Source organism: Macaca fascicularis, chromosome 10 (genome assembly GCF_037993035.2).
Source record: "Macaca fascicularis isolate 582-1 chromosome 10, T2T-MFA8v1.1".
Taxonomy (NCBI): domain Eukaryota; kingdom Metazoa; phylum Chordata; class Mammalia; order Primates; family Cercopithecidae; genus Macaca; species Macaca fascicularis.
The window spans coordinates 102,064,847-102,186,742 of NC_088384.1; the positions used below are offsets into that span (position 1 = coordinate 102,064,847).

General features: G+C 47.7%; 4 protein-coding genes, 1 long non-coding RNA gene and 1 pseudogene across 14 annotated transcripts in view; 5 read left to right on the forward strand and 1 right to left on the reverse strand.

Moving 5' to 3' along the window:
- MMP9 (matrix metallopeptidase 9) overlaps nucleotides 1-435 on the forward strand; it is a 7,835-nt gene extending 7,400 nt beyond the window's left edge. Inside the window, exon 13 of the mRNA XM_005569214.5 lies at nucleotides 126-435. Coding sequence (XP_005569271.3) covers nucleotides 126-244 — 119 coding nt within the window. The 3' untranslated portion in view covers nucleotides 245-435. The remainder of the gene's footprint in view (nucleotides 1-125) is intronic.
- Nucleotides 436-5,511: 5,076 nt separating this feature from the next.
- Nucleotides 5,512-44,791, forward strand: SLC12A5 (solute carrier family 12 member 5). Of its 2 annotated transcripts, none has more exons than XM_005569215.4 (26): nucleotides 5,512-5,715; nucleotides 18,680-18,774; nucleotides 19,136-19,267; nucleotides 19,509-19,655; nucleotides 20,476-20,530; nucleotides 21,008-21,138; nucleotides 24,135-24,376; nucleotides 25,109-25,320; nucleotides 26,927-27,097; nucleotides 27,407-27,505; nucleotides 27,650-27,707; nucleotides 28,736-28,910; nucleotides 29,534-29,652; nucleotides 29,993-30,091; nucleotides 31,109-31,228; nucleotides 31,635-31,739; nucleotides 33,620-33,788; nucleotides 35,995-36,190; nucleotides 37,277-37,446; nucleotides 37,898-38,029; nucleotides 39,565-39,672; nucleotides 40,800-40,922; nucleotides 41,015-41,214; nucleotides 41,548-41,562; nucleotides 41,819-41,952; nucleotides 42,163-44,791. In XM_005569215.4, exons 1-26 carry the CDS (start codon nucleotides 5,595-5,597, stop codon nucleotides 42,252-42,254), a joined length of 3,420 nt encoding a protein of 1,139 aa, XP_005569272.2. In that variant the 5' UTR covers nucleotides 5,512-5,594; the 3' UTR covers nucleotides 42,255-44,791. The 2 variants fall into 2 exon arrangements, with proteins under 2 accessions (XP_005569272.2, XP_005569273.2); XM_005569216.5 differs by lacking the exon at nucleotides 5,512-5,715 and adding an exon at nucleotides 12,996-13,134.
- Nucleotides 6,685-7,345, forward strand: LOC135965662 (uncharacterized). The gene is made up of 2 exons (XR_010578711.2): nucleotides 6,685-6,825; nucleotides 7,122-7,345. It is a non-coding gene; the product is annotated as an uncharacterized lncRNA (long non-coding RNA).
- An 844-nt stretch (nucleotides 44,792-45,635) lies between the features above and the next one.
- On the reverse strand, nucleotides 45,636-75,957 carry NCOA5 (nuclear receptor coactivator 5). 4 transcript variants are annotated; one of them, XM_005569222.4, is made up of 8 exons: nucleotides 75,812-75,957; nucleotides 65,372-65,438; nucleotides 55,553-55,879; nucleotides 53,512-53,648; nucleotides 51,743-51,869; nucleotides 49,707-49,906; nucleotides 47,997-48,317; nucleotides 45,636-47,545 (listed from the first exon to the last, which is right to left on the reverse strand). In XM_005569222.4, the coding sequence occupies exons 2-8, from the start codon at nucleotides 65,407-65,409 to the stop codon at nucleotides 46,956-46,958; spliced, it is 1,740 nt and encodes a 579-aa protein (XP_005569279.2). In that variant the 5' UTR covers nucleotides 65,410-65,438; nucleotides 75,812-75,957; the 3' UTR covers nucleotides 45,636-46,955. The 4 variants fall into 4 exon arrangements, with proteins under 4 accessions (XP_005569279.2, XP_045218979.1, XP_005569280.2 ...); XM_045363044.2 differs by having other exon boundaries at nucleotides 47,974-48,317; XM_005569223.4 differs by lacking the exon at nucleotides 65,372-65,438.
- Nucleotides 75,958-84,876: 8,919 nt separating this feature from the next.
- On the forward strand, nucleotides 84,877-85,561 carry LOC102120086 (large ribosomal subunit protein eL13 pseudogene; annotated as a pseudogene).
- Nucleotides 85,562-105,121: 19,560 nt separating this feature from the next.
- On the forward strand, nucleotides 105,122-115,985 carry CD40 (CD40 molecule). 6 transcript variants are annotated; one of them, XM_005569217.4, is made up of 9 exons: nucleotides 105,122-105,202; nucleotides 108,641-108,719; nucleotides 109,055-109,180; nucleotides 109,444-109,590; nucleotides 109,961-110,054; nucleotides 113,167-113,228; nucleotides 114,515-114,616; nucleotides 114,704-114,732; nucleotides 115,255-115,985. In XM_005569217.4, the coding sequence occupies exons 1-9, from the start codon at nucleotides 105,152-105,154 to the stop codon at nucleotides 115,411-115,413; spliced, it is 849 nt and encodes a 282-aa protein (XP_005569274.2). In that variant the 5' UTR covers nucleotides 105,122-105,151; the 3' UTR covers nucleotides 115,414-115,985. The 6 variants fall into 6 exon arrangements, 4 of the variants coding, with proteins under 4 accessions (XP_005569274.2, XP_005569275.2, XP_065379294.1 ...); XM_005569218.4 differs by having other exon boundaries at nucleotides 114,515-114,604; XR_012419474.1 differs by lacking the exon at nucleotides 109,961-110,054.
- Nucleotides 115,986-121,896: the final 5,911 nt, after the last annotated feature.

Below are 121,896 nucleotides of genomic sequence, written 5' to 3' on the forward strand. Positions count from 1 at the left end.
AAAAAAAAAAAAAAAAAAGAAAGTTCTAGAAATGGCAGAAGAGATGGTTGTCAAGATCTTGTTCCTATTTCGGTATATGTGGGAGAATTAGAATCACTTCTCTCATGCCTGCCTGTCTCCTGCAGAGAAAGCCTATTTCTGCCAGGACCGCTTCTACTGGCGCGTGAGTTTCCAGAGTGGGGTGAACCAGGTGGACCAAGTGGGCTACGTGACCTATGACATCCTGCAGTGCCCTGAGGACTAGGGCTCCTGTCCTGCTTTGGCAGTGCCATGTAAATCCCCACTGGGACCAACCCTGGGGAGGGATCCAGTTTGCCGGATACAAACTGGTATTGTGTTCTGGAGGACAGGGAGGAGTGGAGGTGGGCTGGGCCCTCTTCTCACCTTCCTTTTTTGTTGGAGTGTTTCTAATAAACTTGGATTCTCTAACCTTTAGAAGCAGACTTTATTTTTATATATATATATATACACACACACACACGTATATGCACGTATGCATGTATGTATTTAACTGATAGAGTGTAAAAAAAAAAAAGAAAAATGAATAACTGATAGAGTACTTTCTATGTGCCAGAAAGTGTTCTAGGCCGGGCGTGGTGGCTCATGTCTGTAATCCCAGCACTTTGGGAGGCTGAGGCGGGCTGATCACAAGGTCAGGAGATTGAGACCATCCTGGCTAACACAGTGAAACCCCGTCTCTACTAAAAATACAAAAATACATTAGCCGGGCGTGGTGATGGGCACCTGTAGTCCCAGCTACTCGGGAGGCTGAGGCAGGAGAATGGCATGAACCTGGGAGGTGGAGATTGCAGTGAGCCTAGATCGCACCACCGTACTCTAGCCTGGGCAACAGAGTGAGACTCCATCTCAAAAAAAAAAAAAAAAAAAAAAAAAAAAGGAAGTGTTTTAGGCACTTTGTAAATGTTAACATATTCAATCATTCCTATTAGGAAAGTATGATGTGATTATTTCTATTTTATAGTCAAGGAAATGATCAACCTGTTTATTCATTCATTAAACACTTATTGAGCCCCTGCATGGAGCCAGGTCCTGTACTGGGCACTGGGTGTAGAGAAATGAGTTAGACTTTAGAATGCATAAGATTGCCCTTGGAACTTGCTTAAAATGCAACTCCAGGCTTCACCTACAGAGAGTCTAACCTATTTACAAGGGTAATTCTATGGGTGGTGGGGGTGGGATCACACTTGGGGAGTATACAGTGCATGATCTTTTATTCTACAATAATGGGGTGTGTGTGTGTGTGTGTGTGTGTGTGTGTGTGTCTGTGTTGTGGTTGAGGTCCAGGAACGTTTCTCATCAAGATGACATCTGAACTGGAACTGAATCAGGAAGGACCAACGAGCTTCTTCCTGTGCAAGGGACAATCTTCTTAGAGGGTAATTTATCAAGAACCACTAAACCTAAAAATGTAATTACTTTCTGACCCTCACATATGTGCACAAGACAACACATAGAAGGATGTTGATTGCAGCATTGTTTGTTAGTGAAACACTGGCAATAACCTAGATGCCCAGGAGTAAGGCAGTGGATAAATAAAATATGGATCATATACCTGATGTTAGTAGCTACCCCTTGTACAGCACTATGTGCCAGGCACTGTTCTATGTGCATTATGTACGATAAAATAACCAGATGAGATAGGTTCTACTATTACTTTGTAGGTACTATTATTACTCCCATCACTAATCCCTTGTTTTACAGATGAGACCCAGAGAATTATACAACTCACCCAAAGTCTCATAGCTAGTGAGTGGTAACAGTGGGATTTGAATGTGGGTTCTTGGTACAAGTGCTGGGAGAAGAGAAAAAACAGTGGGTGTCTGGAGAACTTCGAATGGCTCAGAACTCCAGCATGGGGTAGTAGTGGGTGGATAAGAGGGAACGGAGAGGATTCCGGAATAGTTAAGATAGGAGTGCTAGTTTGGGCTAGATGAGAGAAGTCCTGAATGCCAGGCTGAATATGAATTTGACTTTACAGGTTAGCAAAGGGACTTGACTGAAAGATTGGGGCGCATTAGTGGAGGTGATGGGTTTGATCAGAGCCCACCTGGGAATTTAAGTAGAAGTCCAGAGAACTGCCCTCCTGAGCTTCCTCTTTCATCTGTTTCTTGCTCGAATGACCCACTGCCACTGGTGTACAAACATTCCCCGCCATGGCTTGTTTGCAATCTCTCTTAACCCCTGCCTCCCACTAGACACTAGTCTATTTCTCTACCCTCCCCATCCCCATTCACAGTAAAGCTTCCCCACAGCATAGTCTCTACTTAGTGTCTCCATCTCCTCAATTCCCATTTTCTCCTCAGCCATTTCCAGCCTGGCTCTCACCCCACTACACCACCAAAGCCACCCTCTTCAAAGCCATTTATGACCTTCTCGTAGCCAGATGTGACAGGAGCTCCTCTCTGCTCATCCCACACCAACTCTCCCCACGTTGACATAGGGGATCCTGCCCTTCCTCCTGAAACTCTCTGCCTCTGGAACCTTACTTCTGGGTCTCCTCCTACCTCACTGGGTGGATTTTCCTTTTCTGGTGACAGAAGCACCCTTGTGCTCAATCGTGGGAATTCTCTGCTCTGTGTATACTTGTTCCCTGTGATGTCTGGTAGCCCACAGCCTTAAATAGCATCTCTCTGCTAAAGACTGTGAAATTTATGTTTCCTGCCTTAACCTCCTCTCCCCCACCCCGAGCTCTGGACTCATATGTTCAACTGCTTACTCTACATGGCTCCTTAGCTGCCAAACAGACCTCTCAACCTAATGGGTCCAAACTGACTCCTGGGTTTCACCTTCCAAACGTGCTCCTCTGTTGTTACCACCTTAATAAGAGACAACATCATCCACCTTCAATCAAGCTGAACACCTAATCAGTCCTAAAATCCAGGAATCAGTTATTTAAACTTCTTTTCTAGTACTGGATTTCTCAGCCTCTACACTATTGACATTTTGGGCTGGATACTTTGTTGTGGGGGATTGTCTTACACCATACATCTACACTGTACCTTCTAGCATGTTTGATGTCTTCCTCTAGGAGGTGGCAGGATCCATGGCCAGATGCCAGGCCCATTCAGGGTCAGCCCCCTCTGCTAAGGAAGGCCCCAGTGTGGGGATGGGGTGCAGCAGGGTAATGTTGAACTGTGACTCATGGCCAGGCAGCCCTGGTACAAACCTAGAGAGCTCAAAAGACCTGTAGCCCCTAGATGCTGGTACTAACCCCCGCTCTAGTTGTGATAACCAAAAATGTCTCTGAATATTGCCAAATGTTCCTTGGTGGTCAACATTGCTCCCAGTTGAGAATCATTGCTTTAATATAATAAATATACAAATGTATCTATCATAAGTGTACATTTGAAGACATTTTCACAAATGGAACACAAGTGTGTAACCAGCACCAGGTCAAGAAACAAGAGGCTGGGCATGGTGGCTCATGCCTGTAATCCCAGCGCTTTGGGAGGCCAAGGTGGGTGGATTGTCTGAGATCAGGAGTTAGAAATCAGCCTGGCCAACATGGTGAAGCTCTCTCTCTACTAAAAATACAAAAATTAGCCGGGTGTGGTGGTGGGCACCTTGTAATCCCAGCTACTTGGGAGGCTGAGGTAGGAGAATTGCTTGAACCTGGGAGGTGGAGGCTGCAGTGAGCCAAGATCATGACACTGTACTCCAGCCTGGGCGACAGAGTGAGACTGTCTCAAGAAAAAAGAAAGAAAGAAAGAAAGAAAGAAACAAAACATTATCAGCACCCTAGAAGCCTGCTTGCAATCACCACCTCTTCTCCCCAAGGGGTACCACTATCATTACTTTTTTTTTTCTCTCACCCAAGCTGGAGTGCAGTGGTGCAAACTCAGCTCACTGCAACCTCCGTGTCTCAGGTTCAAGCAATTCTCTGCCTCAGTCTCCCAAATAGCTGCGATTACAGGCACCAACCACCACACCTGGTTAATTTTTGTATTTTTAGTACAGACTGGGTTTCACCATCTTGGCCAGGCTGGTCTTGTACTCCTGACCTTGTGATCCACCCACCTCAGCCTCCCGAAGTGCTGGGATTACAGGTGTGAGTCACTGTGCCCAGCACCACTGTCATTACTTCTAACAGCTTAGATAGACTTTGACTATTTTTTACTTTATTTAAATGATGTTATAGGGTAGGTATTCTTTTGTGTCTGGACTCTTTTTTCTCAAGGTTCTATTTGTGAGATTCATCCATATTGTTCTGAGAACCGTAGATGGTATTCCATTGTGTGAAGGTACTACAACTTATTTCTCTATTTTACTGTTGACAAGCATTTGGTAGATCCCAGTTTAGGGCTATTATGAACAATGCCCTATGAACACTCATGGTAAATGTCTTTTGGTGAACACGGGCAGTCATTTCTTCTGGGTATACATCTAGGAGAAAAACTGCTGGGTTGAAGGATGTGTGTATGTTCAGCTTTAGTAGATGTTACCAAACAGTTTCCCAAAGTAGTTTTTGCCTAACTACACTCCCACCAGCAGTGTGTGAACTGCCAGGATTTCTCCTTGATTTCACTCTTATGGTCACATGTCACATCCGAACCATCAGTGGGTCCTGACGGTTTCACTTTCAAAACCTAACTGGAATCAGACAACTGCCACCACTCTAGTCTGGCTGTCATCACCCCCGAGCTTGGGGTCTGCAGGAGCCTCCTAATTAGATTTCCAGCTTCTAGTCTTGCCATTCTTTAGTCGAACCTTCACCCAGCAGCCAGAATGATCCTGTTAAATTATAAATCAGATCACATCATTTCCCTGCTCAAAAAATCCAGGCTCCTTCCCAAAGCCTTCAGAAGACCACATGATCTGCCCTTCTCTCTTCCCTCATCTCCAGTCACTCACTTCTCCACTCATTCTCTTCCAGACAGAATGACCTTGCTGTTTCTTGGACATTAAGGCTCCTTGTCACCCCAAGCTTCTGCACTTGCTATTTCTTCTTCCAGAGAACTCTTCCCCCTAGATCTTTGCATAGCTGGCTCTTCTCATCAGTGAGGTCGCAGCTCAAATACCACATCTTCTAGGAGGCCTTCTCAGACCACCCCTAAAGCAGTCCACCCTCTTACCCATTATCCCACGGTCCTAGTTTTAAACATACACCCAATCTCAAATGATCGCATCTGTGCGTTTGCTCAAGTATAATCTTTTTCTCCTTATTAGAATTTAAGCCACTTGAGGACAAGAAGCCAATGGATCTCCTTCTCCGACGTATCCCTCGCACCATTGCCCGAAACATAGGAGCGCTATCGACATGTGCCGAATGAATGAATGAATGAATGAGCCCCAGGTGTTTAGGAGACCCTAGCAGAAGTGCCCCCGTTGTAGGGACGACTCTCACCTGCAGATGGCCTCCTCAGGCCCTTCGGGTGGCACTGGGGAGCCCAGGGCCTCCCAGCGAAGTGGACAGATTCAGGAACCCTCAGCACAGCGGGCACTAGGACCCTGCGCAGCGTCGCGTCTAGCAGGGGGCGGGTGGGGGGATCCGCTCTTTCTCCCTCCTAGAGCCCGGCTGCAGCCACTTGTGCGATACCGGCCCTCGCCGCGGCCGCCTGGCCCCTTTCAGCGCCATGAGCCGCAGGTTCACAGTCACCTCGCTGCCCCCCGCAGGGCCCGCCAGAAGCCCTGACCCGGAGTCCCGCCGGCATTCGGTCGCAGACCCCCGCCACCTCCCGGGGGAAGACGTCAAAGGTAGAGGCCGCAGGGGGCGGGGCCTGCCAGGGCCGGGCGGGACGAGGAGGAGGGGCCGGGGCGGACCGTCTGTTGAAGGAGGCTGGGCCAAGGCCGGGGACGGGGAGGGGTCCCAGCCCTAGGCCTGAGGGGGTAACGGAGCCGGGACTAGGAAACCTAGGGGCCGGGGTCGCGGAACGGAAAGTGGAAAGGGGGAGGGGTCAGACGCGAGGTGGGCGTGGCCACAATGGAAAGGGGTGGGGCCAGGGAAGGGGTTGGGACCGAGGCGAAGGGGGCGGGACTGGTGATGGAAGGGCCGGGGTCAAGGTGGAGAGTAGGCCGGAGGGCACTGAAGTGGCGGGGACATCTCGAGTAGTGAGCGGGACCAGAGTGGGGAGGTGGAAGTAGGGAAAGAGGGGGCTGTGTGTTGAAGGGGGTGGTCAGGAGCCCCTAAAGGGGAGGCGGCGGGACTAGGTTGGTTTGGGGTCAGGAAAGGGCGGGACCAGTGGGGAATGAGTTGGGCCAGGAGGATGAGAGTGGAGCCAGGGAGGGGGTGGGGTCGAGGGCGGGAGGAAAACTGAGTCAGGGTTACGGAGGCAGGTGCCAGGTCAGCGGGTCCTCGGTGCCTGGCGGATCCTCCAATCCTCTACCTCCCTGGAGGTTTAGCGGACAGCGACTGGAGATCCCGGGAAGGAGACGGGAGGCAGGGAAGTTAGTGTGGATCCTGGGCAGCTAGATTCAGGGAGGATGCCGTAGGGTCGCTGATCCTGACCCTCGGGGACCCACTTAGCTCCTCGTCTGCTCGAGCTCCGGAAGGGTTGGGAGGGGCCAGCTCAGGCGGGGTTGGGGGCGTCTTCCTCGCGGGCTCTGTGCAGGAGTCTTGTAATGGAAGTTACACGCAGAACACAGAATATAGGGGAGGGGAAAGATCCTTCTGGCTTTCGGTGGAGAAGTAGGATCCTGGGTGCGTGCACAGTCTCCCCGCAGGGGGCACTCATCAGGGGTCCTCTCCCTGGCCCTGAGGCCCTCGGGTCTGGAAGGACTTGTAGTGGCCCCAGCGAGGGGAGGAGGAGGAGGAGGAGGAGAAGGAGGAGCCTCCCCAGACCGCCAGGGGTCGCTGCCGAGCCGCAGGTGAGCTCGCCCCGAAGCAAACCCAAGCGCCGAAATCCCAGAGTAGCCCTTAGAGGGTTATCTGGCGGACCTCCTCATTGTACCGATGACCAAATCGAGGCCTCGAATTCCAAATGGCTCCAGTGAATCGAACGCCTCCTGGTTGTGGCCACTTGGATTTCTTGGGCTCCTTCCACTCTTCGTCTTTCTCATAATCTGTCTCTTTTCTCATTTTTCATGAATGACCTTACCAACTTCCCAGATTTGACAGTCAGAAATTCTGGAGCCGTTCTCAACCCTTCCTTTTCTCTTTCCAGCAAATCCGGCTGGTCCTCACATCTTGGCTATTCACCTCTGAAACTTATCCTGAATCTGGCAGCATCGGTCCCCCCTCTGTCATCATCACCCTGCTCCAAGCCTCACATGGTCACGACCATATCCTCTCCACTGGCCTCCCTGCCTCCAGTCCTGCCCTAGCCTTCCTCCACAGAAGGCCCCCCCCATCACTTGCGAAATAAAGGCCAAAGCCTTAAGTCTGTCACTCTCTTTCCTCATTTGCTTCTGGTGTTCTTGTCCACATTCATTCTCCCACCTCCATCAGCCAGGAAAACTCCTACTCATTCTGTAAGTTATAGCTCATTTAACTTTTTCCAAAAATCGTTTTCAGTTTCCTCTCCGGCCCATCCACTGCACTCTTAGTGCACACGTTCTGGTGGATGGCAGTCATTTTCTTTACTTATAAGTATCCTCCATTGGAACATCTCAAGGACAAGGATCATCTCCTTTTTCTTTGTGTTCTGAGTTTCAGATCCAGAGCCTGGCACTTAGTAGGTGTATAATGCTCATCAGATGAGAGGAGGGTGGCTGTGGGATCCTGCTTCTCTACCCCTGCCTTCTCTTCTCTCACTCCCCATCCCCTGGCTTAGGAATAAGACGGCCCTCTCTCATGTCCCAAGGTGATTGCTGTTTTCCCATTCACACTCAGACTTCTGTATGGTCGAAGTGAAATACAGCCCCCAGGCTTTGGGTGTGCAAGTGTGTGTGAGCCTGGAATGCTGTGTGCTGTGGCAGAGGCTGTGTGTGTGTGTGTCTTGTGGGAGGAGCATCCCCCATTAGTTTTGGTGGTCAGTGACTCACGCAGTGCTTCTGTGTGTCACTGCTTTGCCAGCGTGTTGAAGGGTGTGCTGATGTGTGCATTTCTGTGTCTATCTGAGGGGTGGGTACCTGTGTGCAGGAGTGTATTAGAAGTTCCATCTGGACAATGATTTGGGTGACTTTTCACCTTTTAAACCCGAAACAGCCTCAAGCACCTCCCCTCTGGTAGATCACCGCATGGGGAATAGACAAGGGCTGCTTAGGGGAACCCAGCATCTGGTGGTATCTTTCCCACAGCTGTTCTTGTGTCAGCCCTCTAGCCCCTGATAGATTCTCTTTCCACATCTTGCCCTCACCCAAAGGGAGGGATAGCAGCATGTCTAAGATTGGGAAAGGTTGGGGAAGATGGTGTGGGTGTGGGAGTATTATCTTTTACTCTGGGCCAAATGAGCAGGGTTTGCCACTTGGGGTGCTTTCTGCTGCCAGAGGATGAGCTACAGGTGAGAACATGACTTATAAGGAGTTAAAGAAGCAAGGCAAGGGTGAGCCTCAAATCCTCCACTAACCCTGGATTGCGGGCCACATACCTCACTTGCTTCACCTGTGTCATGGGAGATTGATGGTAACTTAGATGAACAGAAGTAGACTTGGTGACAGTTATTACAACTCTGAGATGCTCCCGTGTTCCTTTACCTGATCCCCCACTGTGCCTCAGTTTCTCAGGGAGGAGTCAGGGCCCTGAAAAGAGCCCTGGACCTGGTAAGACTAACATGAGTTGGGATGTGTCCCCATGGAGGGAGAGGGAGCTAACTTATGCTGGGAGGATAGAGCAAGACCACAATGTAGCCCGTCTATGTTCTAGCTCAGGCTCTGTGATGTGACCTTGGGGACATTGCTTCCCCTCTCTGGGCCTCAATATACCCATCTGTCATATAAAGGAGTTGAACAGGAAGTTATCTAAGGGTCCTTCTAACCATAAAAATGCTAAGATTTTGTGATGATTTGGAAGGATGAAGCTGTCTGCCTCCTCTAGACCCAAACCTCATGTTTCAGTCTCTCCATCTGTAAATTGGGAAGAATAATGCTGTTATTGGTATATATGTTGGATATGGAGATTTCCAGCCTGTCTAAGGAGATCTCCAGTCATCCCATCCCCAAGCCAGAACTCAGAACCTCACTGCCCGGTACCTCAGCCCAAGGTGAGCCCTAGGAATCTCCATGGCAACACACTGGTTATGAACGGGGCTGCAGTTGCCATGGTGACAGGCTGCTCTCTCTTTCTCTCTCATCCCCCTCCTCTCCCCTCCCCTTTTCTCAATGAACCAGAGCGATCTTTAGGCCTCAGTTCTCCAGGTGGGGTGGCGATGGCGGGGGGAGTGCAGCGAGAAAGGGGTCCGGATTGGGAAAGAGGGAAGATGGGCTGAGTCTGCAGAGGAATAAAGGGCTGTTGGGGTGCCGTTGCTATGGTGATGGGGCTGCAGCCTGTTAATTAAACCCCCGGTTGCCACGGAGACGGTGGTGGTTGACGTGCTCCGCAGTGAGCCCTGTGTGTGTGGGGTGTGCTTTGCGCTGGACCCATCAATTCACTGCTAAGGTTTTGGGTCCGAGAATGGGGCATGCGGGTTGGGGAGAAGAAGAGTGAAGGAGGGCATTCAGGGCCCTGGGCCCATGAGGCTACAGCTAGTGGTGGGTGGGTTAGGTTGTGGGGGTAAAGCAGTGGAGATGCAGAAGCAGAGGGATTGAGCCATAAGGAGGAATGCTATGCCTGCCTCCTGTGAAAAGAGGGCCCAGTCCGGTGGCTCTAGCTTCCTCCAAACAGCCCCTCGTCCTGGTTCAGTTGATGCAGTCCCGGGCAGGAGGTCAGGGGGCTGGGTTCTAGTCCCTAGTCTGTTACAAGTTCACCCCATGAAGAAAATGTGAACCTTTCCATTTTCAGACTCCAATTTCACAATAAGTGGAGAGTGGAAAAATAATTTATAATATCTCTTCCAGTTCTCAAATCCTGACACTCAGGAGGCAGTTTCTCTGAGCTTTTTTCTCTCTGAGACATATGGTGGGAGGGGGTATGAGTTTGAGAGACTCAGAGTTTAGAAATAGGACCCTCCCTAGCTCTGGATCTTGTGCTGCTTTAATGAGAGGGTTTCCCTGGCCCCAGATCTCCCCAGGGTTCTTGGTTGGGAGGGGATGCTGTGCTGGCAGCCAGGTTCCTGGGGCTCCGAGCTGCGGGTCACCTTTTACTGGCCAGTGCTAGGCTGGCAGTGTAGTGGGTGCCTGCCATGTGTTTTCTCTAAACCTCACCACAGAGAGTTGGCTGGAGGCCAGAATAGGGCACAATCTTCCTGAAAGGTGAGGGGTGTCAATGGAGGGGCTGGGGTCTCCCCTTGGAACTGTCTGCTCACTTGGTCTGGGCTCCTCAGGAAGGGATATGTGGCTTTGGTCTGAGATTAATAGAGCACTAAGAGTTTTCAGAGTAGGAAGAAGTGCCATGGATTATGCAACCTAACTCATTTTTACAGACGGGATACCGAGGCCCACAGAGAGGAACCTGATTTTGCCGAGATACAGAGAGAATTTAGGGGCAGAGCATACGATAGAACCACTATCTCCTGAATCTCAGATGGCTCTTGAGATGGGAACTCTAGTGAAAGTGGACAGATGGGTTCCCCAGGGGAAGAGGAATCACTCCTGCCTTCACCTGTACTCCCTAAAATTTAGGTTTCCCCATGCATGGACTTAGTTTCTGAGTGGCCAAAGCTGGACCACAAATGAAGGAAAATAACCCCAGGGGAACATGCCAGACCTGGGATTACTGAAAAATCCCAGCATCTCCTTCATTCTATAGCACTTCTCTGACAAACGTGCTACATGTGTTTTACTGTTATGCATCTCTGCAGAGTAGTAGACCACAGTGCTGCTGCTGCTGCTGCTGGTGCTGTGTGTGTGTGTGTGTGTGTGTGTGTGTGTGTGTGTAGAGTGGAGTGGCATGCTTAAAAATTTTTGAACCCTGGCTTCTTTTAACCTCTGTCACCAATTCAAACTCATCTCACTCTTTTGGTGGTTTTCTCTCTGGGAGAGCCAAGAATATCAGTGCCCACAACTTGTCTGAATAGCTACCCTTCCACCCTGAAGGGTCCTTTGGGTATCTGAAAAACGAAGTGGCAGCGAAGCTTAGTTGGTAGGTCCCTCAGAGGCACTTTTGAGTCAGCTGCTGAAAACTCCACGGTTGACCCAATCTGAAGCCACTGACAAATTGTGTTAATACAAGTAAAGCTGAGCCCTGGATCCTGTCCATGGTCCTGAAAAAAGTGCTGCCCTATACTCCAGTCTCCAGGGATATGAATGGCTCTTTAGGATTTTTGCAGGTTTTCTGGAGGCTTCCCCTTCAGTTGCAAGCCAAGAGTCCATTCTAGCCCTGCACCCCTGAAGCCTGAGCACAAGAAAAGGAAGAAAGCACATCTCAGACCTAGAGCCTGTTTTGTTTTTGTTTTTGTTTTTTTCAGGAGCTAATATCCAGAGGCTGCTGAGGGGCGTGGATATGACTGCATCCTTGTCTCTTCTATGGAGGCAAGGCCACTTTTATAAGTTCTATCAATGAAGAGAGTCCTAAACTGGAGTAAAGCAATCTGGATGCTAGACCAAATTCTGCCATCCACTGGCATTATGTCCACAGGCAGTCATTTTCCCTCTATGGGCCTTAGTTTTTTCATCTGTGAAAGGAAAGCTGTGTGTAAGATACAATGACTGATCCTTTCCCAACCCTAGAACTCTTCTGGAACTTAGAGGGCCAGCGAGAGAGAGCTAGTGCGAGTGTGAAGATTGTTTACCCTGATCTGCTCCCATCCTCAGATGTTTAGATCTTCTAGAGACTCAAAGCTTTCAAACCTCTGATGCCACTTCCTGAGATGTCTGCACCACTGGATCAAACCTGGACTCTAGGGGCGCTGAGGGGTCCCAAGATGATCAAGCTTCTGGGGGATTGGCCTTAGGGGAGCCGGGAGGAGGACAGAGAGCATGTCGGCTCTGGAAGCCTTGGAAAGCAATCCTGGATTAGGGGATTAGACGCTTCTGCCCCAGGAGAAAATCTGGTCTCAAACCGACAGGCGGCCTCATTCCACCCTCCCCCACTCTGTCCCTGGCCAGCCTTGGGACCAGCCTGTCCTCTCTAGAGGCTGCACCGTCCCTGGTGGAAAGTCGGTCCTCCCCGAAGCCTCACTGCCGCCTCTTCTCCTCCTCACCAGGTCTCATCTCTAGATCAGTCGGCAGTCAGAAGGTCCCTGACTGTGGGCTCCAGGGACTTGTCTTGGGGGTGGGATGATGGGACTCTTGTCAGTCTAAGCACATCGAGAGAGTTCCTTGTAACTCCTCAGGCGCTACCCCACCCGTTTTAAGACAGGTTGGATCAGTCAGTTCAGTGATCTGAAGGCCCCTGGGGGTAGCACATTGCTTTAGTTATGGGCCCTAGGCTCTACATGCCTCCAGCTCCAATCTCTTGAGCAGTGGTATGAAAGAGGGTCTGGTTCTCCTCCCCCACTTCAGGGTTGGCCTCTCCAGTCTTGCAGAGAGGCTTCTCAAGGGCCCCATGTTCCATGGCGCACCTCCACGGCCACTTCAGTGCCCTTTATCTTCCCCCTGGGGGTTACCCCAGACCCCCAGTCAGGCAGCCGCTGCGGGGCCGCCTCCCGGCGGCCGCGACCTAGTTCCCTGCCGTTATTTTTAGGGCGCGGGATGGCACCTGCCCACGTGCCGGGCCCCGCCCGGAGAGTGGGTGGGGGGGAGCTGCGTCTGCTCAAGGGAGGCAAGGCCCTGTCCCCCGAAGCACCCCCTTCATCCCACCCACGCAATCCCCCAGTTTTCGTGCAAGGGGGCCACTAGTCGCGCTCTGCCCGCCCCTCATCTTCTCTTCTCCCTCCCTCCCTCTCTCCCCCCAAAACCCCGCCAGTGGCTCACGCCTCCTGCATACGGGATGAGGTGAGCAGCGCCGCTGCTGAGAGGGGGCGCGCGCGGGTGTGAGCGTGTGTCCGTGTGCGAGTGTGTGTGCGCCGGGCGGGCGGGCACTGCAGCTTCTTCCTCCGTGGAGCGGAGAGCGAGAGAGAGCTAGAGCGAACGAGAGAGCGGCGAAGGCGGGTAGAGGGGCGCGGGCGAGGCGGCGCAGCCATCCCCAGACCAGGGGCCGCGCCGCCACCATGCTAAACAACCTGACGGACTGCGAGGACGGCGACGGGGGAGCCAACCCGGGTAAGCTGTGGTCCGGGGGCGGCGGGGGAGGGGGCAGCGAGGAGAGGAGGCAGCTCTGGGGTTAGAGGCGGAACGGGGGCCACCTCCTTCAGAGAGGAGGCTGGGACTGACCCGGGCGGTGGGCGCCGGCCGCAGCCTGGAGCTGAGCTCCATTGGAATGCTCCGGGCGCTGTCCAAGGTGCTGGAATGCGCCGCGCCCGGTGGCAGAGCTGCGGGCCGGGGGATTGTCGCTGCCCACGGCTTCGGGCCGACTTGGGTTAGCTAAACCGAGGAGGCAGTGGGAAGGGGATAGAAGACCTAAAATGGGCTGATGTGGAGCTCGACGGCGGGAGGAGGGCTCCTTTCCCCGACAGGGGACCCCGGCGTCCTGGCGCAGAGCAGGCACCCGTGGTGCCGGGGGGCGCAGTCTGCTGCAGTCCCTCGTTCTAAGACTTCCATCTGGAAGATGGGGGAAGAGGTGGCTGTGTGTGTGTGTGTGTGTGTGTGTGTGTGTGTGTGTGTGTGTGTGTGTATGTGTGTGTGTGTGGGGGGGGGGTTGGGGCCATATGACAGCCCCCGTCCGGGCTGCGGTGTCTCCTTAAGGGAACCCTTGGTGCAATCTGGGACCCCTCCCCCAAGGCTTCCCAAGGTCCGACCTCAGACTGAAGCATACCTCCTCCATAGATTTTCAGCTCTACTTTGCAGAATCTCTCTCTCTCTCTCTCGTTTTCCCGTGGGTTCCTATTCAGGACGGGAAGCAAGATCACCCTCCTTTCTTCCCTCTTTCCCCCTCCTCTCAGTTCCCTGGGGCGGTCCAGGGCGGGGCGGGGGGAATCTTTTTAGTTAGCTCTGCCAGCTTTCCCAGTGAGGCCTCAGAAATGGGGTCCCAGAGGCTGAATCCTCAGCGCCGCGGCGCGGACACTGCGGACGCGCTGCGGTGGGTGCGGAGACTCGCAAGGAACCGAGGGGCTTGGGACAAGTCCTTTGGCTGCTCCCGCTCTCCCCCGCCCTCCTCCGCGGCTTCCTTGCTCCGAGGTCTTGGGGCGAGCCACCCCCTCAGGCTTCCAGGCCCCCCGCCGCCCCCCAGCGGTCTCAGCCATCCATCACGGCTGTCAGCCACCCCCACCCCCAACTCTCCAGCGGCGCTGCGTCCCCTGCGCACTAGCGCGCCTCCCGCGCCTGCTGTCTGCGCTCAGCGCCTTCAAACGTTCCCCTGGGCACTGCTTGACCCTATGAGCTTAGACTCCCGCAGATCCCTCTGGGGGATGGCGCCTAGGGCTGAAAGAGCAGGGTCTTCTAGAGATTGGCAACCTTGACTCTGAGGTCCTCCGGATCCTGGATCTCAGGGCCAAGTGGCCGCTTGGAAAGGCTGGGGACACCAGGGTCCCTGATCCTTTGTCTGACCCCCCTCCCCCGTCCCCGCTTCCTGCAACTCCTCATTCCTCCTGGGGGCTGAGTGGTATACAGGTGCCAGAACTCCTAGCTGACCAGCTCATCCACCTCCCCAGTGACCCTGGGATCACCTCATCCAGCATCCGCCCCCTCCCCCGCGGGCTTCTGGCCGGGGGTTGGGCGGGGGAGTTTGGCAAAGTTGAGTCTGCGGCAGCGCCAGGCATCCCGACACGGATCTGTCCATCCGGGATCCCCTTCAGAAGCCTCCACTCTGAGAGGGGGGCTTAGATGAGAGAGCATCTGTCTGTTCCCTCAGAAATCGGGTATGGTCCCATTCCCCAGCACCTGGTTTCTCTGCCAAGGTTTCACCAGGCCTTGGGGTTTCCATGGGGGCTCAGGAGGCCTAGAAAAGAGGCGTCAGTGTGTGTGAGGCAGGAGTTGAACTAGGAACTCGCTTCAGTTCTATCCCCTCTCCGTTAGTTTCTAGACACTGAGTGCAGCGGACCCATCTGGAGACCTTCTTTCTCTACGTAGGGTCCAGGACCTGGAACTCAAGAGGCCAGAACCTGGGTCATGTGCTCTGGGTCCCAGAGAGAGAAGTCCCCCCTTCCCCAAGCGGTGCCTGGAGATGGTGGTAGGAGGTGCTAAAGACCTTCTGGGCTTGAGAGAGGACCATCAGGCCAAAAGCCCCTGACATGTCTGATTCTAGATTCTTGGGGATGTACGGAAAGGAACTGGTTGCTGACCTCGGGCCGGTGGGGATGGCCCGAGCAAGAGCGCACTTCTGGACTGAAGAAGAGCCCAGGGATGTGTCCCGGTCTTCTTTCCCCTTGAGGTCTGACGCCCCCTCTCCCTCTCGGAGCTGGCCTAGGGATTCCCCCAGGCCCAGCCCCAGGCCCCGGGGAGGCTTCTTAGCTTGCGCCTCTCGCCTGTTTCCTCCCCGGGAGCTCTGGCCGCCGCAGCTTAATTGAAAGCCGATTCGGGTTGAGAGCTCCCAGGGGGCGGGGGTGGGGAGGGTTCAGCCTCAGTCTGGCCCTGCCTCTCGCTCGCGCGCGGCTCGGCGCTCCTGCATCACCCTTACTCTTGGCTCTGGGGAATCAGGGCGAGTTTCCCCTTAGCTGTTCTGGTTCTTTGAGAACTCGGAAGCTTATTCCCCATCCCCCTCAACCAGTGCGCCTGGCGTTCAGGGAGGGGACGAAATCGGCCCTGGCTGACAAGTCCCGGGAGCCTGGCGTCCCGCCCAGGCAGTTAGTGGAAAGGCGGGACCCAGGACGAGCCTACCTAGCCGCCCTCTCCCCTGCCCTCATCTCCTGGCCCGGATCCGGCCTGGAGTCTGGCTCCGCGCTGCGCGCCGCGTTACATAAGCGGCTGCGGGCGCGCGGCCGGCTAGGCTCGGCGCTGCGCTCTTGGCCTGCGCGGTCGCCATGGAGACCGGCGCGGGGCCACCTAGTTGCAGGGTCTCGGACCAGGACGCCCCCATTCCCGTCCCCTGAGCGCCACCCGCCCCTGCGAAGAAGGAGGAGCTTGGGAGAGGGTGTGAAAGGCAGAGGGGAGGGTTTCTCCTGTCTGTTTGTCCTGGCCCTAAGAGGAGATGTTGCGGGGAAAGGGACCCAGCTCCATAGGAGACAGGACCCCAAAATCTTGCGGTTGGAGGTGCGGTGTGGGATGGGGAGCCCCGGCTGGGTGGGCACCAAATATGTTAATAATAATCGCAATTGTAATAATAGCAATAGCCACACTCGTGACAGGCACACTTAACATGCATTATTTAATTTAATCCCAGCAACAGCCCTATGAGTTAAGCTTGGTTAGTATCCTTTGCAAAGGAGGAAACTGGGGCATAGAGAGTTTGTGACTTACTGAAAGTGACGACATACCCAGTGAAGCTGGGACTGGAATGTCAGTTTCCATAACTTCAGCCCCCTTTCTTAACCATTAGGAAACTTCCTCTCACCTCAGGTCCCCTCAGTCTCTCTAGTCCACACCATGGTGTGCTGAGAACAGGAGGCATACTGTCAGCATTTTAAAAGGAGGGGGAATCCACCTCTTTCTTGTACTCCTGTTCTCTGGCCCTAGAGAACTCTTCTGACCCTGGGGTCCAGAAGGGAACCCCGGAGAATTTAGCTCCAAAGACTTTTTCCTGAGCACCTATTATGTGCTGGGAGGTGCGTCTGTTATCCCCAGGAACTCACATATGTGAGAAGAAAGAGCTGACGATTGCACCCTATTTGACAACCGGGAGTTTTTGCCTTGATGGATGAGGTGGAGGTGGTGGCAGAAGACTGGGTGGTGGGTTTCTTTGGAGCAGGCAAGGCATCACTCCTCCCGGCCCAATTTTTAGTCAGGAAGAGATTGGTTTTATAACAGAGACATGCCATGCTCTGGCTGGGTGACTGAGGAAGGTTTCCTGGAGGTAGACAGGAGGATGGGGAAGATGCAGATGGATGGAGATGGGGAGAAAGGGATGTCAGCTGTTGAGGAGACAGGAGAACCTAGGGCCTCAATTTCACTTGGAGTTTGATCAGCGGGGAGTTTCTCCAGTGTCCAGAGAGATGTCAACCACTGGAATTCAGCCCTGGAATTGAGGAAGGGTCATGGCTGAAGCCAAGGAAATGTACCTGTGGGGCCTCTTATATCTTTCTGAAGGAACCTTCCCCTGTGGTGCCCAAGATACTTTCTCCTGGAGTGAGCTCATCTAGGTCCCTGGCTTCACACACACCCTATACGTGTTTACATAGCTTACCCCCATCTCTTTCTCCTGACCAGCCTCTTTGCTGTATGTTTCCTGATTCATATATCCAGGTGGCTTCTGGATGTATCCATTTGAGTGCCCTATAGTGCCTCACCCTCAGCTAAATTCAGCATCTTCCCCACCTCCAAACTCCTCCTTTTCTAGACTTCTCATTTATCAAATAGCACCATCATCCAACCATTCACCCATGCTAGAAACCCCAGACATTATCCTAGATTCTTTCTCCCCCGGCCAAACATCTGGCATGGAAATATGCCAATAATTCTGTCTGTTGCTCTACATTGCTGTGGTCAGGGACATCATCAGCCCTTACCTGGGTTACTGAAAGTCTCTAACTACCGTACTCTGTTTTCTTCACCCAAAAGCCCGAGTGATGGCTCTAAAACACAGGTTTATTTGTGGTATTTTTTTTTTTTTTTTTTTGCCTGAAACTCTTCAATGACTCCCCATTGCCCTCTGGATGAGGTCCACATTCTTCAACATGACCTGCTAATCATTTAAGGGCCCAGCCCACACTTCCCTTCGCAGGCTCACCTTTTCACTTTTCACTGCCCCTTCCACAGACTTCAGCCAGATCATACTTCATTCCTCTAACCCACTCTGTTCGCTGTCACCTCTGGGCCATCGAACATGCTGTTCTGCTATTCTATCTGCCTGGAACACCCTCCCTGCCTCCCTCCCAGGCTAGCTCTTACTCATTCTTCAGCTCTCAGTGGACACGTCACTTCCTCTGGGAAGCCTCCCATGACCTCCCAGGCTGGGCTGGATGCCTCTCCTGTGTCCCACAGTCCCTTGATCTTCTATCCTAGAATTGACCATGCCAGATTGGAAATTCCTGGCTGCTAGTTTGTCTCCCTGCACTTGGGTTGGTCTCCTGAGAGCAAGGATGGTGTCTTCTCTGTCTTACCCTGCTTCCCCCATGCCTGTATTGGCACATGGTAGACACTTGGTAAACATATTGTGAATGAAGATGAATAAAGAGCACAGCATATGCCAGAGGGGATCTCTGGCATGATAAGGGGATCTTCTTCGAGAAGTAGCACATCCTTGGGGCCTCGGTCTGTAGTGCTCCCAGAAGGCAGACCTTCTCCACTGGGAAAGAACATGCCTCCACCCCTAACACTGGTATGAGCCCAGCTATAGTTAAGAAGGGAACTCTGGAGAGTCTTGGGGTGTCCTGGAATAGGACCCCCAAGAGCAAGGAAGCACTCACACATCTGTTAATACGCAGTGCATGCCAGCTAGTGCATTAGGCTCTGTGCACATGCTGTCAACTACAATTCTGCAAGGAAGGTGGTATTAGCGCCATTTTCCCAATGCACAAACTGAGATCAGAGGGCTACTGTGGCTACACCACTGTATGCCCAGGTGGTTGGACAACAACTGATTGGTGCCAGATCTCTGACCCCTCTGCCTTCTCAGGTGATGGCAACCCCAAGGAAAGCAGTCCCTTCATCAACAGCACTGACACAGAGAAGGGAAAGGAGTATGATGGCAAGAACATGGCCTTGTTTGAGGTGGGCTGCTAGGGCTGTTGGGCCCCCACCTGCAACTCATCATCCTGATTCATCAGCTGCTTCCTCCCTCCCTCCCTAGGGAATAGTACCCTCCTCTCCACCCCTCCTTTGAGTCCACCTTCTTCCTTGAGCCTCCCCATCCCTCCTCCCTCCTGGGATTTACTCCCTCTGCTCCCTGCCCTCCTCTCCTCATCCTACCATTCTTACCCCTGGTCTCCTCACCTATTTCTCCTCCTTTCCCATCTCATCCCAACCTCAATGGTTTAGTGCTACTTGTCCCCATCTCTTCTTCTGCCCCTCACCACCCAGCTCACTCCGCCTGCTCCCCCAGACTCCTAGCACTGACACCCTCCCTCCGTAGGAGGAGATGGACACCAGTCCTATGGTGTCCTCCTTGCTCAGTGGCCTGGCCAACTACACCAACCTGCCCCAGGGAAGTAGGGAGCACGAAGAGGCAGAAAACAATGAGGGTGGAAGAAGGAAGCCGGTGCAGGTGAGGGCCTCGGGGGATGAGAAATGGAAGAAAAGGGATGGATGGGAGGTGAGGAAGGATGGGGGAGAAAAATGGATTTGAATGGAGGGAGGTAAAGGGCACACGAATCAGAAAGGAGAGGGATGAAGGGATGGTGACAGAGAGAAGAGGAAGGTGGGGGTGGAAAAACATGGAGGAGGAGCACGCCTGGGGTGTTGGTAATGATGAGGACTGCAGAGACTGATGCTGGCCTCCCTGGCAGGCCCCACGCATGGGCACCTTCATGGGCGTGTACCTGCCGTGCCTGCAGAACATCTTTGGCGTCATCCTCTTCCTGCGGCTCACCTGGGTGGTGGGCATTGCAGGCATCATGGAGTCCTTCTGCATGGTGTTCATCTGCTGCTCCTGTGTGAGTGACACCCCTCCCCTCACCACCCCCTGACAGCTGGGGCTTGGCAGAGACCTGGGGGTGGGAGGTGGGAGGATGGAAGCATGAGACCTGAGCTTTTTATAGGAACCACTGCTTATGATCTTTGAGAGTAAATTAGGCCTGACTGGTCCTTCCTGCATCTCACAGGCTTGTCCCTGATGGCTGTTAACCAGGTTTCACCTGGATCTCTCTGTGTGTGTAATTACACAAGTGATGCAGCTCATTGATGAAAATGATAAGGGTAGAGAAGAAAATAAAATTCACCTATACTCTTACAATAGTTAACATTTTGGTAGGTCCAGACTCACTAAAATGAGATGACATGTCACAAACAGCATTGTAACCGAATTCTTCCCATTCTCTCTAAAAAATCAAATATTCGCCAAACACCTACCTCTTGATACATTTGCATGTCCTCGTACATAACCTTGAGACAGCTCTGCATGTGAGGTACTCAGTGTTGGAGCTGTTACTCCTATTCTATAGATGGAGAAACTGAGGCTTGGAGAAGTGAAGTGAGTTGTCTCAGGTCAGTCAGCTGGTCTGAGACCGGGCTGGGATTTCCAGAGCTCTCTGATGCTGTGGCTTGCTTGGGCTCCTTCCGTTCGCATGGTGAATAAGAGGTTTTCTTGAGAAGAAGGACTTGGCAGGAGTAGAAGTTGGAACAGGCCCAGGGAGCAGCTCAGCGGAAGAGAACCTGTGGGTTTGGCTGGTGTTTATGGGGTATAAGGCTTGGCCCCCACCCAGGCCACTGCGGCCCCCACCCCAGCCACTGCTCTGATGATCTCTTTCCTCACAGACGATGCTCACGGCCATCTCCATGAGTGCAATTGCAACGAATGGTGTTGTGCCTGGTAGGTGACTGGGGCTTCGTGGGGAGGGGGGATGGCTGGCTGGAAGGGGGGATAGAGCCCTGGGCTTTGGGGGACATCAAGACCCAAGAGAGGTAATATTATAGACTAGGGGGCTGGGCTGTATCTGTTCATGGGGTAGGTAAGGGCAGCCCTATTGGGGGCAGGGGAGGAGGAGGCAGCTGCTAGTGTTGAGTAGGGCAGCCCTCCCCCCACTCATCCTGAGACCCTCCTCTCCATCATCCGATTTTCTGAGCCACGACCTCCTTAAAGGGGTAATTAGCAACATGGTAATTAGTGCTGAAAAATTCAAGCAGAGTGGGTGCTTGTGTCTCTCACCAGTCCCCTTTCTAGGACTGCAGCCCATAAACCTGTGAGACCTGGAGCAACCCCCTTTTGCCTCTGTCACTGAACACCCCTCACCCCTTACAGCAGCCCAGTGCCCCCGACCCTCTCACTGATACCAGATTCTCTCTGCAGCTGGTGGCTCCTACTACATGATTTCCAGGTCTCTGGGCCCGGAGTTTGGGGGCGCCGTGGGCCTCTGCTTCTACCTGGGCACTACCTTTGCTGGGGCCATGTACATCCTGGGCACCATCGAAATCCTGCTGGTGAGAGGGGCTGAGGAGGAGGTGTGGAACCCTAGGCTGTCAGTCAGTTAATCAGTGCTCCCTGGACACCTCCTATAAGCCAGGCTTTCAGTGAGGCCAAAGATGTGGTTCAGTAAGGCCAAAGTCAGATGTGGTTCTATTTCTAAAGAGTTCACAGTCTGGTTGGGGAGACAAGATACAATAATTATGTAATGTACACAGCTGTCGTTTATCAGGCACCCACTGAGCTCTCAGCATCCTTCCAAGTGCTTTCCAGCCATTCTCTTGAATCCTTATGAGGTTTAAGTATTATGATGCCCATTTTACAAATGAGAAGCTCAGAGAGGTGAGATAACTTGCTCAAGGTCACTCAGCTCTCAGGTAGGTGGCAGAGGTGGGTTGATGAATTAAAATACGGTAAAAATAATAACAGTAATGTTATGCAGCAGTTACCATTGTGTGATTGCCTCCCATGGGCCACAGACAGGTACTCTCTGATGTTAATGGTAGATGGCTGGTGGCTATTGGATTGCAAAAGAGAAGAACCAGCGGAGGGACCCATGTAAAGAGATCTGTTGGGAATAGTGACTGATGGAGAGAAACCAGGTTGCTGGGCAGTGCTTGAAGCCAGGACTGGTGACTTAGGTCTCCATCCTTCCTCCCCTTCCTGCAGGGCATGGGTGCTGATGAGGTGTCCCTGGTGGATAGGAAGTGGAGCTGACATGTCCCAAGCCCCTACTCTGTGCAGGCCCCAAGGCTTGAAGTATATCATTTTATTTTATCGTCATGACTCTCGTGAGTTAAAGGTGGCCATTTTCTTTTCTTTTTTCTTTTTGTTTTGAGACAGGGTCTCACTCTGTTGCCCAGGCTGGAGTGCAGTGGTACAATCATGGCTCACTGCAGCCTGGAATTCCTAGGTTCAGGTGATCCCCCCTAGTTCAGCCTCCCAAGTACCTGGTAGGCACCACCATGCCGAGCTAATTTTTGTATTTTTTTGTAGATAAGTGTCTCACTATGTTGCTCAGGCTGGTCTCAAACTCCTGAGTTTTAAATGATCCTCCCACCTCAGCCTCCCGAAATGCAGGGATGACAGGCATGAGCCACTGCGCCTGGCTAAAAAGGTGGCCATTTTACAGATGAGGAAAGCGAGGCTCAGAGTTTAAGGAACGAATGGAAGGAATATGAACCTTGGTCTTTCTGACTTCCAGAGCCTTACACAAGTGATGCAGCTTCATTGATGAAAATGATAAGGGTAGAGAAGAAAATAAAATTCACCTATAATCTTACAATAGTTAACATTTGGTATGTCCAGACTCAAAGAAAAGGAGATTACATGTCACAAACAGCATTGTAACTGAATTCTTCCCATTCTCTCTAAAAAATCAAATATTCACCAAACACCTACTTCTTGATACATTTACATGTCCACTATACCACACTGCCTTGGAAACCTAAAACTAGAAGGTGCCACGGCTATTAGTTTTGCAGCAGATGAAAGAGGGCAGGACAGGGAGGATGGATGGGGCATGAAAGGCCTGAGGAGGCAAATGATGAGGGAGAACAATAGACTTCCATGACTTTTAAACATTAAAATATTTGAAAAATAGTTGTAAATGCAATTCTGCCCATTGCAGAAAATTAGGGCAATATCCAAGTCATGAAAAAATGTAAAGAAGGAAATAAGTCACCCAAAGAAAATCACCATTAACATTTTGGTGTATTGCCTTCTAGTTTTTGTTTTTCTATGTGATATTGTTTCTGTCTATGTAAAATATAACCCTATACCATAAATGCTTCCCTAAGCAACTCATATTCTCTTTGTATGTATTATTTACAGTGAAAATAACTCTTGGAAGAATGTAAACATTAATATTTAGCATGGGAATTTTACAAAATACAGATGTGCACAAAGAATAGATTATCCAGATTTTTTATGATTCAGGGAAAGCTACTGATAACATTTTGATGTACTTATGAAAACACATACAGACATATACTAATATATGTATATATCTTCACATATAAGTTTATAAAAATGAGATAATAAGACATATTCTTTTTCAAAAATCTGATTGTGTTCACCTAATGTACCATGGATAGCTTTTAAAGTCAGTCCATATAAATCTATGTCAACTGGCTGGACGCAGTGACTCATGCCTGTAATCCCAGATCTTTGGGAGGCTGAAACAGTTGGATCACCTGAGGTCAGGAGTTCAAGACCAGCCTGACTGATATGGTGAAACCCTGTCTCTACTAAAAATACAAAAATTAGCCAGGGGTGGTGGTGGGCACCTGTAATCCCAGCTACCTGGGAGGCTGAGGCAGGAGAATCACTTGAACCCCGGAGGTGGAAGTTGCAGTGAGCTGAGATTGCACCATTGCACTCCAGCCTGGGCAGCAAGAACAAAACTTTATCTCAAAAAAACAAAAACAAAAACAAAAAACCAAAACAACAACCACCACCAAAAAAAACCCAACTACGCCATCTTTTTAAATAGCTCCATAGTTTGTGTGGGGATATCATGATTTATTCATCCAACCTCAAGTGGTGAACATTTATTTTAACCTTTCTATTAGAAATTATTAAAATTATAAATAATTATTAAGAGTTATAGTTAACAAAAATAACAGATGTAATCGCTTCCAGCATCCTTGCAATGTCATTTTTTTAAAAAATGTATTTTTATTTGTTTTTCGGATGGGATCTCATTATGTTGCCCAGGCTGGTCTTGAACTCCTGGCTTCAAGTGATCCTCCCACTTTGGCCTCTCAAAACACTGGGATCACAGGTGTGAGCCACCATGCCTGGCCTTGCAATGTAATTTTTAAATGGCTGCATCATAGTCCTTGCAGGACAGGCCATGCCTTCTTTAGTGATTCTATTACTGGATGTCTTTTCCAGTCTGGCACCACTGTGACTGTGCTGTGAGGAGCATCTTTTTTCCTAAAGCCCTTCCTGTAGTGCAAAGGGCCACTGACTTAGGTCTCTGTTCTTCCTTCCTGCCCTTTTCCCACAGGCTTACCTCTTCCCAGCCATGGCCATCTTCAAGGCAGAAGATGCCAGTGGGGAGGCAGCAGCCTTGCTGAACAACATGCGTGTTTACGGCACCTGTGTGCTCACCTGCATGGCCACTGTGGTGTTTGTGGGTGTCAAGTATGTCAACAAGTTTGCCCTTGTCTTCCTGGGTTGTGTCATCCTCTCCATCCTGGCCATCTATGCTGGGGTCATCAAGTCTGCCTTCGACCCGCCCAACTTCCCGTGAGTGCTGCTGCTCTGAGCCCAAGGAATCATCCTCCTAACTCCCTGGCCCTGTTTCAGAGTCTGTGTGACAGTCTCTGCCAAACTCCCTCTCCCTGCCCCTCGGAATCTGAGTGGTGTGGGTTGGGAGCAGCTTCCCTTGGGAGGGAAAATCTCTCTTGGCTTGGGGGTAATCTCTTTAGAGTGGGGTAACTTTTCTGGAGGAGGGAACAATTTGCCTTGTAAGAGTCAACGGCTTGCTAGTGGGGTGGACTTACGAAGAATTAGGTGGGAACGAGTTCCAAAGCAATGAATACTGTCTGTGGTAGGGAAACCTTTCCTGGGTGGGGACAACCTCCTGGAATGGGACAGTCTCCTAGTGTTGGACAACTCCTCCAGGATGGGAAAAGACACAGAAGTCTAGAGGGTCCAGGGACTCAGATTCAAGTCCACTCCATCCACTGCTCAGACAGAGGTGCAGGGCGGCCCCCGAGACCGCTGTCCACGGTGCTGAAACACAGCATTGCACTAATGCGGTGGTTCTCCACCTTGGCTGCTTATTAGAATCACTTGGGGAACTTAAAAAAAAAAAAAAAAAAAAAGCCAATGGCCAGGCTTCATTTAAATTAAACGAGGAACTCTCGATATGGGGACCTGGCATCCGTGTGTTTAAAAGGTCTCCTAGTGGCTGTATTGTACAGCCAGGGCAAGGTTATGTGGCTCCCCACCTTCCTCCCTTGTTTCTCTCCCTAGGATCTGCCTCCTGGGTAACCGCACGCTGTCTCGCCACGGCTTTAATGTCTGTGCCAAGCTGGCTTGGGAAGGAAATGAGACGGTGACCACAGAGCTGTGGGGCCTTTTCTGCTCCTCTCGCTTCCTCAATGCCACCTGTGATGAATACTTCACCCGAAACAATGTCACGGAGATCCAGGGCATCCCTGGTGCTGCCAGTGGCCTCATCAAAGGTCTGCGGGGGGACAAGGGCTGGCATCCAGGGAACACTGCAGGGATTGTAGGTTAAGCGGTCAGGATTAAGGGGCCCTCCTTGGGATTCAGCTAAATTCAATCAGCTTTAACTGAGCACCTACTCTGGGTTACGTTCCGTCCTTGGCATCAGGGAGGAGTAAGGTGAAAAGGGGACAAGTATCTCACTGCTAGTAGGAAAAGAAGTCGTCAACGTAACAAGCAGTCACTGAGCACCTACAGAGTGCCCAGCATTGTGCTGAGTGCTAGGAACACTAAATATGCCACAGTTCCTGGCCTCAAGGAGACTAATGGCAGAAATAGATGTATTAGCAAATATATTATGCCATATGTAGATGTGCATTCAATGCACAGAGAATGCCCAGGGGAGGGAGAGTTCATGTATTTAAGATGGCAGTAGGCTTCCTGGACTCACCTGAGAAGGGTTTTGAAGGACAAATGAAAGATCTTCAGTTCTATGAGAAGAGTAAGGAAATTGCAACCAGAAGAACAGCTTGCCTAAAAGCACGCAGATGCAGAAGAGTATATTGTGTCCTTCCAACCGCAAGTAATTTGGTATGACTGGGGCATAAAGAGCAAAACAAGGTGGAGAAAGAAGCGATGCAGGAGAGGCTGGCATGAGCCAGATCGTGGCAGGCCTTGGAAGCCATGTTGGAGAGTTGGGGCCACATTCTGAAGGCAATGAAGAGCCACCAAGGGGTTTTGGGAAAGGGAAGGATGTGGGTCAGATCTCCATTTTTGAAGGTTCATTCTGGCTGCTAATGTAGATGGGTTAAAGGGGTGAGAGGAGAGAGGCAGGGGGCCAGGAAGGGGCTGATGCTGTGAGTCCAGGAGAGAAAGATGATGGTTTTCTGAATGAGAGTGATGGAGTGATGTCTGTGGGCATTACTGCAGTGCTTCTCAACCAGGGTTGTTTTGCCACCCGGGAAACATTTGGCTGTGTCTGCAGACATTTTTGGTTGTCAAAACTGGAGGGTGTACCTGGCATCTAGTAGGTAGAGGCCAGATGCTGCTAAGCATCCTACAATGCTATAGGGCAGTCCCCCACAGCAAAGAATTATCTGGCTGGAAAGGTCACTAGTGCCACGGTGGAGAGACCTTGGAATGGAGAGAAGGGGCGTATTTAAGAATTATTAAGGAGGGGTTAAAGGACAGAAGTTGGAGGTGGTATTGAAGTTGGGGAAGGGGAGAGGGAGCAGTGTAGGGCAGGGTGTCAGAATTGATGATGGTGCCATTTACTGAGATATAGGATGCAGGAAAGGAGCTGGTTTGGGGTGGGTGGATGGTGAGATGAATTTGGGACACATCGACTCAATCTGAGATGGGCCTTTATGTGCCTATTTACTCCACTAGATTGGACTATTTGATGGTAGAGACTGTGTCTGATTAGTCTGTGAAATCTCTGCACATGGCCTGGCCCAAATCAGGAGCTTAGGAAATGTCAGTGGAAATGAAATAGAGCTAAGGCCAGGGAGAATGAGATGGGGTTGATCTTGCCCCTGACATTTTGCCCCCTCCCAACTCCTGGTCCCAGAGCTCTGGTCCCCTGATGGCTGGCCTCCCCCTGAGCATTCTGTCTCCCCACAGAGAACCTCTGGAGCTCCTACCTGACCAAGGGCGTGATTGTGGAGAGGAGTGGGATGACCTCGGTGGGCCTGGCCGATGGCACTCCTATTGACATGGACCACCCCTATGTCTTCAGTGATATGACCTCCTACTTCACCCTGCTGGTTGGCATCTACTTCCCCTCAGTCACAGGTGAAGGGGAGCTCAGAGAGGGAAGACTCTGCCTGGGAGTGGATGGGGAGGAGAGAGTCGATGATGATGCTGGGAATTTCTTAGTCCAACAACCCCACCATGTAAGCAACCCCAACATTTCACTTCCCATTGGAGAGATGAGGGAATTAAGGCCAGGAGAAGCCAAGTAACACGGCCAAGGTCTCACACAAGCCAGTATGTTAGGACTAGATCCCAGGCTCACTGACCCTGAGGGTGGTGCCCTTTTTTCTCATCTGTCTGGTCTCCTGTGGCCCTGGCTTCAGTCCTAGCTGTACTTCTGTTTTGCAGGTATCATGGCTGGTTCTAACCGCTCTGGGGACCTGAGGGATGCCCAGAAGTCAATCCCCACCGGCACTATCCTGGCCATCGCCACCACCTCTGCTGTCTGTATCCTGCACGCCTGCGCTGGGACCACCCTCGGGGGAGGACTAGAGGGAGGGCAGCTGAAGTTGCTGCCTTAGCTGCTGGTGCAGGAGGGGTGGGGATGGGGAGGACTGAACCGTGGGGATTCTCCTTTATCCTCTGCTGCAGACATCAGCTCCGTTGTTCTGTTTGGGGCCTGCATTGAGGGGGTCGTCCTGCGGGACAAGTAAGATAATTGGGGTTGATCCTATTCTCGGGGAGGGGTGGGTATAGAAGGCTGAGTTCTGGGAAACAGACCCAGCAGGGGATGCTGGGACCTGTGTGAGGGGCCTGTGGGAGGGAGGCCACGGGGGTTGCTTGCGAAGTCCTCTTCTTATATTTCATCCTCCTTCTGTCATTCCGGTTCGAGAAACTTGAATGGTGTCTCATTTCCTTTAGGATAATGATACTTTCCTTTTCTTTAAAACGGATTAATTCAATAGTGTGTCTAACATTTACTGAATGTCCATGTATTGGTCACATAGACAGGAGTGGTATTTATCTGTGGTCTCTCTGAGATTCTGGAGGCAGCGCAGATAAATAACACATGGTTTTTGTACTGAAGGAGCTCTTTTGGGTGGGACTATACTGGCCAACAGACTTTAAGTGCGGTCGGTAGGGGCGGCCATATAGGAAAGCCTGGGGGCTTCAGTCCAGTCCTTCGGGGTCTTCCCAGGGAAGTCTTCTCAGAGGAGGGGAGGCTAGAAGTGTCTTATACACTTTATCTCACTTATCCTTCCTGCTTTCAAGGTTGAGCAGAGATTAGGCAGCTTGGAGGAAGGGCATTCCAGGCAATGGGGAGCCAGGGTGGAGGGAGAAATGTGCGCATGCCTGCAGCTGTAAGTGCTGGGTGTCCTGGAGCACTCATGTCTGAAGGGCATGGGCACACACAACTGGCTGGGTGGTGTAGGGGGTCCTCTCAGAGTCACTTTCCACTGGTACCACCAGGCTCCTGTAAGGGAATGCAGTGGGGGACATGGGGCTGGGACCTATGCTGGAGCGAGGCCTAGAGGCCTGGTTTTCAGTATCAGGAAATTAGAGATTTATTTTATTAAGGAAAAAACAGTGGAACATTTGGGATTCTGCCTCCCCTGTCACCTTACAGAACTTAGTCCTGTGGCAGGCACACAGTTGGTTCTGTAGTTGGTATGGAGACCTGCCCTGGAAATCCAGGTGGCACTGCTCACCCGGCATCTTCTGTCCATATCATTCCAGGTTTGGTGAAGCTGTGAATGGTAACCTGGTGGTGGGCACACTGGCCTGGCCATCTCCGTGGGTAATTGTCATCGGATCCTTCTTCTCCACATGTGGGGCTGGGCTGCAGAGCCTCACGGGGGCCCCACGCCTGCTGCAGGCCATCTCGAGGGACGGCATCGTGCCCTTCCTGCAGGTCAGTGTGGGAGAGAACAGCTCACCCTCAGTAGACCAGCCAGGCCCCTGCCCAGAGAGACCACACAGTGACCCAGGGCCATAACCAGCCTTAGACTACCTCCTGGGCCACTTCTGCTCTGCACTGCACTGAGAAGGATGAGTGTGTCTTCCTTGGGATTTGGCCCATGGTCAGTGCATCCCTTGGAGCATTGTCTGCTCTTGGGGAAAAAATAAATGGCCCTGTTTTGGCACAGTGGTTGGTCAGAGACTTGGGGAGGCAGTCAAAGGGCAAGAAAAGGGTAGCTTTCACCATGTTGCAAAAAAAAAGACTGATGGAGCACAGGGTCGTGGTGGCTTGCTGGCTTCCTGACAGCTCCTCTCCCATCTGGTCCTCTGGAGCTGCTTTCCCCCTCTAGGGATCATTTGAACTTCATTGCACTGAGGTGCTGATGTCAGGGTGGGCAAGATGCAGCAAAAGCCTGTTATCCATTTGCATCCTCCTTGAGAAAGAGAAATGCATCTTCTCCCTACCTCCTCATTGGTGATAGGATTCCTGCCTCTATTCCACTGGTTCCCAAAACTAGGAGAGAGGGCTGAGAAGTCCTTGAGGTCTCAGTCCCATGATGATTGCTCTGTCCCCAGGTCTTTGGCCATGGCAAGGCCAATGGAGAGCCGACCTGGGCCCTGCTCCTGACTGCCTGCATCTGCGAGATTGGCATCCTCATTGCATCCCTCGACGAGGTGGCCCCCATCCTGTCTATGTGCGTGCCTGACTTCTTGCCCTCCCCACTGGCTCAGGATGTTTCTCTATCTGAATCCTGCAGCCGTTACCCGTGACAACCCACCCAGACACTTTAACAACCCCAGGAAGTTCCCCACTGGTCATAGAAGCCCATCATTTGTTATAGAGAGATTCATCCACACGTGTTATCAGGGTGTGTTGTAAGGGTATTTGGCTTCACACCCCTTGCTAAGCACCAGAGCATGATCTGGCCACCTCCTGACTTCTTGTCCCCTTTCCCCCTTTCTCTCCCCACACTGCTGTTTCTGTTTCTGCCTCCCTTTGCATCTCTGTCTCCCCTGGGCCTTCCTGTGTTCCAGGTTCTTCCTGATGTGCTACATGTTTGTGAATCTGGCCTGTGCGTTGCAGACACTGCTGAGGACACCCAACTGGAGGCCACGCTTTCGATATTACCATTGGTGGGTGTTCTGTCCCCACACTTCCAGTGAACCACTTGCTTACTTCCACCCCACTCCTCACCTCACTCCAGTCCATCCCCTCTGGGTCTAAGGACCCCAAACGTGAAGAGGACATCCTTTTTTCTCCAGCTTTTGTTGACCAACTCACATGAGGAAGGTCCTGGAGAGGGTCTCCTAACAATCCTAAATAATAACATAGCAGCATCACAAGTGGTCTTGGCTGGAATCTCTCTCCTGTCCGTGATGCCCAATAGCTCACAATGTAGCAAGGAGGCTGGAAGTCAGCTGGCCAGAGTTCAAATGATGACTCTGCACTTCCTAGCTGTGAGACCTTGGGCTGATGATGTAGCTTCTCAGAACCTCAGTTTCCTCAGCTGTGAAATGGGCATGATAGCTGCACCTGCCTGTGGGTTCTTGTGAGGACTACAGTACATGGCAGATGCTCATTGCACAGGGGCTGCAGTTTCTCTCATCATTTTCCTCTATGGCTCTTCATCCTCACAATAGGCCCTCGGTGGCAGACAGAGCAGCAATGATCATGCTTGTCCTACAAAAGGAAACTGAGGCCCAAAGAGGGAAAGGGACTGGCCCAGTGTCCCCCAGCAAGACTGTGGCATAACTGGGCTAGAACCAGGGCTGCCCACTCCTGTCTGGATGCTCCAGCTTTGCTGGTGGCCTTCTCCTGGGAGGACCTGTTTCCACTCCCCTGAGACCCTGGCCTCAGAATGCACCTGGCCAGGCCTGTCTGGCAGGGTCTGAGGCACAGGGACAGGGTGGTGTGGGGTGTCAGGAGTTGGGCAGGGCATGGGCGGTGCCCTGTCTGTGGCTTCTCCTTCACCCAGAAGGTCCCGTAGCTCCCTGATTCTCATGGGGATGATGGTGTGAGCTTCCCTAGACTGGCCTATTGCCTCCTAGGTCTTTCCCATGCACTGCCCCATCTCCCTCTTGCTGTCTAAGCCCCGGCTTCAGCAACAACCCTGCTGGGGCTCAGAGGCTGGGTCTCTCCACCTTGTCCAGGACCCTCTCCTTCCTGGGCATGAGCCTCTGCCTGGCCCTCATGTTCATCTGCTCCTGGTATTATGCACTGGTGGCCATGCTCATTGCTGGACTCATCTACAAGTACATTGAGTACCGTGGGTGAGTGTGGGGAGTGGAGGCTGGGGTGGCTGGGGAAGGCTGAGGGGTGGTGGGAAGGAGAGGGAAGGAGTCATGAGGCATTAGGGTGGTGAGGGTGAGATGAAGCAGGGAGTGGGAGAGGATGGGGCTGGAGCAGTGGGAGAGGGTGATATGGGGTGACATTGGAAGATGGGGGGGTGGCAGAGCCTTTGAGAAATGGACAGGAATGGTGAGAGAATGGATTTAGAAGTGATTTTCCAAGGAAACTTAGCCAAGGCTTGGGTGAGTCTGTTGGCAGGAGTGATACGCATGTCCTTTCTGAGCCTGAGAGATGACTCTGCCCTGGGGTAGCCAGTGCAGTGTAGATGGTTCTCCCTGCCCGCTGCTGGCTTTCTGCCCTCACGTGATCCCCGTTCCTGGCTCCCAGGGCAGAAAAGGAGTGGGGCGATGGGATCCGAGGTCTGTCTCTCAGTGCAGCTCGCTATGCCCTCTTACGCCTGGAGGAAGGGCCCCCACACACCAAGAACTGGAGGTAAGTGGTGAGGGTGCAGGTGTGCGTGAGTGTGTGTGTGTGCATGTGTACAAGGCACAGGAGATGGGGGGAAGGGAGCAGGGCCTGACTTATCCTGCTTGGTTTGTTTTGCTGAGTCGTGCCCTAAAAGCCCAGCCTTGTCTGATTCCTTCCCACCTGCAACACCGAGGCTGAGCTGAGTTCCAGACATTTGTCCTCTAACCCCACCCGCTATGCTAGCCTCCTGAGCAGCCATCCATGCATTCATTTCATTATTTCCATCATTTGTTCATAAAACATGAGTGCCTGATGTATGGCAAGTCCCCTTCCAGTCTCTGGGGATGTAGGAAGCTAACAGTTTTATGGAGAAAGACACACACGGGGACAGACAAACATCAGATCATGTAGCATTTGCTCTGAGACAGGTGGAATCGTTCCCTTTGAGAGTTATAGGGGTTCTTAGGCATCTCTAGATTAATGACAATTCCTCCATTTTATTCACGTGAAAATCAGGGATGCCGGGCGTGGTGGCTCCCGCCTGTAACTCAATAGTTTGGGAGGCTCAAGAGGGTGAGTGAGTGGATCACTTGAGGCCAGGAGTTCGAGATCAGCCTGGACAACATGGCGAGACCCTGTCTGTGCTAAAAATACAAAAATTAGCCAAGCGTGATGGCGTGCACCTGTAGTCCCAGCTACTCAGGATACTGAGGCAGAATAGCTTGAACCCAGGAGGCAGAGGTTATAGTGAGCTGAGATTGTACCACTGCACTCCAGTCTGGGTGACAGAGTGAGACGCTGTCTCAAAAATAAAATAAAATAGGCCAGGCGCGGTGGCTCAAGCCTGTAATCCCAGCACTTTGGGAGGCCGAGATGGGCGGATCACGAGGTCAGGAGATCGAGACCATCCTGGCTAACCCGGTGAAACCCTGTCTCTACTAAAAAATACAAAAAAAAACAAAAACAAAAACAAAAAACTAGCCGGGCGAGGTGGCGGGCGCCTGTAGTCCCAGCTACTCGGGAGGCTGAGGCAGGAGAATGGCGTGAACCCGGGGAGGCGGAGCTTGCAGTGAGCTAAGATCTGGCCACTGCTGTACTCCAGCCTGGGCGACAGAGCGAGACTCCGTCTTCAAAAATAATAAAATAAAATAAAATAAAATAAAATAAAATAAAGGGAAATCGGAGGTCAGAGAGGATCTCACAGGTCACAGAAGGCAGATCTGGAGATGGAATCCTCACATCCCACCTCTTAGCCCTGGGTGCTGCATGCCCAACCCCTCATTCATCTCCCTGTGTTTCACCTTGCCAAGAGTAGAGCCTGGAACCCTGACCTAGGTTAGGGCATCATTGACTTGTCTTTGCCGATGTCTACTAAACTGGGCTCCCAGAACCTGGGACTCTATTATTTATCTGTGAATTCCCAAATGCTCAGCACATGGTCTAGCCCAGAGTAGGTGCTTACAGAATGCTACGAGGTTGATGGGTGGTTAGAGGACTAAGATGGCTAAATGACTAAGGAAAGGGATGCGTAGATGGGTGGATGGGCAAGTGTATGTACATGTGGGAGGGCAAAAGGGCAAATTGATGGATGTAAGAATGGATGATAGGTAGGTAGATGTGTGGATACTTGAGTGAATAATGTGTGTATCAGTAAATAAATATGCATATGAGTGGATGACTGAAGGATAAAATAGGTGGGTGGGTGGTGGAATGGATAGATAGGTGAGTGAGGTGAATGGAGAGATGGGTCGATGGGTAGATGGATGGATGGGTGGTGCGGGGTATAGGTGGATGGGACAGATGGTTATAGAGGAGAGATGGTTAGGTGACCTGGTGATGGGTGTATGGTGTGTGGGTGGTTGGTTATATAGTATATGGATCATGTGACTCTGCACTCTCTTCAGGCCACAGCTGCTAGTGCTGGTGCGTGTGGACCAAGACCAGAATGTGGTGCACCCCCAGCTGCTCTCATTGACCTCCCAGCTCAAGGCAGGGAAGGGCCTGACCATCGTGGGCTCTGTCCTTGAGGGCACCTTTCTGGAAAATCATCCCCAGGCCCAGCGGGCAGAAGAGGTGAGCAGAGGCCCTGGTGGGCTTGGGAAAAGGTCAGGACACTTAGGAAGACAGTCTCTATCCTTTTGTACTTTTCCTTCCTCATCACCTTCAGGATCAAAGGAGGTGCAGGCATTTCTTTTCTCTTCCTTAGAGGAAGAGCCTAAGGGCCTAGAGAGTGAGTTCTTTAGAATTCAAATCACAGAGTGAAAGACCATCAGAGGCAGAAGGGCCCATTTTATGGATAAGGAAACTGAGGCTTAGAGAAGTCAGGTCATACGTCTGAGGACAGGAAATGAAGATTCAAATTAGGACTCCTTGAACTCCTACTCTGGACTCCTTCCTGCCAACGTATAAATCTTTCAAGGTGATTTCCCAGCTTTGGACTCTTGATCCCTACAGTTTGGGGTTGACAAGGTGAGTATCCACATTTGATACAGGAAGAAACTGAGGCCCAGAGAGGGAAAGGTGCTTGCTGAAAGTCACAAAGCTGGCGGGAAGCAACATCAGGATTTGAACCCAGGGCCCTGCTCTGTGTCACCTTCTCTTGGCTCTACCCACTAGTCCACGCTTACGGAGCAGCCTACAGAGCCAATGTGGGCTGTGGTGGCCAGTGTCTGCCTTAAGCACACAAAGAGGTGATTGGATCCCAGGGATAGTAGAGGAAGTAGGTTTTGTCTGAGGGTCAGGCCTTTCTCCCATCAGAGCTGTGGCTAGCAGTGGAGACAGAAAAAGAGGCCCGAGGCAGCAGAGGTGAGATGGGGAGGGGCACCCCTGATGGCTTGCGACAGTCGCTGCTTCTGCCTCACTGGGCTGTTCACACCGATCTATCAGGGCCCAGAGCTGGAGGCCTTGACTGGTCAGTTCCATTCAACACGCGGTGGCTGAGAATGTGCAGTGTGCCAGGCATTGGGCGAGGCACAGGGGAGATGGAGATGTTCAAGATCAAGTCCCAGCCCTCGAGGTGCTCACAGGCTGGTGGGGAAGACAGAGCATACACAGAAGGCTCTCAGACCCACCGGATGTCGATAAATACTGTTAGAGTTAATAACATCAGAGTCGTACAATATGTTGTGTTTACGATTCCTCAGGCAGGATACTAACTAAGCCCTATGTGCATGATTACATGTGGTTCTTCCTATTCCTAAACAAGGTAGGTGTCCTGACCCCTTTTTGACAGATAAGAAAACCAAGACTCAGAAGTTAGGCGACTCACCCAAGGTCACACAGCCAGGAGGTGGCAGAGATAGGAACTGAACTTCTATCTCTTTGACTTAGGGGTGGTGGTTAAGAGTGTGGGGGTTGGAGTCAGACTTCCCTAACTTGAATCCTCACAGTAAAATTAGCTGTGTATCCTTAAACAAGTCTTCATTTCTCCAAGCCTCAGTTTCCTCATCTATAAAATGAGAGTAACAAGACTATTTCCCTCGTAGTGCAGTTTAAATGGGGTGCCCTTAAAATACTTATTATGCTACTTAGAAAGATTGTTGGCCGGGCGCGGTGGCTCAAGCCTGTAATCCCAGCACTTTGGGAGGCCGAGACGGGCGGATCACGAGGTCAGGAGATCGAGACCATCCTGGTTAACATGGTGAAACCCCGTCTCTACTAAAAAAAAAAATACAAAAAACTAGCCGGGCGAGGTGGCGGATGCCTGTAGTGCCAGCTACTCGGGAGGCTGAGGCAGGAGAATGGCGTGAACCCGGGAGGCGGAGCTTGCAGTGAGCTGAGATCCGGCCACTGCACTCCAGCCTGGGTGACAGCGCGAGACTCCGTCTCAAAAAAAAAAAAAAAAAAAAAGAAAGATTGTTGAAACAAATTGTCTGGCTGTGCAGAGAAGCCCAGTTTAATTCTGGTCTGGATGGGGGTGGTATCTGAAGACAGCGACATTTGACCTGGGCCTGACAGGGCATCATGTACAACTTGGCAGGGGCGTGTGTCAGGGTGGTGGTGGAGAGCATGTCGGGCAGGGGGGCTGTGTGAGCAGTGGCAGGGTGGCAGAAAGTGTATGTCAGATCATGAAGAACCTTGATTGATCAACAAGGAATGGGGCACAGAGATGATGGGGAGCCATGTGCCATTCTGGAGCCAGAGACTGACGTGATCAGAGCTGAGCTTCAGGAAGACTGGGATGAAAGGAGGGGAGAGATGGGAGGGAAGGAGGCTACAGTGGGCGCAGCCAGGGCCAGGGAGGCCTGAGGCTGGTCCTTGTCTGGTCCCCCTCCCCTAGTCTATCAGGCGCCTGATGGAGGCAGAGAAGGTGAAGGGCTTCTGCCAGGTAGTGATCTCCTCCAACCTGCGTGATGGCGTGTCCCATCTGATCCAGTCCGGGGGCCTCGGGGGGCTGCAGCACAACACTGTGCTTGTCGGCTGGCCCCGCAACTGGCGCCAGAAGGAGGATCATCAGACGTGGAGGAACTTCATTGGTAACGCTGTCGGGGGCTGGGGACGGAGGAGGGGTGGGGCTGGGGGCAGTAGAGGGGTGGAACTGGATTTCCACTCCTTTGGGCCGGAGGGGTTTCCTAAGCCCTGCATGCCAAGTGTGGATTCAGCATATGCAGGTGACAGCAGTCAAGGTTGGCCACGTGCCAGCCACTGTGCTGGGCGCTGGGGACTCCGCTGTGAACGAGACAGTCTTGGCTCCTGCAGCGCTTACAGGCCCTGGGAGGAACACAGTGCAGGGCAGTGGGAAGAGTTACAGCTCTGAAGTCACAGAGGCTGGGCCCACGTCTCAGCTCTGGTCCTTCCTAGTTATGTGACTGTGCACACGTGACTTACTCCCTCTGAGATCAGATTTCTTGGTAATAGTAGGTAATAGTATATATAATAACTAATGTTTCTAGAATGAGCTCTGTGTGCCAGCAAGTTGAGGCTTTCTCTAATTCTCTCATCAGTCCTAGGAGGGCTCGGCATTGTTATCTCCATCTTTTTTGGTGTGAAACTGAGGCACAGAGAGATTAAGAAGTTTGCTTCTGCAGGGTTCAGTGGCTCACGCCGGTAATCCCAGCACTTTGGGAAGCCAAGGCAGGTGGATCGCTTGAGCTCAGGAGTTTGAGCTGGGCAACATGACAAACCACAGAATAAAGGAAAAAGAAATTTGCTCCAAGTCACAAAATAGGAAAGCCAGGTTTTGAACCAGCCCAGAGGCTACACTGTTAGCTAAAAGCTATTCTGTCTCCTTTAGAGGTAGATCACAGTTACAAGGTGTTGGGAGGATTCAGTGAGGTCATACATGATGGATTCTTAGTAATCAGAAAGGGTAGGTGATGTTATTGCCATTTGACAGGTGGGGAAACTGAAGCCCAGAGAGGTTGAGAGACTTTCCCAGATCTAAACAATAAATATATGATGGGGCCTAAGCGATGCTGGTTTTCTGACCACTCAGCCCATGGCCAAGGCCACGTGGAGTGGGGCAGAGTGCTGGGTGCCAGGAGCCCTTGTGGCTGCTGCTGGGTGTTGGGAGAACCGGAGTCACTGTTTCCCCCTCTGGACCTCTCCTCGGCCTCCCTCAGAGCTGGTCCGAGAAACCACAGCTGGCCACTTAGCCCTGCTGGTCACCAAGAATGTTTCCATGTTTCCCGGGAACCCTGAGCGCTTCTCTGAGGGCAGCATCGACGTTTGGTGGATTGTGCACGATGGGGGCATGCTCATGCTGCTGCCCTTCCTGCTGCGGCACCACAAGGTGAGTTGTGTGTGTGAGTGTATGCATGTGTGAGTGTGTGTATGCATGTATGCATTTGTGTGCATATGTGCACAACCGCAGGTCAGACTCATGGGCTCTGGTCAGGGTCAGCTTCCGTGTCCTTCCTCCCCTGTAAACTCCTGGGAATGGGATCCGCTGACCTCCTTCATTCTGAGATGTTAGGAACTGATGGTTTCTCCTCTTGCAGGTGCACTGCTGTAAGGAGAGCAATGCTTAGCCCAAGCCAGTGATGCTTTCTTTAACAGGGAACCCTCAGACCTAAGCAGGGAAGATTTTGTAGAGAGTGGCCCTCAAGACAGAGGATTTGGGGTCTGCGTGTATGTGTGAGGAGTGGGTGGGAAGAGGGGAAGGGTAAGGGGATGGGGTCTGGCCCTGGATCTCCTCATCACATCTGGGCTGGACCTTTCTGAATCCCCTTCACCACCTGCAGGTCTGGCGGAAGTGCAAGATGCGTATCTTCACTGTGGCCCAGATGGACGACAATAGCATCCAGATGAAGAAGGATCTGACCACATTTCTGTACCATTTACGCATCACTGCGGAGGTTGAGGTGGTGGAGATGGTGAGTCTCCTGGAGACACCACTGGGGTTCCACCTGGCCCTCTTTCCTCTTGGCCCCAGCACCAAGTAGGGCAACTCTAACACCCATCAGCTTATGATGCTAGATCCCTTCCCCCTGATCCACCTCTTAGCCTCTCACATATTCAGCCATCCCTCTCTTCTCTATAAAAATAGCCATGTCTAGTGCTTATTATATGCCAGGCACTGTTCTATGCACTTTATATGTATATCGATTCCAACAATAACCAATGAGATAGATACAATTATCAGCATTTCCATGTTACAGATTAGGAAGATGAAATGCAGAGAAGTACAGTTATGCATTCATTGCTTAACAACAGGGATATGTTTTGAGAAATGTGTTGTGAGGTGATTTTGTTGTGTGAACATCATAGAGTATACCTACACACACCTAGATGGTACAGCCTACTACACACATAGGCTTAGTGCTCTTAGGCTACAAACCTATACAGCATGTTACTGTACTGAGTACTGCAGGCAATGGCAACACAGTGGGAAGTATTTGTATGTCTAAACATATCTAAAGCCAGGCGCAGTGGCTCACGTCTGTAATCCCAGCACTTTGGGAGGCCGAGATGGGAGGATCACGAGATCAGGAGATCGAGACCATCCTGGCTAACATGGTGAAACCCCGTCTCTACTAAAAAATACAAAAAATATTAGCCGGGCATGGTGGTGGGCGCCTGTAGTCCCAGCTACTTGGGAGGCTGAGGTAGGAGAATGGCGTGAACCCAGGAGGCGGAGCTTGCAGTGAGCCAAGATTGCACCACTGCACTCCAGCCTGGGTGACAGAGTGAGACTCCGTCTCAAAAAAAAAAAAAAAAAAAAAAAAAAAAAAATCTAAACATAGAAAAATTACAGCAAAAATACAGTAATCTTACGGGAAAACCATTTTATATGCTTTATGTGCACTATGCCATTGACGCACGTACGATGGTGTTATTTGGCATGTGACTGTAATTTGCCCAATAACACACAGTACATGGCAGAGGCAGGATTCAAACCCAGACAGGATGGCTCTAGAGCCTGTGCCCCTGGTGATTATCCTGTAGAACTTCTTGTCCAACCATCCTCTCAATTCAAGTGTCCATCCACCCATCCCTCTGTATATTCATTAATCTACCTATGTATTCATTGAAGTATTCATTCACTTATTCTCCCATTCATTCTTGCATGTATTCATTCATTGCTTTGTTCCTTTTCTTCTTTCCCTTCTCCATTCACCCAGGTGATTAATTAATCCACTCATTCATTAGTTCATCCATTCACATGCCTGGTCCTGTGCTGGGCTGAGGAGGGAATGAGCTGCCTGCCTTGCAAGAGCATTGCCCTCTCTGCTCCATCCTTGCCTCCTACAACCCTTGATAAAATTAATGATTGGGTAGGGAAGCCCTAGGCTGCCAGAAGGAAGGGGGTCTTCCTTCCTGCCCTTGGCCTTTCACCTGGGCTCAGACCTCATGCTTTCCTCTGTGTCCCTCTTCCGACCCCCCAACCCCAACCTCTGTCTGTCCACAGCATGAAAGCGACATCTCAGCTTACACCTATGAGAAGACGTTGGTGATGGAGCAGCGCTCCCAGATCCTCAAACAGATGCATTTAACCAAGAACGAGCGGGAGCGGGAGGTGAGGTTGCCCTGGCTGGCCCCTGAGAGCCTCAAATTGCTGCCAGTTCTGGGTCTCAGGTTTAGGATGGCTCAGGGCTGACACTCCTGGCATTTCAACTTCACCCTCATCTCCCTGATTCCCCCAACTACACCTCCTGACACTGATCTCCCAGACAGCAGGAGTACACACTGCAGCTTCACCGCCAACCTCCCAGCCAGGCGGCAGAGGGACTTTGGCATGGGTGACAGATCTGCTCTGTATGTGACTTATGGGGCCTGAGAGAGAAGAGTGGATGCTAAATACATATGGATGATGAGTCCTCAGGGGTGTGGGCTGCCAGTGTGAGGGACAGGGCTCATGTAGAGACCCTCAGAGAGTGGGTAACAGATGGGTGTTTAGGGATATAACTGATGTGTGGGAGTTAGGGGCAAATCCCCTAGGGTGTGACTGATGGGATCTCAGGGGTAATGGTGATGAGCCCCCCACAGAGTGTGGGTGTAAGATCTTCTAGGTGTGGGTGATGTAGAACCACCAGAGTATGGATGAAAGACCCACCCAAGGGAGTGGAGTCCTTGGGAAAATGAGTGGTGCTACCCCAGCTGGGGACAGAAGGGCTCCTGGAGGTGGGTGATAAGTTGCCCAGGGAATGGGTGGCAATCCTACATGTGAAGGTAATAGAACCATGGGTTATGAGTCTCCCAGGGTGGGTAATGTATTTATCAGAATGTAGTTGATGGATTCTCAGGGGAATGAGTGATGGGTACTACTTTGAGCTGGGAAGGATGGGTCCTCCAAGGCTGAGTGTTATCCAAGGGAGATAGTAAAAATGGTAAAACATGGCATGGCCACTGACCAGTGGACTGCCAGGACTGACATTGGGCCATAGTGCTAGGACAGAGCATTGCTGTGCCAAGGTTAACCCTTTTGTTGCCAGATGTTGGGGAGGTCTGGGGTTCTGGAGAGGAGGTGGGGCAGGCAGATCAGTGGTGCAGTAGCTATTTGGTCTCAAATCATAGCAATATTTTAACAACTGGTACAGTTCCAGAAAGTGCATCCTGGCTGAACATCACCTCTAGTGATAGCTCTTTGCAGGGCATGGGTGGTGACTCCCAGCAGAGCTGGCACCAACCTGTGTCACTCCCTAGATCCAGAGTATCACAGATGAGTCACGAGGCTCAATCCGGAGAAAGAATCCAGCCAACACGCGGCTCCGCCTGAACGTCCCAGAAGAGACAGCTGGTGACAGCGAAGAGAAGCCAGAGGAGGAGGTGTGCAGCTGGGGTGGTTTGGCTCCAACCAGTGGGAGCAGAGCACTTGGCCTCCAAAGGACTCACCTGCCATCTCTTCATTCATCCCTCAGGTGCAGCTGATCCACGATCAGAGTGCTCCCAGCTGCCCCAGCAGCTCTCCATCCCCAGGCGAGGAGCCTGAGGGGAAAGGGGAGACAGATCCTGAGAAGGTGCATCTCACCTGGACCAAGGACAAGTCGGTGGCAGAGAAGAATAAGGGCCCCAGTCCTGTCTCCTCTGAGGGCATCAAGGACTTCTTCAGCATGAAGCCGTACGGGCCTGGGGGCTAAGGGCTGGGGGATGGGAGGAGCTAAAGGGTCTTGCTCCCCATGGCAGAGCAAGAGAACAGAAGGCATCCTGCTCTGTCAGCCTGCAGACCCAGTTCAGATATTGTCTTGGTTTCCCCATCTGAGGACTTAGGGGGTTGGGCCCCGTTGCTAAGGCTCAGAATTCCCAGTTGCAGGCAGCAGAAAGGTGAATGGTGTGGGGGCTGGCAGAGCAGGACTCAGGGCAGGTGACCATGGCCCCAGCCCCCAAGTGTCTTCCTCTTTTTCTGACTCTGCTCTTTTTCTTTCTCTCTTTGCATCTCTTGTGTTTCCTGAAGGGAGTGGGAGAACTTGTAAGTGCTTCAGCATTTTTTCATTCTCTCTCCTAGGATGGCCAGGGTCCCTACCCTTCTCACTCTATTGTGAACCCCTAATTGGTGCCACGACCTCTGGGATCTCTGAATAGCCCAGCCTGGAGAGGTTTAGGATTGGTGGTCCTGGGCTTGCAAGAACCAGTCCCCAGCAGCCCAGTTCGGGCTGGAAGGGCGACTGGCTCCAATCTTCTCTACCCTCGGCTCACGCGGTCTCCACTCCTCCTTCCTGCCGCAGGAACCAGTCCAATGTGCGACGCATGCACACGGCGGTGCGGCTGAACGAGGTCATCGTGAAGAAATCCCGGGACGCCAAGCTTGTTTTGCTCAACATGCCTGGGCCTCCCCGCAACCGCAATGGTGACGAAAACTGTATCCTGGAATTAAAATTGGGGGAAAGAGGGAGGTGGACATCAGGGAACCTGGGTCCTCTCTCTGGGATGGAAGAGCTGAGCTGTTCCTGCCTCCGGATCAGCACCTCGGACAGGGACACGGGCGAGAGAGGTCCTGTGGCAGCCGAGCGCGACCCCAATGTCGTCGGGAGGGAAGGAGACCTTGTCTTTCTCCTTGACCGGCTTTCAGACATGGAATTCCTCGAGGTCCTCACAGAGCACCTGGACCGGGTGATGCTGGTCCGCGGCGGCGGCCGCGAGGTCATCACCATCTACTCCTGAGAGCCAGGACCTGCCACTCGGGCCCGAGCGCGCCCGGCCCGCGGCTCCGGAGCCCTCGCCGCGCCCCCCGCCGCTGTCACCGTTTACATACAGACCCTGTGCCCGTGTCCTGGCCCCTTACCCCGCTGCCTGAGGCCCGGAGGCCACGCCTGTCGGGGCTGACTCGGAGAGGGCGCCCCGCCGCGCGGAGATCAGAGCTCCTCAGTGCCCGGTTGGCCCGTGGGTCTGCACTGCCCTTTTTCTGAGCCCGGCCTCGTCTCGCCGGAGGAGACGCTGCAATAAAGGTTGGGAGAAGGCGCGGAAAAGAGAGGAGCTGGGGCCTTGGGGACCCCCAGGTATTCCATGCGGCCCATTCCTCCCCTTCTCACGCCCGCCGCGGTCCTCGCTCTGCGCTCCTCCGGCGCTGCTCCCTGACTCCCGGCGGCCCGGAGGCACGCGGGGTGGGAAGGCCGCGCTCGCTGTCTCCGCTGCCCCTTCTCGCCGAGCCGTGGGGCGCGGGCGGCCGAGCCTATACATAGTGTACAGGAGACATCGCGTGTATTTTTAACGTCCCCATATTTATGTGACTAGAAGCGCAACAGACTTCTCGCCGCAGTCGAGCTCTCCCGCTGGGGGCACTGCGGGGAGACAGAGGCCTCGGGAAGCTGAGTTTTCCTTGACGTTCAAGTTAGAGAGCGAAAGTGCTTTAGGCCCAGGCGGGTGTCGTGGTGGTCTCGTTCCCTCGACACCTCCGTCCCGCTCTCTCCTCTTTGCCCTTTCCGCGCACCCTTGGCTTCCCATCCTCCCCTCCAGTCCTTTTCGGAGATGAGGTGAGACAAGGGTCCAACTTTTCCTGGATTCGCCTCCCAGCGGATGTGAGCTTCCACTGCGGCTGCAGAGACGCAACCTCTTCTCATCGGCTCTTATGCAAGTTGGGGCCAGGATAGGGGAGGGGCGCTCCTCAAGGGGAAGAAACAAAGAGGCCCGCGCCCCACCGAGGAAGCCCCGCCCCGTGCCTTCGCTGGGGAGCAGGCGTCTCTCCTCAGTTGGCTTGTCGCCTGCTCCCCGTATCCCATGGCTCCTCGCCAAAGACTGAAATTGTGGAGCTGGAGGGCGCCCCCTCCCCGGAGTTTCCTCCCTGGGACAGGTGAGGGAGGAGGGGACCGATTCTTATTTAGGGGCCGGACCCACTGGGAGGACCCAGAGCCGCCCGTGATGTTCCCTCCCCCGTCCCCATCTGGCAGCTCCTGCCTCGCCTGGGGGACCCAGCCGCCTTTTCCGTGCCCTGGGGCCGGGCCTCGCTGCTTAGCAGCGGCCTCTAGCTCCGTCTCCCGGGGACCTGGGCCTGAGGGGAGGGCTGGAGTCGCACGCGCTTTATCCTTAGCGCCTGTCTGCTCTCCTCTAAGTAGGACCCAGGGCCTTTGGCTTCCCCAACTCGTCCTTGGCGCTTCCGCTCCACCAGCCTGGTCTGAGGCTTGCTCTGTCCTTAGAGAAGGCGCGGTGGCCGGGTTCCCTTCCCCTAGGGCACGTTTCTAAGGGGATCAGGCACTGCATGCTCGTTCCAGCACCATCTGGGACTGGGTACAGTACCTCCAGCCCCAGGGCCCTGACCTGCGCACCTAGATAGACATCTCCCCCACCTCCCAGAGCTGGGGCCACTGAGTACTCCTGACCTCACCACCTCTTTTCCTTTGAGCCCAAGGCAGAGCTGGAGCTGGCGCCACCCAGACAGGGTCCGGTGTGGCTGGGGTTAGGTTTGGAGGTCTGCCGGTTACACCAAGTGCCCTCTGAGATTCGATCAGGGGACTGGATAGATTCTTTCAGGTAATCAGGAAGCTGGAGGTGTTAGACACCAGCCCCCTGCATCCTTCAGTAGACCTCCCTCTGAGAACCACAGCCAGGTCCTGCCTTCTGGGGGCCTGAATATTTCAGAGCTGACATGGTGGGCTGTGCAGAAGGGGGCTGTATCATCAATTAGGGAACCAAAGTTGCACTATCTGGGCCCAGATTGTCTGGTTGGCAAGAGCAAAGTTTCCGTTGATGAGACAGACATCCCACAACAAAAACCCAAGTTTTCTGTGCTACATGTGCAATATTTGTTATGAATGTTATCACAAGTCATTCATCAAATTATCTTTATAATCACTGTAGTTAGATGTTTCATGTCCATTCAAGTGACTTTTATTCTGAGTGCAATATTTCAATAGCCTTGTAGTGATAACTAGTGTTGCTTTTGTTTTAGACGATCTATGTGCAGGGCAATGCAATGAAGTTGAAAACCCTTGTAAATAGGAGAGGTTGCAAACCAAATCAAGAGTATTTATTACTATTATTACTATTATTATTAGGCCTGCCTTTAATTTTCAGTGTAAGTGTTCAGTATTCCGCATCCTGCCTCAGTATTGATCTTGTGTTCTTTGTGCCAATATGAAAGGGAGAGGTTGGTTCTTTCCTTTCTTGTTGAATGCTCCCATTTAATGCTTTATGGCTTTTACTGTATTACTTTTTTAGACTCCCATCTGCACAAAATGCAATAAAAATAATTTTATTATACCCTTCATGGCCTGAGATGTGCTGTTTAGACCTCCAGGGGGCCCTCAGGAGGACCCCACACTCTTAAATCAGAAACACTGACCCCCACTGACAGAAAAGATGGGCTAATGGTCCAAGTCTGGTGATCTAATTTATCTACCGATAGCTTTGGGGCCCTGGCCTGGAGGGCTGCACTAACATCATCTCCTAAGAGACTGGCAGGCACTTACTAGGTGTCAGGCCACACTGGCATCTTCTAGGAGGTAGTGAGCACTTTCTAAGTATAGATGTCAGGCTGCACTAATATCCCCCAGGAGGCAGTAAGCACTTACTGGTGAGGCTCAGTGCTCTCGGCACATTGGTCCCTAACCCACCGGAGGCCTATGCCACCCACTTCACCACACCCAACCCAAGCTATTAAATGCTCTTCAAGGCTCCTTCAGGTTCTATGAATTCTGCCAACTCCTTGCACAATGGGTAGAACAGAGTGTGGCAACTAAGACAAAGTGCAAACAGGAAGTGCCCCCCGACCAAAGGCCACCAACCACAAATGGCCTCATCACATCCTGTTTTCCTTTCCTAAAATAAGAGGACAAGGCTGCTGACACAATGAATGTCTACCAGAAGCAGGATGTTGAACACAGCCTTGTAATTAGCCAATAGGGTTTTGCTCTGGACGGTTTAATTAAAGCCTCTAACTAGGTGAGCCACCTATGAAGAGAAGGCAGGGTTCAAAGAGGTTCGAGGCTGGATCATATGTCGAGGACAAGAGGGGAAAGACAAGAGTCCTCGAGACAGGAGCCCTCACCTCTGACTTGGGGAAAGCATCCTGCAAAGAGCATATTCACATCCAAGAAAGATGAACATAGCTTTTACTTTTTTCATTTTAATTAAAAAGTAATCATTTCATTTTATTAACAACACAAGAGTTCCAAAGAGGAAAAAACAAAAAACCACTATATAACACAAACAGGTCAGAACATAAAATGCTGCCATTTGGGGACCTTGAATTTTGAAACCATTGCTTGCTTAACCACTGGCAGGGACTCAGCTGAAGTCGCTGCTCTCCCTCACCCCTGCTAGAGGACCTCGAGATTGATCCACAGGGCTCTACAGAGCATAAACCCCTGGGGGAGGGCAGTTTCCTGGGGCTCCATTTAGAACCACAGCCAGAAGCCCTCCCTCTAACAATTTCATTCTGGTGCAAAAGTCATGAACAGCCGCCTATCTTGAGAACATGTCCAGCTACCAGAAGTCTGACATCAAAGTGGTCCCTACCTCCTGCTGCTCAGGAAAGAGTAAGAGTTTAGACAAAAACAAGAGCCTGGGGTTTTGAGCCAAAAGCCCAAAACAAATCACTGAAGAAACGGGAGTTCATGGCCAGAGTCTCAGAATCGACTCCATGGAAGTGCCGCTGGAGAGGGGGATGCTGACAGAACTGGTAAGGGGGAAGAGTGGTGGGGCCCAGATTCACAGTTTGGTAACTGCTGCTGACTGGAGCTGTTCAGTTCATTGGAGATCTTCCAATGAAATGAAAACAAAAAAGAAAAGAGAAAAAAACAAAAAACAACCTTGGCTCAGAGAAAAAAATTCTTTTTTCTGTGGCTGCCATGGCCATTCCTCAACAATCCAGAGTGGCTGATTTATGAATCCTCAAGCAGACCCCAAACCTGTGGGGTGAGGGTATGATGACACTGTGCCTGCCAAGGCCAGTTGCTTTTCTTCAACTCTAGGCAGAAGTTGCAGGCAGGAGCTTGAGCTCTGGTCAATGTGTATGAAGCTGGAAAGTCTTGGTAGGTTCACAATGAACAAAGGTGCTGCCTACTGACATGACAAATGCCATTCCATACTTGGCTAGCTGGGCCTGGCTCCAAATCCAGTAGACACAGGGACTGGAGAAACCCCATCAAATATAAGCCCAGACACCTGTACTGCCCCAGTGACCCTGGAGATATTTATTTTCTACAAAAAACAAAACAAAAAAAAGATACAGCCCCAAATGCAGTATAAACTTTGTAAGGAATAAGCAACACAGCCTTGGGCAGAAGAGAGAGCAGGTGGTAGAAACTGATGACACTCGATGCCGGCCTGGGAGCGCAGAAAACATCCTCCAAACAGCTCTATTTAGAACACAGTAAGTAGGAGGCGGCCAGGGGATGAAGGGACTGGGAAGAGTTGAAAGATTTAGCCTCAGTAATGCCTCTGGTAAGATCCCATGGGGGCCTGTGGCTGCCCCATCTGTGCTGTGGTCTGGCTAACCAGGTGGGAGAGAGCAGGGCCACTCTGGATCAGGGTATCCAGAGCCTTCTGTACACTTGGATTGTCAAAGTTGATACCTGTGGAAGACACGGGCCTCTGGCTAGCCATGTTGCTAGCAGGTGCCAGGCGACTGGAAGGCTGGCCAAAAAGCCCCTGGGAAGGAGCCCCAGGTCTGGGGCCCATGTTCTGAGCAGATCCTCCCTGTCCCAAAATGCTTGGAGGCTGATTGCCAGAGGCCTGTGATCTTTGTTGAGGCTGGCTGTTTGGTGCTGTGGAAAAATTCTGGTTTGGGGTGTTGCCGGCAGCAACCGAGGGGGATGCAGAGCTGCTATTGGCCGTCACCGTGCCACTATTGAAGAGGCTGAGGATTTTGGCCTGAAGCTCTTGCTGGGAGGTGGGGGGTGCAGATGGAGTGGGTGTAGCAGAGGGGAGCACTTGGCCGCTCTGGAGCGGTTGGGAGCTTGGCTGTGTCTTCAGCGAGGCACCCGAGGTCGCCCCGAGTGGTTGGCGGGAAATCGGGCCTGGAAGACAGAAGAGGGAGGTATCTGGTTCAAAGTACCCCCCAAGGGCAGGAGGCCTAGCAGCCAAAGGAAGAACAACAATCACTGAGTCACATCAATCATACAGTACACAGACTATAACATCAATTTTCCAAAGAGGCCGCTTCATGATATGTGCTGTTTACAGAAAACAATAGGCTAGTTCCCCTAGAGAACTGCTAAAAAAACAAAAGGGCATCCATCCTGGGAGCCAGCAATACTAGTCAATCCACCACATTAACTACAGGGATCAGCATTCAGTACCCAAATATAAAGTTATTATTAACATTATATCGGCATGGATGGCCCAAGGGATGGACTTATTTCCCTTACCCACTCCAAAGAGCCCTGGGCCTGACACCCTCCCAACAGAGCCTGGGGATTAGAGAAATGCAGAGTCAGAACTTCACCTCGGCCCTGCCACGTAGCTCACCAGGCAGAGAGTCGGTGCTGCTCCTCATTAGCCGCTCCTTCCGCTCTCGCAGGTAGTTGATGATCTTGTCAGTCTCTTCAGCAGTGAGGTACCTGTTGTCTGCCAGCAGGTTAATGAGGCTCTGGATGGCTGGAGGGTGGCCCCCACGCACTCCCTCCTCAGGGCCTCCTCTCTCTCTTTCCTGCAGGATGGCTTCATCGGCCATCTTGGCTGCCTGTCTGGCAATCTCCTCACGTTCCTTTTCCCGGCACTCATTCTTGTAGCGCTCATAATTTCTGGCCACCAGCACCATGGCATCTGCCTGGGGCATGTTGCGATGCTCTGTAGGAGGAAATGACATGAATTATTTTCTTTCATGACATATTTAAGTGCCCACCTGCTGCACTCTGTCAAGTCTTTCCTAACCTCATACCAGCAAGAAAATCATTTTGGTGACAAAAAGCCTTGAGATTGAGAGTAGGGTAGTGTGGAGGAAGAGATGAAGGGCAGGAAGGGAAGTGAATGAATACCTTTGGTGGGGACATGCACCTTTGTATACAGCTGGTTCTTTGGGGGAATTCCTAGATCACAGACTTGTAGTAAAAACCAAAGAAACATGACAGCCTCCCGCAGATTCAAACAGACCATGCAGGGAACAGCCACGGGAGGCAGGCCCAACAGACTCTAGACCAGCAGCAGGAGGCCAACAGGCCCCTCTGGAAAGACAGGCTCTCCACTGTGCTCCTAAGGACAGAGCCGGCCTACTATTTTTTAATTCAGCAGTTCAAAAGTCATGGATTAAGATCAAACTGTGACCCTAAATAACCTCCACTCCTCACCCATGGGCAACATGGTTTACTGGGTAGTGAGAGGACTCCTCAGAACTTCTGTCCTCACACATCTTGAGGACTATTCCTCGGACAAATGACCCACTGGAGATCCTTATGTAATTGTATGGTTATGGGGGTAAAGGGTGAAGCAAACAGAGATCCTGAGTATACTGGGGAAAGGGTTAAGTCTGTGCTGTAAGAGTGAGGAGCAGGGTTTCAGCTGGTGGAGTCTTAATCCTATGGGCTCAATGCATGAAAAGCTACTTCTGAAAAGGACTTCAAGAACTGGGCCTCTACAGGGTCAGGGCCTCTTAGTCCCTCTCGTTACTTCTCATAGCCCCTTTGGTTACTTCTCCAGCACACTTACAAAAAGGACCCTAAATGCCTATTATATTCTCTGTCCTCCATTAGAAAGCTGGGCGAAGCAAGGATTTTGTCACATTCAGTGGAGTACATGACAGAGGTGTGCTGGAGCCAGATCTCAGTGGCAAGAGCCAACTGTGTACATTTCTTTCCAACTCTCCCTTCAGTGACTTCACGTTGGTGGCTTGAACTGAAACATGGTGGAGTATTTACACCATGGAGATCAGCAAATGTTATAAACGCCCTCCCCTCACACTGGAACTTGTTAAACGTGTGCCAGCACAACACTGTATATACCTAGTGGTTAAGTATAGTGTAACAGAGAGCCAGGCCCAGAACTGTATCCACTAAGAAACTATCAGATAAATAAATGACTACGCAAGACTCTTCCATGGTACTTAAGAGAGGGGCCCTACCATATATGAACTGAGATATAAGAGTCATTTGCCCAAAACCTGCTTCTTCTGAGTAGGGCATAAATGACTAACAATGGACTAGTGACTACCTCTGGTATTTTGACCCACTTGGGCCTCTGTACCTTGCGGGGTTCCAAACATGATGTTGACTGTGCAGGAGCGGTGAATCTGGTGTTGCTGGGTGATGACAATAGCAAAAGGAGAACCTCCCCTGCTAACATCCTCCAAGGCTTGCGACAATGACACCTCTGTGTTAAGGAAGATCAAGTCCACTACCATGCCCAGGTCTCGCACCTTCCGCCCCACAGACTCAGCATAGTCTCTGTAAAAACAAGTAAGGTCCAGGTGAGCAACCAACTCCAAATCTGCATTGTTGTGTCTCAAGCCAGTTGTGTGTGTTCCTATCGAGAACTCAAACCCTAGTCTACCCCACTGCCATATTGAGGATCCAAGGATCTAGACCAATACTCTCTCTCCACTGCAGCTCAGAATGGCTATGACTTGCTTGAGGTCACAAGAGAAGTTGCCTTTAGCACAGTGTGATACCCAGGTCCCTCTCTTGATTCTGTAGTCCAGTGGTCCTTCCTTAACACCATCCTCCTCCCTAACACTTGTGGCACTTATCTCTTTTTGGGTAGGCTGCATAATACAGTGGGAAAATCATGGGCTTTAACGATAGAAACATGGGTATGGATCCCAGCCCTTAACATTTATTTGCAAAGCTGTGAAGCTTAAGCAAGTCCATTTATCTCTTACAAACATCAGTTTTTTTACTAATAAAACAAGAGTAACATGGCTCAGGTCATATGTCATTTCTTTGACCTTCCCTCCAATCTAAATTAGATCTCTGATATTCTCTTCTCATAGGACTCATCACCTGTATGCTTTTGTTACCTGCCCCATTAGGGTGTAAGCTCCACCAGTGGAATGAGGCTATACAGCCCTAGTACCCGCCATCCACTATACATATAAAAGATTTGCTGAATGAATACTCATTTTATATGATTACTGTGAAGATTAAAAATAATTTATGTAAGGCGCCGAGTATGGGGTAGTACATAAAGTAGGTGCTCAGAAAATAACAGCTATTATCATGTGTCCAAAAACAGCTCTCTAGAGTTAAAAGCAGCATCTATCACTGAACAAGACAGCCAAGAGCCTGTGAACTCTGCCAACAGCTTGGTGTCTCAACACCTATTTCCCTAGTCACTGCCTTGAAATTAGCTCTTTAACCCCAAACTGCTAGAAAATACATGAAGTTATTTACTTAGTACCACCTGGGGAAAGGGAACATAGCTACAGGCAAGCCTGCAAGCTGCTATACTTCCTTCTGCTTCTCTGCTCTGCCTCTTCAGGGAGAAAATGTAAAACAGGGATGCAGTGAAACAATGCTATGAGCCCTAGCTTGGTAACATGGTCATCTAACAGTTCTGCAAGGCCATGGCACTTCACAAAGACTTGGTTCTTGGCTGACAAATGCAGAGACGTGTCTCCCAAAGTATTGGGCATTTGGGTTGTCCCATGAAGGGGTTATATACTACTCTGCTTGACCAGTGACTACACCCTCTTCCTTCCACTCTCAGTCTGCATGGTTCCACAGGGCTAATCCCACCTCTAGCTCTTGGGATGGGAACATGACTTAGCCCTGGCTAATCAGAACATAAAGCACCCCTGCCAAAGTGACAGGCTCAGGGATGGGAAAGTGAGTCAGGTCAATCTAAGAAGAATTGCAGAACTTCAGGTGGAAACACTGGGAAAGAAAAGCTCTCTTTCCACTTGGCTTGCTAAGCTAAGAAGACACATGTTTAGGGCCAGCGCCATTCTGCCTCTTCAAGCACAAAATCTGCCTGAGAACAAAGGCAAATCTGAGGAAAGCAGTGCTTAGAGACTAACACAGAGCCCAAGTCTTGATGACATAGTCTGACCCTTGATGTGGCCGCCTCAACTTCCCAGTTACTTTCTGCTTAAATGAGAAATGTCCCTTTTGGGCTCAATTTGAATTGAGTTTTCTGTCACCTATAACTGAAAGAACCCTGACTAACAAAGCACAGCAATGCAAGAATACACAGCTCAAATTCAATGAACAGAGGTGCTAAACAGGGGCCTGAATTTCTCTGACTCTTCTCCTTACTGGGGAGAAATATTTAAGGGTTCTTACTTTGTCTGTTTGTTGACGACAATCACAGAACAATCAACAGGCCTTTCGGCATCAAAGCGTCTCTGGATTTCCTCAAAATATTGACGATAAAGCTCTTCTCTACGCCGTTCCTCACGTTTCAAACGCTCTGCAAGACACCACCAGGGTAAACTGAAATAAGGACTGGACCCTTCTATAAAAACAAGCCACAGGCCTCATTTTAAATCCTGAGCTACTTGTAGGCAAAGGTCATCTCTGAATCAATCCTTTGGTCTATCTCCTAAAAATAGCCAGCATTAGTATTTTTTACTATTAAAAATTAACCAAAATGTAATGGCTGGATTAAAGGGCATGGCCATTTTTTTTTGAGATGGAGTCTTGCTCTGTTGCCCAAGCTGGAGCGCAGTGGTGCGATCTCAGCTCACAGAAACCTCCACCTCCCGGGTTCAAGCAATTCTCCTGCCTTAGCCTCCTGAGTAGCTGGGATTACAGGCACCCGCCACCATGCCCAGCTAATTTTTGTATTTTTAGTAGAGACGGGGTTTCACCATGTTGGTCAGGCTGGTCTCGAACCCCTGATCTCGTGATCTACCCACCTCGGCCTCCCAAAGTGCTGGGATTACAGGTGTGAACCACTGCACCCGGCCCAGGGCATGGCCATTTTAATGCTGCATCTGATACTTACTGCCAAGCTGCTCCGTGGGAAGGCTGGTACTAATTTATACCTCCACAGACGTAGATCATCTAGTACCTATTTCTCTACACCTTAGTTAACACTGAGTACTGGCATTCTTTTTAAGTCTTACCAACTTGACAGATAAGAATAGTATTCATTATTATTCTAATCTGCATTTTTGATGACTTTTTTTTGAAAAAAAAAAAAAAGTAGTAAAGTTTAAAATTAAAAATTTTGAAAGTTCTTGTTTTAAAAGAAAAAAATCAAGTAGTAAAGTTTAAAATTAAAAAATTAAAATTAAAAATGAGGTTCTTAAAGATTTCAACTTAGCCAGGTATGAGGTAATTTAAGAAACTTTAAAGATGTATTGAGAAAAACCAGGCTTTAAAAAGACATGTTTGTCTTCATCTAAAAAAGAGATGCTATTAGGTAAAAGTTACGCAAAACCAAAAGCCTATTTTGCATAGATAATGCAGATAGTCAGTCATAGTTATCTGGTCAGCAAGCAAAAAACAAGCACTTAATGTATTAAGCTCCAATCTTTTGTTCATTTTTCTTTTTTTTTTGAGACAGGGTCTCACTGTCACCCGGGTTGGAGTGCAGTGGCACAATCATGGCTTGCTGAGACCTCAACATCCTAGGCTCCAGTGATCCTCCTACCTCAGCCCCCCGAGTAGCTGGGACTACAGGCGTGCAGCACTGCACCCGGATAATTTTTGTATTTTTCTGTAGCGATGGGGTTTTACTATGTTGCTCAAGCTGGTCTTGAACTCCTGGGCTCAAGTGATCTGATGGTCTTGGCCTTCCAAAGTGCTAGGATTACAGGTGGTGGCCACAGTGACCAGTATTTTGTTCATTTCTTATTGCTGGAATTTAATATTTATTTCTTCTTGTTGGATGTCTAAACCAGATGATGGTACTAATTTGCATCTTAAAAATCATTTTCAAGCCAAATGCCCTTTACCCACTAATAAGCTACTTGTATTTCTTCTTTTCATACACTGTTTGGCCAAGTCACTAGCCCTTTTTCAGATGGGGTACTGGTTATTAATTTCCTTTCTCTTTTGTAAAGTGTTCTATCACTAACAGGAATAGACTGTTTCAGCTACTTTACCTTTTGCACGAGACTGACTTTCTGGGCCTGGAGGGCCTCGTCCATCAAAGCTATCTCTGTAACGGTCAAAATAAGAGTCATCCTTTCTCCTGCAATAGTCATCCATTCGTAGGTATCGGTCATAAGAGCCTTCTCTCCTAAAAAGTTAAGGAAATTTTCATAATGATAAAACTGTGTCCTATACTGAAAAAATCATCTAGAGAATTCTTTGGGATTAGACAAATGAGGTTTATATCTGAGACTCACTGCATATCAGCTCTGTGGCTGTGATAGTTAACCTGTCTCACAAAATGATGGGAAGGGATGAACAGAGATGATGTACAGAAAGCACTTAGCATAGTCTTTGGCATATATTAAATGCAAAATAACTGGCAGGAATTATTGATATTAGTTTTGAGGAAACATTACACGTCCCTCCCTTGTGCTTTTTAAAATTATACTTAAACGTATGTAACAATAATTTGCCATTTTAACAATTTTTATTTATTATTTTTATTTTTTTAGTAGAGACGGGAGTTTTGCCACGTTGCCTAGGTTGGTCTTGAACTCCTGAGCTCGGGCAATCCGCCAACCTCAGCCTCCCAAAGTGCTGGGATTACAGGCGTGAGCCACCGTGCCTGGCCTAACAATTTTTAAGTATACAATTCAGTGGCACTATATTCACAATGTTGTGTAATCACCACCATTATCTATCTAAAATTTTTCATCACCTCAAACAAATTCTGCATTTGTGAAATAATAACTCCCCTCTTTCCAGCCACTGGTAATCTTTAATCTACTTTCTGTCTCTATAAATTTGCCTATTCTTGATATTTCATATAAGTGAAATCATACAATATTTGTCTTGTGTCTGGCTTATTTCACTTAGCATAATGTTTTCAACATCCTTCATGCTGTAACACAGATCAGAACTTCATTCCATTTTATGGTTGAGTGATACCACATTATATGAATACATCACTTAAAAAAAAATCCACATCAGATGCAGTGGCTTACACCTGTAATCTCAGCACTTTGGGAGGCCAAGGCAGGAGGATACCTTGAGCTCAGGAGTTCAAGACCAGCCTGGGCAACATAGTGAGACTCTACATCTATACAAAAAGCTACCCAGGTGTGGTGGCGTATGCCTGTAGTTCCAGCTACTTGCGAGGCTGAGGTGGGAGGATTTTTTTTTTTTTTGTGAGACGGAGTCTCGCTCTGTCGCCCAGGCTGGAGTGCAGTGGCGCGATCTCGGCTCACTGCAAGCTCCGCGTCCTGGGCCCACGCCATTCTCCCGCCTCAGCCTCCCGAGTAGCTGGGACCACAGGTGCCCACCACCACACCCGGCTAATTTTTTGTATTTTTAGTAGAGACGGGGTTTCACCGTGTTAGCCAGGATGGTCTCGATCTCCTGACCTTGTGATCCGCCCGCCTCAGCCTCCCAAAGTGCTGGGATTACAGGCGTGAGCCACCGCGCCCGGCTCAGGTGGGAGGATTACTTAAGCCTGGGAGGTCAAGGCTGCAGTGAGCTGTGATCATGCTACTGCACTCCAGCCTGGGAAACAGAATGAGACCTTGTCTCAAAGAAAAAAAGATCTATTAATCTGCTGACAGACATCTGAATTGTTTTTACCTTTTGGTTATTATGAATCGTACTGTTATGCATATTCATGTACAACTATCTGAGTCCCTCTTTTCAATCCTTTTGAGTGTATACTCAGGAGTGGAACTGATAGATCATATGGTAATTCTATGTTTAACTTTTTAAGGAACTGCCAAACTGTTTTCCATAGTGGCTATACCAATTTGCATACCTACTTGCAATTTCTGATGGTTTCAATTTCTCCATACCTTTCGAACACTGTTATTTTCTGTTAAAAATGTTTAAAATCATTCATACATTCAGCAAAATTTATTGAGCAGCAGCACATCTACCACTCGACAGTCACTAGAAATATAAGGCTGATAAAATTATTGCTCTTACGGAGCTTTCAATTAGTTTAGCAGAACATACATAAAAAAGAACTTACGGAAAAAACAAGCAGAGTAACTATGTATGTACCTGTACATAGGATCTCGGGAGTCTCTCATGTCTCTGTATCTGTCGTACATGGGGTCTCGCTGATCTCGAAAATCCCTAGAGTCTCTTAGATCACGAAAGTCTCTAAGATCCCTCATGTCCCGAACGTCGCGCATACTCCTGCTGTCTCTGTGATCCCGCAAGTCTCTACTATGTCTGTGGTCCCGCAAGTCTCGGGGATCTCGAATGTCTCTGCTGTCCCGGGCATCCCGGCCATTTCTGCCATCCCTGGGCTCTCTCCTTGGACTTCCGCGAATTGGGGATCGATCACGCCTTGAATCTCGACTGTCTCCAAAGCCATATGGATCCCTGTGGGAGGTAGCAAGAAGATGCTAAGACAAAGAAATTGAAAGTAGCCAACCCATCAGCTCTTCATAAGAGAAAGCCCCCACCCTCCAAGCATTTTTCTCTAAAACAGGGCAGCCAAACAGAACATGACTAAACATTTAAGGCCAGTCATCCATTTGGTCAGCAGATAGTCTAGAGGTTCCACAATCTCAAAAGATTAGGACATCAGGCCGGGCGCGGTGGCTCAAGCCTGTAATCCCAGCACTTTGGGAGGCCGAGACGGGCGGATCACGAGGTCAGGAGATCGAGACCATCCTGGCTAACACAATGAAACCCCGTCTCCACTAAAAATACAAAAAAATTAGCCGGGCGTGGTGGCGGCGCCTGTAGTCCCAGCTACTCGGGAGGCTGAGGCAGGAGAATGGCGGGAACCCGGGAGGCGGAGCTTGCAGTGAGCCGAGATCGCGCCACTGCACTCCAGCCTGGGCGACAGAGCGAGACTCCGCCTCAAAAAAAAAAAAAAAAAAAAAAAAAAAAAAAAGATTAGGACATCAAAAGAATGCATGACCAAAAACCGAAGGTCTTGACTGGATAACAGTATTCATCAAGCTTTCAAAGTGAAAGTGTCTTTCCACCAGACTTGCTTGAAAGAGACTTTACAAGCGGTAAAAAGTTGGAGGGACAGAGTAAGGAGGCAAGACTTATGAAGACAAAAAGAGTGAAGGGCACAATCTTATAATAAAAGTGATCAAAGGAACTGTCCTTAAAGTATGGAAAGTTCACTTGAAGTATCTTGGCAGGATAATAAAATTAAGGGGAAAAAAGTACTATAAGATACATACAGTAAAGGATCAAGAACAATCTGTTTCTCTGTTTTGTCAGAGCTATTGAGTAGTGGTATCTCTCAGTCTGAGGGTTTACGCAGAACCTGATTCCTTTTTGCTCAAGATGGTTTAAAAAAAAAAAACAAAAAACAAAAACCTAAACAGTGAAGTCACAGATATGCTTGGTCTACTCTGACTCAATGTTCTTCATGAGACGTTTCAACCCACTGGAAACTCCTCTTCAACATATTTAAAATTAAAACCTTCTTACTCCAACCCCATGAGCCCCATTCCCCACTTTTCCACTTCTGACAAAAATCACCTTTCAAGTTATCAAGTTTTAATTAGTTCTTGAAATTAATCATGCTTTTTCCTCCCCCATCCCAATAAAGTCACTTGTGTCCCGTTCACTTTTTCTTTCTATTCCCATTGGATTTGAAAGTCCAATCCAAGCCCTTATTTCTATTCTGACACCAACAAGTTTCCAAAATACAGAATTAAAAATCAGTCTACTCACTTTCAATTCATTCGACACATAAATACATTAACTATCCTAAAATGCCAACTTCTATGTTAGAAAGCTTAATAAATCTGACACCTATTACCTTCCTCTCATTTCTAATTCAAAATCCTCAGTTCTACTTAATTCTTATGCGATAACTCACAAGACATAATCTATCTCAATATTTTTATTTACATGATTTCTATACTTGGAATATTTTTCCTGTACTAATCCAAGTACCATCCAATCCACACAGGCAAGTTCATGTCCCATGTCTTCCAAGAAACCTTCCCTACCCTTCCTAACTGCTGATCTCTTCTGCACAGCTCAGGGCACTTTCTATCTGTATTACTCATCTTGATCTGGCATTTACCTTTTTACAACAACATCTTATGTCTGACCTGCTTTAAGGATTACCTTCTCTGTAAAACCTGCCCTGAACTCTTGATCTTCCCCAACAAACATGCTCCTCCTCCAGTCCTTCCCATCTCAGTAAATGGCACATCCAACTACTCAGTTACTCAAGCCACGAAACTGGAAGTCATCTTTCCCTTAAAGCCTCATCCTCCCTTCCAACCACATTTCCAAATTTTCTTCATTCTTTCTCAGTTCTGCCCACTTTCCTTTACCTTCTTTGGCACTACTGAAGGCCAGCTCATAATCATCTCACCCTCAAACCACAGCAAGAGCCTTCTAAAGCAGTCTCATTTCTGTTTTTGCCTATTTTATAATTTTTCTCCAGAAAGATCACTCTCCAGTGATCTTTTAAGTATGTAAAGCCCGTCACTGGTTTCCCACAGTATGTATTTGTTTATTTTTATAGGGATGAGGTCTCACCTATGTTGCCCAGGCTGGAGTGCAGTGGCTATTCACAGGTGGGATCACGGAACACTACAGCCTTGAACTCCTGGGAGCTCAAGTGATCCTCCTGCCTCAGCCTACCAAGTAGCTGGAACTACAGATGTGTACCACTATGCCAGGCTCCCACAGTATTTAGAATTCAATCTAAAACCTCTACCAATGGCATGAAGGTCCTGTATAATCTTGGCTCCTGTCTTCTTCAACCCTGTCACACCCTCTCCCTAGTTTACCACTCTGCCACACCGGCCTTTCAGCTATAACTAGCCAACGTCTTTCCCAATCCCTTTACATGAGTAGCAGGAAGAGATCTACACTCATTTTCCAGGTCTCAGCGTATAAATAACCCCTACTCCCTGATTCTGTTAGATTCAAAGTTTACCTTCTGCCCCTAAAATTCTCTCATAGCACTTTGTTTTTACTTTTGTCATTGACATTACATATTTATTTAATGTCTGTCTGCCCTACTAGACTACAAGCGCCACAAGGACAAGAACTATGTCACTTTGATTCTGCACTACAAACCCTCTATGTAGAACAATGTCTGTTGTATGACAGATGCTCTATACATATGTTGAATGAATCTTGCTCCAGTACAAACTTCTATAGCTGCACTTACCACACAGTTTTGTAATTGTTTGTTTACGTGGCTTCCCTACCAGATAAGAAGTTCTCTTGAAGGCTTTGTAGCTCCAGGATACGGCACAGGAGTTCAGTACATGTTTAATAAATTGAATTATTCTACTAAACTGTAAGCCTCTCAAGAGCAGGCAACATGTTTTGCTCATATTTTTGTCATCTACCATGGTGACACACATTAGGTATTCATCATGATGTCATCAGCTTGTGGAAAACCTCACCTCAGCCACACAGGCACAGCAAAACCAATTTAAATGCCAATTTTGCTTCCATGAAAAATATCTGTTATATATTTTAAGGTTCACCAGCATTCCTGACTTGTGGGAGCAAACATATTGTAGACCAGGGACTTTAAATGAGGATAGCTAAGCATTATTTTTCTTTTTCCTTTTTTTTTTTTTTGAGACGGAGTCTCGCTCTCTTGTCCAGGCTGGAGGGCAGTGGCCAGATCTCAGCTCACTGCAAGCTCTGCCTCCCGGGTTTACGCCATTCTCCTGCCTCAGCCTCCCAAGTAGCTGGGACTACAGGCGCTCGCCACCTAGCCCAGCTAGTTTTTTTGTATTTTTTTAGCAGAGACGGGGTTTCACCATGTTAGCCAGGATGGTCTCGATCTCCTGACCTCATGATCCGCCCGTCTCGGCCTCCCAAAGTGCTGGGATTACAGGCTTGAGCCACCGCGCCCGGCCAGCATTATTTTTCTTATTAAAGTGAAGACTAACCAAGAGTCTTACTTCAACTTTCCTTATTATATCACATAATCCTCCTAACATGCAACATCTGATGTAGTGTGTAATGTGGGTAAACACTCAAGATCCAAAGAGAAAGGACAACTGCAAAGTATTTTTGGATTAATGATCAGCAGATAAACCTGCCTTGAGGAGCAGTTAGAAGTAGTCATTAGAGGTGGAATCCAATTTCAAGTGTTCTTGGCAATCAGGGCTGAGAGATCATGATCCTGACAGACCACAGACCACACACAAAGCCCTGGGCTGGTGGAAATGGAGGTGGGGCATGTCATAGCATGTTATTTACCACTTCAGGAGTATTATAAGTGCTATGTTTGGTTCTTATTCTTTTGAATCCATCGAAAAACCTTACTTACCTGTCAGAGTCCATCCCTGCAAGTTGACTAAAACTCTAGATTCGCAAAGTCTGGGTTCAATCTTCCAGTTTGAGAGGAAGATATTTCCCTTTCCCTTAAATAATCTGAAGTCCATGTGCAACAAAACTACTAATTCCCTCTCAAGTGCCTTCAGGGTAAAAATGTAGAAGAGGTGATACAAAAGGAAAAAGAACCAAAGGCATGGTGGAAGTAGGGAAAAGAAGATAATAATTTTCTCAAAAGCAAAGGCAAAGCCTTTTTTCCTTTCTCCAAAAGATAAACACTATGGTAGACTGCTGTTCTTCTGGAGACGAAAACAAAACAAAAAACCCTTTAGGGCTGCTTTAGGACCCAAACAAAGAACTCCTCAGAACAAAAGGGCTCCTGCTGCTGGCCCCAACATATTTTTCAAAACAAGACCACAGCTAACAAAAAGGCAGTAGTATGCTGAAATCAAAGTGCAAAAAGACAAAGCTTCCTGTGGGAGATGCTGGACCTCAGATGATAAGTGGGTTAGAATCAGGTTTCTGGAGCACAATAAGGTTAACAATATCATCCCACAGCACCAGAGGTGTTTTACTAAAGGAACCAAATGCAGCATACCCTAAGGTACTGCATCACTAGAGGATAAAAAGAAACTGAACAGTGGTTAAATTTCAGCACTGGAGTCCACAAACTGAAGGCAGGTGGCAAACACAACTAAAATTCTGCTGCAAATTCCTCATCTATTCAGCAGGGGGAAAAAGGCAAATACTCTTTGCCTTGAGAGGAATATAGTCACATCGCTGGAAAACATTTGAGAGGTAAGGGCGAAATGAAGGGGAAAACAATGGTTCTGGTGACAAGTGATGTGCTTCTGGTAGAATGTGTCTCTTCCTGAGGACTAAAGGGGTGTGCAGAGCACTAGGCATTTGACAGCCTACAGACTAAGAACTGACAGATGATCATCTTAGAAAACTGTGATGGGCTTTGAATTTCTCTTTGGCAACAGACTGAAACTTCATGTCCAGGACGGTTTTCTTTGGCTTTGGTTCTACAGATGGTCAGGGAGGAAGACCTCTGTCTTTTCCTTTCTTTTCTGCAAAGGTCAGCATCCCCTTTCTTCCTTTCTGTTCACTGGAATGTCTTCCTTGGGAGGGCCAGCCTCTTTCCGATCCTGAAAAAATCCTTCATTAGCTCTTCAAACTTCTGTCACAGATATACTGTCCACAAATATCGTCATCAAAATGGCTGGCTGCTGTGTGATGTTGATCTTTCACCCAGGAGGGCTTCACACTACTGTTAGAAATGGAGACAACAGACTTGTCCAGAATATTGCCATTAGGTGGAGGAAGGATACGGGGTGCAATGAGGTACCACACCTCACAGACCCAAATTTTATACAAATCCATGTTTTTCCTTAGGAAACACTGATGACCTTCTCCAGCACAAACAGAACTTTCTTATTGGCAGAGGTGGCAGTTGCTGAGAACTGATGACTTCTTCAAGTGTTATTGCAGAGGTAATTACAACCTGGAATTTTTTTGTGGCCCACCTAGAGCTAGTGCTGTCTCACATCCAAGGAGCAAGCAGTAATCAAAGACATTAAGGCCCTGTGGATAAGCAGAAAGCATTTCAGGTCATGTAAGAAACTTGACTACAGCCAGGTTATTTCTGATGAGCCGATACCCAATGACTTTCACCAAAGAGATGTAAGGTTTAACATCTTTCACAAATATATGGGGAAAATCCTCTGCAGAGCTTTGGATGTAGATGAGTTAATTCTATTTGTTCTTCTTTAAGTCATTCAGAAGTACAGTCTTACTTCTAGTACCTAGAGGCCACGTCTGCATAAAGATATGCTACAAGATCTGGACTGTCAAGGTGTTGAGCTGAAGATCATAACTGAGACATCTAAGGCACAACTGGAATCATGATCCTGTCTTTGAAGAAGGACTAATGCTTAGTATCGATGCTTGACAACTTGCATAGTAAGTATGTAAGATACTCACAGGAGTTCAATGAAGTGGCCCTCAAGAGTTAGATGGTAAGAATTCAGGCTGAAATGTGATCCAGAGTAGAGATTCCTCATGCAGAATTCTGTGCTTGGCTGGGCCAATATTATCAGAATTATACACTGACAGCTGGAGTCATTAGGGAGGCATATTACTGAATAGAGAGCAAAGCCAGCAGAACTGTGGTTTACTGAAACATTTGAAGAGGTGATAATCCTGTGAAAACTCCCAAAGATACCTATGTTAAGTCCAGCAAAGCAAGGTGTCATAAAGGTCTTGCCAGTATGCTTATACCAACATTCTTATTAAACATAGAAAGCGCTAAAAATGTAGAGGTATAACTTAAGGAAATATTTGCCATAGGTAGTGTTTTTTTTCCCCTGTGAACGATGCATCCCCTATGGCTGGGGGCACACAAAATGATTAGGACTGCCGAATAAAGGCAGTTTGTTGTTGTCAACTATTGATACATTTAGAGTTATCTCAAGGCTTTGATTGGAAGCATGCACCCGAAGAAGGACGTACCCAGTGTTCACCCTCAGTTAAATGATTACCCCTTCCAGGTTAATTACTTGCTGCTCATCTTGCCTACTCTTTGCAATTTATGTCTGCCCTATTGGTATATCTTAAGAGATAAAAACAGATAAAGTATGATCAGGACAATGATTAAAATGTTAGTGCTATTTTGAATACAATGTTAAACTTGTCTTTTTTTTTTTAAGGTAAAAAACTAGGATTCTGAATACAATGTTAAATTGTCTTTTTTTTTTTTTAAGGTAAAAAACTGGGACTCTTAGCTCGGTTTTTAGATGGGATTACTAACTGCGACCATCATTTCCTAAAGCAAATAAACATGACTGTATGGAACTTCATCATGTTAAACAACATGCTGAGGAACGCAGCTAGGGAAATATCACCAATGGGAAGACGGATTGTTAATGGAATTTGAATTAGTCTAGCTGTCCCTCCTGTTGATTGTAAATAGAGCAGGAAGTCACTGCCCTATCCACACCACCAAATGACCTCATTTTACAATTGATTTCTGAGGAAGGTGATATTTTAAAAGGCATACAAAAGGTGACCTGTATATTTATATAGTTGGTAAGGAGCTCATTTTATTGTTTGAGACAGGGTCTCACTGTTGCCCAGGCTGAAGTGTAGTGCCGTGATCACGGCTCACTGCAACCTCAACCTCCTGCACTCAAGTGATTCTCCTGCTTCAAAGCCTCCCCAGTACCTGGGAGTACATGCAAGAGCCACCACGTGTGGCTATTTTTTTGTAGAGATGGAGTTTCACCATGTTGCCCAGGCTGGTCTCGAACTCCTGAGCTCGAGTGATCCGCCCACCTTGTCCTCCCAAAGTGTTGGGATCACAGGTGTGAGCCACTGTGCCTGGCTAGAAGCTCATTTTATAAGGCCCTCTCCAATGTTGTCTGTATGTTTATTTGTGCAGGGACTATTATTAAAAAAAGAAAAAAAAAGCATAAAACTATTTCTAGATTGGGGTGAAATTAATATTTTTAATTTAATGCTCTGGCAATGGCTATTACTAGGTTCCAACCAGGGAAGTTGGTCATTCCCCAACACTGCAATGTTTGTTGAACATCTACAACCAACTGGAAATGTTAAAAGCATTTGGTTAAGTATCATCAACAGGATGATATAAAATACCCTTCTCAATCCATAACAGAAACAGGATCTACTCTCTGTTCTGCAATGTGGCTTGTTTGTTGTTACTGTTTTTTACGCCTGTGGAAACACACAGACATTATCCAGAGATCACCAAAGATCACCAAGTATCATGGAGACAACATAGAGGGGGAGGATTTTACTAGTGGAGTCAGTGTCTTTTAAAGTTACAAATTCCACACTCCTGGTAAGTTACCAGGAAACACACACGGTAGCGGTAGCGCTCTTTGGAAACTGGATACACACCATATCTCCTTTCAAGCCACCTGACAACTAAAGCTTCCAATGGGAACCCTGTACTTCTGACCATTAGATGCAACTCTCATCCACCTGTATTCCATTCTGTACTGGGACAATAAGATAGGACTGCCCAAGATCTGTGGCACGGTTAGATGAAGGCTAATGAAAGTAGACATTATACGGAACTGCTGAAGTTCTGCAGGATTTGTTTATGTTCTTCAGGATACTCACACACACACACAAATCAACCAACAGAGTATTTACCTGCAAGCTGCAGGCATTCCTTAGAGAGAACAGACAGAATACCAATTTACATGCCCACTTCCGCAGAGAAACCAACGAATGGCCAGAGAATCCACACGACAGCTGTGGTATAGCTGAAGCTATGGTATTGGACTCAACTCTGCTGCACAGGCAGAGTGGACAAAGACTCCAACTGAATGAAACCAGCAGCATTACTTTGCCCTTAGGGTCTGCTTAAACTCTGCAGAGTGGGCATGCGTAATCTATTCCCAGTAGCTAGAACTTCACATCCAAGTAGGAGTATATACATGAAACACACAGTGGACATTCTTTCCTATAAGTAGGTAACAAAATACAGGTGTTTTTGTCCAAAAGCAGGACAGCTCTATGTTATGCGTAATGCTCAGTTAGCTGAGTTCACAAGGTGACCAATGGAGCTACTAGTACAGATGAGGATTCACTGTATGCAGCACTGTCCAGTTCACTGCAGGAAATGCAGTTTACTGTGGTACGTAGTTTAGGTATGTTTCTGGGGAAAATTGGCTTTTTTACTTAGAGGCAAGGCAAAATCCATTAATCCATTTGGGCCCTGAAGAGACATCAGATATGAAATATATCATTTGTATGAAATATATCATATCTGTCTGCCCTCTACACAAAACTGCATCCATTTGTGTGCTGTTATGGGGCCAGAACAACTGAATAGGATATCTTTATTTATGGTGTAAATGGTACCATTAATAAAGCTCTTCTTTGAGAGAAGGGACCAATTTAATATGTATCTTGAGGGTACGCACCAGGATTATCTCTCTTGTATACACTGGAAGGAAGAATACATTGGGAAAACACCCTCGATTTCCGTGAAAGCTAAGAAAAAGGGAGACTTTCGAGAGCTGGAGTGTTTTGCCCTTTTTATTTCCCCTCAAACAGGTAACCCAAGTATGTGAGCAAACAGGGGATCTGCAGCACAGGCACAGCGGTAATCTCTCAAGCAGCACTTTCCGTAAACCTGGGTTAACATCTGGACCGGCAGCCATTTGGAATGAAGAGTCGAATCTCTGCTGCCCACTGCAGTGCAGCATGGCATACACCAATGACTCTGGGGCACTCCTTCTGCTCTGGAGGCTCCCACTGACACGTGAGCTGGGGACAGACAGAGGTTTATCCTCTTCCAATTGCCTGCAACTCATGTTGCAAGCTGAACTTGCTGGATTTGCCACCGAAAACACAAAGCTTCCTCTGTATCTCCTGATGTATGTTTAAAAAAAGCAGCAAGGCCCTTCACACAGGGTTCATGTTCTTATTGTTTGCTTGAGCGTTTCACTTGTTGGGGGGAAGAAAAGACCTTTGGTGTACGAAGCTGGGCTTAACTCCCCAGAGCCCAACTCTCCCAAGGTAACTCACGGCTTCAGGGTACTTTACCTTCGTGTGGGGCTGGGTCTTGATGGAGCCGTATTCATATTTCTTCCTTCCGCTGCCTTATTAATATCTGAAAAGAATAATCAACCCATCTGTTCAATGCTACGGAATAAAAACAAGATCATCAGCACATTTCAAATGAAAGCAACAACAACAAAAAACTACAATGACAACCAGATGGTGTAAGAAAAGCCATTCAGCAGAGACACACTGTCACTTGGGCAATTTTTATTATTGAGTTAAGGTAGTACATTGTCACAGCTTGGTAAGAAATGTCCCTTCGTTTTCTAGTTAACACATAATTTGTCTTAAACTAATTACGTCAATGCTTTAATACCCTGCCAAGCCCTAGACCTGACACGTTCCCTCCAAGGGGAGGAAAAGGTTGTTTTCTAAACTCTTAGAAAGCAGTTGTAAGATTCTTTTTGTGAGGAAGAAAAGTGGGGGGGGGGGGAAGATAAGGAGAGCTTAAAAAACAAAAGGGCAAAGGTAAATAATTCTATTTTATGTTACTAAGAAGTAATAGCTGGATTTCAGTGTCTTAAAACTTCCAATATCCCATGAAGCAGGGCCTCCTGTTAGTGTGTCTTGTGTTGAATTCCATTGGATAGAATCTTCAGGAATAACATGCAGGAAAGAAAACTGTTATTACTATTTTTAATAAACAAAGAATATGACCTGTTAATATCTACAACCTTCACAGACAGATAACCAAGAATACAGACTGGCATATGGTATAGTAGAGTTAGGTAATAAAACACTACTGATAAGTTGTTTTCATTAGAGAAGGCTGGCATATAGAACTAGATATGGGAGAAAAGCAGAATCACACAAACTTAAAGAAAAGCAAATTTGTAGAGTTAAAGCCTGCTTTACTAAAAACAAAAAATACCTGCTTTACAAAAATTGAAGTGAATAATAAACACCATGTATTAAGAAATCTATGCCCCAAAATAATACCTGACAATTTTCATATGACTTAAAGCTAAATAAATACATTACAAATTTCATACTTCAGATGAATGAAGAAATAAAACTGCTTTCTGCTGTATAGTTTGTTCCCCTTTTTCCATATTAAACAATGGTGTATCTAATGACATCAAATGGTATTAAGTACTCACATAATTCGAGTGCTTTAAAATAATAACTATGTATTTTAAAAACCCCAACCAGATTCCTATCACATGAAAGACAACAGCAATAACAAGAAACTTAGAGGTCTGGTACAGATTTTATGCTATGTTGCCAACTTTTGAGTTCCTGTTCAAATGAGGGTAATCTTCAACTCCATTTTAAATCAGAAGTCTCTAATTTGTCTAGAAAAATGGCTTCTGACAAAACTGAAGCTAATATAAAGCTAAATAGTGAAGTATATCTTAAATTGATTCCTACCTTTTCAATTAAGCAGACACAAGATATAATCTATTTAAAAAAAAACTGAAAATATTTTCTATGTAAGACTTGGCCAGTAATATCTGACCATAGCTTTGCTACTGCATGCAGTACTTTCACAATTTACAAGTCTTAAAGTTTATAATGGTCTAAATTACAAATTATACAATGACAGGCCTTATAGGGAATATCTAGCTCTATTATACGTAATTGTGAAAAATACTAGTTCAGGTTTACGACTTACTGAGTCTGTTCCCTTACTGTGTACCACTTTCTAATTATATAGGTTGGCTATGATTCAGAGAGAAATATAATATCTTTGAGTATTTTAAGTAGTTTTCAAGGTGTCTCTGGAATACACTGGGTGTGTATTAAGATTAAAAAATACATATAACGTAATTTCAGCAGGAGTTCATATATTATTAAATGGTCTTGTGAATAAAGAAAACTCACATCTAAACACTGACTAGACTGGGCAAACATTCAGGTGAGAGTACAACGCATACAGTATTACTTTAATTGGTAGGTTTCTATTACCAATAATTTGCCCTCTACATATGAAAAGGAGTATTACACTGTGTAATTATAGCCAGTTTTGTGAGTACCTACATACAGGACAGGGGAAATCACATGGTCATGTATACTATATCTTTGGGACAAAACCAGTTCTAGTTAGAATGAAGGACATAAATATTTTACTTTGAAGCTGGTGGAATCTTTTTGTAGTTACCTGAAAGATTAAAGAACATTCAAGATTATATCTTTAAACCATTTTGATTGTAATTAGCCTCCTAGTATCTATTTTCATTGGGTAGTCCAAAGTATTTATATTTGACGGCATGGGATGTTGGGATGTTTCTTCTGCAAAAACAATAATTCTCAGATCATTGTCTCATTTTAGGGTTTAAACCTTTAGTGTAGTATGTCAAGTGTTTGTTTATTCATCTCTGTTTAAGAGTTACTTAAATTTCCATCTTGGCTGATGTATGGAGAAAATAAGACCCCAAATTTTTTTCCCCCTAATAGAATTGCTCAGATTAGGGTAGGGCTGGGGAGTTTTGAGAGTTGTAAAAACACAACCACCAACATTACTGCCAATCCCCATACACCCCAAAAATCCTAACACACGTGCACATAGAACTTCTGGAAAATCCACGAGTTCAGAAATACATAAGAATAAATAACTTTAGGGAGTTAATCACGGAGAGCAAAGATTTAAGAAGAAAAAACTTGCCTCATCCTAATTTTTTGTCACAGAATTTGAAAACCTGTCATTTGGAGGCAGGGGGTTCATTTAAACAAGTTTTTCTTTGAAAATGCAAATATTGGGGCTGCTAAAGCACCAACTCAGGGCTTTAAATAAAAGGAAGAAACCAGAAAACAATCCAGAAAACATGCAGGAAATGGCAGAACCATTTTAAATCACAGAAGAATAGGTTGAGGAATTCCCAAAGACACAGTATCTAATCTATAGTTTTACTGTGTATTAAATAACCAGATTATTTTCTAAATCCTTAAAGAGAGATATAATCAACATCAAGGAAATAGAAATGGTGTTAATGTAAAGAAGGGAAAAAAGGTAGAAAGACAATTTGGAGATCTTTCTGGACATTAGATGGGGAACTATGACTGGAGAAAAATTAATCAACGAGGGAAGTGGCAACTTGGGAATCTCTTCCAAGGGGAGGTGTAACGTCTCCTCTGAATAGAAAAGGGAAGAAATGGTACTTCTTTCCTCTTCTGCTATACTTTATTCTGGCCAACTGCCCTTAAGACCAAAAGTCATCTCTCAATGTCTTCTCCACTTCAGTTTAGGTGGTACTTCTATACTTTGTTAATTATATTAGTAATGTGAATATCATTCAAAATCATCATAATCACCACGAAGTGCTTTATCTTGGCCTGAATATCTATAGTTTCCAAGTGGTGGTCTGAAAACAGTTAAAAGCACTTCTCAGCTAAGAATTTTTTGACAAGAAAAACAGCTTTTCTTGTTTTTGACAAGAAAAAGAATTTTTTGACAAGAAAAAAAACTGGAAAATAATCTAGAAAACATGCTAGAAAAGGCAGAACCATTATAAACCACAAAAGAATGGGGTGAAGAACTCCCAAAATATACAATATCTAATCTACAATTTTATTTTAGACTAATATGTCAGACAAGGTTCATAAAATGGTCCTTGGATAATGCTATAAATAAAAATGCATGCTTATTTCACTCATAGTACCAAGAACTACTTTGTTCTACCTATTTTTTAACTGTACAATCATAAAACAACTCTTTTTACCTTAAAATCAGATTTTATAGTTCACAAGCCACAGCCACAGAAACAATGAGGACTAGGAATAACAAGAGTGGTGTTAAAGAAAATTTACAGGAGGCCATTGCTTTGGACTGAGCTCCTGAAATAGGCCCAAAGACCAAATCAAACTCATGATGAAGTTTCACGTTATCAAGTCAAGACAAATATCTTTTTCCTGACGTTCTACGAAATCAGGAGATAAACAATGGCCAAATCCACAAATAGGCCAGTTTCAGCCAGCATAAGGAAGTCTGCTCTGCTTTACCCTTCACGAGAAAAGTAACTTTGAAATGACCAATCCACTTTTTGTTCCTTGTCTCTGCTTTCTTCAGCTCCCTTTTCTGTTTATAATGCCAAACTCCTCTGCTCAGCTCATTGGAACACTTGTTCTATTTTACAGAAAGAGGTGTTGCCCGATTCTAGAGTTACAAATAAAAGCCAATTAAGATCTCTAAACTAAGTGTGCTGTAATTTTGTCTTTTGACAGCCACATGAACCACAACACTTAGTGACAGTACCACCACTAGCTGTTTTTACCCAGAAGCCTATACTGTTTTAACAACTGACTACAAATGACATGAAACTCTCTAAAAGGCTTCGTTGAAAACCAACTAACAATCAGGAATTACTAAAGTGGAATTACATGCTGATAAAGACAATGCCACTTGGAAAACCACACTGTTGACAAGACAGCGAATATCACACATTAAATCCCCCAAATGGGGAGGGGAAATGACAGGACTTCTCACTAAACTATATTTATGAAGACAACTTTGATGATATACTGCAACATCAGGGATATTGTAATGAGTTTTATTGTAACAAGTCAGGGATAACAGAATGCTATGCTTGCTCTTTCTAAATCAACCCTTTAAGTTCACTTTGAATACTATACTTTCCCTCATATTTGATTATCTCCTTTATTCTCTAATTAAAATAATTATTACACCTTTAACTGTATTAGAATCTTATTCCTGGGAACAGAAATAGGGGAAACAATAGTTTATACCTTACAGAATGCTTACTTTGTTCCTGAGCCTGTGTACTAAGAACATTATGTGTATTATTTCATTCAATCCTTTTACAACTCTTGGAGTTAAGTACTACTATAATTTCTACTTTGCAAATGAGAAAATCTGAAGTTTAGAGAAATTAAGCAACGGGCCACACAATTATCAGGAGGCAGAGCTGAGACTCAGACCCACGTCTTTCTCACACCAAAGTACTTAAACATTATGCTATGCTGCCTCCAACAGGGAGTGGAAAGACATACTTTCCATTTAGAATATTCTTGCTAGGACTCCCTGATCAAATACCGATGGAACCTGGAAAAGGTCCAGTCTATGTTAGACACTCCATTGCTTAAATGCCCCAGAGACACCCAACAGGTTAGAACCTACTTATTCAATGACCACTTCAGTTTCTATTACCTCAAACTACAATATTTCTGGGGTTTGCTATTAACATTCACCATAACTCTTCTGACAAAAATTATCAACATTTCCTACCCTTCTTATTATTTTAAGGAAAGAGCATTTGGCTGGGGATAGCAAATCTGAGCTGTGGTCCTAACTTTGGGAAATTCACTCCAATCATTTGATTTCTCTGAATCTGTATTCCCTTTCTGACAAAATGGATATTCTGCCTGTGTTGGCTATGTTGACTCAAGGAGAAAAATCAGCCGAGAAAAAACTGTTTTGGATTTGCAAAGGTTGAGCTAATCTAAACTACAAAAAGAGTCTGAGCTGCAAAAATTTTAAAATACAGGTTTATTTAAAACCAGCAAATTTTCAACTAAACTGTACAAGTGGAGAACAAGTGATGAATTTGAAAAGGATAGCTTATAATTAATACATTGAATGCTTCACTGATTCATAATGTCAAATGCCTACTATGTGTCACATATGTCCCAGGCCTTACACATGTGGAAATGACACGGCTAAAGTCCTTGCGTTAAAGAAGTTCATTTTTACAAAAGACAGGGTCTCAGCTCTGTTGTCCAGGGTGGAGTGCAGTGGCTCAATCATAACTACTGCAGCTCTCAAACTCCTGAACTCAAGGGATCTTCCTGCCGCAGCCTCCCGAGTAGCTGGGACAAGACGCATGCACCACCACACGCAGCTAATTTTTTTTTTTTTTTTGGAGATACGGTCTCCCTATGTTGCCCAGCCTGGTCTTGAACTTCTGGGCTCAAGTGATCCTCCCACCTCAGCCCCCAAAGGGTTGGGATTATAGGCGTGAGCCACCATGCCTGGCCTGGAGTTCACTGTTTATTTAATAAAGGAGAGGCACAAGTATACAGATAATTACAATATAATATAAAGTGGGATTATGGCAGAGATAATGGAGTCCTAATTTTGTGTATGTGTGTGGCAGGTGAGAGGAACGCAACAGAGGGGAGACTGGGAAGAATGTGTGTATGAAGCGGGTAGGGGTGAACGGGAGGGGGAGGAGGCAGGGAAGGCTTAAAAATAACATTTAAACTGGGTCCTGAGGAATGAGTGGGAGGTTACCAGAAAGAGAAAAGTCATCCCGGAACATACAAAGGTAAAGGAATAGTGTGAAGGACATATTAAATTCGAAAAACTACAGGAAGTTTGGTGTTGGGAACTTGGGGATAGGAGGAAGAAAAGAGAGAGGAATGACATGAAGCCAGAGTTAAGACTAGATCCAGATTGCAAAACACTTTGCTATGGACAAGGAAGAATCTAGTGGCAAGAGGGTCTATTGGGGGCTATAAACTGAACTATCACAGAGTCTCAATGAAGCCAAATTAACGAAACTTTATGTATATTATCCCCAAATATGGTGAGGGAGTATTTAAATGTAAGACATTCAAAATATTGCCCATTTTAGTAACGTTCTTCAAAGACCATTGGTATGACACTAAAGGAGAAAAAAATTGAAAAAGTCATGATTTTACTTTCAATAAATGGCTCCCAAGTAGCTAGGAAACAGGTGCATGCACCACCACCCTGGCTAATTTTTTTTTGTAGAGACAGGGTCCTCACCATGTTGCCCAGGTTGGTCTCAAACTTCTATCAAAAGGGACCTTCCCACTTCAGCCTCCCCAAATGTTGGGATTACAGGTGTGAGCCACTGTACCCAGCCTTAAGATACCTTACAGAGCTAAAGGTGTAAGACAAGACATTCTGTTTTTTAATGCAACTTAAGCTACCCTGATCCTTGCCTAAAGTTGTCTGGTCTCTACACAGGATGTCTGGAAAAGTTCTGATTCTTATGAGGTGAACTATTTCCTTAACATAAAATTGGTCCAGTTGACCTATTATCTCTTTTTTTAAGTGAAAGGATAAAGAATGAAGATGACCATCCCCATATTCATATCTAGTGGTAACAAAACCACCATTTAAAAAGCAGCACGCATGCTGGTATTATATATTTAGCTATCGATATACTTCATATTTCTCTAATGTACTGCTGCTTGAGACAGTGGCTTTACCCTGATCCTGTCATTAATGACTCTCATTAATGAGAGTAACATAGAGGATAATTCTGTTAGTCACTGCTCTTTTAACTTTTTGACAGTTTAACTCTGCTTAAGCAGAATGGTCCAAACATATGTGCTGCTCACAGGACAACTATTTTGGCAGAAAAAAAGCTGATATTGAGCTTTAAAAGCACTTGTCTCAAAGATATGCAGTAATCATTAATAAACCACAAGGTACAGAGAGGAAATACAGCGTAGTAGAAAGAGTAGTCAGTTCTGAGGAACACTATTACTTCAAAACATACATGGGAGGATAGCAGGAGAAAGGCATCATAACTTTCTCGGATATTGACATTGCACATATTTAGCATATAAATGCCTCTGAGAAGTTCTGGAGTAAGGACACCACTGTATCTCAACATTTCCCAATTTTGCTTGACCCTGAAATCAATTATCTCCAAGGATGTCTTGAATATGTTCTACTAATTATGTGATCTGGGGCAAGAAATCTAAACTCTTTGAGTCATCATTTCCCTATATGTAAAAAAAAAATCGGACTAGTTTATCAGTCTCATAAGATGACGGGCAGGAGCAAATGAGTATTTACCATATGCACTACTGGCTGTAATGTTATTATCATTACTACTAAGAGTAACAGTGACTTCAGGAATAGACGTTTCATTCTTCATGTGGGAAGTCAAAACCAAAAGAACAATGTAAACTGAAGGGAAGAAAAAGTTTAATATATTTCCTGTGAAGATTTTCCATTCTTAAAAGCACAACTAAATTTTATTAATCCTCACAGAAGTAGAACATTACACAAAGGCACTGCCATCTGCAGGTCATAAACACGGACTGCTTGTAACGATTATTTAAAATGAAGTTTCAAACCATTAAATATTTTTTCATCATACTTCTAAAGTCTTTCCAAAAGTTGTTTATTCTGGCTGGACGCGGTGGCTCACACCTGTAATCCCAGCACTTTCGGAGGCAGAGGCGGGCGGATCACCCGAGGTCGTGAGTTTGACACCAGCCTGACCAACATGGAGAAACCCCGTTTCTACTAAAAATACAAAATTAGACGGGCGTGGTGGCGCACGCCTGTAATTCCAGCTACTTAGGAGACTGATGCAGGAGAATTGCTTGAACCCGGGGGCCAAGATCGCGCCATTGCACTCCAGCCTGGGCAACAAGAGCAAAGCTCCATCTCAAAAAAACAAAAACAAAACAAACAAGTTGTTTTTTCTTAGCTCTCAAGCACTGGTAGATGAGTTTCCATTTGCTGAAGTTCTGAAACGGACGCCGGGCTTAAATCAAATTCTCAGAAATGTGAAGAAAATGACCTTAGCCTTACGTAAATTCTACATTGTGATCATACCAAGGTAACCCCAAAGAAACATGTTTTTAACAGGGGGAGATACATATATATACACACACACACACATATACACACACATATACACACATATACATATATACACACACACACACACACGTATTTTTACGCAGCCTTCGAGGGGAGGGGAAGAAAACTTGAATAAGCCTGAACTGACTGATCCGACTTTCCTGTCAATGAATTAAATTAAATCTGCTCTTACATTCACATAAACAGATCTTATGAACACACTACTAACTTACAAATAAGTTAATCTGTCAATGCCTCCTTTAAACTTGTGGTGTTCACAGGTATGCAACATTGAGCAAACTGAATCTAGAAAAACTTCTAATGAGCCCTGCAATATGGATTCGTTACATATTGTATATTCTACAAGGAAAACCGGTGTTTCTAAGTTTTAGGTTAAAAGATGTGTCAGAGGTTTCAAAGGCCATCTGAAGAGTGACAGATGAGCTCAAGGAAAGGCAAAGAAATTACAGTAAAGGAAGAAATAGATGTTAACAAATAGTCAAGTGATTTTTTAATATCCACAATGCAAAGCATGGGCTTAACTGGTTGCAAAAAGTCGACACCAAGTTAGTTTTCACACCCAGACTGACTCATAGAGAAAACATTAAATTAAGAGTTGTCAAAACTCACAAAAACTTCCCCACCATTTGTAGAAACATCTTTTTATGAGCCATCCATCAGGGGGCTATGACATCACAACGCTGTAACTGAGGCACACCGGGTGCACTTGAGTGACAGTTCTTGCAGTTCCCTGGGACTAACACTTTTAAGTCAACAATGAGAATAGTTTACAATAAGAAAGCTGTTACAGGGCATTCAGAGAATCTGCTTTGCCTCAGGGAAAAATTTTGTGCACGGGGTGCAAGGCAGAATAACCACAATTAATCAGACACTCCTCGGGCAGCGTTTCCCAAAGTGTGGAACGCAGAATAATTTCAGGAGGAACAAGGACGCACTGTTTATTTCAACAGACAGATATTTATTTTTTATAAACATTAGAAAAATAACTGGCTTTCCAGTACCCGGTTTGTGATTGAAGTTGCCGCCTTAAATATATTTAAGGAGAAAAAAAGTGTCAGTTTGAATTTTTAAAAAAATGTAACATTTGGTGAATAGCGGTACAGATGGTCCACGGACATAAAGGTGCAACGCGAGACTGAAACGTGGGCAACGCCGTCCTAAGAAAAGCCCCTCGCCCGCTGGCGGGAAGCGGATAGTGCCCCGCGCCGGGAGCCTGGAAAGCCGGCCGGATCGGACTCTGGCGCTGAGCTACGTGGTAAACCCGGGCACAGTTCCTTTCCCCGTTCTCTGGGCCCGAGGTTCGCGCCTACAAAACGCGTGAGGTGTCACACGACAAGGAGACACCCCGAGAATGCGGTCAGGAGCCGCGAGGCGGTGACGGGGGACAGCGCTCCGTACACCGCTCGGCGCTGCACGCCTGGAGAACGCCCGGTGCCACGGACCGCCTTGCGGCCGGTTCGAATCCCGACTGCGCCACTGACTCGCTGAGGACCCGCGGGCGAGCGACTCCACTGTTTCGACAAGGGGGTGCGGGGCGTGCGGCTCAACCAGACAGAGAAGCCTTGAGGACTCCTAGTGACCGACCGTTCGTGCACAGACAGGCGGCTGCGATGCGACGCCGCCGACCTGCGTCCACCACAGAAAACCACAGGCCGCCTCGGCCGGCCGGGCCTGGGCCTGACGGGAACCGGAGAAGGCCGCGCCCCGCACCGGGCATGCGCAGCACCGCGCGCACCCGGAGAGGAGCCGAGGCCGTGGCCGCGCGTCGAGTGGGCCTTCCCGCCTCAGCCTCCCCGTCCGGCCAGGCCCCCCGCCCAACCGCCTGTCCGTCAGACCCACGTCTCGGCTGACGGCCACCGCTTCCCGGCACTCACCGCTACCAGCGCGGCGGGCTCCCGGCCGCTCCTTCGCCTCAGGCCCGCCGCTGCCGCCTCCGCGTCGGCCCACCTGCCCGCCGTAGGACAAAGGCGCCACCAACCGACCGGCGCGGGCACGAGGCAATGGCGGCCGGGCGGAGAGTGGAGATGGGGGCAGAGGACGCGCACGTAGCGGCAGGCGCGGCACTGTCGCAAGACCGCACGTGTTTACGGCAGGGCTGAGTTGGGGCGTCGATCTCCTTGGCAATGAGGGCCGGGAAGTGGCTCTCGGGCGGGAGTTGAGAACGCAAGGAGTTGCCTAGCAACAGCGTCCTAGGCTGAGGATGGGCCCCATGGTGGTCCCCCCAGCCCCCGCCCCAGAGTACTTTCCTTCTGTTTTCGGAGCACATTCCTTCCTCCCTAACTGTGGGAACAGAACATTCAAATCCCCAAATACCTTGATTTAGTCTTGCATAAAACTGAAAACAAAAACCCCAAATCCCTGTACACCCGTGTATTGGAGAATATATATATATATATATATAGTCCTGTAACCTCCGGATCACAAGGAACAAAGAGAGCAGAAAGGTAGAGAAAATGTTGTATTTAAATTTGTATTTAAATAGGCTCTGTACTCTTACTAGTTTCACTGACAAGCGGCAAAAGGTTTCTGGAGATATAGTCACAGGTTCTTCTTGAGTTATTTGTTCTTGGAATATTCGTTCAAACGTCAAAAATTTCCCAGAATGTAACTGTTGACCGTGAAGCCTGTAAAATGTTGTATTGTTCATTTCATCACAGGGAATGGGATTTGCTCACACAATAGTAAATGCACTCTATTAATCACAGCCGTAGCTATATGAATCAGGTACTCTTTTATTAGTGTTGGAAACGCCTCAAACTCCATGGGGTCTAGTTTTTCTCCTTGTGACTATTGCCTGCTAAGAAAAAATGGTGCCTGGGGAATTTAAACACTACAAGAAGCCAGATTTCTTTGACATCTACCCCCATGTTCACTCCACTCATTTATTCACTGAATGTTTATTACATACCTACTAGGTAGCCCTATACTTATTATATGCCTGCTTGTTAGGCACTATTCTGAGCAAATGCAGACCCTTCTCTGCTACCTTGGAGATTACAGTCTAGTGAAAGATAGCATTAGGCAAATAATCACACTTGAGTGTGTGATTGCAAACTGAGATAAACGCTGTGAAGGAAAGAAATAGGGATTCTCAGTGGGTGTAACTAGAACTTTACTCACAGGCAAAGTGGGTTATTCCAATTCCCACTTTATAAGACTGTATGAAATTAGAAATAAAGGCATAAAGTCTGTCAAATAATGGATACCCAACAAATGTTCATTCTTATTCCTTCCCCTCCAATATAGATCCTAATACTATGAAAATTTAAGAAGAATCATATTAATTAGATGATTAAGATAACCAAGCTTAGGGAAAAATGTTGGTTTAGAGATGATTGGCAGTACCTCAAGTGGGTAGTGGACTTTAGCCAAAAGATGTATTCAGTGACTTGTGTAGTAAGCGTTTAAAGAGTGTTTTCTATACACTTGGTTTTGTGGAGAGTAGAGGGTAAGGTAGATAAAATCCTTGTGCTTAGGGAGCTCATGGCCTATCAGGGAATACAAGCAATAAACAAATGATAATATATAATGTTTGATGAGTATTTTTGATAGAAGAGCAAGTTAATTTTATGAAGAAAGATTCTTGTATGGAGGCAGGTGCTCAGGACTTGGTGACTTCTCATTTAGATGTTTGCTTTACATAATAGGTAACATCTATTGTGTGCCTACCATGTGCTGAATCCTTTACAAATATCATCTCATTTAATCCTCACAATAACCCTATAATATACATACTATATTCCTATTTTACAGATGTGGCAATTGAGGCCAGTTAATTTGCTTATGGTCCCACAGACAGTATGTGGCATGGCCAGACTCAAACCTGTGCGGCCTGATGCCCAAACATGCTATTTTAACCACAAGTGATATTGTCTTCTGGGATGAGAAGTTCCCTTCCAAGTCAAGGGGTACCTGATTGGTGTATAAGCCTCTAACCCTTCAGAGGTGGGCACCAAAGTTTGACCAGTGGGTAAAATGAAAGTCTGCTACGATGGAGGCCGTCTGATTTCTGTCAGATGGATCTTTGAGCTCACTGGCTCTTAAAATTTGGTGTACAGTGGGTTACCCCTTACTGTAAGGGAAGAAAGGTATAGTTTAATGTGTGGCCAGTACTAAAGAAAGATTGTGTGTTTCCTAGAACATATGAAAACTTGGCCTTGTGATTTACAGGACAGCCAGGAGAGGGCAATTAGCAATTCCACTCAAACAGCAAACTGGAGGGGGCAGCATTTGGTGCTTAGCAAATACCTGTTGAATGAAGAAAAAAAAAATTAAGAAAGGAAGAGTAAATTCAATACCATATTCAATAGTGGAGAAATTTTTTTTTTGAGATATCAATTTGGTTTTATTTTAATCTGGTATTTTTCTTAGTATTTCAGACTGCTTTATAGGATGAAGCCAGACACGTTTAGGGTAATTAAGTGATGATTAAAAAATATCTAGGCAATGGGCTCAGGAATACCCCAGGAGGGAGAGCCAGAGGGCCTATGGTAAAGAAAACATGTATTTTTTTTTTTTTAAGACAAGATTACTGCAGAGAATCAGAAAGTAAGATCAGAAGGCAATCTTGAATAAAACCCTGCCATTTCGACAAATGCAAGGCATAATATAGCCTCTTAAAATTTTATTTTTGATTTTTAAAAATTAATTAATTAATTAATAGAGTCTCACTCTGTCAAGGCAATCAAGCCTTGACCTTCCAGGCTCAAGTGATCCTCTCACCTCTGTCTCCTGAGTAGTTGGGACTACAGGCATGTGCCACCATGCCGGGCTTTTTTGGGTAATTTTTGTACAGGGTTTCATCATGTTGCCCAGGCTGGTCTCAAACTCCTGGGTTCAAGTCATCCTCCCTCTCGGTTTCCCAAAGTGGTAGGATTACAGGCGTGAGCTACCCCGCCAAATCTCACTTTTGTATTGGTGATGAACAGGCTGGCATAAAGACCTATTCTAAACACCAGCAGCACTCAGATGCAGCCTGAGTTTGCAAAAACACTTTCAGGAATACTTTGCATATCATCTGACACGACCCAAGAGAGGAGAAACCTGTACTTAAGAGTGGCTGCGGCCGGGCGCGGTGGCTCAAGCCTGTAATCCCAGCACTTTGGGAGGCCGAGACGGGCGGATCACGAGGTCAGGAGATCGAGATCATCCTGGCTAACACGGTGAAACCCCGTCTCTATTAAAAAAATACAAAAAACTAGCCGGGCGAGGTGGCGGGCGCCTGTAGTCCCAGCTACTCGGGAGGCTGAGGCAGGAGAATGGCGTAAACCCGGGAGGCGGAGCTTGCAGTGAGCCGAGATGCGGTCACTGCACTCCAGCCTGGGCGACAGAGCGAGATTCCGTCTCAAAAAAAAAAAAAAAAAAAAAAAAAAAAAAAGAGTGGCTGCTTTGGTGACAGAAGTCAGAATAGAGGTTAACTCTGGGGGCATAGATTGGGGAGGAGCTTGAAGGAAATTTCAGGGAGATGGAAATGTTCTATATCTTGATCCCATAGTGGTTACGTGAAATATACACACAGGTAAATGTTTATAGAGTCATGTGTTTAAAATTGTGCTTTTTTTTTTTTTTTTTTTTTTTTTTTTTTTGAGACGGAGTCTCGCTCTGTCGCCCAGGCTGGAGTGCAGTGGCCGCATCTCAGCTCACTGCAAGCTCCGCCTCCTGGGTCTACGCCATTCTCCTGCCTCAGCCTCCGGAGTAGCTGGGACTACAGGCGCCCGCCACCTCACCCGGCTAGTTTTTTGTATTTTTTAGTAGAGACGGGGTTTCACCGTATTTAGCCAGGCTGGTCTCGATCTCCTGACCTTGTGATCCGCCCGTCTCGGCCTCCCAAAGTGCTGGGATTACAGGCTTGAGCCACCGCGCCCGGCCAAAATTGTGCATTTTACTGTATGTAAAGTATACGTCAATAAAAATTTCATTAGAAGAAAAAAGATGAAGATTTTGAAATCAAAATGATTTGGGTTCAAATCATAGCTCTGTCCCTTAATATAGCTATGTGAGTTTGGGTCTTCTTTCGTACATTTGATATGTATTGAGTACCTCCTAGGTTTACCATGCTAGACACAAAGGACACAGCAGTTAACAAGAAAGTGATGGTCCGTGCTTTCACAGAGCTTCAACCAAGCCACGGGTACCTGTCTTGAGAATAGTGATACTAACACTTTCCTCATGAGGTAATTGTGAGGATTAAGTGAAATCATGCATGTGAAGTTCCTGGAATATAGTTGATGCTCAAAAACAAACAAGCCCAAACATCTTATTTTTTTATTTTTTTGAGACAGAGTCTTGCTCTGTCGCCCAGGCTGGAGTGCAGTGGCATGATCTCGGCTCACTGCACACACCGCCTGCCGGGTTCACGCCATTCTCCTGCCTCGGCCTCCTGAGTAGCTGGGACTACAAGCGCCCACCACCACACCAGGCTAATTTTTTGTATTTTTAGTAGAGATGGGGTTTCACCATGTTAGCTAGGATGGTCTCCATCTCCTGACCTTGTAATCCGCCCACCGCGGCCTCCCAAAGTGCTGGGATTACAGGTGTCAGCCCACCGTGCCCAGCCTCCAATCATCTTATAGAGTGTGAGGAACCTGATGTTTAGGTTAAGTGACTTATCTAAAGCCATACATTTACTAAGAAGTCAAGTGGAAACTAGAACTCAGAACCCAAGTCTTCATTCAAAGTCCTATATTTTTTCAATTACAACCACATTTTCCTGTTACATCTTTCATTTGTATGAAAGGAAAACACTTTACATCCTGTGCACTATGGCTAATGTTTATAAAGATCCCTGAGTGACACTGAGGTAGAGTTGTCAGATTTAATAAATACAAGTAAAAGAAACTAAACATTTTGGGCCGGATATGGTGCCTTATTCATATAATTCCAGCACTTTGGGAGGCCAAGGCAGGAGAACTGGTTAAGCCCAGGAGTTTGAGGCCAGCCTGAGCAACACAGAGGGACCCCTGGCTCTACAAAACATAAAAAAACTAGCCGGATGTGGTGGCATGCACCTGTAGTCCCAGCTACTCAGAAGGCTGAGGTGGGAGGATTGTTTGAGCCTGGGAGGTTGGGGCTGCAGTGAGCCATGATCGCGCAACTGCACTGCAGCCTGAGTGACAGAGTGAGAACCTGTCTCAAAATAAATAAATAAACAAAAATTACATTTTTAAAAAAGTATGCCCCATGCAATATTTTGGACATATTTATACTAAAAAATTATTGATTGATTTTCTAAAATTAAAATTTAACTGGATGTCCTGTATTTTTATCTGGCAACTGTACACTGAAAGAATCATTGAATTTTAAATAGACGTTTCTTCATTAGAAGCGATCTTAGTTTCTTTTTTTTTTTTTTTTTTGAAACGGAGTCTCGCTCTGTCGCCCAGGCTGGAGTGCAGTGGCCGGATCTCAGCTCACTGCAAGCTCTGCCTCCCGGGTTCACGCCATTCTCCTGCCTCAGCCTCCCGAGTAGTTGGGACTACAGGCGCCCGCCACCGTGCCCGGCTAGTTTTTTGTTTTTTTTTTTTGTATTTTTTTAGTAGAGACGGGGTTTCACCGTGTTAGCCAGGATGGTCTCGATCTCCTGACCTCGTGATCCGCCTGTCTCGGCCTCCCAAAGTGCTGGGATTACAGGCTTGAGCCACCGCGCCCGGCCAGAAGCGATCTTAGTTTCTAACAGACTCAGGTAAAGAAAAAGACTGAAAAACACGTAGAGGTTGAGGTGCTTGTTTCTTTTCTTTTTTTTTAATTTTTGAGACAGGGTCTCCCTCTGTCACCCAGGCTGGAGTGCAATGACATGATCAGGGCTCACTGCAGCCTCAACCTCCTGAGCGCAGGTGATTCTCCCATCTCAGCCTCCTGAGCAGCTGGGACCACAGGCACACACCACTAGGCCTGGCTAATTTTTGTATTTTTTTGTAGAGATGTGGTTTCATCATGTTGCCTAGGCTGGTCTCACACTCCTGGGCTCAAGTAAGCCTGCTTCCTTGGCCTCCCAACATGTTGGGATTACAGTTGTGAGCCACTGTACCTGGTCTGGTATCTCTTAATTTAAGTTTTTAATTATTATTTTTCTGGTTACATATACAGGGACAGAGATTCTGTGACCCAACTTCATCTTGCCATCTTTACCCAGAACTTTCACATTACCTCATTTACACAGAAACCCTGTGTGATGAATGTTAAATGATTTAAACTTTAAACATTCCTTAACATTTCAAACATACATCACATACATACCTTTCTACTCACCACTGTGATTAAACAAATGTAAACGCTTTTGCTAACGTGCTTTAGAAATGAAGTAATATAAAAGCTGGCGGGACGCAGTGGCCCACACCTGTAATCCCAGCACTTTGGGAGGCCAAGGCAGGTGGATCACCTGAGATCAGGAGTTCGAGACCAGCCTGGCCAAAATGGTGAAACCCTGTCTCTACTAAAAATACAAAACTTAGCCTGGCATGGTGGCGTCTGCCTGTAATCCCAGCTACTCAGGAGGCTGAGGTAGGAGAATTGCTTGAACCTGGGAGGTGGAGGTTGCAGTGAGCCGAGATTGCACCATTGCACTCCAGCCTGGGCAACAACAGAAAAACTCTGTCTCAAACAAACAAACAAAAAACAGCTAAGACCCTTCTATCACCCTCATCTCCCTCCAGGTAATCACTCCCCTGAAATACATTCCCATGTATATTTTGTACTTTTAATTTAATTTTATTTTTAACAGACAGAGTCTCACTCTGTTGCTCAGGCGGGAGTTCAGTGGTGCTCTTGCTTACTGCGGCAGCCTCCCTAGCCGCCCAAGTAGCTAGGACTACAGGTACACACCACCATGTCTGGCTAATTTTAAAAATTGTTTTTTTGTAGAGACAGGGTCTTGCTATGTTACCCAGGCTGGCCTCAAACTCCTGGCCACAAGGGATCCTCTCACCTTGACTTCCCAAAGCACTGGAATTACAGGCATGAGCCCAGTTATAGAGTGCCCAGCCTATATTTTGTACTTTTATCATAAAAAGATATATCCATAAACTGTATAGTGTTGTTTAATAGTGTTTAGGCACAGTTTATATATCCTCTTATGACTTTTTAAAAAAACTGTACTAGGTTTTTAAGATTTAAGTGTGTTGAAACATGTAACTAGTTTACTGGTTCTTAAAGCGTAGTCCCTGGACCAGGAGCATCAGCAACATCTGATAATTTGTTAGAAATGCAAATTTCCACTGAATGAATCAGAAACTCTAGGGGTAGGACCCAGTCATATGTCCTTTACCAAGCCCTTCTGATGATTTCGATATACCCTGAAGTTTGAGAACTACTGCTCTACTGTATTTATTTTATTTGTTGTCTAGTATTGTGTTGTATGAATCAGCCACAGTTTATGTATCTGTACTAAGGAAGTTAGGTTTTTGTTTTGTTTTGATTTTTGTTATTGTTGTTGTTTTTGAGACGGAGTTTCGCTCTGTTGCCCAGGCTGGAATACAGTGGCGCGATCTCAGGTCACTGCAATCTGTGCCTCCTGGATTTAAGTGATTCTCCCGCCTCAGCCTCTTGAGTAGCTGGGATTACAGGCGCCTGCCACCACGCCAAGCTAATTTTTCTATTTTTAATGGAGATGGGGGTTTCACCATGTTGGCCAGGCTGGTCTCGAACTCCTGACCTCAAGTGAGCCACCTGCCTTGGCCTCCCAAAGTGCTAGGGTTACAGGTGTGAGCCACCACGCCCTGCCTGCTTCTTTTTACAAATGGTGCTGCGTTGAACCTGCTAGTGCATATCTCCTTGGGTACCCATTTCAGAGCTTTCCAGGATACTCATTTAGGAGTGGAATTGCTATCTTTGTAGTAGATCACATTTTAAACTTTACAAGATTTAGCAAGATTACTCGCCAAAGAAGTATTATTTAAAGAAGTATATTCCTGCCAGCAGTGTGTAAGTACCATTTGTAAATTTCCTTGCCAACTTTTGATATTTTCAGACTTTATTCATTTATTTATTTTTGACTACGATGATGGCTGTGAATGATATATTTGTGGATTTCATTTTAATTTTCTTGAATTGAGCGATATTCAGCACCTTATCCTACAGCTATCCAGGTTTCTTTCTTTGTGAATTGCCTGTTCACATTTCTGGCCCATTTTTCCATTAGGTTTACCTATGGTTTTAAAAAATTCGTTCATAAGAGTTCTTTACGTATTCTGGATACTGATCTTGTGTCCGGATTGAGTCTTCTCTCTGTGGTTTGTCATTTTACTTTGTTAATAGTGTCTTGTCATTCAAAAGTCTTAAATTTTAATTAAAATGTTTCAACGTTCCTCTTTATGGTTCCTATGTAGTGTCTTGTTTAAGAACGCCTTTCCCAGTGTCATATAGATAGTCTCCTTGGTAAATACTACCATGATGTCAATTTGGTAGATGAATCAACTGAGGCACTGAGAACTTAAATGACATGCTCAGGGTCACAGACCACTGGAGATGAGTGACTTGAGCTTTTGGTCCCTGGGTTGCACTGCACAGTTTCAGGACTTTTTGCCATCCTGTTCTCCGGTTTGTTTCACGAGAACTCTTGTCAACCTTTTTCTGTAGGTAGAGAGGGTGTGCAGAGCTCAGAAAGGATGCAGGTTTGGTGCAGTTTTTATTTACTCCATAATGAAGCACCCGTAATGAAGCACCTGGCTCTAGACTTTATGATTTTTAAAAAGATTTAAATTATTTCAAATAATTTCAGATTTACAGAAAAGTTTCAAAAAATAGGATAAAGAATTATCGGCCCAGCATAGTGGCTCACGCCTGTATTTTCAGCACTTTGGGAGGCCGAAGTGGGTGGATCACTTGAGACCAGGAGTTTGAGATCAGACTGGACAACAAAGTGAGACCCCCGTCTCTACAAAACAAACAAACAAAATTACCCAGGTGTTGCTTCCGCTTGGCTGTTTTCCTGCACAGGAGGGCGGTAGGCACCCATGGCGCCCAGCCGGAATGGCATGATCTTGAAGCCCCACTTTTGCAAGGACTGGCAGCGGCGCATGGCCACGTGGTTCAGCCAGCAGGCGCCGAAGATCCGCAGAGTCAGGGCCCTGCAAGCCAAGGCGCGCCGCATGGCATCCGGGCCCAGCCAGCCCATGGTGAGTCGGTACCACACGGAGGCAAGCGTAGGCCGGGGCTTCAGCCTGAAGGAGCTCAGGGTGGCCGGCATTCACAAGAAGGTGGCCCGGATCATTGGCATTTTTGTGGATCCGAGGAGGTGGAACAAGTCCATTGCTGTCCCTGCAGGCCAATGTACAGCGGCTGAAGGAGTACCTCTCCAAACTCATTTTCTTCCTCAGGAAGCCCTCGTCCCCCCAAGAAGGGAGACAGTTCTGCTGAAGAACTGAAACTGGCCGCTCAACTGACAGGATCGGTCATGCCCACCCAGAATGTCTACAAGGAGAAAGCTCGAGTCGTCACTGAGGAGGAGAAGAATGTCAAAGCCTTGGCTAGTCTCCGCATGGCCCGTGCCAATGCCCGGATTTTCGGCATATGGGCAAAAAGAGCCAAGGAAGCTGCAGAACAGAATGTTGAAAGAAAAAATAAAGCCCTCTTGGGGACTTGAGATAAAAAAGAAAAAAAAATTACCCAGGTCTGGTGCGCACCTGTAGTCCCGGCTACTCGGGAGGCTGAGGCAGAAGAATTGCTTGAGTCCAGGAGATTGAGGCTGGGCTGAGCCATGATTGCACACTGTACTCCAGCAGGGGTGACAGAGTGAGACCCTGTCGAGATAGAAAAGGAGGGGGAGGGGAAGGGGAGGGGAGGGGGAGAGGGAGGGGGAGGGGGAGGGGGAGGGGAGGGAGAGGGGGAGGGGAGGGGGAGGGAGAGGGGAGGCCGGGTGCAGTGGCTCACGCCTGTAATCCCAGCACTTTGGGAAACCGAGGTGGGTGGATCAGAAGGTCAGGAGTTTGAGACCAGCCTGGCCAACATAGTGAAACCCCGTCTCTACTAAAAAAAAAAAACAAAAAAATACAAGGACTAGCTAGGCGTGGTGCTGTGCGCCTGTAATCCCAGCTACTCGTGAGGCTGAGGCAGGAGAATTGCTTGAAGCTGGGAGGCGGAGGTTGCACTGAGCCAAAATTGCACCATTGCACTCCAGCCTGGGCAATAGAGTGAGACTCTGTCTAAAAATAAAATAAATTAAAAAAGAATTTTTGAATGTCCTTCACACAGATTCCCCAAATGAACATTTCAGTTTGTTCTATAACTCCCCTTCTACCCATCTCTTTCTGTTCCCCTCTCTCTGACTCTTGCCTAATCTACAGACTTCATATGCATTTCACAAATGGTCCCCGTAATGTTCTTCAGAGCAAAAAAAACAGTGTTTTTTTCCTAGTCCAGGATCCAATCTAGGATACATGTTGCCTTTAGTTTTCAAGTCTCTTGAGTCTCCTTTAATCTACAACAGTTCTTCAGTCTTTTTTGTCTTTCATGACCTTGACATTTTTGAAGAGTACAGGCCATTTATTTTATAGAATGTTCCTCTTTGGGGCTTGTCTGATGTTTATTCATTGTTAGATTCAGGTTATACATCTTTGGCAGGAGTGTGCAGAAGTGATGTTGTGTCCTTCTCAGCCAGTGTTTGTTCTAAACCCTTTTGACTAGAACCCCCTGAAGCATTATGTGCATAGATGCATTTTTTTTTTCCAGGCAAAGGGATTAAAATCTCTTATATATAATTCTCAGAGGGCTTACACGACCTAGTAAGAGCCAAGACATGGCCGGGCGCGGTGGCTCATGCCTGTAATCCTAGCACTTTGAGAGGCCGAGGCGGGTGGATCACCTGAGGTCAGGAGTTCAAGGCCAGCCTAGCCAACATGGTGAAACCCTGTCTCTACTAGAAATAGAAAAATTAGCCAGGCGTGTTGGCATGTACCTGTAATCCCAGCTACTCGGGAAGCTGAGGCAGGAGAATCGCGTGAACCCTGGAGGCAGAGGTTGCTGTGACCTGAGATAGCGCCGTTGCACTCCAGCCTGGGCGACAAGAGTGAAACTCTGTCAAAAAGAAAAAAGCCAAGACATTCCACATTTGTCCTTGCAGGTCTTGGTGGAAGTCCTTGGTTAATAGGGCCGTCTGAAAGAGGCTAGGAGACAGGCACCGAGAGTGGGGGAGAAGAGGTTTCTGCATCACTTTACAGGCTCCACGACCTTCTGGGACCTGCCTGTGCTGCCCCAGGGAATTTATCTAGTGTGCCATGCAAACAGATATCCCACCCTCCAGCTTCCTTGGCCCAAGTTTATTGAGGGAATTTACCATTTATGAAGTCTTGGTGGATCAGAACATAAATGGTGGAATCTGGATGGTCTATGTTCACTTCTTTCTCCACCACTTCCTAGCTGGGAGAGCTTTGGCTTTAACCTTCCTGCATCTCACTTCCTTCATCTGTAAAAGGCATGTAAGAATAGTCAGAAGGTCAGGATGAAGTAAGCTAAGTTAAATGAGGTAGCACATATCACTCTTAGAATCATGCCTGGCTCATCGTGTGGGCTCATTAGCTCATAGATCTCACCTTCTTTAGGTTCACTTGATGACATCACACTTTGTGTCTTCCTATAGATTTGCTTGTGCTATTTGTTAGACCATTCCTAGAAAGCAGAAGCCCTTGGGTTTTCATGGGCTACTCTGTTGACAGAGGGAATAAATTTCACTGATCATTGAGTGATCATTGAATTCTGGTCGCCTAGGACATTGGAGTGGGGGTGGAGGGGACTTTGTTGAGACCATATCACAAATTTCTGGTGAGCCCAGTAGAACTAATACCTTCTCAAAGCAAGATTCTGTAAAACACAGTGAATCAGAATGGAACTTCACATACTTGACAAGCTCTGTTGTATGCTGATAGAGGTGGTTCAGAGAGTTGTTGAAAGACTACCCTAAAGTCCCTCCCAGCCAGTAGAGAGCTTCTTTGGCAGGGTTACCTGGCTTGAAGCCCAGCCTTGGTGACACCTACCATGTCAGTATAGCTCTGTACAACTGTGGTAGTCAGAATAATGACTCCCTGAAGAAGTCCACGCCCTGATCTCTGGAACCTGTGAATATGTCACCTTACACGGCAACAAGAACTTTGCAGATGTCATTGATCTTGAGATGGGGAGATAGTCCTAGATTACTTAGGTGCACTCAATGTAATCACAAGAGTTCTTATAAGATGGAAGTAGGAGGCTCAGAATCAGAGAACATGTGATGACAGAAGAAGAGGAGGGAGGGAAGGAAGGAGGCATGGGCCAGAGAAGAGAAAGATGCTACACTGCTGGCTTTGAAGACAGAAGATGGGGCCACGAGCCAAGGAAAGCAGGTGGCTCCTAGAAGCTGGAAAAGGCAAGAAAACAGATTCTCCCCCAGGCCCCCCAGTCCTGATCCATTTTTGACTTTGGACTTTCTTCTCTCCAGAAGACTAAATAAATACATGTTTTCCTTTCCTAATTTTACCATGACTTTCTTTTTTCCCTTTTGATAATTAAATCTTTAACCCAATTAAAGTCAGTTTTGATGCATGATGTCATGGGTAGGTGTAATTAGATTCTTTCTCCCTTTTAATAATTAAAACTTTAATCCAATTAAAATCAGGTTTTTTTTTTTTTTGGTGATTTGTTTTGTTTTGTTTTTTTGAAACAGAGTCTCGCTGTTGCCCAGGCTGGAGTGCAGTGGCACGATCTCAGCTCACTGCAACCTCTGCCTCCCGGGTTCAAGCAATTCTCCTGCCTCAGCCTCCCAAGTAGCTGGGACTACAGGCACACACCACCACACCCAGCTAATTTTTTTTTCTGTTTTAGTAAAGATGGAGTTTTGCCGTGCCCAGGGTGGTCTCGAACTCCTGAGCTCAGGCAATCTGCCCGGCTTGGCCTCCCAAAGTGTTAGGATTACAAGCGTGAGCCACCGAGCCCAGCCTAAAATCAGTTTTGATGCATGATGCCCTAAGTAAGTGTAATTAGATTATCTCTTTCTTCAAATAATACTGCTCAACCATTTTTGTGTTTCTTATTTACCATATACATTATTTTCTACAGGAGGATCAAGTTCAGGGATACCAATTGTTTATATAGCTGTCTCTTTTTGAGGCATTCTGTACTGTTTCAATTATGTTACTCTAGATGGAATGTATTTAGATATTCTGTTTCCAGAAGCCATGTAAAGTATACTTGTGAAAATATTTAAAGATAATTATCTTTAATGTAGGTAAGCGAATCTTGTTTGTGCTACTCAAATGACCAGATTCATCTGATTAATGCCCTCCTTCACCTGGAATTCAAAGGATCCATTTTCCAATTTGCCTACAAGTGTTGTGGTATGTAAATAGAATGTGACTCTAATAATCATACAGAAAGGTAAAGGAAAATGTCAGAGTCAGGCAGGTCAGCTGAGTTGGTGGCTCACTGTTTCCTGAAGTTTTTTATTCATTGAGTCCAGGGTAGAACTTGAGAATATTTATTTATTTATTTTTTAAAAAAACTCTCTGAGGTTTGCAAATCACTGGGCTGGTTTACAAATTAAAACTGCAGAGATAAACTACCTAAAAGCTATTTTCCACGTGTCACCAATTTTCAGGGTCCCTCACAAATAACCCAAATAGAGAATGTTAAATCTCCCTTATGAGGGTTAGAAGTGGATAACTGGCCAAGTCTGTAGAGACAGAATTTGAAGGATAAGTTTTCCAAATTCGAAACTTAGTGGTGTTAAGTAACCATTTTATCCTTATTCATAGTTTCTGGAAATCAGGGTTTTCAGAGGGGCTTGGTTAGGCAATTTTTCTTCATGTAGTCTTAGGGCCTATCCACGTGGTCTCTCTGCACAGGCTTGTGGAGAGAGGGCTTCCTCACTTCATGGCGGCCTCAGGGCAGTTGTGCTGCTCACATGAAGCTCAGGGCTCTGAAGGAGTGGTTAAGAGAACCAGGCAGGAGCTGTGTTGCCTTCTATGACAGTTTCAAGAGTCACAAAAGCCTGGCCAGATTCAAGGGAAGGGAGCGTAGAACCCCATCTCTCAATGGGAAGAATATCAAAGTCCCACTCTGAGATGTGGTTGTGGCCATCACTGGGAAATGCAGTCTGCCACAGTGGAGTCATCTGTTGCCCCCACATTCAGTGCACCAGAGCCTTTCTCTCAAATCTTTCTCGAATCTGTCCACTTCTCTATGTATCCCTGCCCACCAGTAGTCCAAGCCATCATCATCCCTAGCTTGGACCCCTTTGACTGCCTCCAAACCAGGGCCCCCGCTTCCACTTTTCTTTCTCTTCAATTTTTTCTCTTCTACAGCTAGAGTGATATTTCTATAAAACAAATTTAATTGTCCTCCCCATTGTTCTTAGAATAATAATAAAGCTGCCTTCAAGGCCCTGCAAGATCTAGATACTTTCTGCCTTCCAGACTTATCTTACCCCACTGTGCCCCTTGCTTTCCAACCTGCAACCCCATCGGTATTCTTTCACGTCCTACATCCACCACGTTCTTTCCACCTCAAAGCCTTTGTACCTCCCATTTCCTCTGCTTAAAATACTTTCCCAGCCCCTTTCCTACCTCTCCCTGCTCCCTCCTCCCTTTCATCTCTTTAACTCCTACTCCTCCTGAAGAATGAGTCTTTGCAGATATAATTAATACAGGGTCATACTGCATAAGGCGGGGGAGCCAATTCAATGCTGGTGCCTTAATAAGAAGAGAGAAATGTAATTGAAATCTTACTCCCCTGCACTCAGAGTAGAGAGGGAGTATGGCATGGTAGCTAGGAGCACAGACTATGGATTCAGACTTCCTGGCTCTAAATCCTGGCTCTACCATTTACTAGCTGTGTGACCTTGGGGACGTACCTAACCTCTCTGTGCCTCAGTTTTTTTCCTTTGTAGAACAAGGATGGTAACAGTAGCCGTCTCAAAGCATTGCTGTGAATGTTGGTGAGTTAACGTAGGTCAAACACTTAGAAAAACGCCTGCCACTTAGTGCTAAATAAGCTTGGCTGGTAGTTGTCATCTTGTTACATGCTCTTACAGAATGGTGCATTTCTCCTTTCTACCATTTGCCCAAACAGACGCCAGATAATGGGATGTGAAGAGATGTTTCCTATTGTCTCCTAATCTATGACTTTAGACCCACAGCTGAGGATAAATGGGTGCTAAATATATTATGAACTTTAACCTGGGGTTCATGAACTTGGATGGAAAAATTTACTCCTTTGTTTTCGTTGACCTCTAACTTAAATTAAGCATTTCTTTTGATCGTGAATGTAGGCAATAAACTACAGTAGTATTAGCAGGGCCTGCTACCTTGTCACCAATAGAAGGCACAGATATTTCTATTTGATATTACACCAGAGTTGCTGCTGCAGATGTCTCAAATTATTGTTTGCACACATCATTACTTTGAAATTATGGAGGTTTTAGGCTTGCCACTAGAGCTTGTTATTTAATCCATTATTAAAGAGGCACATACATGTATATCACATACTTGTCTTAATATTTTGATGACTATATTTCAATATAACTGGTCTTCTTTATAACTCTATCATATTTTACATTTACAAAGATTTTTCTGAGAAGAATCTGTAGGATTCTCCAGATGGCCAGAGGAGTCTACAACACAAAGAAAACTTAAGAATCCTGTTTTAAAGAAAGTAGCCAACAACTTAGGTGAAAAGCTCTTTCAAGGGCATATTAAGAGGTGAGTGCTTTCTTTGAGTCAGCCATTGTGCTGAGGACTTTATATGTATCTTCATTTAATCCTCCCAACCCCCTTAGAAGTAGGTATTATTATTTATTCCCATTTTATAGATGAGAAAATTGAGGGTCAGAAGAGTCGGCATATTACCAAGGTCACAGAGTAGTATGTTAGTGGCAAAGTCTACGCTCTTAATGATTTCAGTGTCCTGCTTCTCGTATAAATCCTTTGAGTCAGCCGGGTGCGGTGTCTCTTGCCTGTAATCCCAGCACTTTGGGAGGCTGAGGTGGGTGGATCACGAGGTCAGAAGTTCGAGATCAGCCTGACCAACATGGTGAAACCCCTTCTCTACTAAAAATACAAAAATCAGCCGAGCATGGTGGTGCGCGCCTGTAATCCCAGCCACTCAGGAGGCTGAGGCAGGAGAATTGATTGAACCCAGGAGGTGGAGGTTGCAGTCAGCTGAGATCCTGCCACTGCACTCCAGCCTGAGTGACAGAGTAAGACTGTCTCAAAAAAAAAAAAAAATCCTTTGAGTCTTTGCCACTACCCTGCAATGTAAGTACCTCATATGTTCATTTTACAGATGAGGAAACGGAGACTCAAAGAGGTAGAGTCATTTTATTTCTCACTGTTAAGCGATATAGTCAGGATTTAAACCCATTTCTGTGAGACTACTAAACCCATGTGTTCCATTGTTATTACAGATACCTGGGTTAATTACAGGTATCATGGAAATACAGCCTGGGAGAGCTGGTGGTTTATCCGATACCTTTCTATGCCGTCCATCAGGATTAGGTAGTTTGGAAAGAAATTATTACTTTTACTGTTTTTGCTGTGGGGTGACAGAACTGTGCGGGGAACGTCTTTATGGATATGAAATTCACGTCAGCATTTGGAAAACTAAATTAGCCACTATTGTCTAGACTAGGGAGTTAAAAGTAGGAAGCAAGAGATAAAAGAATGCATGGGTAGGAAGTTCTGTGTTGGCTCATGCTGAAATGGAAAGAATCATTATTTTGAAACCATTAATGATGAACTTGGTAAGGATCAAAATAGTCTCGTGACCTGTAAATCTAATGAAATGAAAATGAGGTAATGGTATGTTTTATAACCGTGGAGGATCTGAGAAGCCGGAAATTATCTCAGCGTGAATACTATAAGAGAAGAGGGAACAATGGAAGCCATCTAGAAAAGGATCTTTATTCAGCTTTATTTATAGCAGGTATTTGTCTTGTCTTTCAGTACAGGGATCACAAAGGGGTTTGTTTCACCTTGCTGGGTGTATGAAAATACAGCGGTTGTCACAGTCCCTGCTGCTTCCTTCCATGGAACTTAGCACGTACAAAGGAGGGAAAGGTGGAGGCCTATGATGAGGGGGATGAATAGCTCGGGCTGGGAGGGGAGTCTGAAGGTAGGAGAGACTGGGGAGAAGAAAAGAACTAAGAGAGATTCTTTCCACCATTGCCCAATCCCCTTTCTCTAATTTTTCACTTTTTTTTTTTTTTTTTTGAGACTGAGTCTCGCTCTGTTGCCCAGGCTGGAGCGCAGTGGCGCAATCTCGGCTCGCTGCAACCTCCACCTCCTGGGTTCACGCCATTCTCCTGCCTCAGCCTCCCGAGTAGCTGGGACTACAGGCACCTGCCACCACGCCCGGCTAATATTTTGTATTTTTAGTAGAGGCCGGGTTTCACCGTGTTAGCCAGGATGGTCTCGATCTCCTGACCTCGTGATATGCCCGCCTCCGCCTCCCAAAGTGCTGAGATTGCAGGCGTGAGCCACCACGTCCGGCCAATTTTTTACTTTTTAAAAATACTTCTTTTAACAGAGATGGGATCTCACTATGTTGTCCTTACTGGTCTCAAACTCCTAGGCTCAAGTGATCCTCCCTCCTTGGCTTCCCAAAGTGCTGGAATTACATGTGTGAGCCACTGTACCTGGCCCCAACCCTGTTTTTCTAGACCTGAGCTATCTAACATAATAGCTACTAGCTATATGTGGCTCTTTACATTTGATAAAAGTCAATACAATAAGACCCCCACTTTTATGGTGGTACTAGCCACATTCCAGATGTTCAACAGGCATATGTAGCTAGTGGTAGCTACTGTATTGAATGGCATAAATATGCAATGTTTACATCATCACAGAAAATTCTACTGGATAGCACAAATAAATACTCCAATCCACGTAGATGTTTAGGAGTATTTAAAGCCTAGGACAAGGGAAATCCCATGACTGTAACATCCCTGGCCCAAAGGATGACAGAGCGTAGAGTCTTTGAAATGGGGCATAAGGGTCCCAGTTTCCTGGGTGACCTTAGGCTAGCTACTTCTATTCTCTAGAACTCAGTTTCCTAATATTAAAGAGTAATACCATTTTTTATTAGACATTATGTGAGAAAAATCACATGGTTAACTTAGTCCTTATAATAACCATGTGAGCTCTTAGGCTCATTTCGTAAAGAAGAAACTGGAAGTTAAGAATATGCTCAAGGACACACAGTCAGTAGCAGAATCAGATTTTGGGCCAGGCCTATGACTTCAGAAGTTACACTTTTACTCATCGAGAAATGCTGCCTCCTGCTGCTAGTTCCTCATTTGTAGATCAAAGTGCCTTTGTTGTATTCTCCCAGAAACAGAAACTGAGACAAAGATTTGAGTACAAGTAACAAGTACTTTATTTGAGAGGTGACTCCGGGAAGCCCTGATCGGGTAATGGGTAACTGAGACAGAGAGGAGAAGGAAGCCATTACAGGATGGGCAAATGAGCAGGTTACACTGGAGGCAACTGTGGCTTCACCTTGACTGGACAGTGTAGAACACACACCTTTTAGTTATCCCAGCTTAGAGGCAAGGGAGCCTGCGCATTGATCCACCAACTCCTCATCTGTCATTGGTAGAAGGCTGCATTATCTCCAGCACTTCTGGTCTGCCCTCTGAAGGGTTAAAAATGCTCTTGTGGCCAAAAAAAGGCTCTGGGGCAGAAGGTCATAGGTGCTTGAGGTAGGGAACAGGAAGAGTGGGAACAGTGAATATGGAAGACCTGAGGGTGGAGTGCCAACAAGGTGCTACATGGGGATTGGATTAAGTCCTCTGTCTGCTTTAACCAATTTGTGACTAGTGGCGCTGGTATTAGGTATTTTTACATCAGAAAACATGAAAGCATAATGACTACAATCTACCGGAGCAGGGGTCCCCAACACCCGGGCTGTGGACTGGTACCCGTCCATGGCCTGTTAGGAACCGGGCGCCCAGCAGGAGGTGAGCACCCGGCTAGTGAGCATTACAGGCTGAGCTCTGCCTCCTGTCAGATCAGCAATTGCATTAGATTTTCATGGAACCGCGAACTCTATTGTGAACCGCACAGGTGAGGGATCTAAGTTGCGTGCTTTTCATGAGAATCTAATGCCTGATGATCTGAGGTGGAACAGTTTTATCCAAAACCAGGAACCATCCTTCCCAACCCCTCCGTCCATGGAAATATTGTCTTCCACAAAACTGGTCCCTGGTGCCAAAAAGGTTGGGGACCGCTGTACCAGAGGATATCTGTAGGGGAGAGCCTGGAGATACAATTAGACATCTGAGCTGATTTTCAACATGGATGACAGAGCAAAGGGTTAATATTCAGGCTGGGATTTTGTCTAGTTCAGTATTATAACCCCAACAAGTGACCTAGTAAGTGCTCAATGCATATTAGTTGAGTGACTACATGATTGAATAAAATTAATATGAAACAGACAATTTAATAGAAAATGGACAAAGGATATATACAGTTAGTTCACAGAGGAGGAGATCCAAATGGTTGGTAAACATTTGATAGGATCCTCAATTTCCCTAATAATTGAGGAAATGCAAATAAATTGCAGCAAAGAGATATCTCTCTTCACCATCAAATGGTCAAATATTAAAATGAATGATAACATTTAGTACTGGGGAGAAGGCAGACTAAAGGTGCCTTCAAGCATATGAATTTCCCAAGGTTTTTGGAAAGTATCTTTAAAATATCTGTTAGCATTTACAATATAAATACCCACAAATTCCTTCTAGAAATCTATTGTATAGACATAAAAGCACAGGTGCTTAACCATATGTGTGAAAATGCTGTTGCAGCCTGCTTTGCAGTAGAGAGAACCTGGATGCAACCTGAATGTACATCAACAGGAAAATGGTTAAATTGGTTGTGACAAGTCCACACCATGGAATCTCACACAGTTATTTTAAAGAAAGAATGTGTATGATCTGTATCTACTAACCTGGAATTATTTTCATGATATATTATTAAGTGACAAAAATGATTGCAAAAAAAGATAGAGATTCCTTTTCTTATTAAATGAACAAATATATTCTTAAATGTGTAGACAGATACCTATCAGGCTATTATGGGGAGAGAGGTGTAAAGATAGATAAAGAAAATAAAATAGATGCCAAGGCAGGAGGATTACTTGAGTCCAGAGGTTTTAGGCTGCAGTGAGTTATGCTAGTGCTAAAGTACTGCAGCCTAGGTGACAGGGTGAGACCCTGTCTCCAATAAAAAAAAATAGGAAAAGGAAAGAAAAAATAAAAATAGGAGTTTACAAAGGTGGAAATAATATACATGGTCTAGTGTTATAGGAAAATGTAAAATAGGTAATCTATTTATGCTATCCCTTGGAAAGAAAAATCTGAATGTCCATATAGGCAAGGATTAAAAGGTGGCACATGCAAATGTACAAACAAAAATGCTGATTTGTTTATGAGATGGGACCATGGATTTTTTGGTCTGTAATAAAGCACCTGTTTCATATTTATCTTGAGTGGGAAAGGCTCGATTACTCACTGGGCTATGGCTGCATGAAAAGATACAGAAGTGTATCTCTTTTTTTTTTTTTTTTTTTGAGACGGAGTCTTGCTCTGTCGCCCAGGCTGGAGTGCAGTGGCCGGATCTCAGCTCACTGCAAGCTCCGCCTCCCGGGTTCACGCCATTCTCCGGCCTCAGCCTCCCCAGTAGCTGGGACTACAGGCGCCCGCCACCTCGCCCGGCTAGTTTTTTGTATTTCTTAGTAGAGACGGGGTTTCACCGTGTTAGCCAGGATGGTCTCGATCTCCTGACCTCGTGATCCACCCGTCTCGGCCTCCCAAAGTGCTGGGATTACAAGCTTGAGCCATCGCGCCTGGCCAGAAGTGTATCTCTTGATCCTGATTCCCAAAGTGTTTTTTTCTTTTCCCCCACTAATTCACTGGGAAGAAGTTGCCTTCTAATGGGTCTTTCTTCAGGGCCTGGCATTTATAAGGCAATCAGAATTTTGAGGATGTTTTCCCTGCATTATTGGGCCAAGAAACTATCTGCCCTCTCTGGTTCTTACGTCTGGTGTGTGCCCAAATTTAGGGAAAGCAAGGGGAAAGGAGAAAAACATCATCCTGCATAGAGAACAAGTTGTGCTGAGTGTTCTGAGGGAACATTGCAGGGCAGATGGATTGTTCTGGATGTTCAGGATGTGTACCCTTCTTACTTGAGGCGAACGAGGGCAGGGGATTTGACAAGGAAGCCAAGGAGGCACAGAATGTGGGGTGTAAGCCAGGTGTGGCCACTCTGATTCCTTTCCCAAGACTTTGAACCTTGAGGGAGTGATGCTCAAGTTCAGGGGCAGTTAGAAATTGTGTTCATTATCTATTGTTGGGTAAGAGATTGACCTAAAACTTAGTGGCTTGAAACAAGAAAACATCTATTATTTCACAGTTTCTGTGGATCAGGAATCCAGAAGCAGCTTAACTGGGTGGTTCTGATTAGATCGCCATTGGGGTCAAGGTGTCAGCTGGGGCTGAAGTGATATGAGGCTTGACTGCTGCGGGAGGGTCCACTTCCACTTCCACTTCCACTTCCTATGTGGCTGAGGGCTGGAAGTTTTGAATCCTTGCCATATGGACTTCCCCATAGGCTGCCTGAGTGCTGAATGTCCTCATGACATGGCAGACAGCTACTTCCCCAGAGGGCCTGGAGGCCACGAAGGGGGTGGGGGAGAGGGGAGTGGGAAGGAGAGAGAGAGCGAGAGAGAGAGAGAGAAGAGAGAGAAAGAAGCGAGAGAGAAAGAAGCGAGAGAGAAAGGAGGAGAGAGACAGAAAAAAAGAAGAGAGACAGAAGAAAGAGAGGGAAAGGGAGAGAAGAGAAGGAGAGAGAAAGAAGAGAGAGAGAAAGAGGAGAGAAAGGAGAAGGAGAGAGAGAAGAGAGAAAGAAGAGAGAGAAAGGAGAAGGAGAGAGAGAAGAGAGAAAGAGAAGAGAGAAGAGAGAGAAAGGAAAGAGAGAAAGTAGGAGAGAGAGAGAAGAGAGAAGGAAGACAGAGAAAGGAGAGAGAGAAGAGAAAGAGAAGAGAGAGAGAGAGAAGAGAGAGAAAGGAGAGAGAGACGAGAGAAAAAGAAGAGTGAGAGAGTGCACACATAAGATGGAAGCCTCAGTCCTTTTATTTTTATTTAAATTTTTTTTTTTTTTTTTTTTTTTGAGACGGAGTCTCGCTGTGTCGCCCAGGCTGGAGTGCAGTGGCCGGATCTCAGCTCACTGCAAGCTCTGCCTCCCGGGTTTTTACGCCATTCTCCTGCCTCAGCCTCCCGAGTAGCTGGGACTACAGGTGCCCGCCACCTCGCCCGGCTAGTTTTTTGTATTTTTTTTTTTTTTTTTTTGAGACGGAGTCTTGCTCTGTCACCCAGGCTGGAGTGCAGTAGCCGGATCTCAGCTCACTGCAAGCTCCTCCTCTCGGGTTCACGCCATTCTCCTGCCTCAGCCTCCCGAGTAGCTGGGACTACAGGCACCCGCCACTTCGCCCGGCTAGTTTTTTGTATTTTTTAGTAGAGACAGGGTTTCACCGTGTTAGCCAGGATGGTCTTGAACTCCTGACCTCGTGATCCGCCCGTCTCGGCCTCCCAAAGTGCTGGGATTACAGGCTTGAGCCACCGCGCCCGGCCTTAAATTTTTTTTCGTAGAGATGAATTATTGCTATGTTGCCCAGCTGGTCTCGAACTCCCTGCTTTAAGTGACCCTTCCTTCCTTGACCTCCCAAAGTGTTAGAATTACAGGCATGAGCCACTGCACCCGACCTCAGTGGGTTTGTAACCTAATCTTGATGTGACCTACACTCCTGCTGGTTTATGTTGGTCACACAGACCAGGGTACAACAAGGAAGGGAACTACATAAGGGTGTGAAGACCAGGAGGTAGGGATCGTTGAAGGCTGTCTTGGAGGTAGACTGGCACAGAGATGGTTTATAGAACTTTTCTGTGGCAGAGTCTCATCTATTCCCCGCCTCCTGTGGTTTTGCCTGGGTTCCTCCCTTGAGTCTTCCTGTCAGTTCTCTGGGCTGCCCAACACCCTTTCAATAGTGTCCTCTTTTATTTAAGTTCACTTCTATGTCTTCTCTTGTTTGCAAGGACAACTCTGATTAGAACAGGTGCTACAAGAGAAGCCAGTGGTGGGGGAGGTGTGTGGGTAGTGGAGGAAACTCATTTTAGATAAGATGGCCAGAGAAGGCCTCTCTGAGACATGAATGGTGAGGAAGAGTCAGCAGATGAAGGGTGGGAGGAGGGGCATTTTAGGCAGAGGGGGCACCAAGCCAAAGCTCTGAGGTGGAAACCGAGGTTGCCAATGGCCAGGTCATGCAGGCTCTTGAGGTCATGGTAAAAACTTGGATCCTCTCCCCTGCAACCAAAGCATCTCTTCTTCCAGACATCAGAGTCTGGGAGGGCTGAGGACCAGGCTCCAGGCCTCCTTGTGTTGGGATCAGAATCAGAGGAGTAAGTGGTTTTAACCAGATAAGGATCAAGACATTCTCTACTTTGTTCTCCCATCTGTTTTGCTGGCTCTTGGGTTTTCCAAATTTCTGCTTGGGTTCTTTTCTGAGTTTCTTAGTTCCCTTTGATAAATTCCCACCCGATACTGGTGAGCTAAAGGGAAAGCTTTTTGTCCATGGTTAGGCCTGGGAATCCCAGTTAGAGAGCCCTGTCATCTTATGGAGATGGGTTGCTACCCAGGATGGTGTGGGAATGAGCAGGTGGGTCTGAGGGATCCCTTCAGCCTCATTACTCTATAGTTCTGCGTTTATTCAACAAATACCTGTTCAGCATCTGGCAGATGTTCAGACTCTGTGTGGGTGTCAGGTTACAAAGATAAAGGAGACACTGTTCCTCCTCTCCGCAATTCCGGGTTAGAAGTGAGGGATGGCCTGATTCAAAGGCAATTGAGTGCAAATTCCTCGTCCCTTAGGAATCAGCAACATGGCTGACCCACAGCCAAAGCCAACAGGCCCTCTGTACCCTGTATTCTAGGGAGCCAGATAGTTTCCCTCCAGGTTTACTAAACGAGGCAGAACTGGCTCTATACCCACAGCCCCAAATCCCCATTTTCTCTTCCTTGTCCATACAGCAATCTTGGGGAGGGAGGAGGTCCTTGGTTTTATTGAGTAGTCTGGTGTTTATAGCAGAAGGCAATTTCTCCCCTCTCTGTTAAAGGTGGGGTGGCAGAAATTCAAAGGAAGTCCCTTGTGGAGATTGAGAGATGACTGCAAGCATGGGGTTCTGGGATGCTGTTCCCTGGTGGGGGGTAGACTGTGGGCAGTGGACTGTGCCTCTCTGAGCAGGGGAGTGGAGAGGTGAGAAGAGGCGCATTGTGGTGTAGCTGACTGGATGCGTGAGCTTCTCTAGGTCAAGTGGACATTGCAGTAATTGGCCTGGCTGGAGCACTTTTCTGGTGGCCTACTCAAACAGGTTGACTGCTGGGCAAGAGGGTCAGGACAGTGGCAGGCCCCAGGTGGTGGGGTGAGGTAGGAGAGGTCAAACCTGGGCTGGATGACCCTGTCAGAACTGTGCAGTGGAGAAGCCACTGAGGAACTTACTCATTTGCCCATGAGAAACCATATATGGACACAGGGTCGGGGTTGGGGTGGTAGGGTGTGTCTCCTAATCAGACCATCCCCCCACCTCCACCAAGTCCTTTTCTTCCTAGCAGGCAGAGTCCTGGCTCAAGTCAACTCTTGAATGAGTAAAAGAGAAGATAAAATAAGATTTAAATTGAGTTTGAGAATAAAGCTCTAAAGGATGGAGGTTTAACAACAGAAAGTGATCCAAAGTAATGCAGTCTGCCCAAAATGTCATTAAGGGATGGAAAACGGAGATTCAACACAGCATGACTGAAGGCAGAGATTAGGGGAGAAAATCTTCATTATTATGCCCCACGGAGTTGAATTGCCTCAATACACTGGCTCCACAAGTAAACAGAATAATTGAAATACAGCGTGGTCGGGCTAGAGTCTTGCTTGGGTAAAGCTGCCCCAGGTTCTGAGAGAGCACAGGGGGATAGGCTGGTTGTTAGAGAGAGATTTCCAGAGGAGGGTCGCCTGAGATGGACCTTGAAGGGTGAGAAAGAGTTGGCCAGGTGAAAGGAGAGTGGCAGTGGGAAGGGAGCTCTCCAGGCAGAGATGACAGCATGGGACATCAAGGGAGTGGGGCTGGAGCGTGAAGGGGAAGACAGGAAGGATGCTTAGAGATGTAGACCAGGAGGCCCATGGCCTTGCAGCTCTGCAAGTTTAAAGAGTGAGGGCCCTGGAGAGCCACTTTAAACCTTGGAGCAACACAATTGGATCTGCATATTGGACAGAACACTCTGGATGCCAGATTCTGGCAGCGCTGTGGACACTGGACCTCTAGGCGTGCTCCTCACCCATTCATCTGGCCCTGTGAACCCACCTCCCTACAAAGGCCATTTCATCTCTGTGTTTCCAAAAGCCTGGCTCCCTACTCTTTTGAATGTCCTTTGCTCCATTCCTATTGCTGAACCCTTCATTGTTCCCTTTTTGATTGGCCTCCAAATATTGCCGCTTTCCCTTAAATCATCTTCTTGCTTTCCTCCTCCAGCACACTCTTCTCAGCTCAGCAAGATTCTAGGCCTTCTCTGGGCCTGTGCCCACCAGCACTTGCCTCCTCAGGATATGTATGCACTAAAATATCTTTCCTTTGTCTTATCTGGTCTTCGCCCCATGGGGCAACCCGAAGGCTAACATTTATTCCTTCACACATTAATTTAAGCTGCTTTAATTGCTGCTATGATATGTTTTATATAATATAATTAATGTTTTAATTCTGTGTACTTACTTCCCCAGGCAGTTTTGTGAAAGGCCCAATTTTGGAATCAAGCAAATAAAGAATAAGTAATGGCTGAAATCATTATAGTAACGCCCCTCTCCCAAAGGATTTAAAACCGTACTTGTTTTTTTCAAAGTGTGTTAAAAAGGGAAAATATATTTTAATCTTCTCTTTATCCTGGGCATGTTTGGGTGGCTTTAATGAAGTTCCCTGGACCCTGATTTCAAGAGTTTCTGGCCTTTTGGTATCTGACCACCATCCTCAAGAGGCCACTGCAGCTTGAGGTCTGTGTTGAGATTACCAGCTTTGCACCCCCTGCCACCAACTCTTTTTCATGATGGAGGCTGTACTTAGGATGAGAAGTTGCTGAATCCACTCATTCATTTATTCATTCATTTGACACCCGTATGTTGGTGTCCTATTATGTACCTAGGACTGGGAAAGATCCAGTCCTGTCCTCAGGGAGCTCACAGTCAAATGGGACCAGGCAGAAGGAGTTATGGTCTGGCATGCTAAGTGCTGTGGCAACATGGGGGAGGAGGTGGGGTGGGGTAGAATACCTACCTCTGTCTCAGGGAGTTGGGGAAAGTTTAAGAGGAGGTGACATTTAAACTTAAGAAAGGAGAAGAAAAGGAAGGAACATCAAGATCAATGAGACAAACTGTAAGGAAAAAAGATTGTGTGTCTGGGAAGTGGGGAGAGGCTGAAGCCAGTGTGCATGGGAGGACATGGCAGGAAGTTAGTATAGAAAGAGAGGTTGGGGCTGAGTGGGGAAGGGTGTGCTCTGCTAGGATGAGGAGTTTGGATCATCCTGAGGGTGTAGGGAAACCCAAAGAGGTTTTTATGCAAGAAAGTGTCCCAGTCGATCAGATCTGGAGTTTATCAAGAGAATTGCAGCAGTGTAAAGAGTTGCCTGGCACATAGTAGATGCTCAATACGTCCTGTGGAATGAGGGAGGCTGTTGGGACAGTCCAGATGAAAGATGGCAGCCTTTGAATTAGGACAGTGGCAGAGGTGACAGAAAATAGGGGATGGATCCTAGAGGCAGAATCCACAAGATGCAAATGTGCCCTTAACAGCAGAAGCCACAAGAATGGGATTAGAAGCGTTCTCCCCTTCCATCTTCCCTGATCTGTGTGGTCTGACTTCTTGGCCTGTTCCAGAAATTGAGAGCTTGGAGGGTCATCATCCCAACCGTTGTCTAGTTCAAGCTTCTAAGTTTTCCTTGTAGAAAAATTCAGGCCTAAGGGAACACAGTCCTTCAGAGGCAGAGCCTCCACCAGAACCCAGGTGTTCCATGCTGCAAAGCAGAGTGTTAACACTGGTTCAAGAACATCTTGAGGGCCGGGCGTGGTGGCTCATACCTGTAATCTCAGCACTTTGGCAGGCCAAGGCACGCGGATCACCTGAGGTCAGGAGTTCGAGACCAGCCTGGCCAACATGGAGAAACCCCGTCTCTACTAAAAATACAAAAATTAGCTAGGCATGGTGGCGCCTGCCTGTAATCCTAGCTACTCAGGAGGTTGAGGCAGGAGAATCGGTTGAACCCAGGAGGCAGAGGTTGTAGTGAGCCAAGATCACGCCACTGCACTCCAGCCTGGGCAACACAGCGAGACTCCATCAAAACAAACAAAGAAACAAAAAACACCTAAAAACAAAACAAAACAAAAAAAAGAACATCTTCAGAGGTCATGAACCCAGGAAATGTAGGCACAAGTGTGTGTGTTTCTGCAAAATGAGAGGGTCCCAAGTGTCCTAACATTCTTAAAGTGTTTTATAATGCCACAAAAGGCTGGCCCACTCTTTTTTTTTTTTTTTTTTTGAGACGGAGTCTCGCTCTGTCACCCAGGCTGGAGTGCAGTGGCCGGATGTCAGCTCACTGCAAGCTCCGCCTCCCGGGTTCACGCCATTCTCCTGCCTCAGCCTCCCGAGTAGCTGGGACTATAGGCGCCCGCCACCTAGCCCGGCTAGTTTTTTGTATTTTTTAGTAGAGACGGGGTTTCACCGTGTTAGCCAGAATGGTCTCGATCTCCTGACCTCGTGATCCGCCCGTCTCGGCCTCCCAAAGTGCTGGGATTACAGGCGTGAGCCACCGCGCCCGGCCTTTTTTTTTTTTTTGAGATGGGGTTTTGCACTGTCGCCCAGGCTGAAGTGCAGTGCTGCAATTATTGCAATCATGGCTCACTGCAACCTTGACCTCCTGGCCTCAAGCGATCCTCCTGCCTCAGCCTCCTGAGTAGCTGGGACTACAGGTGTTTGCCACCATGCCTGGCTAACTTTTAAAACTTTTTTTTTTTTTTTTGTAGAGATGGGGGTCTTGCCATGTTGCCGAGGTGGTCTTGAACGCCTGGCCTCAAACAATCTCCCTTTTTGGCCTTCCAAAGTGTTCGATTATAGGCGTAAACCACGGCGCCTGGCCCCCACCTTTTTTTCTTTTTCTTTTTCTTTTTCTTTTTCTTTTTCCGAGATGGAGTCTTGCTCTGCCTTCCAGACTGGAGTGCAGTGGCACGATCTCGGCTCATTGCAATCTCTGCCTCCCCGGTTCAAGCGATTCTCCTGTCTCAGCCTCCCGAGTAGCTGGGATTACAGGCGAACGCCACTACATCCGGTTAATTTTTGTATTTTTAGTAGAGATGGGGTTTCACTATTTTGGCCAGGTTGATCTCGAATTCCTGACCTCAAGTGATCTGCCCACCTCGGCCTCCTAAAGTGCTGGATTACGGGCGTGAGCCACCGCGCCCGGTCCTTACTCTTAATAAATGCTTGTCTCCATGTGCTGGGTGGGAGGTGGGATGGAATGGAATGAGGTGAGGACGCACGGATGCATGGATGGATGCATGGGAAGTTGAGACGACGCGCCCACACGAGGGAATTTCCTTTGAAGGAGTGAAATTATGAGTTGGGAAACTCTTTTCCTTGAAACGCCTCCCCATACCCCAGCTGTGGCCTTCCCGTTTTCTGCGTGGTAGTGTCGGGGGAACTTCCTCAGGTCTCTCCGCAGTGGAGACCCTTTCGGTTTTGCGAGGATACCTAGAGGCAGCGGAGAGGGGGGCAGGGAGGGGAAAACCGTGAGGGTCCCTGTGGCGGGCCCCAGCACGCATGGGATCTCTCTCCGCTCCCTGGAAGCAGGCTAGCTCCTGGCCTGCCTCGGCTTGGCCTTTGTGGGAGGGACCTGGGGGCAAAGAAGAAGGGCTGTCTCTGGGACCATGCCTCCTCCCCTAAGGAGGAGGACGCAAGACGCGTCCCTAAACTCCCGGGGGGAATCAGACTTTTGGGAATGTTCTGGGGAAATCCCTGCGCGGTGAATTGCTGGGGGCTCTGCCCCCCCGATAGGTGGACCGCGATTGGTCTTTGAAGACCCCGCCTCTTTCCTGGGCGGGCCCAAGGCAGGGGCAGGGGAGTCAGCAGAGGCCTCGCTCCGGCCCCCAGTGGTCCTGCCGTCTGGTCTCAGCTCGCCATGGTTCGTCTGCCTCTGCAGTGCGTCCTCTGGGGCTGCTTGCTGACCGCTGTGAGTTGTTTTTACCCCCACCCGACGGGATTTGGGAGTGGGGAATGAGAAGGAAGGGGAAGCAAAACTTCGGGGGAGAGACCTTCCTGGCTGATTTTTGTGGGGGCAGGAGGGTGGGTGGGAGCTGGGCAAGGTGCCCCCGCTCCAGGCTGAATGGGGTGGGCTGCCTCTCTCTTCTCCCGGGCTGGGGTCCCGGGTGGCCTACAGGGGTCGCACAGGGAAGGCATCGGCTGCACAAGAGTGCCTAGACGGCGTGGATGGGTTTAGGGAGTCTCAGAGGCTGGCCACACAGAGACTGGTAGGGGGTTCAGAGGGCGGGAAGTGAGGCGGACCCAGGGAAGGGGCGGGTCTGGCCCGTTTCCTGTCCCCTTCTTATTGTGGACAGATGCCAGCCTCTGTAAGTGGTTATCATCTCCTTGCCAGCTGGGGCTGCCTTCTTCCAGGGCATCTTGTGGGAAAAGAGATGGGTGCAGAGACCCAGGTACTTTTTTGAGACGACAAGGAGCTTTTAACATCGCCCCCCGCCCTGAACCCTATCTTGGGTGTTCCAACCTAGAAGGAATCCCCAGGGCTGTGCCTTTTTCTCCTGAATTTAAGATGACATAAATTCAGGGGACCCCTGGGGGAGATGAACAGTTTATGGGACCCAATAAAGGGTTAGGAGACCAGGGTTCTGGTTGGCTTTGACCAGGGCTGGTGGTCAGAGGGCTGGAGAAACCAGGGGTTTCTCCAGGCATCAGAAGGGCTCGGAGCCAACCAAGCATATCTCCGGGATTTTCAGAAGCCTACACTTGACTTACTTTTTGTTTAAATGTATTTTTGTAGTTCCTCATTCTGGAGGCTGGGAATCCCCCAAGTACCTGACTCCCTCATCCCAGCCCCTCTGGCCTCCCCCTACTTTTGAGGGCTGTAGATTCCGGCATGAAGCCTGGGCAGGAATGATCCATGGTGTGGGGGGTCGGCAGCAAGGGAAGAGAGGGAGTGGGGAGGCTGCTTTGGTCCCACAGCTTTCACTTTCACCTGAAGCAATGGCTCTTAGGGAGCAGGGAGGCAGGGGGAGGGCGGAGCTGGAAAAGAGGTAAAGGGGGGCCCTTGTGGTAGGAGTGGAGGAAAAGCCAGAGGAGGTGGGGTGAAGGGTGTGACCCAGGCTTCTCAAGAGCGGAGTCTGCCCTCATAACTCCCAACTTTGGCTCCAGGTAGAGGTTGGGCTGTGACAATGTCAGAAGCTATCTATTGAGGGCTTCTTGTGTGTCAGGCTCTAAGCCAAACACTGCCTGTTTTCTTTGTCTGATTTCTTTGTCTGATTTCCCACAACTCCCCCATTATACAGACTGGCAAACTGAGGCTCAGAAAGGGGGATTGTCTCGCCAAAGGTCCCATAGCTAGCTAATGGAAGAACCTGGGTGTGAATCTACATCTGCATGATTCCTGAGCCTGCCTCTCAGATAGTGAGAGTCTTCAAGCTCTGGTCCTGAGCTCTTTTGTGGCAGAAGGACCAGAACTACGGGGAGTGAGAACGGGGGATTGACAGGCTTTTAGAGGAGGGCTTTATTTCTCATGTGTTTGAAGATGGTATCAAGGACTTTCCTATCTTTGGGAGTGTGGGAGCTCCACGTTCACAGGATGGTGTCTTGCGATGAGCTGGTGGGGGGCAGTGGCTTTTTCTATTTCCTTTCCCATTTTGGGTAAGACACATTTCTGTAAGTAATTTGCTGAGATACCCAGGTTGAATGAGAGCCACCAGTTAGGCAGGATTCTGAACAGCCAGCCAGGTAGCCGGGGTGCTGGCCATATATCATGCAAGCAGATACAAATGAATGATGATTAAAATTGCTGTTTAATGAGCACCTACTATGTTCCCGACACTGTGCCAGGCCATATACATGTATTCTTTCTTATCTTCACAGTCCAACCTGCAGGGCAGGCATTATTACTCCCATTTTAGAGACAGGGAAACTGAGGCTAAGAGAAGCAAAATAACAAAGTGTTACAAAGTCAAAGTCAGGACTGGAGTCTAAAGCTGTCTGACTCTCAAACTTGTGTTCTTTTCCCTGGCTGTTCCCAAAGTGTGGGACGATTTTAAGGAGCACATGGACATATAATTAAACATATACTCACTTTACAGTTCTTTTAAAAATCTTTCTCATTTTTTCAAAGAGGAAGTCTCTGGAGCTAGAATAGAGTTAATGCCTCTCAAAGCCTTGCTAATCCTCCTTTTAAAACAAAAATCAAGAGCAGGCCTGGGGTGGAGGGCCTTCAGCAAGCAAAGCAACCAGCTGGGGTTTGATAACCTTGTTTTGCTTCCTCATAATTTATTTTTAGGGTTACCTTTTATTTATGAGAAGTGATACTGGTTCTTGTCTCTTGGCGATGATGTAAGGTTTACATTTAAGGTAAATGTACTGGCCAGGCATGGTAGCTCACGCCTGTAATCCCAGCATTTTGGGAGGCCAAGGCAGTCAGATCACTTGAGGTCAGGAGTTTGAGATTAGCCTGGTCAACCTGGTGAAACCGCATCACTACTAAAAATACACAAATTAGCCAGGCATAGTGGTGCACACCTGTAATCCCGCTACTCAGGAGGCTTAGACGGGAGAATTGCTTGAATCCGGGAGGTAGAGGTTGCAGTGCGCTGAGATGGTGCCATTGCACTCCAGCCTGGGTGATGGAGCGAGACCCTGTCTGAAAAAATAAAAGAAAATAAAAGTATTGAAATTAACAAGAAGTAATTAATAGCATGGGTGGTACCTGGATGTAGTAAAATGGTGAAGATGAAACACAAATTGATGGAGAGAGGGAGCATTGAGACTTGAGTTCTCATTTGGACTCTGTCACTGTGAAACTCTGGGCAAGTGACCCTCCTCTTTGGTGCTCAGTCTCAACTATCTGTAAAATGAAAGAGTGTGAGTTTACCCTTCCAGCTTTACATTCTAGCATTTTATGAGGGAAGGGCTGGATGAGCAGATGATGAGGAGTTGAAGGAAGAAAACATGATGGGTCTTGGAAAGGAGCAGGAAGGGAAGCAGAAGAATAGGAGGAAGAGGCCAAGTGCTAAACATAGCCCCAAACAGCACTAGGGCCAGCTGAAGTCACCTAGCTTCAGGACTCCAGGGGAGCTGCTGGAGTCCCCATATCCAATGGGATCTTTGGGAAGAGGAGTGACTCAGGCATCAAGCCCAAAGGAATTCTGTTCAGTTCAGAGAATGTGTGAGTTTCCAGTACCACTGCTTTGTAAAATATCAAAATGATTCTCTGGGTGCGATTATAATCAGGCAATTTACTTGAAAACAAACATTCCAAATATCATGCAGATTCCACTTTCTGTTTTGACTTGCACTTCAGTTTGCAGCCTCTGTCCTGGATGACTTTTACCTTTCTGCTGAAGAGGCTACAGCGGAGATTTCAAGATCCCTTCAAATTGCACCATTCTGTTTTTAGGTCTATCCAGAACCACCCACTGCATGCAGAGAAAAACAGTACCTAATAAACAGTCAGTGCTGTTCTTTGTGCCAGCCAGGTGAGATGCCAACCCTCTAGCCCCATCATGGAGCCCCCCTTTGCTTTGGTGGCAGACGCAGACCCCATGTGTTAACTGTAAACTCAAATCTGAAACAACCCACTTCCCAGTCCTGCTTCACTGTCAGAATGTTCTGGGTTCCCTCTCTACCAGGTAAACCTCTGTCTACCCTGAACTAGGGATCCCAGCTCCTCCATCTTCCTTGCCTGACTATGAAGGGTCCAAGACTTTCATCTTTGAATCCCCTACCCTAAAGCCTGGCCTGATCATTGTGTGGTTAGTGTCTGACTCATGGAGTTGGCCAGAGCCCTCCCTCATTTCCTGATGTTTTCCAGGACAGAAACTGGTGAGTGACTGCACAGAGTTCACCGAAACAGAATGCCTTCCTTGCGGTGAAAGCGAATTCCTAGACACCTGGAATAGAGAGACACGCTGCCACCAGCACAAATACTGCGACCCCAGTGCGTGGGCTGTTGGGAAAGGGACGCTTGGGAGCCGGGTTGATATTGCAGCTGATATTCCCAACAATGCAGCCATTCTAATTTTATGTAGCCAGGGTTTGTTCTGATTGGTTGGAGTCCGGCTTGTACTGGTCATTAAATGATTTGATTGCCATCTCTACTTGGAAGAGGGTCTGAGGAAGAAAGAGCAGGCAATGTGGGGAGTGAGGCTCAGACTATGGTCCAGTGGGGTGTTCCCATCCTTCCTGCCCTTCTCTTCTCAGACCTAGGGCTTCAGGTCCAGCAGAAGGGCACCTCAGAAACAGACACCATCTGCACCTGTGAAGAAGGCCTGCACTGTACGAGTGAGTCCTGTGAGAGCTGTGTCCCGCACCGCTCATGCTTGCCTGGCTTTGGGGTCAAGCAGATTGGTAAGTGGCTCATCTGGGAATCAGTTTTGGAGGTGGGACAGAGGAGCTTAGGGCCCAGGGTGAGGGGCTGGGCAGTGGGCACTTAGCTCCAGAGGCAGAGGAAGCGGAGGCTCCAACCTATGTCGGCATCCCCACTGGAGTGAGCTGCAGATGGGACCTTGTTCATTCTTCCTCCTGCCATGGGCATCTGCCTTTGAAGGGCAATGGGAGAAATCCTCCTGGGGATTGCAGCTGTTGGGGGCAGCACCACATCAGGGGAAGAGTGTTCAAGGCAGGAGCTCTTCCCGTCCTGCCTGGCCACTGGCTCCCTTGTGAGCTTGACAGGTGGTCCACTGTGATGGTTAATGTCCCCCTCCCCACCCACTCCCAGCTACAGGGGTTTCTGATACCATCTGTGAGCCCTGCCCGGTCGGCTTCTTCTCCAATGTGTCATCTGCTTTTGAAAAGTGTCGCCCTTGGACAAGGTATAAGCACTCATCGCTTGTGTTTCCTGCTCTAAGAGTGGCATGGAGCTGCCTCCATTCTCCAGCCACCTGTCCTGTCCCCGCTCCCAGAGGTCCACACGTACTCATGCACTTGTGAAGCATCTGCAGAGTGGCCTCATGGCCAACCATATGGGCACGTTTCCACATTTTTCTTGCCTGCTCTCTCTTTGAGGTAATAGACACTGTTGACCTCTCGCTTCATGAGAGCCTCCTATTCTGGGAGTATTGGGACACTTATCTTAGCTTTCCTTCTGCCCCTCCTGCTTCTCCTCAGTTTTCCTCCTCTTGCTTTCACCTTACCTGGCTTTCTAGGGCTTTCTGGGCTCTAGCTGCTCACCCTGAGGGCCTCCCTCTCTTATATCCAGCTCCAAACCCACACCTGGTCCTGCCCTCTGACTGTCTACATGTTTTGGGAACATACTCACTGTCTCCACTGTTGTCACTTTAGTTTGGGCTTCATCACTGTGGTCTGGGTGATGCCTTTTCTGCCTCCTGGCCTCCCTGCTTCTGCTCTCTGCCCTCCAGCTGGTTCTCTCTTCATCCTATTGCCAACATGAACGTGCGACAGTTTCTTTCAGGTCATAACACTCTCCTATTTGAGATGCTTCCTATCTTTCTGTTGGAACCAAGACTCCTTAGCATGGCATCAGACCTTCCTGCTGCATTCCTGATCTCTTTCCTGCATCGCACAGCTTCATGCTACTTGCAATCCTCTGAACACACTGTTCATTCTCTTCCGTCAAACTCATCTGCCTGGAATACCTTAAACACGGGCGGCAAGCCAGGTGTGGTGGCTCACGCCTGTAATCCCAGCACTTTGGGAGGCCAAGGTGGGTGGATCACTTGAGGTCAGGAGTTCAAGACCAGCCAGCCCAACAAGGTGAAAACCCATCTCTACTAAAAATATGAAAAAATTAGCTGGGTGTGGTGGTGGGCGCCTGTAATCCCAGCTACTCGGCAGGCTGAGGCAGGAGAATCGCTTGAACCCGGGAGGTGGAGGTTGCAGTGAGCCGAGATAGCACCACTGCACTCCAGCCTAGGCAACAGAGCGACATTCTGTCTCAAAAAACAAACACCTGCCCCATTAACTTTTGGCATTTGATTTTTAAAAATGGGCAAGATAGGCACATGGGACAGAAGGCACAAAAGAGCCAGAGCAATGTCTTTCTCCCATCCCTGCCCCTTAGCTTCCCAGTTATCTCTGGAGGGAGCCATTGTTCCTTGCGTATCCTTCCAGAGATTCTACATATAAACAAACCAACACACAACACACACACACACACACACACACACACACACACACACACAATCTCCCTCCTTTTACTTTTGCACAAATAGGAGTATACCATATACATTTTATTTGTTAACTGTCTGCCTTTCCCTAATAGATTGAAAATTCCTTAAATGTAGAGACTTGGCCTTTTTTTTTCCTTCCGTTGATACATCCCCTATTCCTAGAACAGTACCTGATGCATAGTAGGTGCTCAAATTTTTACTGATAAATGTTGACTGATAACTGGGGGCCCCAGTGGTATAGTATTAATGGAACCAGTACACTGGCTTACAAATCTGATTACAGTTCAGTAAGTGTGTGACCCTCACGGAGCCTCAGTCTCCTCATCTGGGAAATGAGAATGACTTTCATTTCACAAGGCTTGAGCTAAAAACATGTAAAGTGTATTGTAAACTCCTGAATGCTCTACTCATGTAAGACTAAAGTAGGCTGGGCACGGTGGCTCACACCTGTAATCCCAGCACTTTGGGAGGCCAGGCGGGCGGATCATGAGGTCAAGAGATGGAGACCATCCTGGCTAATATGGTGAAACCCTGTCTCTACTAAAAGTACAAAAATTAGCTGGGCATGGTGGCGTGCGTCTGTAGTCCCAGCTACTCGGGAGGCAGACGCAGGAGAATCACTTGAACCTGGGAGGCTGCAGTTAGGCCCAGATCGCGCCACTGCATTCCAGCCAGTCGGGCAAAAGAGCGAGACTCCGTCTCAAAAAATAAATAAATAAAAATTAAAAAAAGGCTAAAGTATATGCTTTCTTCAAAGATTCTCTCTCTTTCTCCCACCTTAGATGATTTTTCCTTTGCAACGTCCTGTGTCCATTCTGCTCTACTCTTCCTGGGGCCACCTGGACCAGGTCTTCATCATCTCATATCTAGATGCTTGCTGTGCCTCCTGACTGGCCACTCTTCTGTAATTTCTCCTCCTCTGAGCTCTCAGGCAGCTGAATCCTCTCACTAGTGAAGTCGCCTGGTTGGATGCTGATGAGACTGACCAGCTGAATCCAGTCGAAAACTTCACACCTGCCAGTGATCTGGTTCTAAAGACACAATTTTCCATAGTTTCCTAACACCATCCTGCATGCCACCTGCCTGATTTCCCCACATCACATGGTCCCACTTAGCAGGACTGCACTGCTGATCCAAATTTTACATCCTTTAGGGCCCACTCAGGTCTTATGTCTGCGGGGAAGTCTGTCTGGAAGACCCTTAAACCAGAGGTTCGCAACAGGGGGCAGTTTTGTTCCCTGTGGAATGTTTGCCAATGTCTGGACACATTTCATTTGTCACAAATGGAGAGGGGGATGCTACAGGGATCTGGCAGATAGAGGCCAGGGATGCTGCTGAACATCTGCAATGCACAGGACAGCCCCCGCCCCCCCGACCCAGTAAAGAATGATCCAGCCCAAATGTCCCTGGTGCTGAGGTTGAGTAACACTGTCTTAAGCTGAACTCATCATCTCTCCATTCCAGCCTTGGTGGATTCTGTTTCCTCGGAACCATTCCCATCTCACTTTAGCCTGCCTAGATCACAAAGCATGGCACTCATTATAGACTCCCCTATTTATTACTCCTTCAAGATGTGCAATAATCTTTTCTCTGCACTTTTAAGTTCTGTAAGAACAGAGTCTGTGTCATTCCTATAATAACCAGCATAGGATGTTGCACGTATTGTGTGTTCAGTGAACCTGGATTTGTTGATTGTTGACTGACTCATTCTAGAGTTAGAAATCTTATGCTTGGGGAAACTTAATATCTCTTTCTTTCTCTGTGTGTGTGCATTTGTGCACGTGTCTGCGCATAGCTGTGAGACCAAAGACCTGGTTGTGCAACAGGCAGGCACAAACAAGACTGATGTTGTCTGTGGTGAGTCCTGGACAATGGGCCCTGGAAAAAGCCTAGGAAAGTGGGAACTGAAGGGGGAGATGAGGCACACAGGAACACTGGATGGGAAAAGGGGGAGGAGAGGCAGTTTGGGGGTGTGGTATCACAGCTCTGCCACTTATCTTGGGAGCCTGGGCAAATCACTTCCCCTCTCTTAGCCTCAGTTTCTTCATCTGTAAAATGGGATGATAACACTACTTCCTTAGTAGGTTTTGATTTTAGAGTGAGAAGGTTGGCCTACAGCAAAGATCAGATAATGTAAATCAGTGAAAAAGGTCAGGAGTAAGAAAAATACATTCTCTTTGCTTTTTCTCAAACTGTACTTTCCTGTTTGTAGGGCTCGGACTAGAGTGAGGTGAGCAAGGCACTTGCCCTTGGGCACAATATTTAAGAAGGTGCCATAAAAGTGTAGTAATCAAGGTAAATTCATTTTGATGCAATATTTTTAAAAATAAAAATTAATGCAAATAAATCTATGATGAGCAAGAGAGCAACAATTTAAATAAAGAACAGGATCCGACTCAGTGTTTGCACGACCCTGCCTCGCTCACCTTACCCTAATCCTGGCCCTGGTTCCAATGAAACGAATGGGCAGCCAGCCTGCAGGCCATAGTTTGCTGACTTGGTGTCTGCCTGATGATTTTCAAAATATGGCATTAAAAGAGTGTTTATCTTGATGACTGAGTGTTTTGGACATCCCTATCAATTTTATCCTGAAACAATTTCATCCCTTGCCTCACCCTAGTCTCCGCCCCGCCTTTTGGTATTTCTTTTGTTTTTCCCACTTAGAAAAAAAAATTGGGCACGAGAAATACTTTACCTTTCCCCTCCACTCTTCTATACCAAAAGCACCATGCAGACATGAATCATGCTAGACCTCAGCATTGGGCAGAGAGCGGGGAGTGGCGGGGAGCATGGTGAGCGAGTGGTGACAGCCGCCGCCACTCGCTTCAAGCTGATGGTTCCCAGGTGGGGAGGCTGCCCGGTGGAACCCGATCTTCCCAGTTCGTAAGAGTAATTAGATGTCTAGGTTTTAATATGTTATCTCCCAGTTTAAAAATGTCGGCAAGTATTTCCAAATATTAAAAAATGTTCTGGTTCCTTTAAAGACATCTGCCAGCCACATTTCCCCAAAGGCTGCGGTTTGAACCCTGTGATGTAGATGAGCTCTGACGCTGGAGGATTCTGGAGTCTGACAAGTCACAGCAGGTTTAGGGTAGGGAGACCCTGCAGGTGAGGGGTACATGCTGAAGTCCCGATTTCTCCAGGTCCCCAGGATCGGCAGAGAGCCCTGGTGGTGATCCCCATCTGCTTGGGGATCCTGTTTGTCATCCTCCTCTTGGTGCTGGTCTTTATCAGTGAGTCCTCAGGTGGGGAGGTTATGGGGGAGTGAGGGGGGACCACCTGTTTCCTAATCTGGCCTCTCCAACTCCCCATCCTTTTTTTTTTCCCTCTAGAAAAGGTGGCCAAGAAGCCAAACGATAAGGTAGGTCGCCCCTGAGAACTGGGACAGAGTTTTGACAAACTGGAAAGATGGCCTCACGATTGCCTATGGGGCAGTAAAACTGATTCAGAGTCTGTCCCTGCAGCCAGTGGGGTGGCAGCAGAATTGGGGACTGTCACCCCCACCCACCATGCTCCTTCCATCCGGAGCTCAGTCCCCCACAGAACTGCCCCTGGAACCACTGGCAGAGCCTAACACTGGCTGTTCTTCACTCCTTTCCTGGCATTCAATGCTTAGGGAGCTGCATCTTTGGGCCTTGGGGCTGGGTCAAATGGGTGGGAGCAAATGTGGCAGCCCCTTAAGCCCAGTGGCTCCCACTCTGGAAGCTCTTCATCGCCCTTGGTATGGCCAGCAGGGGGCAGAAGGCACCCAAGGAATCAGCACTGACCCGCCGTCTGGGAAAGGCGAGAGGGCTCGGGGAAGGGATCCGCTTCCCAGGGAGGGGCTCCTCAGAGGCACAGCTGCCCCTGTTGCTGGGGGTGACCTCACACCTTGCCTCCCCAGGTCCCCCACCCCAAGCAGGAACCCCAGGAGATCAATTTTCCGGACGATCTTCCTGGCTCCAACCCTGCCGCTCCAGTGCAGGAGACTTTACATGGATGCCAACCAGTCACCCAGGAGGATGGCAAAGAGAGTCGCATCTCAGTGCAGGAGAGACAGTGAGGCTGCACACACCCAGGAGTGTGGCCACGTGGGCAACCAGGCACTTGACCAGAGAGCCTGGCGCTGCTGCTGCTGTGGCGTGAGGGTGAGGGACTGGCACTAACTGGGCACAGCTACCCCCTCCCGCCTGCACCCCTGCAGTTTGAGACAGGAGACCTGGCACCGGATGCAGAAACAGTTCACCTTGAACCTCTCACTTCACCCTGGAGCCCATCCAGTCTCCCAACTTGTATTAAAGGCAGAGGCAGAAGTTTGGTGGTGGTTGTCGGGGGTGTGGTTTAGTAATATCCACCAGACCTTCCGATCCAGCAGTTTGGTGCCCAGAGAGGCATCCTGGTGGCTTCCCTGCGCCCAGGAAGCCATAAACACAGATGCCCATTGCAGCATTTGTTTGTGATAGTGAACAACTGGAAGCTGCTTAACCGTCCATCAGCAGGAGACTGGCTAAATAAAATTAGAATATATTTATACAACAGAATCTCAAAAACACTGTCGAGTAAGGAAAAAAAGAGCATGCTGCTGGATGATGGGTATGGAACTTTTTAAAAAAAATACATGCTTTTATGTATGTATATGGCCTATGGATATATGTATAAATACAATATGCATCATATATTGATATAACAAGGGTTCTGGAAGGACACACAGAAAACCCACAGCTTGAAGAGTGGTGACGTCTGGGGTGGGGAAGAAGGGTCGGGGGAGGGTTGGTTAAAGGGAGATTTGGCTTTCCCATAATGCTTCATCTTTTTCCCAAAAGGAGAGTGAATTCACATAATGCTTATGTAATTAAAAAATCATCAAACATGTAAAAAGAAAAACGGGGGCGAACATGCTGGGTGACATGAGCTGTTTAACCTGCTGTCAGGCTCACGGAATGAGGGCATTTTCTGTAGATAAATAAGAATGTCCCCAGGCTGCTGCCCCTCCAGGGTGGTTTCCATGGGTGCTCACATGTGGTATCGAGATTGCAAAGTGCTCTTCCCATTTGATTCATGTTCACAAAAGTAGCCTTCCCAAGCAGGGCGGGCCTGCATCCCTCCCTCTTTTACAGAGGTGAAAATGAGGTCCAGAGAGGCGAAGTGACTTGCCTATAGTCACACAGCAGTGTCTGGTGGTGCCATGCTCAGAGCTCCTCACTCTGGGTCCTGAGCTCCTCCCAGGTCTGCCTACTGTCTGGAACCGACATCTGTAGTTCCTTCCCAGGGAGATCCTGGGTCTGTCACCACCTTCTGACCTCCTGTGGCTGCAGGAGCTACTGCTTCTCGGTCAGATGGTATCCCCTTCCCCCCAGCAGTATCTCAGGATAAAAATAAACCATCCTGTTCTCTTTTCCTGCTGAGCCAACTGAGGGGGAGCCTAGCCAGGAGGAGCGGCAGATGGAGTGGGAGCAGAGGGGAGGGGAGGGGAGGGGAGGAAGGTTGGAGGACAAGGAGGAGAAGGAAGAGCAATGCAAAGTGCCATGGCACAAAGGTTCGAGGTGAGGTTTAACCCAGGGGTCTCAACCTTTCCCAGGAAAGAACCTGCTTTGGATTTCCCCAACACATCCTGCTGGCTGGAGGGTGTGGGGCGATGGGGGGCAAGGGGAGATACGGAGAGGGCTTATCCTGATGGAGGCTGTGAGGGCAGCTGGGAGCCAAGAGAGGGGCACCTGGCTTGGCAGGCTTCCCAGAAGAGCTTTAAGAACCATTTGGATGCACCAGGTGGAGGCCTTTGGTTTAGAAAGTGGAGCAAAGTGGTGGTGGTAGGGAAGGGGAACTTTGGGACCTAATTCTTATATCTTACCTAGAGCCTAAGTGTGAGTGCTGTTCACTTCTATGGTGGTATGGTGGAAAGAGATCAAAGACCCACGCCTGCCACCTGTCATCTGTGTGACCTTGGATGAGTCACTTTCACTGCTTCACTTCTTATCTGACAAATGGTGACGATATCTGCAGCAGACGCTATTGATGCCCCTTGTGTTCTCTCCTAGGTCAGAGATTCTCAAATTTGAGTGTGGGTCAGGCGCGGTGGCTCACGTCTGTAATCCCATCACTCTGGGAGGCCTAGGTGGGCAGATCACCTAAGGTCAGGAGTTTGAGACCAGCCTGACCAACAGGGCAAAACCCCGTCTCTATTAAAAATACAAAAATTATCCAGGCATGATGGCGGGTGCCTGTAATCCCAGCTACTTGGGAGGCTGAGGCAGGAGAATTGCTTGAACCTGGGAGGCGGGGGTTGCAGTGAGCTAAGATCATGCCACTGCACTCTATAGAGCCTGGGCAACAGAGCAAAACTCTGTCTAAAATAACAACAACAACAATAGCAACAACAACAACAACAACAAAACCTGAGCGTGTATCTGAGCCCCCTGCATGGTGGTTCTTGTTAAAGACTGTGGGGCCCCACCTCCCGTGTTTCTGATTCTGAGGGTCTGGGATGGAGATCAATAATCTGCATTCTGATAAGTTTCCCCAGTTGTATTGATGCTGCTGACCCAGGGTTCATACTTGGCCTTCATCTTTCTTCTTTTCCCTCCCTCCCTCTCTCTCTCTCTCTCTCTCTCTCTCTCTCTCTCTCTTTCTTTCTTTCTTTCTTATGTTGTCTCGCTGTGTTGCTCACGCTGGAGTGCAGTAGTGCCACCCTAGCTCATTGCAACCTCCACCTCCCAGGTTCAAGTGACTCTCCTGCCTCAGCCTCCCAAGTAGCTGGGATGATAGGTGTGCACCACCACGCCTAGCTAATTTTTTGTATTTTTCGTAGAGACAGGTTTCACCATGTTGTCCAATCTGGTCTTGAACTCCTCACCTTAAGTGATCCTCCTGCCTCGGCCTCCCAAAGTGCTGACATTACAGGCATGAGCCACCGCACCCAGCCAGCATTCATATTCCTATACTGTGTAAGCAGCCAGTTTCTGACTGCAAGCACCGGGGATCACTTGCCTTAGGGCTTTTCCAGGTCTTGAAAACATGTTTGGTGCAGAGGCAGGCCAGGTAAGATGTAGATGGGGGAGTTAATTCCCCGAAGTACTCTCAGCCAGCCAGGGTTGAAAGTGGGAGGATAAATGCTCAAGCTTCCTTGCCCTTGGGAGGGACAAGTGTGAGCTGTGTTCTACAGTGTCTCCGAGGCTCCCTGGAGGGACTGAGCCATGGAGCCTCCAGTGGGCACTCTGCATTGATACCCATCCTTTCCTTGTCTCACATCCCCTCTCCACCACTGGTGCTTGCCGGGTTCAACTCCCAAATAAACGACCTGAATTCATCCCTAGTCTCAGGATCTGCTTCTGGGAGAAGCTCCCCCTGAGAATCAGCACAGCCCATGCACAACAACGTGCAATTTTGTTTTTCTTAGCGTCCCTAATGAAGGGAAGAGGTGGTTATTCTTGGCAGCGTTAGCACGTTCTGGTTCTAAATAGAGACTGGCCAGGAGCTTTCTATGTGGCCTCAGGAAAGTTACTCAGTTCTGGGCTTTTGTCCCCGGATGCATGATGGGTCCCTAGGAGTTCTAAGGATCCTGCCAGTTCTGAAAATAGTGGAGAGTACCAACCTCTTCAGGGTGTAGGGTCCTCCCCGGTGCGTGGACGGAGGGGGTGGCTGTGAGGCGCGCATCAGCCAGAAGGTGGCGCCAAGGTAACGCCCGAAGACCCTGGCGGCGGCTTGGACGCCCTGAGTAAAGTTGCCTTTGCTGGCTCGCCCCACACCCGCCCACACTTGGGAGAGGAGGCCTTTATTCCCTTGGTCCCATCAGCCTGAGCCTCTTGAAGCTTCTATTCCGCAACTTCATCCATTCCCAGGTCTCATCCTTGTCATGAATACTTCCTTCCTTAACAAACATCGGCTGCGGTCCTACTGTGTGCCCCATCCAGAGCTAGGGTTGTGCACAGTGACACTGCTAAGATACTGAGTGCTCACTGTGTGCTAGGCACAGCGCTAAGGACTTTGCATTCATTGCCTTAATCTGTATGACAGCCGTGCATAAGACGTGGTCTCTTACAATACCCATTTTACAGATGAGATGCAGAAGTCAAATGACTTGCTAATGTCTCGAGTGTTAGAGCTGGAATTTGGACCTAACTAGGTTGACTCAAAAGCCTGTGGTTTTTGCTCATTCAGTGAGTAGGAAAGTAGGCACTTGTTGGGGGGTGATGTAAACTCATGCCCACAGGGGCTGGAGAAAGGGCTGGGAGGAAAATCAGGTGGCAGACGCTATGGCAAAATGGAGAGGCTCTGTCCATCTTTGGGGGGCAGCCTCCATTGGCTCCTTCCAATGGTTGCCCAGCAGGAATGAGGGTTGCAGATTATCTGGAAACTGGATTTTCTTTTTTTACAGAGTCTCGCTGTGTTGTCGCCCAGGCTGGAGTGCAGTGGTGTGATCTCAACTCACTGCAAGCTCTGCCTTCCGGGTTCATGACATTCTCCTGCCTCAGCTTCCCGAGTAGCTGGGACTACAGGTGCCCACCACCATGCCTGGCTAATTTTTTGTATTTTTAGTAGAGATGGGGTTTCGCTGTGTTAGCCAGGATGGTCTTGATCTCCTAACGTCGTGATCCGCCTGTCTCGGCCTCCCAAAGTGCTGGGATTACAGGCGTGAGCCACCACGCCTGGCCTGGCATCTGGATTTTTATGTGAACTCTATTTTTAAATTCCAAAAATTGGTCAAAAACCCCATAAAAGTGGCCGGGCGTTGTGGCTCATTCTTGTAATCCCAGCACTTTGGGAGGCTGAGGCAGGCAGATCGCCTGCGGTCAGGAGTTCAAGACCAGCCTGGCCAACATGGTGAAACCCCATCTCTGCTAAAAATACAACAAAATTTGCTGGTCATGGTGTGCATGCCTGTAATCCCTGCTACTTGGGAAGCTGAGGCAGGAGAATTGCTTAAACCCTGGAAGCGGAGGTTGCAGTCAGCTGATATTGCACCACTGCACTCCAGCCTGGGCGACAAGAGCGAAACTCTGTTTTAAAAAAAACAAAAAACAAAAAACAAATCCACAAAAGCTTGCTGAGAGCACGGGAAAGCATGTCACAGACGGCTGGGATTAAAAGAGACTGGAAACTTCACTGTGTCCTACCCTTTTGTTTTTATAAGTGGGGAAACAGAGGCACTGAGAAAGTCCAGAGCTGGCTCAGGCAACAGGTCCTAGGCGGCTTGTCTCTCTGCACCCAACCAGGAGGTTGAAGAGGGCTTAGGATCCACCTAAGAGGCCCGTGCCCCCCAGGTAACCAGGGCTTAAGGCATTGGTGCTCTGGGACTGAGGGACTTCCCTTAGGAGGAGCCTAGTTGTGTGTAGATGTCCTCCTCATTCTATGAACAGCCCCCCACACTCCCACCCCTGCAGCCCCGGCCACAGGCAGGAATGCACACCAGCTCCCCCACTTAAGCCTTCAGGCCCTGCAGTCAATTCCTTGGGCAGCAGAAGTTATTAAAGACCCTGCCCCGAAGGACTTCTCTCCCTCCGACTGATTCTGGCACAGCAAATTACAAACCCACCTGTAGGGGTGGGGAGATGCAGTTTTAATTTGTAAAAAAGAGAAAGAAAAAAAGAAATCCATGCTGTGGTCCTGGAGTCGGGGAGACAGAGGAAGCTCCTGAGGGGGCTTCTCTTGGGAGGAGCAGTATTGTTACCGTGGGTGCTCCAGGAGAAGCCCAGCAAGGTCAGTGAGCAGCTTGGACCCAGCCAGCTACAGCCAGTGGGCAGGGGGTGAGGGCGCCTGTCTCTTCCTATGCTCGCCCTCCCTCTCTGTCCCTGAGGCTCCCTGCCGATTGGCACATCCTGCTGGGACTTGGCTCCCAGCTAGTTCCCTGCCTCCCGCTCACTCCAGGGCTCCCTCCTACCCTCTGCAGCGTCTTTCTCCTCCCCTGCTTTCTCCCGTGCTTTCTAACTACCTCCTTTCCCATCTCCAGCTATTCCGACTCACCTTGTTCTCTTTTGAACAAGTGTTATTGTTCTGCCTAATTATAAAAGTCATGCTCATGCACCACACCCCCCATCCAAGCAATAAACAGGAACAGGGAAGTAAGACCACTCGTAAGCCTCCCGCCCCCTGCTAACCACAAGGTATGCGTCCTTCTAGACTTGTTTTCTCTGAAAAAAATTTTTTTTTAAATCTTGGGCTATTATTAATATGCACTATTTTGTAAGCAGCCTTCTTTGCTTAGCAGTGCACGGCAGACGTCTCTCCATGCCAATTATATAGAAATGGACAGCATGGCTTTTATTTATTTATTTTTTTTGGTCTCACTCTGACACCTAGGCTAAATTTTTGTGTTTCTTTGTAGAGATAGGGTCTTGCCAGGTTGCCTAGGCTGGTCTTGAACTCCTGGGCTCAAGTGATCCACCTGCCTTGGCCTCCCAAAGTGCTAGGGTTACAGGCCTGAGCCACTGCGCCCAGCAACAGCATGCTTTTTAATTGGTGCATGGGATTCCATTGTAGGGCTGGATGCTGGTTCATGAAGAGACTCCTATGAAGTCCCTCCTGGACTTTTAGGCGGGGTTTCTCTTTCCTT

Excerpts from the sequence above, each read along its gene's own strand:
- SLC12A5 (XM_005569215.4), top strand. The coding sequence starts at position 5,595 with ATGAGCCGCAGGTTCACAGTCACCTCGCTGCCCCCCGCAGGGCCCGCC. Across the intron at positions 20,531-21,007 it reads AACGAATGGTGTTGTGCCTG|CTGGTGGCTCCTACTACATG; the intron begins GTAGGTGACTGG and ends TTCTCTCTGCAG. Across the intron at positions 37,447-37,897 it reads TCCTGCTGCGGCACCACAAG|GTCTGGCGGAAGTGCAAGAT; the intron begins GTGAGTTGTGTG and ends CACCACCTGCAG.
- NCOA5 (XM_005569222.4), bottom strand. The coding sequence starts at position 65,409 with ATGAATACGGCTCCATCAAGACCCAGCCCCACACGAAG. Across the intron at positions 53,649-55,552 it reads TCCCGAGATCCTATGTACAG|GAGAGAAGGCTCTTATGACC; the intron begins GTACATACATAG and ends TTAACTTTTTAG. Across the intron at positions 51,870-53,511 it reads AAGTCAGTCTCGTGCAAAAG|AGCGTTTGAAACGTGAGGAA; the intron begins GTAAAGTAGCTG and ends GGTGTCTTGCAG.
- CD40 (XM_005569217.4), top strand. The coding sequence starts at position 105,152 with ATGGTTCGTCTGCCTCTGCAGTGCGTCCTCTGGGGCTGCTTGCTGACC. Across the intron at positions 108,720-109,054 it reads CTGTTCTTTGTGCCAGCCAG|GACAGAAACTGGTGAGTGAC; the intron begins GTGAGATGCCAA and ends GATGTTTTCCAG. Across the intron at positions 109,181-109,443 it reads GCACAAATACTGCGACCCCA|ACCTAGGGCTTCAGGTCCAG; the intron begins GTGCGTGGGCTG and ends TTCTCTTCTCAG.